The 106,506-nt window shown below is 42.4% G+C and overlaps 2 protein-coding genes across 2 annotated transcripts; both read right to left on the bottom strand.

Annotated features, from left to right (window-relative positions):
- Positions 1–20,993: 20,993 nt before the first annotated feature.
- On the bottom strand, positions 20,994–24,069 carry LOC139576369 (interleukin-1 beta). The gene is made up of 6 exons (XM_071402414.1): positions 23,960–24,069; positions 23,630–23,678; positions 23,293–23,494; positions 22,489–22,668; positions 22,116–22,252; positions 20,994–21,664 (listed from the first exon to the last, which is right to left on the bottom strand). Exons 2-6 carry the CDS (start codon positions 23,660–23,662, stop codon positions 21,437–21,439), a joined length of 780 nt encoding a protein of 259 aa, XP_071258515.1. The 5' UTR covers positions 23,663–23,678; positions 23,960–24,069; the 3' UTR covers positions 20,994–21,436.
- Positions 24,070–36,082: 12,013 nt separating this feature from the next.
- On the bottom strand, positions 36,083–96,830 carry LOC139576368 (metal transporter CNNM4-like). Its single transcript, XM_071402413.1, has 7 exons — positions 95,429–96,830; positions 77,702–77,845; positions 77,214–77,354; positions 76,242–76,411; positions 44,244–44,340; positions 41,056–41,240; positions 36,083–40,815 (listed from the first exon to the last, which is right to left on the bottom strand). The coding sequence occupies exons 1-7, from the start codon at positions 96,828–96,830 to the stop codon at positions 40,561–40,563; spliced, it is 2,394 nt and encodes a 797-aa protein (XP_071258514.1). The 3' UTR covers positions 36,083–40,560.
- Positions 96,831–106,506: the final 9,676 nt, after the last annotated feature.

Genomic DNA, 106,506 nt, shown 5'->3' with positions numbered 1-106,506 from the left:
ACAAAATAACAAAGTGAATAAACGAAACCGAAACAGTCCTGTCAGGTGCAGAACACTAAACAGAAAACAACTACCCACAAAACACAGGTGGGAAAATTCTACCTAAGTATGGTTCCCAATCAGAGACAACGATAGTCAGCTGTCCCTGATTGAGAACCATACCCGGCCAAAACAAAGAAATACAAAACATAGAAAAAAGAACATAGAATGCCCACCCCAAATCACACCCTGACCAAACCAAAATAGAGACATAAAAAGCTCTCTAAGGTCAGGGCGTGACAAGAACAGACAGGTCAAATTTCTCAAGTAGACAATACTTCATTTAACCATTGCAGAATAAATTCCTCACCTGTTCTGGCCATGATGAGTTCATATTCCTGAAGTAGCCATCCAACAAATTACCATGAGCATCTCAATTAATTGGGCCAATTATAATTTCAAGTTTTTGCTCTATATATCTGAAAGAGAGTGTGGTTTATAACATACAGTCGAATTTAACAGGTGAACAGAAAGTTGTTTTTTGCACTTAAGTGTGATAGCTACCACTGTAAGTAGGCCTACTGCAGTTTTAATTTTTTTCAGAGTAGACAATGTTTCAGATTTCCCAGGCAGTGCAGCATATTTAGGTTCAGAAAAAAGTTAATTAAAAACATTATTGAATTCAAACGATCTGTTTACAGGTCCACAACAATTAGCAATTGTTTTTGTCTTTTAGAAACAGTCAGATACAGCAACAGTTATAAATTAGGCCCTAGGACTCTGTGTTCCTCCAAATATCTTGCTCTCGCAGTGAAGCAGAGGCTGAATCACAAATGGCACCCTATATCAGTGGTTCTCAAACCTCAGGAATCCCAAGTTGTTCCATGCATTTGATCTATTCCAGAGCTAGCACACCTTCAACTTGTCAACTAATCATCAAGCCCTTGACTAGGTGAATCAGCTGAGCTATTTTAGGACTACAACAAAATTGTGAAACAGCTGGGTGTCCCCGAGGAGTGGTTGGAGAACCATTGCCCTACACAGTGCACTACTTTTAACCAAAGCCCTGACCGTTTCAGCATAATTCCACAAGTATTATGTGTTATGACTTTACTTTCATTAATCTGATGACTGTTATTTATCGAATCAACTATGTTTAATTGTTACCTGATTAAATTAATAATGTAACCATTAACTCATTAGGAATTTGGGGCACCACAAGAGCGGTTCTTTAAAGAGTTACAATCTCCCGAATTAAACTCCAAAAAGGTCTTTACCTATCACATCCATAAAACAGTCAACGTATTAATAACCTCTTATCATATCTTCATTCTGAACAGTCGTAACCTCCTGCATCTGCAAAATCCCCAGCCTTATGAGTCAGTACTACACAAATTGGTTTAATTATGTATTTACTAGCTAAATAAATGATAACACAGGATAAACATACACACTTAATACATTAGGAAAAATGAAGTCTGTTTTTATATCCGTTGAGAATGACCATAGTTCCTCAATATATTTGAAAAATCTTTCCAGCTCTTTACCTTTCGATAACCAACCAGAATGAAAGGGAAAAATGTCATGGTCTGATCCAGTGGAAACTACATAAAATATGCCTACCTGTTTACTTCTTATCAGTGCTTGACTTGGACTGAAATAGTTTCCGATACTCTTCTTGGGTGCTGGTACTGTTTATATTTAGGTGCATGAGCTCCACAATACTTTTGAGTAAATATTCTATAAGAGGAACAGGAACTCCAGCAGCAGAACATTTGAGGTGCCGGTACTCTGGTGAGCACCTGCCCAAGACAAGCACTGCTTCTTATCCCTTGCACAAATAGTCTGGGCCGGACCCAAGTTAATACGATGTTTCAAGTTTGGCTACGCATAGCCTCACTGCAACAATGTGATTTATACCAGAGACAGATCTCTCTCTCATATATACACACACACAACCGTTCAAAAGTTTGGGGTCACTTAGAAATTTCCTTGTTTTTGAAAGACAAAAAAATGGGCTTTTGTCCATTTAAAATAACATTAAATTGATCAGAAATACAGTGTAAACATTGTTAATGTTGCAAATGACTATTGTAGCTGGAAACGGCTGATTTTATATGGAATATCTACATAGGCGTACAGAGGCCCATTATCAGCAACCATCACTACTGTGTTCCAAAGGTACATCCGGGATGCTGGCCTTCTAGGCAGAGTTGCAAAGAAAAAGCCATATCTCAGACTGGCCAATAAAAATTAAAGATTAAAATGGGCAAAAGAACACAGCCACTGGACAGAGGAACTCTGCCTAGAAGGCCAGCATCACGAAGTCGCCTCTTCACTGTTGATGTTGAGACTGGTGTTTTGCCGGTACTATTTAATGACGCTGCCAGTTGAGGACTTGTGAGGTGTCTGTTTCTCAAACTAGACACTCTAATGTACTTGTCCTCTTGCTCAGTTGTGCACCGGGGCCTCCCACTCCTCTTTCTATTCTGGTTAAAGCCAGTTTGCGCTGTTCTGTGAAGGGAGTAATACACAGCGTTGTACCAGATCTTCAGTTTCTTGGCAATTTCTCGCATGGAATAGCCTTCATTTCTCAGAACAAGAATAGACTGACGAGTTTCAGAAGAAAGTGCTTTGTTTCTGGCCATTTTGAGCCTGTAATCGAACCCACAAATGCTGATGCTCCAGATACTCAACTAGTCTAAAGAAGGCTAGTTTTATTGCTTCTTTAATCAGAACAACAGTTTTCAGCTGTGCTAACATACAGTTGAAGTCAGAAGTTTACATACACTTAGGTTGGAGTCATTAAAACTTGTTTTTCAATCACTACACAAATTTCTTGTTAATTAACAAACTATAGTTTTGGCAAGTTGGTTAGGACATCTACTTTGTGCATGACACAAGTAATTATTCCAACAATTGTTTACAGACAGATTATTTCACTGCATCATAATTCCAGTGGGTCAGATGTTTACATACACTAAATTGACTGTGCCTTTAAACAGCTTGGAAAATTCCAGAAAATTATGTCATGGCTTTAGAAGCTTCTGATAGGCTAATTGACAGAATTTGAGAAAATAAACATCATTTGAGTCAATTGGAGGTGTACCTGTGGATGTATTTCAAGGCCTACCTTCAAACTCAGTGCCTTTTTGCCTGACATCATGGGAAAATCAAAAGAAATCAGCCAAGACTTGTAGACCTCCAATACTCTTATACAGCCAAGACTTGTAGACCTCCACAAGTCTGCTACATCCTTAGGAACAATTTCCAAACGCCTGAAAGTACCACGTTCATCTGTACAAACAATAGTACGCAAGTATAAACACCACGGGACCACGCAGCCATCATACCGCTCAGGAAGGAGACGTGTTCTGTCTCCTAGAGATTAATGTACTTTGGTGCGAAAAGTGCAAATCAATCCCAGAACAACAGCAAAGTACCCTGTGAAGATGCTGGAGGAAACAGGTACAAAAGTATCTATATCCACAGTAAAACGAGTCCTATATCGACATAACCTGAAAGGCCGCTCAGCAAGGAAGAAGCCATTGCTACAAAACCGCCATAAAAAAGCCAGACTACGGTTTGCAACTGCACATGGGGACAAAGACCGTACTTTTTGGAGAAATGTCCTCTGGTCTGATGAAACAAAAATAGAACTGTTTGGCCATAATGACCATCGTTATGTTTGGAGGAAAAAGGGGGAGGCTTGAAAGCCGAAGATCACCATCCCAACCGTGAAGATCGGGGTGGCAGCATCATGTTGTGGGGGTGGTTTGATGCAGAAGGGACTGGTGCACTTCACAAAATAGATGGCATCATGAGGTAAGAAATATGTGTATATATTGAATCAACATCAAGACATCAGTCAAGAAGTTAAAGTTTGATCGCAATGGGTCTTCCAAATGGACAATGACCCCAAGCATATCTCCAAAGTTGTGGCAAAATGGCTTAAGGACAACCAAGTCAAGGTATTGGAGTGGCCATCACAAAGCCCTGACCTCAATCCTATAGAAAATGTGTGGGCAGAACTGAAAAAGTGTGTGCGAGCAAGGAGGCCTACAAACCTGACTCAGTTACACCAGCTCTGTCAGGAGGAATGGGCCAAAATTCACCCAACTTATTGTGGGAAAGCTTGTGGAAGGCTACCCAAAACGTGTTTAAACAATTTAAAGGCAATGCTGTCAAATACACTCAATTAGTATGTAAACTTCTGACCCACTGGGAATGTGATGAAAGAAAGAAAAGCTGAAATAAATAATTCTCTCTACTATTATTCTGACATTTCACATTCTTAAAATAAAGTGGTGATCCTAACTGGCCTATGACGGGGACTTTTTTACAAGGATTAAATGTCAGGAATTGTGAAAAACTGAGTTTAAATGTATTTGGCTAAGGTGTATGTAAACTTCCGACTTCAACTGTATTTAAGCCAGTCAAATAAAAAAAGACATTCTATTTTATTTCAAACATGAATGAGGTGGCATTGTGTGACAATAAATTGTGATATTTTAGTTTTTGTGGTCAGAAATGGCATAGGCCTAAACCTATACCATGAGTGTGGATCTGGAAGTGAAATTCAAAGATTTTAAAAGCAGAAGTGGGGGGTGTCAAATATCATCTTGAGAAATCTTTGACAGCTTTCTAAACATGTTGAATCACTGGGAAATCCGTTGGTAAACCGGTTTTGTGAGATCCATAACCACAAAGACACAGTCTGTGTCTGGAAAGTAACCCAATTCTCTATATAGTTCACTACTTTAGACCAGGGTCCATATTTTACTTATCTGGTCAAAAGTAGTCTACTATATCGGGAATAGGGAGCAATTTCAGACACATGCCAGATAGTTATACCTTGGTAGGTTTCTGTGATTTAGTCAACATTCCAATCCCATAGGTTTCATACAGCCTACAGGGGTGATAACGATCGATATACTGTTACACAACTTTCTTCGTTATGTTCAACGGTTATTCTATACAGGTGAAACGTTCGTGAGCCAAACACAATACATTAGAAGAATACTCGTTTTGTGGCATATTATTGAACCTATTGACCAGATTGAGCATGTTTCCATAGGGAGTTCAGATATTATACAAAGAATCCTGATATTTTAGTGAATTTGGGAGATTCACCCAATGGGTTCTAACAATGACTGGCAAGATAGGCTAATATGGTAGTAGGTAGCTGGACACAGTCCAAGATTCTGTCTGTCTGTTGTCCTGGCAGATTGTGGTCTATGTTCTAACCTCTCGTGACAACTACAGTACTTCAGGAAGTGGGGAAATAGTAGAGGAAGTCCCTTGTTACTTCACAATATGATGAGCCGGGATTGAGGAATTTACTCACATCTGAAAATTCATTAAATTTAAGCATGCCTGACATAATCAGAAATGACAAGATTAGGAAATTATAGAATAGAACAAAAACTTATATTATTTCACGAGGGAACAACAGGATTAGGCCTACTCTCCATTTATTTTTATGACCTCAGACAACTTTGGAAATGCTTGAAGTTTAGTTTCCTAGGCCTTTAGGAAGATGGATTTAAACATACAGTAAATATTGTATTTGTATTTACATATACATGTCATTTTTTGTATTTAGCAGAGGCTTGTATCCAGAGCTACATGCACTGACTGACTGTAAATACATGTAACTAAATTGAGTAGGGAAAAACAACATATGATACCACAGTCATTTCAACTATAGACCATTCTTTGCACTTTAACCGTAATGTATGAAAAGTAATTTACAAGTAAAATTATAATGTAAGGTAGTATTATAATACGTTTTATTATAAAGTCAGGTGTAAAGTTGCTTAATCTTACTCATCTTACTTAGTGTTGACATGAACAATGTTTTATCTTCTATTCATTTAGTTATATTGAGATTTGAAGTCATGAAAACACACAAATGTATATTGGCACTATTACAATGCACTTACTCTATCAACCAGGTTAGTCCCGTTGAGTTAAAAAACGTATTTCTTTGAGAGACCTGGAGCAAGACAGCAGCCTCAACACATCAGTATCAGACAAACAGGCACATGACATCAACCAGAAGAAGATAAATCAATACAACAAGTGGCACGTCAGTAACGAGCATGTACACAAGCCAGAATTAAACATTTGAGTGCAATACTGTAAGTCAAACTGTTGCGAGTCTAGTATTTCATCACCAACATCATTAAAGGGGCAATCTGCAGACGTTGCATTCATTTTTGGAATAAATGAATGACATTTAAGCATACCCATTGATTCTTGAATTTATAAATGCCTCATGAGCATATTTCAGGATATCTATAGTACCCCATCAGAACCCAAAATATAGCTTGTTTTACTACAATGTTTGTAAACAGAACATTTAAACAAACACTATATAGCTTCAAAACATGGTTAAAACGGTATTTTTTTATATCGTGAATGGTCAGTCATTGCATTCATAGCTCTGCCTCTGAATTTGAGAGTGGTTACATTTCTCCAGCCCCATCCCTCAGCTTTTTACTGAAACAAGGGCGGAAAAACGCTTTGTTTATTGTTTGAACTGCAGATTGTCCTATCGAACATTAGTGGGCAGAACTGAAAAAAGCGTATGCGAGCAAGGAGGCCTACAAACCTGACTCAGTTACACCAGCTCTGTCAGGAGGAATGGGCCAAAATTCACCCAACTTATTGTGGGAAGCTTGTGGAAGGCTACCTGAAACGTTTGACCCAAGTTAAACAATTAAAAAGGCAATGCTACCAAATACTAATTGAGTGTATGTAAACTTCTGACCCACTGGGAATTTGATTAAAGAAATACAAGCTGAAATAAATCATTCTCTCTACTATAATTCTGACATTTCACATTCTTAAAATAAAGTGGTGATCCTAACTGACCTAAGACAGGGAATTTTTACTAGGATTAAACATCAGGAATTGTAAAAAACTGAGTTTAAATGTATTTGGCTAATGTGTATGTAAACTTCCGACTTCAACTGTAATTGCAAAATGTTTTTCTAATGATCAATTAGCTTTTTAAAATTATAAACTTGGATTAGCTAACACAACATGCCATTGGAACACAGGAGTGATGGTTGCTGATAATGGGCCTCTGTACGCTTATGTAGATTTCAAATAAAATGTATAAAGTCATTTACAACATTAACAATGTCTACACTGTATTTCTGATCAATTTTATATGGACAAAAAAACGTGATTTTCTTTAAAAAACGAGGACATTTCTAAGTGACCCCAAACTTTTGAACGGTAGTGTGTGTGTGATATATATACAGTATATATTACCTACACACACAACATTTTTTTAAATCAGGCTATTTTCTACCTGAAGGCTGCAATGTTTTTGTTTGTTGGCTTTATGTGGGTTATTTTTTACATTAGTTGGCAATAGATGTTACTTTTTAGGTTTGTATCATTTTCATTTAGATATAATTCTGATTAACCACATGACAATGATTGAGATATGAAGATGTTATTATAAATGAAAAACCTGTTTCACGAAAATGTGCATATAATAACTACAACTGGCACGCCGATCGTTAGAAATGGTAATATAAATTGGCATTGCACATGAGAAAGGTTGCGGACTCCTCGTGTAGCCTATTACCAGCAAATTCGGGAGAGTAATGACAGAATCTGCTAAAGCCAGCAGGAGCAGGAGGAGAATTGTTCAGTTTTTTTTCTTCTGGTTCTCTAGATCTCTGCCTCTGTCTTGAGTCACTTGTGTCTTATTTCATCAAACATCATTTTAAAGCATCAGACAAGCTCAATGCATATAGTTGATTATAAAACACATAGGGTGTGTGTCTATATTATGGAAAAATACACATCTAAAAATGTCAACCAATCGCTTGATCGAAAGAACAGACGACTTTCGTTCGACCAAGATTTTCTGTCGTCAGGGACAGTCCTAGTAATAATCATGCCGTTTAATCAGCTTCTTGATATACCACACTTGTTAGGTGGATGGATTATCTTGGCAAAGGAGAAATGCTCACTAACAGGGAAGTAAACACATTTGTGTATATAGAACATTTCTGGGATATTTTATTTCAGCTCATGAAACATGGGACTAACACTTTCCATGTTGTGTTTATATATATTTTTCAGTTTAGAAGAGATTCTCTCTACTTCTTATCTAATATACAATAAAAAACAAAAACTCACATCCTTTCCTCCTGAGCAGCGGACATCCTCCTGCCCTTTGTCTGGGGCATGATCCTGGCCTGGTCTCTTGGTGTCTTCAGGCCAACACCAGCCGCCCATCCCACCTCCACCTGGTCGTGGCTGGATTCTCTGACAGAGCGAGGAACCGTCTGGGGGATCCACACACCATTCACTGTGCTCCTGTTAGGCCAACACGCAGGTGTAGGAGCTTTATGGACGGTGAAGGAGAATTTGTGTCAGTCGCAGTCTGTCCCATCTTAGCCACAGCTGCATGCAATGCCCTACTCAGAGCCTTGGCCTACCTTTTGGTTCCCTGTTATCCAGGTGGAGGCTTAAGAGGAAGGCTTACATGTCTGAGTGGTGGCCCCTCCTACTCCTCTAACCTCGGTCCTGTGCTTGGTGGAGCCCTCTTCACAGGCTCAACCACTTGGATCGAAACTCTGGCTGCGTTTTTCCCTTTCTCCCCTGGCTTCATAGCTGCAGTCTTGGATCCAGGTAGACCAGTAGGGCTTTGGATGGTCGGTTTAGGCCCAGTGACAGGTTACAGAAGAAACAAGATGGCGACCGGCAAGTTCGGCATGGTGGCAGCACTTTTACTTTATGTGTTTGTTTTAAATGTTTCTGGAAATAATTGCATCTGCTATTTAGATGAAAGAATAGTAAATTCTCAGCAACTTCAGTCATGCAAACACTTTTGATGGCATCCAGCACTTCGGATTTGGAAGGAATGTTATATACCAAACTTTCATAGCACCTTGGCACAAACCAAAACGATCATCGAAATCCAGTCTGAAATCGCAACTTAATGGTGGAGATCTTATAACTCTATGCCTTCTCTTATCGGGTGATATCCATCAATGCCCTGGACCTCACTTTATCACGAACCCCATCAAACAGCCTATGCACCCATGCTCCTCTTGCGAATGGTGGATAAAGAGTAACAGCAAAGCTTTGGATTGTTTGGAATGCGCGCAGTGGATTCATTTAAAATGCAGCGACTCTAGCTTTGGACATGGGGTCAATGAAGCTTACCGTTGCTGTCGGTGTGCTGTACCCACGGGGTGTGTGAGCACTGAAGGTGGAGTGGGACCAGAGGACTTACCGAGGGTGGAGAGTGCACCGGAGGAGGGGGGTTCCACAGCGGAGCGGAGGCAACCAGAGGCGAGTGACGGGGGATATGGTGGTTTTGAAGGTGAGTCCATGTACTCACATAGGCAGGAGCTGCTTTCAGGAACTAAACTGGCTGCCTGTTGAGGCTAGCGTGTCCCAGATTAGACTAGGTTTGGTTTACAGAAGTATTTATGGTCCTGCGCCCAGATATTTAAGTGATTACTTTCCTCGTGTTAGGGATGCACACAATCACAGCACCAGATCAGGTGTTGCTGATGTGTGCTTATACAGGTTCAGGAGTAATGCTGGGAAAGGTACTTTCTTGTATACTGGAGCCTCAGAATGGAATGAGTTGCCTCTGCATATAAAAACAATGTGTCCTCTGGACAGTTTAAATATGTTTGATGTCCTCTGTGCCCATATGAATAACCCCTATGATGTAACTGGAATGATGAGATAGATGTTCTTCTTCTCTGTTTTTGTTTTATTATTTCACTGCCATACTGTGTTCGATCTTGTCTAACCATCTTGTCTCAAGAGTGTCAGGTTTTGGCCAGGACTGTTCTGGTTTTTTGTCACTAGATGTCCCCATTGCACCTTTTTTGTACCTTTTGTTTTTCCCTTGCTCTATTATTGTTTGCACCTGTATGTCGTTCCCTTGTTAGTATTTAATCCCTGTGTGTTCCTTAGTTCCTTGCTCAGTGTTTGTATGTTAGCACCCAGCCCCAGCCCAAGCCTTGTTGTGAACATATATTTTTCTCTTGTTGGATTTTCCAGAGGTTCTCTGGTTTTGTTCTTTTGTATTTTGGATTAGTCTTTTAGGTTTGTTTTTTCCCTTGCTGTTTTTACCACTTTGTGGATTTTCTTTGTATTTTGGAAGTTATCTATTTTTTATTAAACCACCATCTCTAGTACTGCTGTGTCTGCCTCATCTTCTGGGTTCTGCCGATTTAGTGACTGTTTCTCGCACCGGGTCCTGACAGAAACACTGAGCCATTAAAATGAACCCAGAGGCAGCCAGTACCCAGGACTTTTTTCCCATGCTGTCCCACCACGAGGGGACTGTCCAACGTCACGAAGCTGCTCTGGTTCAGCAAGAGGCCTTAATGGCTGGACATTCTCAACTTCTGTCGGAGATGATGACTTCCATAAAGCAGATTTCTGATCAACTTTCTCCTGCAACCGCTTCTGCTCCAGTTCATCAGATTCAAGTGCCCGTGGCAGTTAACCCCCTGGCTGAACCTCGTCTGCCGCCTCCCCAACGGTTCTCAGGTGATCCGAGTGGTTGTAAGGGGTTTTTCACCCAATGTTCTCTCTCCTTCGAGCTGCAACCCTCGTCATTTCCCACCGACCGGTCCAAGATAGCATATATCATCACCCTGCTGTCGGAAAAAGCCCTAGCCTGGGCTACTGCTGTGTGGGATGCCCAAAGTCCCTGCTGTGCCAGCTACTCTACCTTTGCTGATGAATTCAAGCGAGTGTTTCAAGGTCCTACCAGCGGTCCTGACTCAGCCAAACAGCTCCTGACTCTCCGCCAAGGTCGGCGCAGCGTGACGGACTATGCCATCCAGTTCCGCACGGTGGCAGCAGCGAGTGGCTGGAATGACGAGGCGCTCACAGTGTGCTTTTTGAAGGGTCTTTCTGACACCATCCAAGATGAACTGGCCACTCGGGAACCACCGGACAACCTCGAGTCCCTGATCAAGTTGGCTTCACGCATAGACCAGCGTCTGAGAGAGAGAGAGCTCAACCGTAGATCTCTCACCCTAGCTCCTATCGGTCCCAGCTCCGAGTCTCCACCTTTATCCCCGCTGACTCCACCGGAACCCATGCAGGTTGGACGCATCTCCCAGGCTGAGAGAGACCGCCGGATGAGGGAGCGATGCTGTCTATATTGCGGCAAACCGGGCCATTTCCTCTCCACGTGTCCCGGGCTCCAGGGAAAACGCACTCTCCCGTGCAGGCCTGGGAGGACTGTAACGGGAAACATAACCTCCTCCCATCCATCCAACTCCCGCCTGCTCATTCCAGTTACCCTTTCCTGGGACAACCACGAGCTTCCCCTTCAAGCCTTGGTAGACTCTGGAGCCGCAGGTAACTTCATGGATGGTGTCTGGGCGAAGGAGAATGGCGTTCCCTCTGAACCTCTAAGTGACCCCATAAGGGTTACTACGTTGGATGGAAGCCCTTTGGGATCTGGACTTGTCACTCGTGTCACTACCCCCTTGCGTCTTTCAGTTTCCCAACACCAGGAAGTGATGAACTTTCATCTGACCTCGTGTTCCGAGTTCCCTCTCGTCCTTGGATACCCCTGGCTTCACAGCCATAACCCTCACATCGACTGGTCTGTGGGCACTATCAAGCAGTGGGGTCCTACGTGCCAAGCCACTTGTATCTTCCCAAGTTCCCCGAGTTCCCCTCCCGAGTCTCTAGAATCCATCGACCTGTCCCGAGTTCCCGAGTGTTACCATGACCTCAAACCGGTATTTAGCAAACAGAGGGCCACCAAACTACCACCCCATAGACCTTACGATTGCCCCATCGACCTGTTTCCGGGCACCTGCCCCCCCAGGGGTCGGATCTTTTCCCTATCTCCTCCCGAACGAGCTGCTATGGATACCTACATCAAGGACGCTCTGGCAGCAGGCCTCATGCGTCCATCCACCTCGCCGGCGGGAGCAGGGTTTTTCTTTGTGGCCAAAAAAGACGGGGGATTACGTCCTTGCATCGACTACCGGGGACTTAATGCCATAACCGTCCGTAACCGCTACCCGCTACCCCTTATGGCCACAGCCTTTGAGCTGCTCCAGGAAGCAGTGGTCTTCACTAAGCTTGACCTGCGGAACGCATACCATCTTGTGCGGATCAAACCCGGTGACGAGTGGAAGACTGCTTTCAACACGCCTACTGGTCACTACGAATACTTGGTGATGCCCTTCGGCCTGACCAACGCCCCGGCTGTGTTCCAAGCGCTCATAAACGATGTGCTTAGGGATATGCTTAACATTTTCGTGTTTGTTTACTTGGATGACATCCTCATCTTTTCGAGCTCCCTTCAAGAACACACTAAGCATGTCAGACAAGTGCTCAAACGCCTCCTAGACAGCCATTTGTACGTTAAGCCGGAAAAGTGTGAATTCCATTCCTCTCGAGTACAGTTCCTGGGATTTGTAGTGGAACCCGGTCGAGTCCAGATGGACCCCAAGAAGGTAGGGGCGGTAGCAGATTGGCCCACCCCCAAGTCCGTTAAGGAAGTTCAGCGTTTCCTGGGCTTCACTAACTTCTACCGCAAGTTCATCAAGAACTTCAGCTCGGTGGCAGCCCCTCTCTCAGCTTTAACCAAGGGTGGCAACACAAGGTTTCTGTGGGGAAGAGAAGCTGAGACGGCCTTCCAAGGACTCAAGCAGCGCATCCTCTCTGCTCCCATCCTGACACTACCGACGGCGGATGAACCTTTTGTGGTGGAGGTAGACGCATCAGAGGTTGGTGTTGGAGCTGTCCTGTCTCAGAGGGGTGAAGACAAGAGGCTTCATCCTTGCGCCTTCTTCTCTCACCGGCTTACCCCGGCCGAGAGGAATTACGATGTGGGGGATCGTGAACTCCTAGCGGTTAAGATGGCATTGAAGGAATGGAGACACTGGCTCGAGGGGGCTTCTCAACCGTTTCAAGTGCTTACGGACCACAAAAATCTGGAGTATATCCAGCAGGCGAAGCGGTTGAACTCCAGACAAGCTCGATGGTCTCTTTTCTTCAGCCGATTCCAGTTTATTCTCACCTATAGACCCGGGTCGAAGAATCTCAAACCGGATGCCTTGTCACGAGTCTACTCTCCTGCCATTCGAGAAGATACTGACATGACTGTTCTTCCTGCCGCTAAGATCGTGGCTCCGATCTCGTGGCAAGTGGAGGATACCGTGAAACAAGCTCAAGCCATCTAACCGGGCCCTGGAGGAGGTCCTGCTAATCGGTTGTTTGTTCCCAAGGCAGCAAGGTCCCAAGTCCTTCTGTGGGGGCACTCCTCTCGCCTCACCTGTCACCCGGGCGTAGGTCGCACCTTGGAGTTCATCCAGCGTAAGTTCTGGTGGCCCACCATAAAAGAAGACGTTGCCACTTTCGTCAAGGCCTGTTCCGTGTGCTGCCAGGGCAAATCTTCTCACCTCCGCCCTCAAGGACTCCTTCACCCTTTATCTATTCCCCACCGACCCTGGTCCCATATCTCGCTGGACTTTATTACTGGCCTTCCTCCGTCCCATGGTAATACTACGATCCTAGTCATCATCGACAGGTTTTCTAAGGCGGCCAGGTTTGTTCCCTTGACCAAATTACCTTCTGCCAAGGAAACAGCTGAGTTGGTGATTAACCATGTGTTCCGAGTCTTTGGCATCCCGCAAGATATGGTTTCCGACAGAGGTCCCCAGTTCGCCTCAAGGTTTTGGAAGGCCTTCTGCCAACTCATAGGGGCCACGGCCAGTTTATCTTCAGGGTACCATCCGGAGTCCAACGGCCAAACTGAGAGGATGAATCAGGAGCTGGAAACCAGAGTGCCTTCAGCCTCGAGGTTCATCAGACGCTGTCGGCTTACGTGGAAGAAGGCCCGTCTTAATCTTCTGCGTTCCTCTCAGCAGTACCAACGACAAGCCAACAGACGTCGCCGTCCCGGTCCTACCCTGTACCCCGGCCAGAGAGTATGGCTCTCAACAAAAAACTTACCGCTACGGGTGGAGTCTCGCAAGCTGTCCCAGAGATTCATCGGACCCTTTAAGATTGCCAGGAGAGTCAATCCCGTTACTTTTTGCCTGCACTTACCCAGATCCCTTAAAATCAATCCCACATTTCACATTTCTTTATTAAAACCTGTTGTTTTTTCTCCCCTTATTCCGGCAGGCAGACCTCCCCCTCCGCCCCGTGTCATCGGAGGCCAGTCGGCTTATACCGTCCACCGGATACTGGACTCCCGCCGGGTGCAGCGGTCCTGGCAGTATCTGGTGGACTGGGAAGGCTACGGTCCCGAGGAGCGCTCCTGGGTTCCTGCCAAGGACATACTGGACCCTGACCTCATTCGTCAGTTCAGGGCCCTCCACCCTGAGAAGGCTGGTAGGAACGTCAGGAGCCGTTCCTAGGAGGGGGATTCTGTCAGGTTTTGGCCAGGACTGTTCTGGTTTTTTGTCACTAGATGTCCACATTGCACCTTTTTTGTACCTTTTTGTTTTTCCCTTGCTCTATTATTGTTTGCACCTGTATGTCGTTCCCTTGTTAGTATTTAATCCCTGTGTGTTCCTTAGTTCCTTGCTCAGTGTTTGTATGTTAGCACCCAGCCCCAGCCCAAGCCTTGTTGTGAACATATATTTTTCTCTTGTTGGATTTTCCAGAGGTTCTCTGGTTTTGTTCTTTTGTATTTTGGATTAGTCTTTTAGGTTTGTTTTTTCCCTTGCTGTTTATACCACTTTGTGGATTTTCTTTGTATTTTGGAAGTTATCTATTTTTTATTAAACCACCATCTCTAGTACTGCTGTGTCTGCCTCATCTTCTGGGTTCTGCCGATTTAGTGACTGTTTCTCGCACCGGGTCCTGACAAAGAGGACCACAATGGAAATAAGTCCCAGACTTTATTGTGTGTTATCCTCGATGATTTTATTCATGTGCATGTATGGCTTTTAAGTTTTATGTGTGTTTGTTTTTTTAAATTGCCAAATTAATAAACTAAACAAAAAAAATCCTGTCCTCCACCTGTCCTCTGGTTAGTTTTACTCACGGTAGTGACTCGACTCGTTCTCCTCTGAGTAGTAACTGGCCTCTGAGCCACTGGGATTGTGCTTGGGCAAACTCTGTTCAAGACAATGGTGGTGGTGGGGGTTGCATCAGGGGCAGGGATGGTGGCTCTGGGGTGTGTGTTTCTAGGCTGCACCTGAGCAGACATGAGGCCTGTCTTGGTTTTAGCCACTGTACTAAGACTCATTCTCACACTGCTAGATCTGCTGGGGTGGGTGTTGGCTGTATTGGAGTGTGTGCTCGCTGTATTGGGGCGTGTGTTGGTGTGTTTCCCAGTAGTGTTTGGCAGTGGTCTGGTTGTGTTGGCAGAATATGTCCTACCAGTGTTGGCCAGCAGTTTGGCAACGTTAGGGCATGTATTGCTAGCTTGGGCTCAGTTCTGGGGTGGTTGGTGGTGCCTGGGCATGTTTTTGTAGGGAGAATGGAGTGTGGTCTGGTTGGCACTATTTTCAGGTGGGCAGGGTGACTTAGGGCAACTGCAGAAGGCTTTATTGCACCTTTGTTCGCGTTGAGACTTGTAGTAATCGATGCTGCAGACAGGGGAAGCAGAGTGCTGCTGCTGCTGGTGAAACTCTGTTTGTTGGTGGTACTGTGCAATGTACCGGTGGTTTGGGAAAATGCTTTGGCCGTCAGATATTGAACCTTTACGGCTTCCGTTTTCATCTTGAGGGAGTTTGGACCCTGGTTCTGTTTCCCATTGGCCAGCTGTAATAACAAGTGAAAAGCATGAGCTGGGGCATACACAAAAAAGTTGGTAGAGGTGCTGAATAACGGCGAGTAAACTGTAGGCTATAAAAATAAAGAGTTGCACACTGAGTGTACAAAACATTAGGAACACCTGTTCTTTCCATGACATAGACTGACTAGGTGGATCCAGATGAAAGCTATGATCCCTTATTGATGTAACCTGTTAAATCCACTTCAATCAGTGTAGATGAAGGGGAGAAGACAGGTTAAAGAAGGATTTGTAAGCCTTGAGACATTGTGCATGTGTACCATTCAGAGGGTGAATGGGCAAGACAAAATATTGAAGTGCCTTTGAACAGGGTATGGTAGTAGGTGCCAGGCACACCGGTTTGAGTGTCAAGAACTGCAATGCTGCTGTGTTTTTCACAATTAACAGTTTCCCATGTGTATCAAGAATGGTCCACCACCCAAAGGACATCCAGCCAACTTGACACAACTGTGGGAAGCATTGTAGTTAACATGGGCCAGCATCCCTGTGGAACGCTTTCAACACCTTGTAGAGTCCATGCCCCAACGAACTGAGGCTGTTCTGAGGGCAAAAGGGGGTGCAACTCAATATTATAAAGGTTTTGTACACTCAGTGTATAAGCTGCCAGTAATTTATTGGGTAAACCACCAACGTTTCGGCATTACTGTGCCTTTTTCAGTGTAATATCATGAATGCTTGAACCAGGTTACTATGACAGACCCCTCACTATTGTCATTGGTTGGACTAATTGTCTACATAACCTGGTTCACGCATTCATGATATTACCTTGAAGGTAGCACAATGATGCCGAAACATTGGTGGTTTACCCAATAAATCACTGGGAGCTTATATATAGTTTGCAACTATTTCTATATATGTGTAATAACAAAACAACATCAGTTAATATAGCTAGCTTAGCAACGTTTCTGCTTTGGATCAACAGTGATTGCTGGATCGAATCCCCGAGCTGACAAGATAAAAATCTGTTGTTCTGCGACTGTTTCCCGGTAGGGCGTCATTGTAAATTAGAATTAGTTCTTAACTGACTTTCCTAGTTTCCTAGTAAATTATAATTGATAGTGCGCAAACTGCCAAGCTTGCTTTGAGAGAGTGTCAAGGAGGAGAGAAAAGGGAGAATTACTTACGTCATCCTTCACTGTAGACATGCTGGTACTCTCTGCTTTAATGTCATCTCGAAGATAAGGTCTGAAATACGTAATGTGTGATAAGACATTATTTACACAAGTCTATGGATAAGACATGTCAGACTGAAATATTGCGATTAATGGCAGTTATTTACTTCATACTGGCCATAGATACTGTAGCTGTCTAGCCAGGCAGTGTCACGGCTGTTGAAGGAAGAACTGGACCAAGGTGCTGCGTCGTGAGCGTACATTTTCTATTTTTTAGAAGAAAAAAAACACCAAACAAAACAATAAACACTACAAAACAAATCGTGAAGCTAAAGGCTATGTGCCATTATCAAAGTCAACTTCCCACAAAGACAGGTGGAAAAAAGGGATACCTAAGTATGGTTCTCAATCAGAGACAACGATAGACAGCTGTCCCTGATTGAGAACCCTACCCGGCCAAAACATAGAAATACAAATAATAGAATATAGAATACCCACCCCAACTCACACCCTGACCAAACCAAAATAGAGACATAAACAGGATCTCTAAGGTCAGGGCGTGACAGGCAGATGTATTACTTTGGGTTGGGGGGCTTCAGTCTTCCCTTGACTGCTAAGTACTCCATCAACTTCTGCTTGCGCAATTTTGTAAAAGAAAGAAGCAACGTCAATTGATAAAAATACATGTTTGTTTATTTTATTTTTTAAAGCATTCAATCTTCAATAGCTCTTACACAAAGTGTGCCAAGACTATGAACATGATATATTGTGAATCGGGGGAAGATGGACACAAATCCACAGCTTTTGAAGATTTAAGGCAAAATAAATAAAAACATTTCAACAACAAATTAAGCCGTGAATTTTTGTCCATCCTCCCCCGATTCAGAATATATAACTTCCATAGTGATGGCACACTGTGTAAGAACTATTGAAGACTGAAAGCAAGAACAAAAATGAAAAAAAGCTGTGGATTTTTCTCCATCCACCTCTGATTCAGAATATACCATCTTCATAGTCATGGCATGATTGGATGATTGGATTTTTATACTGAAAATCCAGTATAAAACTAATTTTTACCTCGGTAACGTCAATGTGCCCCTCAACATTGTTGTTGCAGGATGATGGCTATTCTCAAACTCTACTAACTAGCTAACGTTAACTAACTACCAAAAACCACATTCACGTACACTACTCTCCGTTGAGCTACGTTTGCATTTAGCTAACAGTACACCTTACCTTTTCTGTTGATTTTAGTCACCATTTCTTCCGCCTCCATTGCTGTTTGTACGAAATCTAGTCACTTGAGAAAAGTTTTATTCGTGTAAATTACTTGCTATTTTAATGGAATAAAAGTTACTGTTCGCTATTAGCTGGCTTCCGAGTTGGATGACCGTTCAAAACAATTTTTCCCAGTAGGAGTACGTTTTTCCGAGTTCCCAGTTGTCTTGAACGCACTGTATTCAGAGATTTCCTAGTTTTCAATTGATTTGAACGTGGCATTAGATGCTGCTGACGCCTGACAGATCTACAACGCCTGAATAGCTAGGGAATTTGAAGTATCATCATTGAAGTATCGCAATATCATCTTGTGCTTAACTATGCGCCATTACAGGGACATCATCTGGAAAATGGCCAAGGGGAACAAGTATCTGGACGAGAAGAAGCTCCGCATCAAAGAAGCTCTGATACCGCAGGATCAGGCTGCCAGAGAGAAACTGTGGCCGCTTATACAGAAGACACGACAAGAGGGAAAGAAGGCTGAGTTCAAGGGCCCACACGCGTTTATCGAAGGAAGAATGATTACTGGGTAACTCGGTTGACATTAACCAAATTGGAACTGTGAGTACTACCAAGAGTACAGTTAAGGTACTACCACGAATAAATGTACCGTTCGAACTACAACTAATGAACACTTGGCAAAAAAAAAAAAAAGGAAGTAAATAGATTTGTTATTCTGTTAACCACCGCTACCTCAGCCGAGCGTAGTTTTCCGTCGGAGTAATCCTCTCAAGGTTCACTGTTTGTTTTATTGTTCACATTACTACTTGTGTTATCTAATATGTGTTCTTTCTTTTTTTAATGCAGGAGTTCATTTTCAATTCACTCAATATCGTTAGTCTGAATGCTAGGGGTTTGAGAAATCTTACAAAAAGGAAAGCTTTATTTTTATATTGGAAACGCAGTAACGCAGATTTTGTCCTTCAGGAAACGCATTCGGGTGAAGTGATTTGAAATTTTGGAAAGCACAATGGGGAGATATGGCCTATTTCAGTTATGGATCAAATCATTCTGCTGGTGTTTTCATACTTATTCACAAGTTTAAAGGTGACGTTCTAGAATCCACATCTTCACAAGACGGGAGATGGGTCATAGTAACTGTTAAACTTGACAATGCTATTTTCATCATTTGTAATGTATATGGGCATAACTCACATGCTCCTAATAAGACCCCTTTTACCCAATTTACCAGAAAAGTACAGGATTTAAGCAACAAATACGCAGAGGCTTTTCTAATTATTTCAGGGGATTTGAATGAAACACCTGATGCATCTGCTGATCGTTTCCCTCCTAGAACGAGTCAAAGCCCTCAAAATAGCAATATTATCACGACATTATGCAAGGATCTCTGTGTTGAGGATGCCTGGCGGTATTTCAATCCGGATGCTAAGGGTTATACCTGGACCAACAAAACTATGTCACGTAAATCTAGAATAGATTTATTCCTTACGTTCCCCTTTTTTGTTACAATTTGTTATAGATGTAGATCATCAGTTGGCTCCCTTTTCTGATCATCACTTGATTTCCCTGAATTTACAAGCTACTAAAAAATCAAAAGGTACTCGAGGATACTGGAAATTAAACAACACACTTCTTAAAGATACTACTCTCATTGAAAACATTAAATCATTAGCTAAAGATATTTTTGCAAGAAAAGACTTGGGTCATGGAAGTAGATGGGAATTTTTCAAATATAAAGTCAGAGTGGTAGCCATTAAACGCGCCAAAGAGCTGATGAAATTAAAGAACCTTAAAGAAAAAGAGATGATGAGCAAGCTTGACAGTTCTCTAAACAAAGATAATCTGTCTGAAGAAGAGGAGTCTGTATTCAAGTCTTTACAACTAGAACAGATTTACATGGATCTGGCAAAGGGTGCCTTTGTAAGGTCAAGAGTAAAATGGATTGAAGAGGGGGAAAGAAACACTAGTTACTTTTTTGCACTTGAAAAGAGAAACTACAAAAGAAAATCTATAACTGCACTCAACATTAACAATGTTTTATGCAAAGATCCCATAACAATATCATTTGTAAATTCATTTTGTGAAACCTTTACAGCTCTCAATTTCAGGAAGATGGTTGTGAAATCTACATTTTCCACATTCAGAATTATGTCTCTGTAATTGAGGATGATTTCCACTCAGTTTGTGATTCACCTGTGTCAATTGAAGATATTAGAGAGGCTCTGAATTCCATGACTTTCCGTCCTGAAGATCACTGATGTCATGATTTGACCTTGTATTTTTCAGAGTTCCCAGGTGTCTAGAAAGCACCATAATTCTAAATATATGGCTCTGACCACATATGTTATGGTGCTTTCAAGACAACTGGGAAATCTGGAGAAAAACAAGGTCATGACATCCATGCTCTTCAGGTCGGAATATTGGCGCTCTAGAAAGATGACAGTTTCCAACTTGGAATTCCGAGTTTATCCCAGTTGGAGCTCATTTTTTTCAGAGTTCCCAATTGTCTGGAATTCACTGAAGTCAGAAGTCGTAGATTTCCCAGTTGCAACTTGTTTTGATTGGATATTATAGCAATCTGTCAGTCGATGATGTAGCACTCAACCATTCATTGGTTATTGTGTCACATCGCCTTTGCTGTGGAATGCAGCCATAAGTATGGTTCTATATCTATGGGTATGCCCAGAGCCATATATAACATTTTCTTAATATATGGCCCCTGGTACTCCTACTAAAGTTATGAATTTATAGAAAATTCATTAACATAGTTTATCACTACTATGATTTATGTACATTTGTCATCTTTTTTTATTGGTGTGTTGTGGTTCTGTTATTTGGTCTCCCAATGACCATGTTATTACAGTACCATGAGAGTGAATATATATATTTCTATTTGTTTATTAAAAAGAGCACATAAGAATTTTTTATGTTTGCATGTATCAATGAATATGTGCAACATCAACAGAGCCAAATAAATACATTGATAAATAAGTATAAATTACTGAATTAGAGATATATTAATAAATAGTAGAACAATAATGACTTAGTTTTCATTTTAAGCATATTTTGATTATATCAGGGGCACTTACCACAATGTTGACCACGTCAATACACCCCAATGGTAACATGCTGTACTCAGTACATACTCTAAACCTCATGAAGTTCTTGTCTTACAAGCAATACACTTAAATCTGTTCATGTGCGTGCACCCACAGTGGCAACCCAGTCCTGATCACAGAGGCCCAATAGAATCACATGAATTGTAGAGGATCTCTATTGGAGGCCTTGGCCTGATTGGTGTTGTGTCACAGTGTTTGCGGCCATCTTAGTTGTGGCGCTGGATGGTGAAGGTGGTGAGGCGGTTGGGGGCTGCCTTCTGACACATGTCCACCGGTTTGGTGTCCTGCTGCATGTCCGTGCTGATGAACCAGTTCCTGAACCCGGCAGACTCCAAGGTACTGATGTCAACCCCGGTGTTCCGTCTGTAGAAAAGGAAACGCACCATGTCGCTCTCCTGGCTGATGGACTTCAGCTGCTCCTTGTCCGCAACCTCCTGAGGAGAGAGAGAGAGGATCAGGAGTTAAACTCAATATTAAAGGTCACCACCAGGAGTGAATATAAATGTTTCTCTGTCTATTGGTTTGAGGATGTGGCTGTTGGAACAAAAACCTGTCCACACTGTGGCTCCCCAGTACCAGGGTTGGCCACACCTCGCCTAGCTATCGAGTCTTATTTAACTACAATGCAACTGTTTCCTACATTCCACATGTAGTAGTATGGGGTGCCATTTGTAAGGCTGAACGGTCTATTTTTGCAGGCACTTTTCCCCAAAATGTAGTTCTGTTTATTCAGAAGTAGTAGTATTAACTCAGTAGTATTTATCCAGTCATAGCATTATTCAGTAGTAGTATTATGCATTATTATTATTATTCAGTTCTAGTATTATTAATTCAGTAGTAGTTTTCATTCAATAATAGTATTCATTTAGTAGTCGTGGTATTTACCTCTAGGTGCAGGGTGGGCCTGCCTCCCGATTTGGAGCAGGACAGGTAGAGATTGGATCCCTTTATGCCTAGGGCTACAGGTCTGGCTTCAGTCTCAATGGGGACGGGCTTGACGTATGTTGACAGGTTCAAATGCACTGGGACAGAGGAGAAGAGAGTCAGTCAGCATCATTCATCAGAACTCAACTGTGAATTAAAATCATCTTATTTAATTAGTTCATATATTTTGCATGTGATAAGGCCACACAGAGGGCCAAAAATGATTACAGACAGCTGTGATAAATCTGAAGTACCCAAATGGGCCACTAGATGTCTTGTGATATATTACATCAAATTCTTGAAATTTGGGACTGCGCCTCAGTTGTTAACATACCTTTGTGGTAGCTGCTGCCTCCCTGGAGCATCATGGCGTGCAGCTCCATAGCCTCATTCATCAGGACCCAGCACTTGTTCTCAGAGTCAGTGACGCTACACTCATACTGTGATTTACTGCTGAACCCTGCTCCCCTCCTGCTCGCTGGGGGCGCCGACTCCAACTCCAACACTATATGTTCTGGTGAGAAGAGAGAAAAGGATGTAGGAGATGAGTGAATGGTTGTATGAATACACTTGATTGAGCTCCCGAGTTGCGCAGCGGTCTAGGGCACTGCATCTCAGTGCTAGAGGCGTCACTATAGACACCCTGGTTCGATTCCAGGCTGCATCTCAACCGGCCGTGATTGGGAGTCCCATAGAGCGGCGCACAATTCGTCCAGGTTTGGCCAGTGTAGGCCGTCATTGTAAATAACAAATGTTCTAAACTGACTTGCCTAGTTGAATAAAGGTTAAATGTAAAAAATGCTAATTTAATTCCATCCCTACTGGTCTATGGGCTCTGTTAAGATATCCACACTACAGTAGCATACCACTTTTAATGAAGCAATGAGTTGGGCATGCATTTTAAATGGTATTCTATAGTGTGAACTTTGGAACATAGCCCAGTGGTGATAGCTAATGGTATTGTAGTGGTACACATTGGAAATCCCTTTAGGGGTAGCCTGGTCCCAGATCTGTTTGTGCTGTCTTGCCAACTCCTATGGTCATTGTCATACCAAACAGTACAAACAGATCAGGGATCAGGCTAGCCCCTTAGGGTGCTCCTCCAATCCAGTCCATTGTCTTTGACTTTGCTCCCTACCTTCCACAGCACTATCCAGCAAGAAGTTGAGCAGGTCCTTGTCTTTGAACTCGGTTCCCATGGTAACCCCCTCACCACCCTTTAACCTCTCCATGGCGATGATGAGGTTGGCAATGTGGCGCATGGTGATGGGGTGATGGGATACCTCCAGATCCAGACCCTGAGGCAGCTTGGAGCTCCATGCTGCACTTTCAGAGGTGTTCTGCACAGGACACAGACAGGGGAGGAGGAAATATTACATTATATGTTGTTTAACAGTTCCTGTATAATTACATTTGAATGTTTTATGTCCAACTGTTGTGGGTATGTATTGTCCTTGTAGGAGCTGGGGACTCACCTTTATTAAACTGTAGTTTGACTCAAATTCCATGTCTGTGTTGTTAGATCTGGAAAATAAAAGCATCAGTTTGTAAAGCTCTGTACTGTCTAATAGATTGGCATCATGCTTAGTCAGAAGATGCTGAAGAGTTGAAAGCTCATTCAGATCTGATGTAAACAGTAAATACATATACAGTTCAGTCTAAATAAACCTTTTAAATATGTGTTATTACTAACACTATATAGCAATAAATAATGCTACCACAATTAGCAGTATAATACATGGACATCAATACAGTATAAGTATTATTGCAAACATGAGTAAAGACAGAATATAAAGTTAATTTACCTTGATGAGTTGTTTGTAGTTTGTAGGTAGGTAGCAGTGTCTTCTATTCAGTCCTTAGTTCTTGTGAATCCTAAGTTGTTCTCTGAACCAATGTTTTCTGACTACATGTTGTGAGCTGTATGTCTTATATAATACACCCTGGGCACACACTAGGAATTTCCCTCTACACACAGGAGGAAGTGGGATGGTTTTACCAGACCAGCTAGCACATTGTATTGTTTAAAGGGACAATCCGCAGTTCAAACAATAAATAAAGCGTTTTCCCGCCCCTATTTCAGTAAAAAGCTGAGGAATGGGGCTGGAGAAATGTAACCACTCTCAAATTCAGAGGCAGAGCTATGAATGCAATGACTGACCATCCACAATATAAAAAAATACAGTTTTAACCATGTTTTGAAGCTATATAGTGTTTGTTTAAATGTTCTGTTTACAAACATTGTAGTTAAACAAGCTATATTTTGTGTTCTGATGGGGTACTATAGATATCCTGAAATATGCTCATGAGGCATTTATAAATTCAAGAATCAATGGGTATGCTTAAATGTCATTCATTTATTCCAAATGCAACATCTTCACTCCTGAACGCAACATCTGCAGATTGCCCCTTTAATGATGTTGGTGATGAAATACTGGACTCGCAACAGTTTGACGTACAGTATTGCACTCAAATGTTTAATTCTGGCTTGTGTACATGCTCGTTACTGACGTGCCACTTATTGTATTGATTTATCTTCTTCTGGTTGATGTCATGTGCCTGTTTGTCTGATACTGATGTGTTGAGGCTGCTGTCTTGCTCCAGGTCTCTCAAAGAAATATGTTTTTTAACTCAACGGGACTAACCTGGTTGATAGAGTAAGTGCATTGTAATAGTGCCAATATACTTTATTAAAGACATTTGTGTGTTTTCATGACTTCAAATCTCAATATAACTAAATGAATAGAAGATAAAGCATTTTTCATGTCAACACTAAGTAAAATTAAGCAAATTTACACCTGACTTTATAATAAAACGTATTATAATACTACCTTACATTATAATTTTTCTTGTAAATTACTTTTCATACATTACGGTTAAAGTGGAAAGAATGGTCTATAGTTGAAATTACTGTGGTATCATATGTTGTTGTTTTTCCCTACTCAATTTAGTTACGTCCACTGACTAACTGTAAATATATGTAGCTCTGGATAAAAGCCTCTTCTAAATACAAAAAATGTCATGTATATGTAAATACAAATACAATATTTACTGTATGTTTAAATCCATCTTCCTAAAGGCCTAGGAAACTAAACTTCAAGCATTTCCAAAGTTGTCTGAGGTCCTAAAAATAAATGGAGAGTAGGCTTAATCCTGTTGTTCCCTCAGGTGAAATAATATAAGTTTTTGTTCTATTCTATAATTTCCTAATCTTGTCATTTCTGATTATGTCAGACATGCTTAAATTTAATGAATTTTCAGATGTGAGTAAATTCCTCAATCCCGGCTCATCATATTGTGAAGTAACAAGGGACTTCCTCTACTATTTCCCCACTTCCTGAAGTACTGTAGTTGTCACGAGAGGTTAGAACATAGACCACAATCTGCCAGGACAACAGACAGACAGAATCTTGGACTGTGTCCAGCTACCTACTACCATATTAGCCTATCTTGCCAGTCATTGTTAGAACCCATTGGGTGAATCTCCCAAATTCACTAAAATATCAGGATTTTTTGTATAATATCTAAACTCCCTATGGAAACATGCTCAATCTGGTCAATAGGTTCAATAATATGCCACAAAACGAGTATTCTTCTAATGTATTGTGTTTGGCTCACTAACGTTTCACCTGTATAGAATAACCGTTGAACATAACGAAGAAAGTTGTGTAACAGTATATCGATCCTTATCACCCCTGTAGGCTGTATGAAACCTATGGGATTGGAATGTTGACTAATTCACAGAAACCTACCAAGGTATAACTATCTGGCATGTGTCTGAAATTGCTCCCTATTCCCTATATAGTAGACTACTTTTGACCAGATAAGTAAAATATGGACCCTGGTATAAAGTAGTGAACTATATAGAGAATTGGGTTACTTTCCAGACACAGACTGTGTCTTTGTGGTTATGGATATCACAAAACCGGTTTACCAACGGATTTCCCAGTGACTCAGCATGTTTAGAAAGCTGTCGAGGATTTCTCAAGATGATATATGACACCCCCCACTTCTGCTTTTAAATTCTTTGAATTTCACTTACAGATTCACACTCATGGTATAGGTTTAGGCCTACGCCATTTCTGACCACAAAAACTAAAATATCACCATTTATTGTCACACAATGCCACCTCATTCGTGTTTGAAATAAAATAGAATGTCTTTTTTATTTGACTGGCTTAAATACAGTTGAAGTCGGAAGTTTACATACACCTTAGCGATGTACATTTATACTCAGTTTTTCACAATTCCTGACATTTAATCCTTGTAAAAAATTCCCCGTCTTAGGCCAGTTAGGATCACCACTTTATTTTAAGAATGTGAAATGTCAGAATAATAGTAAAGAGAATTATTTATTTCAGCTTGTATTTCTTTCATCACATTCCCAGTGGGTCAGAAGTTTACACACACTCAATTAGTATTTGGTAGCATTGCCTTTAAATTGTTTAAACATGTTTTGGGTAGCCTTCCACAAGCTTCCCACAATAAGTTGGGTGAATTTTGGCACATTCCTCCTGACAGAACTGGTGTAACTGAGTCAGGTTTGTAGGCCTCCTTGCTCGCACACGCTTTTTCAGTTCTGCCCACACATTTTCTATAGGATGGAGGTCAGGGCTTTGTGATGGCCACTCCAATACCTTGACTTGGTTGTCCTTAAGCCATTTTGCCACAACTGTGGAAGTAGGCTTGGGGTCATTGTCCATTTGGAAGACCCATTTGCAACTAAGCTTTAACTTCCTGACTGATGTCTTGAGATGTTGCTTCAATATATCCACATAATTTTCCTCCCTCATGATGCCATCTATTTTGTGAAGTGCACCAGTCCCTCCTGGAGCAAAGCACCCCCACAACATGATGCTGCCACCCCCGTGCTTCACGGTTGGGATGGTGTTCTTCAGCTTGCAAGCCTCCCCCTTTTTCCTCCAAACATAACGATGGTCATTATGGCCAAACTGTTCTATTTTTGTTTCATCAGACCAGAGGACATTTCTCCAAAAAGTACGATCTTTGTCCCCATGTGCAGTTGCAAACCGTAGTCTGGCTTTTTTATGGCGGTTTTGGAGCAGTAGCTTCTTCCTTGCTGAGCGGCCTTTCAGGTTATGTTGATATATGACTCATTTTAATGTGGATATAGATACCTTTTTACCTGTTTCCTCCAGCATCTTCACAGGGTCCTTTGCTGTTGTTCTGGGATTGATTTACACTTATCGCACCAAAGTACATTCATCTCTAGGAGACAGAACGCGCCTCTTTCCTGAGTGGTATGATGGCTGCGTGGTCCCATGGTGTTTATACTTGCGTACTATTGTTTGTACAGATGAATGTGGTACCGTCAGGCATTTGGAAATTGCTCCCAAGGATGAACCAGACTTGTGGAGGTCTACAATTTTATTTCTGAGGTCTTGGCGGATTTCTTTTGATTTTCCCATGATGTCAAGCAAAGAGGCACTGAGTTTGAAGGTCGGCCTTGAAATACATCCACAGGTACACCTCCAGTTGACTCAAATGATGTCAATTAGGCTATCAGAAGCTTCTAAAGCCATGACATCATTTTCTGGAATCAGACAGACATTGCCATCGTAATCCAAGGGTGCTCTCTTGGGGTTCCACACCATCCTAGGTAAACTACAGCTCACTGCTCTCCGACCAGGACTCTCATCCACAAAAGGGAGGCTTTGTAAAGACCCACACAAACACAATGAGGCTTCAGGCACCCACGTTACTATAAAAAAAGTAAGTTGTCTATGTAGACAGTTGTCTATGTAGACAGAAACAGCATTCTACACAGAATCGCATCTTCTTCTTGGTCGCTGTGTCGAACACATGCTTCTGAAGGGCAAACGAGGTGCTGCAGGAGCTACATGTTGTCCCAAAGTGAAGAACCTTCCACTCATAGCCGTCAGAGAAATCATCACGGATTAGGTCTCGCCACAGAAACCGTAGAAGAGGCTGATCTTCGGGTAGCAGGCAGACTTGATGGAACATCCCCTTTATGTCACTGCTGATGGCCAAAGAGTTCCGGATACGGAGAAGGACTCCAAGCAGAGTAGCTCCCAAGGTAGATCCGGGAAAGAGTTGTTCGTTCAAGCTCTTGCCACCAATATCTGAAACACTCTGTTGCATCTACCGGCAGCACATTGTCGAGGGCCACGTTCAGTCTTGTAAACTCTCTTGGGTCTTCATTGATGAAGTTGGGGATGGTAGGAGTTGGTACCTGGTAGGCGCGCTCCCGGCTGGGTGGAGAAGGTGTGCGGTAGGGGACAGGTGAGTGCCAATGGCGATCAGGTGAGTAGGCCCAGCGGCAATGGTCAGGCGAATAGTTGCAGCGGCAACGGTCAGGTGAGGGCTGACGACAACAGTCACGTGAGTAATCGTAGCAGCAACAGTCAGGCGTGGGCTGACAATGGCAATCAGTTGAGGGTTTACAATGGTAATCAGGCGTAGGCTGACCGTACTCCTCAGGTGAGTAGTCCCAGCGGCATCGGTCAGGTCAGTAGTCGTGGCGGCTACAGTCAGGTGTGAGCTGATGGTGGCGATGAGGTGTAGGCTGACCGTAGCGGTCCAGTGAGTAGTCACGGCGGCGACGGTCAGGTGTGGGCTGACGATGACGATCAGGTGTAGGCTGACCACAATGGTTAGGTTTTGACTGACATTGTCAATCATGTGAATTCAGCCCTCTAGGTGGCGCTATTGGACTACCATTTCTGCAATGAGAAGACGACCGGTCTCGCTGGTGCGTTGGCTCACAACGGCGAGGGGTTGACTGAGTAGATGATGACGATGATGATGACTGGTCTGAGAAGGAGAGCCCTCTGATCCTAAGGTTTTCAATGAGCTACTCTAACTTATCGTGCTGCCTTTGTGACTGCAGTTTACCTTCTCTGGTTGTCACCAGCTGTGCCCGCTCAGGCTGACTTTGATGATGACAATCTCTAGTTGAGGTCCGCCTGCTATGGGGGGCTGGTGAGTTGGCAACCGATGAAGGTGATGCTCCATCTTCACTGTTGCAGGTCAGCCTGGGTAATGACTTGAACGGTTGGGGACCCATTGAAGCGGACGAATTTAGCTCTTCCGATAGCTCCAGTATCTCCAGTGTCAACTTCTCAGTTTCCTCTTCTATCAGCTTCAGGCACGTTAAGACTGTTCTGGAAGAAGAACTGGTTTCTCTCTCATCTTGTACAGGAGGGTAGCTGCTGATGTTCTTGTTGTCCCTCGTTGTAGTGGTGTGTTGTTGTGTGTGGTGTCTGCCTTGTCTCGTAGCTTACCTCATAGTCGACCAGACGATGTGTGGGGCGACGGTTGACCACAATTCCAAAATTCTAACGGTTGACCACAACTGCATCTGGCTCGAATGTGTTGTTTAGGAATTCGAAGGACCAATAAGAAGGGATAAAAACGTAGGTGCTGGTCCGTTCACAACATGAGGAAGCAGTAGTTTCAGTTCAAGGGTTTAATGAAGATTCACACATACACATACACCACCACTCTCTCTTATAATAATTGTGGTTCTGTAAAGAATATAGGAGAACTTAGGGTATGGGAAAAATATAACTATTTGCATGTCAACAAACTAAACAGGCTATGTGGACCCAAACACATGTTAGATGCACAAAGAAACAATAGAGCAATGTAGAAATATATACACATTATAAATTATCATGAGCATGAGCGATCTACAACCGAAAATTGCCTGGCACCACCGACAAATGCAAACAAATGCTAATAAGCATACTAAAAAGTAATGCATTCCGGATGACAATGCTAATGTTAATGCTAATGCTAGCGGGAGAACGAGCGCTAGCTAGCTAGCAAGTTTAACACAAATGGTACATACAGTGCATTCGAAAAGTATTCAGACCCCTTCCCCTTTTCCACATTTTGTTACATTACAGCCTTATTCTAAAATTGATCAAATTATTTTTTCCCCTCATCAATCTACACCATACCCCATAATGACAAAGCAAAAACTGTTTTTTTTGTGTTTTTACAAATGTATAAAAAAAAACGAACTATTACATTTACATAAGTATTCAGACCCTTTACTCAGTACTTTGTTGAAGCACCTTTGGCAGCGATTACAGCCTCGAGTCTTCTTGTGTATGACGCTACAAGCTTGACACACCTGTATTCGGGGAGTTTCTCCCATTCCTCTCTGAAGATCCTCTCAAGCTCTGTCAGGTTGGATGGGGAGGCGTTGCTGCACAGCTAATGGGTTCAAGTCCGGCCTCATTCAGAGATTTGTCCCTTAGCCACTCCTGCGTTGTCTTGGCTATGTGCTTAGGGTTGTTGTCCTGTTGGAAGGTTAACCTTCGCCCACGTCTGAGCGCTTTGTAGCAGGTTTTCATCAAGGGTCTCTCTGTACTTTGCTCCGTTCATCTTTGCCTCGATCCTGACTAGCCTCCCAGTCCTTGACAATAAAAAACATCCCCACAGCATGATGCTGCCACCACCTTGCTTCACCGTAGGGATGGTGCCAGGTTTCCTCCAGATGTGACGCTTGGCATTCAGGCCAAAGAGTTCAATCTTGATTTCATCAGACCAGAGAATCTTCTTTCTCATGGTCTGAGAGTCTTTAGGTGCCTTTTGGCAAACTACAAGCGGGCTGTCAAATCAAATCCAATTTTATTGGTCACATACACATGGTTAGCAGATGTTAATGCGAAGGTTTTAATTGTCACCGTGGGTACAACATCACCGATGCACTTGCTAATAAACTCGCTCACCGAATCAGCGTATGTTGTTGTCTGAGGTAATCCGGAACATATCCCAGTCCACGTGATCAAATCAATCTTGAAAAGTGGAATCAGATTGGTCGGACCAGCGTTGAACAGACCTGAGCACGGGCGTTTCCTGTTTATAGGCAGGAAGCAACATAATGGAGTTGTTGTCAGATTTGCCGAAAGGAGGGCGAGGGAGGGCTTTGTATGCGTCGTGCAAGTTAGAGTAGCAATGATCCAGAATTTTGCAAGCCCGGGTCGCGCATTCGATATGCTGATAAAATTTAGGGAGCCTTGTTTTCAGATTAGCCTTGTTAAAATCCCCAGCTACAATAAATGCAGTCTCAGGATATGTGGTTTGCAGTTTACATAGAGTCCAATGAAGTTATTTCAGGGCCGTCGAGGTGTCTGCTTGGGGGGGATAAACATGGCTGTGATTATAAACAAAGAAAATTATCTTGGTAGATAATGCGGTCGGCATTTGATTGTTAGGAATTCTAGGTCAGGTGAACAAATTTACTTGAGTTTCTGTATGTTGTTATGATCACACCACGACTCATTAATCATAAGGCATACACCCCCACCCTTCTTCTTACCAGAGAGATGTTTGTTTCTGTCGGCGCGATGCATGAAGAAACCGGGTGGCTGTACCAACTCTGATAACGTATCCCGTCCTGTGCCTGATTACTAATGACTGGCTTCCGTCTGGCCCCTCTAACATAAAGGCCTGATTGGTGAAGTGCAGCAGAGATGGTTGTCCTTCTAGAAGGTTCTCCCATATCCACAGAGGAACTCTAGAGCTCTGTCAGAGTGGCCATGCGGTTCTTGGTCCAGCTCTAGGCCAGCTCTAGGAAGAGTCTTGGTGGTTCCAAACTTCTTCCATTTAAGAATGATGGAGGCCACTGTGTTCATGGGGACCTTCAATTCTGCAGGAATGTTTTGGTACCCTTCCCCAGATCTGTGCCTTGACACAATCCTGTCTCGGACCTCTACGGACAATTCCTTTGACCTCATGGCTTGGTTTTTGCTCTGACAACTGTGGGACCTTATATAGACAGGTGTGTGCCTTTCCAAATCTTGTTCAATCAATTAAATTTACCACAGGTGGACTTCAACCAAGTTGTATAAACATCTCAAGGATGATACATGGAAACAGGATACACCTGAACTAAATTTTGAGTCTCATAGCGAAGGGTCTGAATACTTATGTAAAAAGGTATTTCTGTTTTTGATATTTAATAAATTAGCAAACATTTCTAAAAACCTATTTTCAAAACCTGTCATTATGGGGTATTGTGTTTAGATTGCTGAGGATTTGTTATTTATTTAATACATTTTAGAATGAGGCTAAAACATAACAAAATGTGTAAACAGTCAAGGGGTCTGAATACTTTCCGAAGGCACTGTATTTACAACAGACACTATTTAGCTCCAAACAACAAGACATCAGGATTTTGGCACTTACATTTAGCTGCGCGTACAATAAACATCAGAAAGAAAAGGAATTTCTCCTAGAATAAATAAAACAGGTTGGTCATCAGAATGGAAACTACAGACTGCCTGAGGCCCTGCCTGGTCGGAGAAATCATGCTAAGTCTCGGGGGGGAAAAGGCTGCTAAGTAATAAAATTATGATGATTGGCGTGACCTTATTCCAACAGGAAAACCAAAAGAAAGTTGGGGTCTTGGAAAGGAGATGAGTTTGCTGTTTTTACAGGTGTAATCATCTACTTCTCTGTGGACGTGGATGGACGTAAGCATCTGCCTCTGATTCTAAAGGTTGCACGTTCAAATTCAGTGATAGAAAGTTGTTTTTCATATTTTTGTTTTAAGCCTACACCAACCCACCTGAACCATTCTGAGTTAATGACTAACGTTAAAAATGTGCAATTAATGCCTAAAATGAACCTTAAACACTTTGAAATGACATTGATACCAACTGAAAAATATGACGTGTAAGCAACATGGATGAACATCTAATTATGACGTGAGACTGTGAGAGCTGTGAGAGCCGGTAGCCCATACCACCTAGACCTGCTCTCCTTCTCCCTGGGCACGCCCTCCGTGAGTGTTGCAGCACATTATCCATTGTCTGTTTGAGTATGTGAATGAAACGTATAAACCTATTGATATTTGTTTGTGAGATCTGATATTGTCTAATTCCCATGCTCCACTCCTTGATGCAAAATAACCTGTTATGTTTAGCTTAGTCTTGAGGACCTCCCATCGTGTATAAAAAAGGGGGCGTAGTACAACGTTTTGGGAAAGGGTAGCCCTTTTGTGATAGTTAATTCATCAGGGAACCCCTTATAATTAGAAAACACCTTGATTGAGATTAAAAATTGCATACAAGGACATTTACTAGGACTTCGGCAGTGCATCGCCGGACGAACCATGTCTCGGCCCCTGAGAAGGAACATTTTAAAGGCCCGCTTTAAAGGCCTCTTGGCATTGGAGAGAATTTTTCAATATGAGTTCAATTCCTGCAATTCTACACATTTTGTCATGTGGCAGAGAACTTTGTTACAGTGCATTTGTTCCCAGAAATATTTTTGGGGATTATGAAAAGGAGTACTTTGGATACCATTATCCCTGTGAGGCTCCAAGGCCCATGTTGCCCAGGGTTAAGAACATATATTGTAGATTAATAATATTACATTGTATTGTATTACACCCTCGAAAATTATTCCATGGACCCCTTGGCCAAAATTAGATTAATCTGTTAGTAATATTCATATTTTGGGGGGAAATTGCCATGCTGGAGAAGACGGTTAGGGGTTGGGGGCTAGCTGACGATGTCCCTCACTACCAGCCACAGGTGTAGAAGCACGGTGGCTAAGAAAAACTCCCTAGAAAGGCCAAAACCTAGGAAGAAACCTAGAGAGGAACTAGGCTATGAGGGGTGGCCAGTCCTCTTCTGGCTGTGCCGGGTGGAGATTATAACATAACATGGCCAAGATGTTCAAATGTTCATAAATGACCAGCATGGTCAAATAATAATAATAATCACAGTAGTTGTCGAGGGTGCAGCAAGTCAGCACCTCAGGAGTAAATGTCAGTTGGCTTTTCATAGCCGATCATTAAGAGTATCTCTACCGCTCCTGCTGTCTCTAGAGAGTTGAAAACAGCAGGTCTGGGACAGGTAGCACGTCCGGTGAACAGGTCAGGGTTCCATAGCCGCAGGCAGAACAGTTGAAACTGGAGCAGCAGCACGGCCATGTGGACTGGGGACAGCATGGAGTCATCATGCCAGGTAGTCCTGAGGCATGGTCCTAGGGCTCAGGTCCTCCGAGAGAGAGAAAGAAAGAGAGAAACAGAGAATTAGAGAGAGCATACTTAAATTCACACAGGACACCGGATAAGACAGCAGAAGTACTCCAGATATAACAAACTGACCCTATTCCCCCGACACATAAACTACTGCAGCATAAATACTGGAGGCTGAGACAGGAGGGGTCAGGAGACACTGTGGCCCCATCCGATGATACCCCCAGACAGGGCCAAATAGGAAGGATATAACCCCACCCACTTTGCCAAAGCACAGCCCCCACACCACTAGAGGGATATCTTCAACCACCAACTTACCATCCTGAGACAAGGCCGAGTATAGCCCACAAAGATCTCTGCCACGGCACAACCCAAGGGGGGGCGCCAACCCAGACAGGAAGATCACGTCAGTGACTCAACCCACTCAAGTGACGCACCCCTCCTAGGGACGGCATGAAAGAGCACCAGTAAGCCAGTGACTCAGCCCCTGTAATAGGGTTAGAGGCAGAGAATCCCAGTGGAGAGAGGGGAACCGGCCAGGCAGAGACAGCAAAGGCGGTTCGTTGCTCCAGAGCCTTTCCGTTCACCTTCACACTCCTGGGCCAGACTACACTCAATCATATGACCCACTGAAGAGATGAGTCTTCAGTAAAGACTTAAAAGTTGAGACATGGGTAGGCAGACCATTCCATAAAAATGGAGCTCTGCGTCTTGTGACCGTAGTGTACTTGTAGGTATGTACGGCAGGACCAAATCGGAAAGATAGGTAGGAGCAAGCCCATGTAATGCTTTGTAGGTTAGCAGTAAAACCTTGAAATCAGCCCTTGCCTTAACAGGAAGCCAGTGTAGGGACTTGACATGGATTGTGTATGCATGCCATTCAGAGGGTGAATGGGTAAGACAAAAGATTGAAGTACCTTTCAACATGGGCTAGCATCTTTGTGGAACAGTTTCAAAAAAATTGTATGGTTGAGAGGGATGAGGCTAAAGGTATGGCAAATAAGTCTTGCAGCCCAACTGATTGGCAAATGTACTACAAATTAAGAAATCACTTGATTAACTAAATAAAAATAAACTACTACTATGAAAAATATAAATTATATAAATAATGATAGTAAAAAGCTTTGGAGCACCTTAAATTACATTTTGGGGGGAAAAGCCAACTCAGCTCAATCATTCATTGAATCAGATAGCTCATTTATCACAAAACCCACTGATATTGCCAACTACTTTGACTTTTTCATTGGCAAGACAAACAAACTTAGGGATGATATGCCAGCAACAAACGCTGACACTACACATCCAAGTATATCTGACCAAATTATGAAAGACAAGAATTGTACTTTTGAATTCTGTAAAGTCAGTGTGGAAGAGGAGAAAAAAATATTGTTGTCTATCAACAATGACAAGCCACTGGCGTCTGACAATCTGGATGGGAAATTACTGAGGATAATATCGGACGATATGTGACTCACCACCTGGATTTGGCTTTATGTTGCGAAATTCTGTTTTTTACATTGGATAAAAGTACAGACTCAGGGCTACAAAATGGTATATCATACACTGCATTTGAGGAACAATGGGAAAGTAATTCTGCTTTTGAGAAAATCGCCTTTGAATGTTTTGGTATCTAGTGAAGAGCTCTTATTTGTCAACACCCGTTCAGAATCGTTCACACTTAAGCTTTAGCCCCACCCATCTCGTTTCGCTCTCAGAGCGCAGACTTCACGATCTGGCCGATGATTTGTTTACCTCTGGATAACATTAAAAACAGCCTAACCAGCTCTGCTGGCAACAACTTCATTACACTTTTTTGCAGACGTTTACTGACACCGGCCATATTCAACGGGGGATGTACACACGTCACGTAATGTTAGCTAACGAGCCAGCCAGCTAATGTTAGCTTGTTAAACAACAATGAACAAAGTGCCAACACTGCCTAACATTAGGCTCTAACTAGAAAAGCAAACAGCTCTGGGAAATTAATAATAACGTCCGCTAGGGAGCCAGCCAGCTAACAGTATACTTTAGCTTAAGACATATAGCTAGCTATCTAGGTAAACAATGAACCTAGCTTGGTAAACAACGTTTAAGATCACACATGTCACATAGCGTTAGCTAATGAGCCAGCCAGCTAACGTTATGTAGCGACCCTCACAGACAGCGGTGTGTTATGTGGTAGGCTATTAGTGGGTTGTGTTTAACTTACCAGTGTTCGCGGGGTCCGACATGTCAATCAACCTGCTATCTGCCAATCACGGGGATGCCTGGAATGTTCTGATGCCGGGCATCCTGGTGTTTGGCGGAGTGGCGTGGAGGGGGGTTGGGCAGGGGGATGGAGCATTGGAAGTTAAGACCAGGTTTAGCCATTGTTCTCTCTCTTACGTCTGGGCTTCACAAGAGAAGGTCACGGTTGGCTTGTTTATTTTGTTTATTTGGCGTGGGCTACGGCCAAACAGTAGCCTGTGTAAAGTTGGGTTAATAAACCGTCAATTCGTAAACTCAACCCTCTGTCTGGACAATTGTTCCTTTATGATCTTGTCAGGTCATTACAGTTAGCTAGCTAAACAACAATAAGCAAAGTGGCAACATTGCCTCAGTAGGCTGGACACATGACATTCTGTTGTCATCAAAGGCCACTAAATACCTTCTGCCCTTGGAATGCTGAGCTCCCCCCATTGTTTGCCTATAGAGAAGCACACTGGTATATTTTGCCAAATATCTCGCAATGTGTATATTTAGATTTGTTCAAGTCGGACACGTATTCCGTTGCCATCAAACACTAGAACAGAAATAGTCAGAAGTTGCCATTTTTTTCCTACTTTCTCATTATGCAGACATAAGCACACTTGGCACCATCGAGGCTCGGATGTTTACTTTCTACACAATTTATTTTTCAGTTTCGTCCTAAGAACAGATTGTAGTGGTCAAATAAAAAGGGATACATTTTTTTGGTGCCATTTAGGCGGAATGTAATTCTAAGCGTCACTCCAGTCAAAACAGGCTCTGTGAATGTTCGATTCCATTAATTTTCTATGGGCTTGCACTAGTGTTCCAGCTTAACCAACGTTCTTTTGACATTTTTCAGCCTTGGGTGAATTTTGACTCGTTCTATTGTTCAGCCTAGACACAGTGCTGGGAACTAACCAACCAGGTCCAATGTTAGCTAGCTAACATTAGACTAACTAGAAAAGCAAACGCTCTGGGAAACAAATAATGACGTCAGCTAGGGAGCCAGCCAGCTAACGTCAGCTAGCTAGCTAACAGTACACTTTAGCTTGAATTAAAACCACTTTCTGTCAAAATTAGAAATTTATAATATATGAAAATATGACGCTAAACTATCTTATTTTTACATTCAAACGGCTTTCCAATGAAGTCGTGACTTGCGACATATGCCTAGTTTCCTGAATCGGGTCAAGTATTGCCACTCCTATTTTCCACATCTTCAATTTAAGCCTACAAGAAAGTGTGTGCCCTCAGGCCTGGAGGGAAGCTAAAGTCATTCTGCTACCCAAGAATAGCAAAGCCCCCTTTACTGGCTTAAGTAGCCGACCAATCAGTCTCTTACCAACCCTTAGTAAACTTCTGGAAAAAATAGTGTTTGATCAGATACAATGCTATTTTACAGTAAACAAATTGACAACAGACTTTTAGCATGCAAATAGGGAAGGACACTCAACAAGCACGGCACTTACACAAATGACTGATGATTGGCTGAAAGAAATTGATGATTGTGGGGGCTGTCTTGTTAGACTTCAGTGCAGCTTTTGACATTATCGATGATAGTCTGATGCTGGGCAAACTTGTGTTAGGGCTTTACACACCCTGCTAAAATGTGGATAAAGAGTTACTTGTCTAATAGAACACAGAGGGTGTTCTTTAATGGAAGCCTCTCAAACAGAATCCAGGTAAAAGCAGCAATTCCCCAGTGTAGCTGTTTAGGCCCCTTGCTTTTTTCAATCTTTACTAACGACATGCCACTGGGTTTGAGTAAGGCCAGTGTGTCTATGTATGCGGATGACTCAACACTATATACGTCAGCTACTACAGCAACTGAAAAGACTGAAACACTTAACAAAAAGCTGCAGTTATTTTCGGCATGGTTAGCAGGGAATAAGTCAGTCCTAAATATTTCTTAAACTAAAAGCATTCTATTTGGGACAAATCATTCACTAAACCCTTAACCTCAACTACATCTCGTAATGAATAATGTGGAAATTGAGCAAGTTCAGGCGACTAAACTGCTTGGAGTTACCCTGGATTGTAAACTGTCATGGTCAAAACATATTGATACAACAGTAGCTAAATTGGGGAGAAGTCTGTCCATGATAAAGCACTGCTCTGCCTTCTCAACAACACTATCAACAAGGCAGGTCCTACAGGCCCTGGTTTTGTCTCACCTGGACTACTGTTCAGTCGTGTGGTCAGGTGCCACAAAGAGGGATTTCAGTTGGCTCAGAACAGGGCAGCACGGCTGGCCCTTAAAAGTGTACGGAGAGCTAACATTAATGACATGCATGTCAATCTCTCACAGTTTAAAGTGGAAGAGAAATTGACTTCCTCCTTACTTGTTTTTGTAGGAGGTGTTGACAAGCTGAAGGTACCGAGCTATCTGTTTAAAATACTAGCACACAGCTCGGACACACATGCATACCCCACAAGACATGCCACCAGAGGTCTCTTCACAGTCCCCAAGTCCAGAACAGACTATGGGAGGCGCACAGTACTACATGGAACTCTATTCCACATAAGGTAACTGATGCAAGCAGTAGAATCAGATTTAAAAAGCAGGTAAAAATACACATTATGGAACAGCGGGGACTGTGAAGTAACACGAACATAGGCACAGATACATGCATACAAACACATGATAACATACGCACTATACAAACATGTACACATGGATTTTGCATTGTAGATATATGACAGTGGAGTATGGGCCTGAGGGCACACACTGAGTGTGTTGTGAATTCTATAATGAATGTATTTTTATCCAAAATTGTATAACTGCCTTAATTTTGCCTTGGCAGCAGCTAATGGGGATCCATAATAAATACAAATACAAACACCTTGTAGAGTCCATGCCCTGACAAATTGAGGCTTTTCTGAGGTCAAAAGGGGGTGCAACTCAATATTAGGAAGGTGTTCCTAATGTTTGTACACTCAGTGTACATTATTACTTTGTGCATGGTCATTTATACAGTGATTATGCAACATATCCTCACCTTTTGGTTCACGGCATGCCGATCGTTCTGCTATGCCACCATGTCTGTATCAATTATCAGTTAATCCAACTATACTTTTAACAGATCTGATATTTACATTGAAGTGCAAAGTGTAGCAATACAGCTGAAATCAGTCATTGACACAGACATGGTGGTGCAGCAGGAAGCTCAGTATGAAGCCAAGAGGTTGTGAGGACATGTTGAATAATAATTACTGTATAAATGATCATGTACTATATGTTAAACATGTACGTTGAAATTATTGAATGTCAAAAGCACTGTCTGTGTGTAACTAGTTCCACAACATTTTAAGTTGACTGAAAGTTCTCAAGTTGAAGCCAAGTTTGGTTCAACTAAAAACTAAGTTTGTTTGGTTCAACTAAAACTAACCAAGTTTGGTTCAACTAAGTTCAGGTAACACTTTGATCGAATAGTTGAGTAAACAAAAAAAGTGTGGAACCAGTTTCTTAATTATAATTAGTTGAAACAACTCAATTTTTTTCCAGTTAGGGTGTGTATATGTCTGTGTGTTTTTGCATATGTACATAAACGTAACTGCCAAAGTAAAGGAAACCCCAACAAAGTGGCTTAATAGGGCGTTTGGCCACCATGAGCCAGAACCACTTAGAGTCTACATGTGTCTGGAACTCTGTTGGTGGGATGCGAGACCATTCTTCTACAAGAAATCCCATCATTTAGCATTGATGGTAGTGGAAAACGCAGTCTCAGGCATCGCTTCAGAATTTCCCAAAAGTGTTCAATTGGGTTAAGATCTGGTGACTGAGACGGCCATGGCATATGGTTTACATCGTTTTCATGCTAAGCAAATAATTCAGTGACAACTCGTGCCCTGTGGATGGGGGATTGTCATCCTATGGGGGCATAGCCATGGTAGACAAAATAATGGCCTGCCCAGCATTTTTATACATGACCCTAAGCTTGATGGGATTTTAATTGCTTATTTAACTCAGGATCTACACCTATATCTCTCATTTACTCAAGTGTTTCCATTACTGTTTCAGTTACCTGTACAGAATGTGTGTGGCCTGCTCTGTCTCTCTGGACCCTGCTGTTCAACATCAGGGTGTGTGTGTACGTATGGATCTTCTCGCCCACACTCAGTCTCCTCAGTCCTTGGTTGTGTGTATACGCACATATATAGGTATGTGTACTGTTGTGTGTGTGTGTGTGTGTGTCATATGCTGCTCTCTGACAGGTTGTGGGGCAGACAGTCCTCCTCGTTGAGGAGTGAGGTGGTCTTGTCGGCCAAAAGGGAGGTGGTCTCCGGGGTGGGAGTTGGGTTGGGGGTGCCGGAGGATAGTTTGCCGGGAGTGGTGGTCAAAACGGGGGACGTGGTACCCTCCAGTCGAGGCTGGCCGAAGTCAGGTGACTGGGGGATGGAGTCCAGACGAGACGACATCACACCGTTCTGGTACTGGGCCTGCGAGATCTGAGAGGAAGGGAGGGAGAGATGGAGGGAGAAGGAAGGAGAGAGAGAGAAAGAGAGAAAAGAGTAAGAGGAACAATGATCATTGTAGGTTATGGCTGGGAATGCTTTCAAATGTATTGTATTTCTAAAGCTTGGCGTTTGCTTTGATATAATTATGCAGAGAGATCAGTCTCTTAACTTTCTGCACCTTAGCTACCTTGTTGTGTTAGATTTCTCCAATGGACGGATGGTCCTCCTTACCTTGACAAATTGCAGGTCTGTGAGAGCTCGTACGTAAAAGTCGGGGGTGTATGTTGGTAAGGGGATAGTGAACTGAGTATTGAGCTGGCTATTGCTGCCGCTGACAGACAGAGACTCTGTACTATCTTCAGCGCTCAGAGATGCTGTCCTGTTCAAACCACTGATGTGTGACGGACAGCGGAACTCTGAAACACACACACATAAAATGTAGTGTTAGAGTCAGCAAAAAAACACACACACTCACATGTGCAGACGCATGCACACAAGGATATGGCGATGGCACACAAAAAATGCATACTCGCTCTAACACAGGTAAAATTGCAATGAACTGGTAGGCTAAATGTGAATAATGTGAATGCCACTGTCAAACCAGGCGAATGTGCATTCTAGAGACATAAAATGCAGTTAATGCACGAGACATTACTTCTCAAAGCAAACACACACACATACAAACAAACACACACCCACTTTATGTTAAAAGTCAGAAGTGTTACACACACTCGCACACACACACACACACACACGTCACAAACTAGACATCTGTTAATTTCACACTGATACCACCAGATGTCGCAATTCGCAATGTTAGGCTACCATCGAATAACATACGATGCCAGTGCCTCAGTGAAGCGGAGCCACATGGATTTATAAAACATCTTAGCTGTCTGAACAGCCAAAAAGCACATGGAATCTGATATTTCAAGACACTCTAACTTGCTGTTTGGACAGTCAGAATTACGAAACTGATGTGTGAACAGCGTGTGCGTGTGAACAGTTTATGTCATGAACAGTGCTTGTGCCTATAGATATAGACGTGGTGTGTGCGCGCAGGGATGTTTCCCAATGCTGGAAGGGGGGCCTGAGTGAAAAAGTTTGGGAACCCCTGGAGTACAGTAGAGTATTTTAATTCAATGGAGTAGAGTATGGTACAGTAGAGTTTAATTCCGTAGAGTACAGTAGAGTTTGAGTCAGTAGAGAACAGTAGAGTGCATTAGAGTTGAATTCAGTAGAGTAGAGTACAGTTGAATTCAGTAGAGTAGAGTACATTAGAGTACAGTACAAAACAGTACACTATACTTTACTTTTCTTTGCTTTACCTGTACTCTAATGTGCTCTACTGTATTGTACATTACTATAATTTTCTTTACTGTACTGTATTGTACTGTAATGTACTGTACTCTGCTGTGCTTTACTGTGCTTTACTGTACTATACTGTACTATACTGTACTGTTCTTTCCAAACTTGTGAAAGATAGATTTGCATTTGCCAAGGCAGCAGCTTCTCTGCCTGGGGTCCAAACACATCAAGGCACTTACATTGCATATAAAACATGGATGTTGTTTGATGTCCAGACTGCACCAAAAAAGACTGCCGGTCCGGATAGGACCAAAAAAAGACATCCTTAAGACGTTGCCTGACTATAAATGCTTAGTGGGATGCCTCTGTTGACTGGAAATGTTATTTTGCTGAAACCGAATTGTTTAGATTTGGTTTATCAAGGGCGCCAGGCTACGGAAGCTTCGGCAATGAGCCATCTGTCCGTAAACAACGGCTCGTGCGGGACGAAGTAAAATATAATTTGCTGAAGGAGCAATCACAAAGCACTCCTAACCAATAAATTGGAAAACTGTATGTGAGCCCTCCATGACAGTGCCATAATAATAACAAGTCCTAAACCAGGGGTTCACAAACTTTTGGCCTGTGACCCCATTTTGAGAAATTATTTTCACGATCCGGCCAATATTTACTTTTGTAGTTGACACTATGACAAAAATGTGTCAAAAATACTGTCAGACTGATTTGTAAGTATGGTTTGAAGTGAATGAAATGCATCAGAAAGGTATTGGGAAGTTTAGGAAAACATCAAGGAAGCTCATTCAGCAATAATTGTGTAAACGTGCTTATTTATATAATGAATATGAGTTTGGGGGGATAAAATAATTTAATATTACAGAATTAAACCTCTCACTAAAAGCATCAGTCATACGAAAGTTATACTTAAACCTCAACTGGAGAACCATTTCAGGTTTAAGTATAACTTTCGTATGACTGATGCTTTTAGTGAGAGGTTTAATTCTGTAATATTGAATTATTTTATCCCCCCAACCTCATCACTTGTTCAAAAATTGAATTTTTCCCTTTATCCAGATTACAACCTCTCACTTTCAGTTAATTGAAAATTGAACCTTTTTCAAAATATCTCCCTTTCAAAACACAAGCCATACACAAAGCTGGTTGCAATTCCAGTTCCATCCTCCAGAATAGACAGAATAAATAGTACGACAAAATATACAAATTGATTAAAAAAATATATTATGAAAAAAGAGGAATTCTCTTTGTTAATGATATTATGAATAGGAAAGGTGGAGTTATGGAACTATATATGGAAATGTTTGCTCTATCCTTTATGACATCCAACTGATTGCAGCATTACCACAAAAAATGGAGGAGGCAAGTGGAAGGGGTAGATGGTAGGAAAAGTGTTTGTTGGCCCTTTATTAAAGACCAAAATTGGCAACAATAAAAAATGTCATAAATAAAAACATATCAGTTTTACTATAGGACCAATTTGAGCTTGTCCCATGTTTTCCTCAGATTACACAGACCCACATAGAATTTGAAAACAAATCCAATTTTGATAAACTCTCATATCTATTGGTTGAAATACCAGTGTGCTATCACAGCAGCAAGATTTGTGACCTGTTGCCACAAGAAAAGGGCAACAAGTGAAGAACAAACACCATTGTAAATACAACCCACATTTATGTTGATTTATTTCCCTTTTGTACTTATCTATTTGCACATTGTTACAACACTGTATATAGCCATAATATGAAATGTCTCTATTCCTTTTGAACCTTTGTGAGTGTAATGTTTACTGTTTATTTCTGATTGTTTATTTCACTTTTGTTTATTATCTAGTTCACTTGCTTTGGCAATGTAAACATATGTTTCCCATGACAATAAAGCCCCTTGAATTTAATTGAATTGAGAGGAGAGAGAGAAAGATCGAGAGAGAGAGAGGAAGCAGAGAGAAAAAGGTGTGCTTTGAGAGAGAGAGAGAGAGAGAGAGAGAGAGAGAGAGAGAGAGAGAGAGAGAGAGAGAGAGAGAGAGAGAGAGAGAGAGAGAGAGAGAGAGGGGACAGAGAAACAGACAGAGCATATAATGGAAGAGAGAGAGGACTCGCCTAACGTGGGAGCACTGAGGGCCATGACACCGTAGAAGGAGAATGGTCCTGTCTCAAACTTCATGTTTTCGTTCCCGGCCTCCACTTCCACTCGCCCCTGAGAGACACAGAGAAACACAGACAATGGCTCAGGGAAAAGCAAAACAAAGACATGATACAGTCCCTATAGAGCACATATGTCAGAGTCAAGGCCCGCGGGCCACATCCGGCCCGCGAGAAGGTTTTTTACGGCCCCTGGGATGATCTTGATTTATTATTAGAACCGGCCCGCAGACCGCAGCAAGCCGGCAGCCCGCAGATCTTTTACACGCACCAATACTACATTTCCCACAATGCAACGGTGACGCACCGAGCAGTAGGCTGCTTCATTTCAATATTTATTGGCACAGCAGTCGTCAGCATCACAGTAAAATTAACTTTCAGATACCCATCAAAAATGGCAAAACGGAAGGTGGACACTGAGAACCGGGGGTTTCAAACAAGGTGGGAGTCGGAGTATATGTTCACGGAGGTAGCTGGAAAACCTGTGTGTCTTCTGTGTGGAGAAAGTGTGGCGGTACTGAAAGAGTATAATCTGAGACGACATTATGAAACGAAACACGCGGACAAAAACAAGAATATGGACATGGAACAAAGGCTACAAAAGGCAGAGGAATTAAAACGAGGCCTCAAATCTCGACAGGCTCTGTTCAAAAAAGCCAAATCACAAGGCCAGGCTGCTGTCAAGGCCAGTTTTATTTTGGCAGAAGAGATCGCTAAATCAGCCCGGCCATTTACGGAGGGGGATTTCATCAAAAACTGCATGATTAAAGTTTGTGACGAAGTTTGCCCAGAAAAAAGGCAACTCTTTTTAAATGTGAGTCTGAGCAGAAACACCATTGCCGAGAGAGTAGACCAGTTGTCCATCAATCTAAAAGAGCAGCTTGTGAAAAAGGGAAAAGATTTCATTGCATATTCCTTGGCTGTGGATGAGAGCACCGACATTTCTGACATTTTTCAATGAACATTCGAACAGTCCGGCCCTCGGCTTGTAGCTAAATTTTTTATTTGGCCCTCCGTCCATTTGACTTTGACACCCCTGCTATAGAGGAAATCCCCAATAAACTGGAATGCCAGTTTGAGAGGCCACTTGAGATACAGTCTCCACAGGCCCACCCAGAAGAGAGCAGAAAGAGGGAGGCCGGCCGCGGCCCATCAAATAAAATTTTATTGGTCACATACACATATTTAGCAGATGTTATTGCGGGTGTAGCAAAATGCTTGTGTTCGTAGCTCCAACAGTGCAGTAGTATCTAACAATTCACAACAATACATACATCTAAAAGTAAAATAATGGAATTAAGAAATTTATAAATATTAGGACGAGCAATGTCGTAGTGGCATTGACTAAAATACAGTAGAATAGCATACAGTATATACATATGAGATAAGAAAAGCAGTATGTTGTCACGTTCCTGACCTGTTTTCTGTTGTTTTTGTATGTGTTTAGTTGGTCAGGGCGTGAGTTGGGGTGGGCATTCTATGTTATGTGTTTCTATGTTGGTTAATGGGTTGCCTGATATGGTTCTCAATTAGAGGCAGGTGTTTTACATTTCCTCTGATTGAGAACCATATTAAGGTAGGTTGTTTCACATTGTTTGTTGTGGGTGGTTGTCTCCTGTGTCTGTGTTTGTAGCACCACACGGGACTGTTTCGGTTTGTTTGTAGTCTGTACCTGTTCGTGCGTTCTTCGTGTTATGTTAAGTTCTTATGTTCAGGTCGGTCTGCGTCGTTTGTTGTTTTGTAGTTTGTTAAAGTGTTTTCGTGTGTTTTCGTCTTTACTTTAATAAATTCATTATGTCATATAACAACGCTGCGCTTTGGTCCAATCCCTACTCCTCCTCTTCAAGCGAAGAGGAGGAGAACACCCGTTACAGAACCACCCACCTCACCAAGGACCAAGCGGCGTAACAGAAAGCAACAGCGATCGCAGGATTTCTGGACATGGGAGGAAATATTGGACGGTAAAGGTCCATGGGCACAGCCAGGAGAATATCGCCGCCCCAAAGCTGAGCTGGAGGCAGCGAAAGCAGAGAGGCGGCATTTTGAGGAGCTAGCCCGGAAGCAGGAGAAGGATCTGGGCTACACTACGTGGGAGGAGATCGACAGGTGGGCGATCGACCCAAGGAGAGTGCCGGAGCCCGCCTGGGATTCTCTGGCGCAGTGTGAGGAGGGATACCGGCGAATGGAGGCAGCACGACGACGCGGTAGGAAGCCTGTTAGTAAAGCCCAAAAATTTATTGGGGGGGGGAGGGCTAAAGGGTAGTGTGGCGAAGTCAGGTAGGAGACCTGCGCCAACTTCCCGATCTTAACGTGGAGAGCGAGAGTACGGGCAGACACCGTGTTATGCGGTAGAGCGCACGGTGTCTCCTGTACGTGTGCATAGCCCGGTGCGGGTTATTCCACCTCCCCGCACTGGCAGGGCTAGATTGAGTATTGAGCCGGATGTCATGAAGCCGGCCCAACGCATCTGGCCACCAGTGCGTCTCCTCGGGCCGGCATACATGGCACCAGCCTTACGCATGGTGTCCCCGGTTCGCCTACATTGCCCGGTGCGGGTTATTCCACCTCCCCGCACTGGTCGGGCGACGGGGAGCATACAACCAGGTAAGGTTGGGCAGGCTCAGTGCTCAAGGGAGCCAGTACGCCTGCACGGTCCGGTATTTCCGGCGCCACCTCCCCGCCCCAGCCCAGTATCACCAGTGCTTACACCACGCAGCAGGCTTCCTGTGCGTCTCCAGAGCTCTGTTCCTCCTCCACGCACTAGCCCTGTGGTGCGTGTCTCCAGCCCATTACCACCTGTGCCTACGCCACGCACCAAGCCTCCTGTGTGTCCTGTTGCTGCTCCCCGCACTAGCCCTGAGATGCGTGTCTTCAGCCCGGTACCACCAGTGCCGGCACCACGCACTAGGTCTAATGTGCGTATCCAGGGTCCAGTATGCCCTGTTCCTTCTCCCCGCACTAGCCTGAAGGTGCGTGTCCTTAGCCCGGTACCTCCAGTTCCGGTACCACGCACCAGGCCTATAGTGCGCTTTGAGAAGTCAGTGTGCCCTGTTCCTGCTCCCCGCACTAGCCTTGAGGTGCGTGTCCTTAGCCCGGTACCTCCAGTTCCGGCACCACGCACCAGGCATAATGTGCGCCTCAGCCGGCCAGAGTCTGCCGTTTGCCAAGCACCGTCTGAGCTGCCCGTCTGCCAAGCACCGTCAGAGCTGCCCGTCTGCCAAACACCTTCAGAGCTGCCCGTCTGCCAAGCACCGTCAGAGCTGCCCGTCTGCCAAGCACCGTCAGAGCTGCCCGTCTGCCAAGCACCGTCAGAGCTGCCCGTCTGCCAAGCACCGTCAGAGCTGCCCGTCTGCCAAGCACCGTCAGAGCTGCCCGTCTGCCAAGCACCGTCAGAGCTGCCCGTCTGTCCCGAGCCGTCAGAGCTGCCCGTCTGTCCCGAGCCGCTAGAGCCGTCCGCCAGACAGGATCAGCCAGAGCCGTCCGCCAGACAGGATCAGCCAGAGCCGTCTGCCCCTCAGTCCGGAGCTGCCGTCCTTCAGTCCGGAGCTGCCGTCCTTCAGTCCGGAGCTGCCGTCCTTCAGTCGGAGCTGCCGTCCTTCAGTCCGGAGTTGCCGTCCTTCAGTCCGGAGCTGCCGTTCTTCAGTCCGGAGTTGCCGTCCTTCAGTCCGGAGCTGCCGTCCTTCAGTCCGGAGCTGCCGTCCTTCAGTCCGGAGCTGCCGTCCCTCAGTCCGGAGCTGCCCCTTATCCCGGTGTTGCCCCTTAAATTAGGTGGGTTTATTTGGAGGGTGGTCATTGGGAGGGGGATACGGAAGCGGGGATTGACTATGGTGGGGTGGGGACCACGCCCAGAGCCTGAGCCACCACCGTGGTCAGATGCCCACCCAGACCCTCCCCTAGACTTTTGGTGGTGCGTCCGGAGTGCGCACCTTGAGGGGGGGGGGGTTATGTCACGTTCCTGACCTGTTTTCTGTTGTTTTTGTATGTGTTTAGTTGGTCAGGGCGTGAGTTGGGGTGGGCATTCTATGTTATGTGTTTCTATGTTGGTTAATGGGTTGCCTGATATGGTTCTCAATTAGAGGCAGGTGTTTTACGTTTCCTCTGATTGAGAACCATATTAAGGTAGGTTGTTTCACATTGTTTGTTGTGGGTGGTTGTCTCCTGTGTCTGTGTTTGTAGCGCCACACGGGACTGTTTCGGTTTGTTTTGTAGTCTGTACCTGTTCGTGCGTTCTTCGTGTTATGTTAAGTTCTTATGTTCAGGTCGGTCTGCGTCGTTTGTTGTTTTGTAGTTTGTTAAAGTGTTTTCGTGTGTTTTCGTCTTTACTTTAATAAATTCATTATGTCATATAACAACGCTGCGCTTTGGTCCAATCCCTACTCCTCCTCTTCAAGCGAAGTGAACAGGCTGTGGCTTGGGTGGTTGATGTCCTTTGTGATCTTTTTGGCCTTCCTATGAAATCGGGTGCTGCAGGTGTCCTGGAGGGCAGGCAGAGTGCCCCCCGGTGATGCGTTGGGCAGACCGTACCACCCTCTGGAGAGCCCTGCGGTTGTGGGCAGTGCAGTTGCCGTACCAGGCGGTGATACAGACCGACAGGATGCTCTCAATTGTGCATCTGTAAAAGTTTCTGAGGGTCTTAGGGGCCAAGCCAAATTTCTTTGTTATTTCTACATTATCAGGTGAAGGAGGATATTCTCAGAGCAGCGAGAGAGAAGAGACAGGTGACATGGCAGGGATCTACAATTATGTTCTTCCCAGACTATTCTAAATGAGTTAACGACCGGAGGATGGCATTCAAACAGGTAAAAACTGAGATCAAACTCAATGAAGCAAAGCACAAGTTTGACTCACCAGACGAAGCCTCAGCCTCATCCAGAGAAGATCTGCCAGAGAGGACCATTGAACCCAGAATTCTATTGGATGCAGGACTATCAAGGTCTGTCTGATAAATGCCTTAGAAATTGCATTAGTATAATTAGAATCAGCCCTAGGGCTGGATTTGCCTGGACTGTTTCTTACCAGTAGGCTATTTTTATTTAATGTTTTTCTCAACAACAAAGAAATAGATCTATTTTTAAGGGCTTTCAGATTAGCTCTATTTAAAGATTAAGTGTGAATTCAATGCAAAGCTATGATTTTCCAGTAGGTGGTGACAAAGAACTATAGCCACAGATATAACAATGAGACAGACATTTCACAGGATGTATAAATGTGAAGCAATCGCTTCGCGTTTCCAGTCACTACCAAATACAGTGCATTCGGAAAGTATTCAGACCCCATGACCTTGATGAAAACCTGCTCCAGAGCACTCAGGAACTCAGACTGGGGCGAATGTTCACCTTCCAACAGGACAATGACCCTAAGTACACCGCCAAGAGAACGCAGGAGTGGCTTCGGGACAAGTCTCTGAATGACCTTGAGTGGCCCAGCCAGAGCCCGGACTTGAACCCGATCTAATCTGAAAATAGCTGTGCTGCGACGCTCCCCATCCAACCTGACAGAGCTTGAGAGGATCTGCAGAGAAGAATGGGAGAAATTTGCCAAATACAGGTGTGCCTAGCTTGTAGCGTCATACCGAAGAAGACTCAAGGCTGTAATCGTTGCCAAAGGTGCTTTAGCCTTTCTGAAATCCCCATCCCGGATCCGGGATTTCTGTCATTAAAAACCTAGCATAGCGTAGCCTAGCATAGCGTAGCCTAGACTAGCATAGCGTAGCCTAGCGCCAGAGGGTAATCATAAAATATAATTTCATGAAATCACAAGTGCAATATTGCAAAACACAGCTTAGCCTTTTGTTAATCCATCTTACGTCTCAGATTTTGAAATGATGCTTTCCAGCAAAAGTAATACATGCATTCGTGTAAATGTATCGATCGCTCGACAAAACAATAAGAACAGCTAGCGCCAGGTAACTCGGTAACAAAAACCAGCAAAGCAATCAAATTAATCGTTTACCTTTGTTGATCTTCGGTTGGTTTCACTCACGAGACTCCCAGTTAGACAGCAAATGTTCCTTTTGTTCCATAAAGATATGTTTTATATCCAAATACCTCCGTTTGTTTGATGCGTCATCACAAGTAATCCACCGGAAAAAGCGTTCGCGACAACGGCGGAAAAAATTCCAAATTATATCCATAATGTCCACATAAACATGTCAAACGTTGTTTTTGATCCAACTTCAGGGTGTTTTTCACATATCTATTCGATAATAAATCAACCGGGACAGTTGGCTTTTCACTAGGAGCAAGAGAGACAATGGCTACCTTTCAGATTTGCGCAAAAATCACCCGGAGAGCCCCCACCTGTCCACTTACCCAATGTGCTCTTGCAGGCTCATCCTTCAAAATAAAGGCCTGAAACTACGTCTAAAGGCTGTTGACACCTTAGGGAAGACATAGAAAAGGAGGTCTTATTGATGTGACTTCACATATGCGATAGGAAGGCATTGGAACACAGAGCTCTCAAAATGCGTGCCACTTCCTGCTTGAAATTTTCTCAGGTTTTCACCTGCAATATCAGTTCTGTTTAACTCACAGACAAAATTCTTACAGTTTTGGAAACTTCATAGTGTTTTCTATCCTAATCTGACTATTATATGCATATTCTAGTTTCGGGGGCTGAGAAATAGGCAGTTTAAAATGGGTATGCATATTTTGCCAAGTGTTAAAATTGCGCCCCCTAGTTAGAAGTACTGAGTAAAGGGTCTGAATACTTATGTAAATGTATATATTTCAGCTTTTCTTTTTATATATTTGAAAAAATTCTAAAAAACTATTTTTGCTTTGTCATTATTAGGTATTGTGTGTAGATTTATGAGGAAAATAATAAGGCTGTAACATAACTAAATGTGGAAGAACTGTACATACGCTTATTATAACTTCTTTATAACTCAATGACCAATATAGCTTAATTAAAATTTGCCAGCTGGAACCTTAAATGGATTAACCATATAATCAAGAAAAAGAAAACGTTAGCATATCTCACGTCTTCTAAGGTGGATGTAGCTTTTGTCCAGGAGACACATTTGAATAAAAAGGAATCAGAAAAACGAAAATGCTCTTGGGTGGGAAAGGCTTTCTCTGGCCCGGGTACAGGCAAATGCAGGGGAGTATCTATTCTCATACATAAGGAAGGCCGTGAACTTAACTGAAACTAAAGTGCTAATTTATTCAGATGGTCGTTATATAATAGTTTGCAGGCTCTGGATGGGAACTTCAGGTGTTCTTTGCAATATACTGAATATGCACCTAATGCAGACAGACACAATTTTTTTCATGTCTTATCTCAAACTCTCTTAGAACTGGGTGACATCCAAATATTGTTGGCGGGTGATTTTAACCAGATTCTCTACAAGGATCTTGACAGGTCTCAGCATAGAAACAGGGTGGAGAGTAAATCAGCAGCAGCAATAAGACTTCTAGCTAGGGATTTAGGCTTAAAAGATACCTAGAGGTTAATGTACCCGATGGGAGGGACTATTCTTTCTTCCCCCCACCCACAATGTTTACTTTAGGATTGATTACTTCCTAATCTCACAGTTGCTATTTGATATATCTATCAGTGCTACTATAGGTAATACAGTAATTTCAGACCATGCTCCTGTGTTCATATGCCTTTCCAAGTTTTCACAGACTCCTAGGAGCCGCAAATTGTACTTGAACACGTCTCTGTTAAAATATAGTATATTCATCAAAATGATTAGTGATGAGATATCAATTTTTTTTAGCAAACTAGCAAGAGACAGAAAAGTACTCTGACGGTTATGTGAGATACTCTTAAAGCATATTTGAGGAGGAGGATTATATCTTATGCTTCATTCAAGAAAATGACAGCCAATCTACTCTCCACCGAACTAGAATGTTAGCTTAAGGCACTTGACACCTTATACTCCCAAAACAGAGACAGAACTATGTTAAACAAGATAATCTCTACTATTGCTAATTATGAGTTTAATAAATAGATATCATAAAAAAGCTGAGTATGCACTGTTCCACCTTAACCAATCTTACTGGGAGATGGGTGAAAAACCTGGCCGCTTGCTGACATACAGACTAAAGCTGCAAAACAGTAGGAACCATATAGCTGGCATACGGTTGCAAGATTGTGCAATTTCTACCTCTTCAAAGCAGATAAATGAGGAGTTTAGAGGCTTCTACAACACCCTTTATACATCACAGGGTGTACTGGACAAACAAAAGTTGGATAGCTTTGTTGCACACCTGAATTTACCACAGCTCTCAGATAAGAATAGAGATTACTTAGATGCACCACTTAGGGTTGAAGAGATCTCTTAGGTTATCAAGAATATGCCTTCTAACAAGCCTCCCTTCTGACTTCTATAAAAAGTTTGAGACAATTATTACTCCAGTTTTGCTAGAGGTAAATAATGATGCATATAAAGTTGGATCTTTTCCCTCTTCCATGCATACAGCAATTATCTCTCTTATCCACAAAAAAGGGAAAGATCCACTTGATCCGATAGGATATCGGCCTATTTCTCTTATTAATAATGATGAAAAGATCTTAGCAAAAGTGCTTTCAAACAGATCGTCCTTCATTGGTAGCGTCATCAACCTGGATCAGACTGGCTTTATCCCCCACTTACACGATTTGGCATTTAAAACGTTGTATGACACTCCTTATGCCTGTGTTTTAACGAATGGTCTCATATCCAACCCTTTCCAGTTAAATAGAAATAGAAGACAAGGATGGCCTTTAAGCTCCGGTCTATTTGTGCTAGCTTTGGAACACCTGGCCCAGAAACTGAGAGGTCACCCGCTTATTCATGGTGTTATGGCGGGCAATATTCAGCATAAGCTTATGCTTTATGCAGAGGGCATGTTACTCTTCTTGTCTCAACATGAGATATCTGTCCCTGCTTACTACAAACTGTTGACGGATTTACATTATTATCTGTTTATCATATTAACTGGCATAAATATGAGGCTCTTCCTTTATCTTTATCCACTCTCTTTAACATCGTTAGCATACTGGTTATTGTTCGGAATTTCGTATGACTCACGTGCCAAAAGTAAACTGCATGTGTAAACTGCATGTTACTCAGGCCCAGAAGCTAGGATATGCATATAATTGGTAACATTGGATAGAAAACACTCTGCAGTTTTTAAAACTGTTAAAATTATGTCTGTGAGTATAACATAGCTGATATGACAGGCATAAACCCGAGAAAAATCCACCTGGAATTATTTAATTTTTTAGGTCACAGGCATTTCAATGCTAGCCTATGGGATATAAAAATAGATAGGACCCAGATTGCAGTTCCTATGGCTTCCACTAGATGTCAACAGTCTTTAGAAAGGGTTTCAGGCTTGTTTTTGAAAAATTAGCAAGTAGTTGTAGTTTTTCCAAGGTGTCTCTCATTAGAAAAGTTGTCTTGTTGGCATGTGAATGAGATGCGCGCTCTTTGTTATTTATCTTCCCTATTGAACATACTATTCTCCATCTTAAATATGATTGTTTATTTAGATATTAGAGTACCTGAGGATTAATTAGAAACATTGTTTGACTTGTTTGGATGAACTTTACTGGTAACCTTTTGGATTTGTTTGTATGCATGTTGAACAAGTGGATCACTGAGATCATTGGCGCCAACTAAACAGACTTTTTTGGATATAAAGAAGGACTTTATCGAACAAAACGACTATTCATTGTGTAGCTGGGACCCTTGGGATTGCAAACAGAGGAAGATATTCAAAGGTAAGTGATTTATTTAATCGCTATTTGTGATTTTGTGACGCCTGTGCTGGTTGAAAAAGTATTTTGATTTGGGGCGCTGTCCTCAGATAATCGCATGGTATGCTTTCGCCATAAAGCCTTTTTGAAATCTGACAACGCGGTTGGTTAAACAAGATAAGTTAAGCTTTTAAATGATGTATGACACTTGTATTTTCATGAATGTTTAATATTACGTTTTTGTATTTTGAATTTCGCGCTCTGCAGTTTCACCGGATGTTGTCTTAGGTGTCCCGCTAGCGGTTCATGCGCCCAAACATTAACCGATGGACATGTAGATGGTCCCATAAGGGTATCAAATACCTTGGCATTCTAATACCACCCAGCCACAGGGATATTGTTGGAGAGAATATGAAACCCTTACTTCTAAAAAAGAACAAATAATTTTGCTAGAAGGTCAAAAATATATCTTTCATTATGGGGTATAATGATGCTGGCACCTGTAATATATGATCTTTATATCCAGGAATCTTACTTTAAAGATATTGACAGGCATGTCCTAGATTTTCTTTGGGGTAACTCTCAGCACCTTTTAGGTATAAAAAAAAATTCCATCCCCCCCAAAAAGGTGGATTTGGTTTCCCTAGCTTCAGGTGTTACAACTGGGCTATCAATGTCAAACATATCAGTATTTGGTTGCCATGTTGGAAGGGAGGGTCTAAACCAGGCTAGTTCCAGATGGAGTCTGAGGCCTATGGGGGAGTTTCGCCCTGGCTTGGAATGTTTGGCACAGTGAGACCCAACTGAAGGATCACCCCACTGTTACAAACACCAGAACCTTGTGGAGTAAGATACATAGAGCTGGACGCTCTGACCTTTATAAATCACTTCACGCCCCTCTGTGGCACAATAAGCGTATCCTAATTGGAGGTAAAACAATGTTTTGGGTACAGTGGCAACAAGTAGGAATCAATTATCTGTTGGATCTATTTGATGAGAAATCATTTTGCCCAAATTACCGATAAGTATAAGCTGCAACAGAATCGATATTGGAGACACCTCGAGCTGCGAAGTTCTTTGTCAAAATGATTGGGAAGCCCCTGTACCTGTCCCATAGCCAGCCCGATTAAATAAATACTATCCAAGCCATTAACCCATACAGGAGTGGCTCCAATAATTTATAATCTGCTATAGGAGCAATTGTCTGATTCTTTAAATAAGGTTAAAGAATAATGGGCAAAATAATTTCCTCGAGATATATCCCACGAGGAGTGGAAATCTTGCCTAATTTGAATACCATGTACAGTATAAAGAAATGGGAAATTAATTTATTCAGTTGAAAATAAAATATAGATGGCACTGGACTCCACAAAGGTTATATAAGCTTAAGTTCATACCAGACGACAGATGTTTGAGATGTAAAGGTGTTGATGCTTCTATTACACATATACTCTGTTCATGTCCAGTGCTAAGAGATTGGTGGAATATCCAACAAGTTGTATTTGAGGTTATTGTAAAACTGTAAATGTTGGGCTCAACAACTGAACATGAGGACTAGGTTTACACTTCCTTTGAAAAGAGATGGCTTACATGCTTACCACACCGCTCTCGTCGTGTGCGTGAGCGCGAGCGTTGCAAAATAAATGTACATATGAATGTTATTCAATCACTGCACCCACACTGCCTCTCCCATCTCCTCATTTATTTTTAAGAGCATATACCCACGTGGGTGATTGAAAGATGAACTGAGGTCCACAATCCAGTCCAGTTGGTAGTGGTAATTTACATTAAAGTTGGTTGTCAACTGCTAGTGGTGTAAAGTACATAAGTAAAAATACTTTTAAGTACAATTTTTTTTTATTTAACCTTTATTTAACTAGGCAAGTCAATAAGGAACAAATTGTTATTTACAATGACAGCCTAGGAACAGTGGGTTAACTGCTGTGTTCAGGGGCAGAATGACAGATTTTTATCTTGTCAGCGTAGGGATTCGATCTAGCAACCTTTTGGTTACTGGCCCAACACTCTAACCATTAGGCTACCTGCCGCTACTTAAGTCTTTTTTGGGGGTATCTGTACTTTACTCTACTATTGATATTTTTGACAACTTTTACTCCACTATATTCCTAAAGAAAATAATGTACTTTCTACTCCTTACATTTTCCCTGACACCCAAATGTACTCATTACATTTTGTATGCTTAGCAGGACAGGAAAATGGTCTAATTCACACACTTATCAAGAGAACATCCCTGGTCATCCCTGCTGCCTCTGATCTGGCAGACTCACTAAACACAAATGCTTCGTTTGTGAATTTTATCTGAGTGTTGAACTGTGGCTCTGGCTATGCGTAAATTAAACAAAAACAAGAAAATCTTGTTGTCTGGTTTGCTTAATATAAGACATTTTAAATGATTTATACTTTTGATACTTAAGTACATCTAAAACCAAATACTTAAGATTTTTACTCAAGTAGTATTTTACTGGGTGAATAATAATTGAAATTGAATAATTTTCTTTAAAGGTATCTTTACTATTATTCAAGTATAAAGATTGGGTACTTTTTCCACCACTGCCAACAGCCATATAAAGTCCAAAGAAGAAGAAGAAGCATACTAGAAACAAACTCGGTTTACCCCTTTATATGTGGATTCATTGTTGAAGTAGAGGACCTTGTGCATTTCAGGTAAAATAACAACCCAATGTTTGTATCCCAGGACGAATTTGATAGCAACAGCAAGCTAGCTAGCCAAATTGCCATAAATGTTTAATGCTTTTCGACCTGTCTCCAAATTAATATAGTTGGTTCAGTGCTCGTTTTGATATTTCAACATGCGTGTGTCCTGATCGCTTCTGGTGTAGGTAGACAAAATCGACATGCGCGCGAAGGCACACACAGATGTACGTGTGCGAGCGGTATGGTGTTTTCCTTGATGGCCAAAAAGCTATTTTTTTGTCTCATCTGACCAGAGTACCTTCTTCCATATGTTTGGGGAGTCTCCCACATGCCTTTTGGCGAACACCAAACGTGTTTGCTTATTTTTTACTTTAAGCAATGGCTTTTTTTCTGGCTACTCTTCCGTAAAGCCCAGCTCTGTGGAGTGTACAGCTTAAAGTGGTCCTATGGACAGATACTCCAATCTCCGCTGTGGAGCTTTGCAGCTCCTTCAGGGTTAGCTTTGGTCTCTTTGTTGCCTCTCTGATTAACTCCCTCCTCGCCTGGCCCATGAGTTTTGGAGGGCGGCCCTCTCTTGGCAGGTTTGTTGTGGTGCCATATTCTTTCCATTTGTTAATAATGGATTTAATGGTGCTCTGTGGGGTGTTCAAAGTTTCTGATATTTTTTTATAACCCAACCCTGATCTGTACTTCTCCACAACTTTGTCCCTGACCTGTTTGGAGAGCTCCTTGGTCTTCATGGTGATGCTTGCTTGGTGGTGCCGCTTGCTTAGTAGTATTGCAGACTCTGGGGCCTTTCATAACAGGTGTATATATACTGAGATCATGTGACACTTAAATTGCACACAGGTGGACTTTTATTTTCAAGTCATTTTTTTTCATTTCACTTCACCAGTTTGTACTATTTTGTGTATGTCCATTACATGAAATCCAAATATAAAATCTATTACCGGTTGTTTTTTAGGATAAAAATAAATGGAATATAGCTAAGCACAGGCAAAATAAAAAATAAAAAACCTGCTTCCAACTGACACTGGGAGACAAATTCACCTCTCAGCAGGACAATAACCTAAAACACAAGGCCAACTATACACTGGGCTTGCTTACCAAGATGACATTGAATGTTCCTTAGTGGCCTAGTTATAGTTTAGACTTAAATAGGCTTGGAAATCTATGGCAAGACTTGAAATTGGCTGTCTAGCAATGATCAACAACCAACTTGACAGAGTTTGGATTGTACAATGTGCAAATATTGTACAATCCAGGTGTGAAAAGATCTTAGAGACTTATATATAAATGCCTGGATTATTTATATGTTGGTCAAGAGGAGTAAATCAAGGTTGCCCACTATCAGCATATCTATTTATTATGGCCATCGAAATGTTAGCTATTTTAAAATCAGATCCAACAATAATATCAAATGGCTAGAAACTCAGGGCTTAACTTCATTAGGGCAGCATTCGGAATTTTGGATGAAATGCATGTCCAATTTAAACTGCCTGCTTCTCGGGCACAGAAGATATGATATGCATATAACTGGTAGATCTGGATAGAAAACACTCTAAAGTTTCCAAAACTGTTAAAATAGTGTCTGTGAGTATAACAGAACTGATTTGGCAGGCGAATACCTGAGAAAAATCCATTCAGGAAGTAGTTATTTTTTTGGTTTTGTAGTTTTCTATTCAATGCCATAACAGTATCCATTGACTTAGGACTCAAACTGCAGTTTCTATGCCTTCCACTAGATGTCAACAGTCTTTAGAAATAGTTTCAGGCTTGTATTCTGAAAATTTAGGGAATAAGAGCATTCGGACGCTAAAGTGTCGCAGAGCTTTTTCATGCGCTCGACTGAGAGAGAGCAATTCTTGTTTACCTTTTAAATTGACTACGTTATTGTCCGGTTGAAATATGATCGATTATTTAGGCTAAAAACAACCTGAGGATTGAATATAAACATCGTTTGACATATTTCTATGAACTTTACAGATACAATTTAGATTTTTTTGTCTTCCTGTTTTGACTGCGTTTGAGCCTGATGATTACTGAAAAAAACGCGCGAACAAAATGGAGGTTTTTGTATATAAAGAGACTTTATCGAACAAAATAAACATTTATTGAGTAAATGAATGTCTGCTGAGTCAACCATATGAAGATCATCAAAGGTAAGGGATTCATTTTATCTCTATTTCTGACTCTGACTGTTCTACTTGGCTGGTTACTGTTTGTAATGAATTGTCTAGTGGGCTATGTTCTCAAATAATCGTAAGGTATGCTTTCGCCGTAAAGCATTTTTTAAATCTGACACAGTGGTTGGATTCACAAGACGTTCATCTTTAAACCTATGTAAAATATGTTTTGTTTTCTGAATTTTTATAATGAGTATTTCTGTATTTGAATTTGGCGCCCAGCAGTTTCACTGGCTGTTGAAGAGGTGGGACGCTAACGTCCCTGTCACGCCCTGGCCTTAGTTATCTTTGTTTTCTGTAATATTTTGGTTAGGTCAGGGTGTGACAGGGGGGATGTTTGTGTATAGTTGTCTCGTCTGGGGTGGTTGTATGGTATAGGGGGTTTTGGTAGAGTGTATGGGTTTGTGTTGAGTGTAGGTGTCTAGGTAAGTCTATGGTTGCCTGAATGGTTCTCAATCAGAGACAGCTGTCATTCATTGTCTCTGATTGGGAGCCATATTTAAGGCAGCCATAGGTAGTAGGCTGTTGTGGGTAATTGTCTATGTGTAGTGTTTAGTGTCAGCACTATTTGTTTGAATAGCTTCACGGTCGTCTGTTTGTTGTTTTTGTTCGTTTGTTTCGTCTTCATAATAAAGAAGATGTCTTTCTATCACGCTGCGCCTTGGTCCACTCTGCCTCATTACGACGATCGTGACAGTCCCACATACCCAAGAGAGGTTAACAACCAAGGTGTCATTGTAAGCTGATGATACATGTTGTTTTCTTTTAAATCCACAATCTGGATACCTCCACAGCCTCATAGAGGATCTAGATAATTGTTCTAATTACTCTGGATTACAACCAAATTAGGATAAGTGTACTATATTACATTTTGGATCACAAAAAAATAAAACTTTTGTTACCGTGTAGTTTACCAATAAAATGTTCTGGCGGTGAAGTGGACATACTCAGTATTCATATCCCTCCCCCCAAAAAATTATCTCACTGCAATGCATTTTAATAGAAAGTTTGCAGAAGTAGTTAAGAACTTGCTACCATGGAAAGGAAAATGTAAAAATCACCCTGATTAACTCTTTAGTCATATCCCAGTTTACCTGTTTTCTTTTGGCCTTTGCGTACACCGTGCGACTTGTTTTTTAAGTTATATGAATAAAATATTACATTTTATTTGGAACAGCAAGGCAGACAAAATTGAATGGGCCTATTTATATAATGAATATGAATTCGGAGAGCAGAAATGATTAAAGCATTAGATCTCTCAGTAAAGGCTTCAGTAATACAAAAGTTATACTTAAATCCGAACTGGTTGTTTAGCAGATTAGTAAGAATGTCTCAATCTGTGAAAATCGAACCCTAAATGTTGTTTCAAGCAGTCAACTCACGTCTGTGTGTATTCCTCAGAGATCCTAGAACGTAGCCAGACTCCACTATATCCTTAGGGGTGTAGTATATCCTATAGGACACCAAATTTGGTCAGAGAGCGACGCCTTCACTGCACGCCATTGACGCGGCCGATCTTCACTTGATCGACTCTAAAAAATAAAAAATAAAAAATTATTTGTATTTTCTTCTACCAGGGATTGTTTTTGGGATTGTTTTAATCTTACGGTATAATCTTTGTAAATTATATCATAAATAGGACTGGTGGAGTTATGTCACACATGCAGCGAACAAAAATATATGGAAATGTCTGCTCTACTCAAAATTGCAACTCTCTAATTGCAGCATTACTGCAAAAATGGAAGAGGCAAGTTGAAGGGGAAGAAAGTAAGGAACTCGTCTGTTGGCCCTGCATTAAAGACCAAAATCGATTAAAGAAAATAGTGATAAATTACAAATGATACCAGTTTAATTTAAGGACCAGAAAATTGACATTTACATGGAGCTAACTCCATAAATAGCAGTGCTGGGTGATTTAAACAGTCATAGTCAATCGATCAATAATATAATAATACTCTTAGCAAAAAATGTTATCTTTAATTTACAATCGTTAGAAACTATGAGAATAGAAAGGTTCAGAACTTTTGTGAAACATCACAGTACAGTTGAAAAATACATAGCAGATTCAAATCAAAACTGGATGGTCTTCAGAGATAGATGGGAGGGGTTGAGGGTAGCTGAAGGATGGGACTAAAAATAAACAGAAGTAACAAACAAAAGTAACACAGTAAATCATACTGTGTCCGTAACATTTGTATAAACTCTGCAAAAAAAGAAACGTCCTCTCCCTGTCAACTGCGTTTACTTTCAGCAAACTTAACATGTATAAATATTTGCATGAACATAACAAAATTCAACAACTGAGACATAAACTGAACAAATTCCACAGACATGTGACTAACATAAATGGAATAATGTGTCCCTGAACAAAGGGGGGGGTCAAAACTAACAGTCAGTACCTGGTGTGGCCACCAGCTGCATTAAGTACTGCAGTGCAGTCTCCTCATGGACTGCACCAGATTTGCCAGTTCTTGCTGTGAGATGTTACCCCCCTTTTCCACCAACGTTCCCAGACATTTCTGGGGTGAATGGCCCTAGCCCTCACCCTCCAATCAAACAGGTTCCAGACATGCTCAATGGGATTGAGATCCGGGCTCTTCGCTGGCCATGGCAGAACACTGACATTCCTGTCTTGCAGGAAATCACGCACAGAATGAGCAGTATAGCTGGTGGCATTGTCATGCTGGAGGGTCATGTCAGGATGAGCCTGCAGGAAGGGTACCACATGAGGGAGGAGGATGTCTTCCCTGTAACGCTCAGCGTTGAGATTGCCTGCAATGACAACAAGCTCAGTCCGATGACGCTGTGACACACCATCCCAGACCATGACGGACCTTCCACCTCCAAATCGATCCCGCTCCAGAGTACAGGCCTCGGTGTAACGCTCATTCCTTCGACGATAAACGCGAATCCGACCATCACCCCTGGTGAGACAAAACCACGACTCGTCAGTGAAGAGCATTTTTTGCCAGTCCTGTCTGGTCCAGCGATGGTGGGTTTGTGCCCATAGGCGAAGTTGTTGCCGGTGATGTCTGGTGAGGACCTGCCTTACAATAGGCCTACAAGCCCTCAGTCCAGCCTCTCTCAGCCTATTGCGAACAGTCTGAGCGCTGATGGAGGGATTTTGCGTTCCTGGTGTAACTCGGGCAGTTGTTGTTGCCATCCTGTACAAGTTCCGCTGGTGTGATGTTCGGATGTACTGAACCTGTGCAGGTGTTGTTACACGTGGTCTGCCACTGCGAGGACGATCAGCTGTCCGTCCTGTCTCCCTGTAGCGCTGTCTTAGGCGTCTCACAGTACGGACATTGCATTTCATTGCCCTGGCCACATCTGTTGTCCTCATGCCTTCTTGCAGCATGCCTAAGGCACTTTCACGCAGATAAGCAGGGACCCTGGGCATCTTTCCTTTGGTGTTTTTCAGAGTCAGTCAAAAGGCCTCTTTAGTGTCCTAAGTTTTCATAACTGTGACCTTAATTTTTTTTCTTTTTTTCACCTTTATTTAACCAGGTAGGCAAGTTGAGAACAAGTTCTCATTTACAATTGCGACCTGGCCAAGATAAAGCAAAGCTGTTCGACACATACAACAACACAGAGTTACACATGGAGTAAAACAAACATACAGTTAATAATACAGTAGAAAAATAAGTCTATATATAATGTGAGCAAGTGAGGTGAGATAAGGGAGGTGAAGGCAAAAAAATACAATATAGCAAGTAAAACACTGGAATGGTAGATTTTCAGTGGAGGAATGTGCAAAGTAGAGATATAAATAATGGGGTGCAAAGGAGCAAAATAAATAAATAAATAAATACAGTAGGGAAAGAGGTAGTTGTTTGGGCTAAATTATAGATGGGCTATGTACAGGTGCAGTAATCTGTGAGCTGCTCTGACAGCTGGTGCTTAAAGCTAGTGAGGGAGATAAGTGTTTCCAGTTTCAGAGATTTTTGTAGTTCGTTCCAGTCATTGGCAGCAGAAAACTGGAAGGAGAGGCGGCCAAAGGAAAAATTGGTTTTGGGGGTGACCAGAGAGATATACCTGGTGGAGCGCGTGCTACAGGTGGGTGCTGCTATGGTCACCAGCGAGCTGAGATAAGGGGGGACTTTACCTAGCAGGGTTTTGTAGATGACCTGGAGCCAGTAGGTTTGGCGACGAGTATGAAGCGAGGGCCAGCCAACGAGAGCATACAGGTCGCAGTGGTGGGTAGTATATGGGGCTTTGGTGACAAAACGGATGGCACTGTGATAGAGTGAGTCCAATTTATTGAGTAGGGTATTGGAGGCTATTTTGTAAATGACATCACCGAAGTCGAGGATTGGTAGGAAGGTCAGTTTTACAAGGGTATGTTTGGCAGCATGAGTGAAGGATGCTTTGTTGCAGAATAGGAAGCCAATTCTAGATTTAACTTTGGATTGGAGATGTTTGATGTGAGTCTGGAAGGAGAGTTTACAGTCTAACCAGACACCTAGGTATTTGTAGTTGTCCACATATTCTAAGTCAGTGCCGTCCAGAGTAGTGATGTTGGACAGGCGGGCAGGTGCAGGCAGCGATCAGTTGAAGAGCATGCATTTAGTTTTACTTGTATTTAAGAGCAAATGGAGGCCACGGAAGGAGAGTTGTAATGGCATTGAAGCTCGCCTGGAGGGTTGTTAACACAGTGTCCAAAGAAGGGCCAGAAGTATACAGAATGGCGTCGTCTGCGTAGAGGTGGATCAGAGACTCACCAGCAGCAAGAACGACATCATTGATGTATACAGAGAAGAGAGTCGGTCCAAGAATTGAACCCTGTGGCACCCCCATAGAGACTGCCAGAGGCCCGGACAACAGACCCTCCGATTTGACACACTGAACTCTATCAGAGAAGTAGTTGGTGAACCAGGCAAGGCAATCATTTGAGAAACCAAGGCTGTCGAGTCTGCCGATGAGGATGTGGTGATTGACAGAGTCGAAAGCCTTGGCCAGGTCAATGAATACGGCTGCACAGTATTGTTTCTTATCGATGGCGGTTAAGATATCATTTAGGACCTTGAGCGTGGCTGAGGTGCACCCATGACCAGCTCTGAAACCAGATTGCATAGCGGAGAAGGTATGGTGGGATTCGAAATGGTCGGTAATCTGTTTGTTGACTTGGCTTTCAAAGACCTTAGAAAGGCAGGGTAGAATAGATATAGGTCTGTAGCAGTTTGGGTCAAGAGTGTCCCCCCCTTTGAAGAGGGGGATGACCGCAGCTGCTTTCCAATCTTTGGGAATCTCAGACGACATGAAAGAGAGGTTGAACAGGCTAGTAATAGGGATGGCAACAATTTCAGCAGATAATTTTAGAAAGAAAGGGTCCAGATTATCTAGCCCGGATGATTTGTAGGGGTCTAGATTTTGCAGCTCTTTCAGAACATCAGCTGACTGGATTTGGGAGAAGGAGAAATGGGGAAGGCTTGGGCGAGTAGCTGTGGGGGGTGCAGTGCTGTTGACCGGGGTAGGGGTAGCCAGGTGGAAAGCATGGCCAGCCGTAGAAAAATGCTTATTGAAATTCTCAATTATAGTGGATTTATCGGTGGTGACAGTGTTTCCTATCTTCAATGCAGTGGGCAGCTGGGAGGAGGTGTTCTTATTCTCCATGGACTTTACAGTGTCCCAGAACTTTTTTGAATTTGTGTTGCAGGAAGCAAATTTCTGCTTGAAAAAGCTAGCCTTGGCTTTTCTAACTGCCTGTGTATATTGGTTTCTAGCTTCCCTGAAAAGTTGCATATCACGGGGGCTGTTCGATGCTAATGCAGAATGCCATAGGATGTTTTTGTGTTGGTTAAGGGCAGTCAGGTCTGGAGAGAACCAAGGGCTATATCTGTTCCTGGTTCTACATTTCTTGAATGGGGCATGCTTATTTAAGATGGTGTGGAAGGCATTCTTAAAAAATTACCAGGCATCCTCTACTGACGGGATGAGATCAATATCCTTCCAGGATACCCCGGCCAGGTCGATTAGAAAGGCCTGCTCGCTGAAGTGTTTCAGGGAGCGTTTGACAGTTATGAGTGGAGGTCGTTTGACCGCTGACCCATTACGGATGCAGGCAATGAGGCAGTGATCGCTGAGATCTTGGTTGAAAACAGCAGAGGTGTATGTAGAGGGCAAGTTGGTTAGGATGATATCTATGAAGGTGCCCGTGTTTACGGCTTTGGAGTGGTACCTGGTAGGTTCATTGATAATTTGTGTGAGATTGAGGGCATCAAGCTTAGATTGTAGGATGGCTGGGGTGTTAAGCATGTTCCAGTTAATGTCGCCTAGCAGCACGAGCTCTGAAGATAGATGGGGGGCAGTTCACATATGGTGTCCAGAGCACAGCTGGGGGCAGAGGGTGGTCTATAGCAGGCGGCAACGGTGAGAGACTTGTTTTTAGAGAGGTGGATTTTTAAAAGTAGAAGTTCAAATTGTTTGGGTACAGACATGGATAGTAGGACAGAACTCTGCAGGCTATCTTTGCAGTAGATTGCAACACCGCCCCCTTTGGCCGTTCTATCTTGTCTGAAAATGTTGTAGTTAGGGATGAAAATTTCTGAATTTTTGGTGGTCTTCCTAAGCCAGGATTCAGACACGGCTAGAACATCCGGGTTGGCAGAGTGTGCTAAAGCAGTGAATTAAACAAACTTAGGGAGGAGGCTTCTAATGTTAACATGCATGAAACCAAGGCTATTACGGTTACAGAAGTCATCAAAAGAGAGCGCCTGGGGAATAGGAGTGGAGCTAGGCACTGCAGGGCCTGGATTCACCTCTACATTACCAGAGGAAAATAGTTTCAAGGTATAATATACAGACAAAGGTATGGTAGGATGTGAATACAGTGGAGGTAAACCAAGGTATTGAGTGATGATGAGAGAGATATTGTCTCTAGAAACATCATTGAAACCAGGTGATGTCATCGCATGTGTGGGTGGTGGAACTGAAAGGTTGGATAAGGTATAGTGAGCAGGGCTAGAGGATCTACAGTGAAATAAGCCAATAAACACAAACCAGAACAGCAATGGACAAGGCATATTGACATTAAGGAGAGGCATGCTTATTCGAGAGATCATAAGGGTCCAGTGAGTAGAGGTTGGTTGGGGACACGGCGATTCAGACAGCTAGCCGGGCCATCGGTAGCAAGCTAGCATAGGATGGAGGTCTGTTTTTAGCCACCTCATGCGTGATGGGCGTCCAGGTAACGTCGCGACAGAGGTGCCATTTGGATAACTCCCTCGGGCAGATAACGCGGGTAGTCCAGTCGTGAAGGCCCGGTGGGGCTCCGCATTGGCAGTAAAACGGGACCGGATAGATGATTGTAGCCCAGGAGTGGCTGATGGAACTCTTCAGCTGGCTAGTCCGGAATAATTGATGATTGCTCCGGGATCGACGTAAGCCAATAGACACACGGGTAGCAGCTAGCTAGCTGCGAAATACAGGTGTAAATGTCCAGAGCTTGCGGTTGAAATCCAGGGATATGGAGAAATGGAGAATGGAGAAAAATAGGTCCGGTATGTTCTGGTCTGAGTCGCGTTGTACAAAAGTGGTGATAGATTTTCGAGCTAAAGGAATAGCTGATGACCACAAACCGTGGTTAGCTGAAATACTAACGTTAGCCAGTAAACTGGCTAGCTTCTGGTTAGCTTCTGGCTAGCTTCTGGTTAGCTTCTGGCTAGCTTCTATTGTGGATTTCAGATTTGAGGTAAATAATACTTTTTTTTTTTTAATTGGTGAGGCAGGTTGCAAGAAAGTCTTTTGAAGTTGAGTTTTTGGAAAATAAAATATATAAAAGATATGCGAAGAAAGGTGTAAATATATATATACGGGACACGACAAGACGAGGACAAAAAGACGTCTGACTGCTATGCCATCTTGGACAATTGCCTACCGTCTGTAAGCTGTTAGTGTCTTAACGACCGTACCACAGGTGCGTGTTCATTAATTGTTTATGGTTCATTGAACAAGCATGGGAAACAGTGTTTAAACGCTTTACAATGAAGATCTGTGAAGTTATTTGAATTTTTACGAATTATCTTTGAAAGACAGGGTCCTGAAAAAGGGACATTTCTTTTTTTGCTGAGTTTAGTGTGTATAAACTGGAATTGGAACCCTAAGTGTTGTTGTTCATTAGTTTACTCCAATTAGGGGAACAGTGGTAGGGTTATGGGAAAATAATGAAGTAAAATATATTGAAAAATATATATATATTATATATAAAGTACCAGTCAACATTTTGTACACACCTACTCATTCAAGGGTATTTCTTTATTTTCATTATTTTTTACATTGTAGAATAATAGTGAAGACATCAAAACTATGAAATAACACATATGGAATCATGTAGTAACCAAAGAAGTGTTAAACAAATCAAAATATATTTTAGATTTTAGATTCTTCAAAGTAGCCACCCTTTGCCTTGATAACAGCTTTGCACACTCTTGGTATTCTCTCAACCAGCTTCACCTGGAATGCTTTTCCAACAGTCTGGAAGGAGTTCCCACATATGCTGAGCACTTGTTGGCTGCTTTGCCTTCACTCTGCGGTCCAACTCATCCCAAACCATCTCAATTGGGTTGAGGTCGGGTGATTGTGGAGGTCAGGTCATCTAATGCAGCACTCCATCACTCTCCTTCTTGGTCAAATGGCTCTTACACAGCCTGGAGGTGTGTTTTGGGTCATTGTCCTGTTGAAAAACAAATTATAGTCCCACTAAGCGCAAACCAGATGGGATGGCGTATCGCTGCAGAATGCTGTGGTAGCCATGTGTAACGGCAGCCTTCCCTCTCTTCACTAGAAGAGAGAGTGTAGCAGGGATCGGACCAACACGCAGCATAGCCAGTGCTCAACATGTTTAATTAAACGAAACAGTGAACACTTACAACGATACAAAATAACAAAAAGTGGCAAACCGATACAGTCCTAGCTGGTGCAGACAAAACACAAAGACAGGAAACAACCACCCACAATCCCCAACACAAAACAAGCCACCTATATATGATTCTCAATCAGGGACAACGATTGACAGCTGCCTCTGATTGAGAACCATATTAGGCTGGACACAGAAACAGACGAACTAGACACACAACATAGAATTCCCACCCAGCTCACGTCCTGACCATCACTAAACAAGCAAAACACATAAGAACTCTGGTCAGGACGTTACACCATGCTGGTTAAGTGTGCCTTTAATTCTAAATAAATCACAGACAGTGTCACCAGCAAAGCACCCCACACACCAGCACACCTCCTCCCCCATGCTTCATTGTGGGAACCACACATTCGGAGATCAGGATGCTCTCGATTGTGCATCTGTAGAAGTTTGTGAGTGCTTTTGGTGACAAGCCGAATTTCTTCAGCCTCCTGAGGTTGAAGAGGCGCTAACTGACCCCTGTCTCTTGCATTTGATGCTTCCTGTTTTCAAGCAATGTGAACAGAAACCAGGAGATTGAGATCTTGAGACCATGATTCCTTTATTATTTGTGAGATAGTGCTCAGCTTTTTCATATTGTCAGCTCAGGGATTCAAATTAGCAACCTTTTTGTTACTGGCCAAACGCTGTAACCTGCTAGGCTGACTGCCACCCCTGATTGGAGAGAGTTTCCGAGGTGTGTGTGTGCTAAGCCCTTGTAGGGGTCAGAGCTCTCCGTCAGCCAGTTATGACCCCTTCACTGGGGGGTCAGGAGCATGCATGTGCGTGTGTGTTTTGCTCTCCCCTCTCCAATCAGTTTTCAATTGCCACACAGGCACCTCAGACCTAGCAAAAATACATTTCCTGCGAAACATTAAGTAGCCATTTTGAGTCAACATCAATGTCAGATTCACCTCTGGGGGGTCCTGAGTGTGTGTGTCACTGCTGAGAAACCATGCAGAGAGATCATCAATAACAACACACACACACACTCGCAGGCAGGCAGGGAGGCACAGACGAAAGCACACACATGCTTTATTACTTCATTTGGATCCAAAATGTACCATTGTGAGTAAGCTTGAGTAAGCTTCAGTAAGCTTGTGTGAGACTAGTTAACATAGGCTACACACACACACACACACAAACAGAAAAACAAACAACCAGAAATGTTTATAGACATACGTAATGGTTAGTACCAGGATAGATGCACACGCGCCCGCCCGCCCACACACACACACACACACACACACACACACACACACACACACACACACACACACACACACACACACACACACACACACACACACACACACACACACACACACACACACACACACACACACACACACACACACACACACACACACACACACACACACACACACACACACACACACACACACACACACACACAGCACTGACTCACTGACCATGCCTGCAGGACTGTCGTTCCTCTTTGCTATGGTTTGAGAACAGAAATACTGGTGGTTGTTGTTACTGCATATCATTGGATATCCTGCAATAATTGGCTGTTGAGACTAGCGGTCGAATGAAGATTGGGGCTCCCATGCATATTCTCTTTCATAAACAAATGCAGCCCACACACACACAAACACACACACACACACACACACACACACACACACACACACACACACACACACACACACACACACACACACACACACACACACACACACACACACACACACACACACACTGTACATTTCCGAGAACAACCAATTCATTAATTCGTGACCACACAGGTCATAATTCTACAAACACAGTTACTATAGGCACCTCATGATGTGTACAAACATATGATTACACAAAATTAACCAAATATCTCCTCTTTCCATCTCCTCTCTGTTCCCCTCTTTCTTTTACAGGCAGTCCAATCCCCCTGTAGGAGTATAACATTATTTGCAAGAGCAACAATAAACAATGAGTGGAAATTCCCATTCCATCTCCTAACATTCTATTGTTGGCAACATGGCTTTGCATGTTGACAGTGTTGCTCTCCCACCCTTAAACATAGCTCTATGGATTATTCCACCTGTGGGGTCTACTATGTCCCCCACTGGGTGTATACCATCATCATAAGTGAGGGGTGGGGAGGCGAACAAGTTGCTTAACAATAACTGGATTACTGGCCCTGGATAATGACTATTTGGGGACCCTAATGCCATAAATGACTTATGTGAAAAACTATGGGGTGGGGGGTTGGGTGTGTGTTTCTAGTGTGTGTACACAAAGTGGGGCAGAGGCTGGCTGGGGGGTTAGAGGGGGGTTGGTATTTTTCGCCTTAGCACAGCTCTACAAGACCCGGCCCATCACAGCACAGCTCAACTAGACCCCGGTCCATCACAGCACAGCTAAACCAGACCCGGCCCATCACAGCACAGCTCAACCAGACCTGACCCATCACAGCACAGTTCTACCAGATCAGGCCCACCTCAACTCAGCCTAGCTCTACACAGCACCGACCACTACCCTAGGGTCTATCAAAACACTGTCGAGGGTAGTGCACCACATGATGCAGCCCACACCATGTATCATTCACATCATCAGCCCTCATATGCTGAGAGTTTGGAGCGTCTGCAGCCACACTGCCCTCCACACCACCCTCCTCCTCATTCCCCCCACAACCGCCCTCCCAGGCTAGTTTTGGTTAACTTCCTTACTCCCATCCCCAGGACAGGCCCAAGTGGTGGGGATAGGCAACAACACATTCCACACGCTGACCCTCAACACAGGGGTCCCTCATGGGTGCGTGCTTAGTCCCCTCCTGTACTCCCTGTTCACCCACGACTATGTGGCCAAGCATGACTCCAACACCACCATTAAGTTTGCCAATGACAGACGGTGGTAGGCCCGATCACCGAGGATGATGGGACAGCATGTAGGGAGGTGGTCAGAAACCTGGCAGTGTGGTGCCAAGACAACAACCTTTCCCTCAACGTGAGCAAGACAAAGGAGCAGATCGTGGACTACAGAAAAAAGAGGGGCTGTAATGAAGCTGGTTAAGAGCTTCAAATTGGTGTCCACATCACTAAGGACCTATCATTGTCCAAACACACCAAAGCAGTCATGAAGAGGGCACGACAACGCCTTTTCAGGAGGCTGAAAAGATTTGGCATGGGACCTCAGAGCCTCAAAAAGTTCTAAAGCTGCATTATCAAGAGCATCCTGACTAGTTGCATCACAGTTTGGTATGGCAACTGCTCGGCATCTATCCTCAATGTGCTACAGAGGGTAGTGTGTATGGCCCAGTACATCACTGGGGCCAAGCTTTCTGCCATCCAGGACAGAGGAAGGCCCTAAAAATTGTCAAAGACTCCGGCCACCCAAGTCCAAGATGGTTCTTTCTGCTACCGCATGGCAAACGGTACTGGAGCGCCAAGTCTGGGAAAAAAACCTCAACAGCTTAACAGCTTCTTCAAATTCCTTGGTGTCCACATCACTAAGGACCTATCATGGGCCATAATACTGCTGAACCGTTAAAACTTCTTCGGGATCGGTGGAAACGGGACGGTTGAGCTAATGTAGGTTATGCGATTAACATAAGGTTGTAAGTAACAAGAAAATTTCCCAGGACATAGACATATCTGATATTGGCAGAAAGCTTATATTCTTGTTAATCTAACTGCACTGTCCAATTTACAGTAGCTATTACAGTGAAAGAATACCATGCTATTGTTTGAGGAGAGTGCACAATTTTGAACATGAATAGTTATTAATAAACAAATGAGGCACATTTGGGCAGTCTTGATACAAAAATTTGAACAGAAATGCAATGGTTCATTGGATCAGTCTAAAACATTGCACATACACTGTTGCCATCTAGTGGCCAAAATCTAATTTGCACCTGGGCTGGAATACTACATTAGGGCATTTCAAAAATGGTATAAATGTTTTTTTCTTTGTATTATCTTTTACCAGATCTATTGTGTTATATTATCCTACTTACTTACACTGTATTCGGAAAGAATTCATACACCTTCCCTTTTCCACATTTTGTTACGTTACAGCCTTATTATAAAATGGATTTGAAAAATATTCTCAATAAACACACAATACCCCATAATGACAAAGCGATAACAGGTTTGATATTTTTTGCTAATTTGTAAAAAATGCAAAACAGAAATACCTTATTTACATTTACAAGTATTCAGACTCTTTGCTATGAGACTCGAATTTGAGGTGCATCCTGTTTCCATTGATCATCCTTGAGATGTTTCTACAACTTGATTGGAGTCCACCTGTGGTAAATTCATTTGAATGGGCATGATTTGGAAAGGCACCCACCTGCCAATTTAAGGTCCCTCAGTTGACGGTGCATGTCAGAGCAAAACCAAGCCATGAGGTCGAAGGAATTGTCCACAGAGCTCTGAGACAGGATTGTGTCGAGGTACAGATCTGGGGAAAGGTCACAAAAAAAATTGTAGCATTGAAGGTCCCCAAGAACACATTCTTAAATGGACAAAGTTTGAACCTTCAATGCTGGACCTGAAAATAGCTGTGCAGCGACAGTCCCCATCCAACCTGACAGAGCTTGAGAGGATCTGCAGAGAAGAAAGGGAGAAACTTCCCAAATACAGGTGTGTCAAGCTTGTAAAGTCATACCCAAGAAGACTCAAGTCTAAAATCGCTGCCAAAGGTGCTTCAACAAAGAACTGGGTAAAGGGTCTGAATACTTACTGTATGTAAATATGATATTTCAGTTTTTTCTTTTTAATACATTTACAACAATTTCTAAAAACCTGTTTTGGCTTGGTCATTATGGGGTATTGTGTGTAGATTGGTGAGGGAAAAAAATATTTCATACATTTTACAATAAGGCTGTAATGTAACAAAATGTGGAAAAAGTCAAGGGGGCTAAATACTTTCCAAATGCACTGTACATATAGTATATATACAGTATCAGTCAAAAGTTTGGACACACCTACTCATTCAAGGGTTTTCCTTTATTTTTACTATTTTCTACATTGTAGAATAATAGTGAAGACATCAAAACTATGAAATAACACATATGGAATCATGTAGTAACCAAAGAAGTGTTAAACAAATCAAAATATATTTTAGATTTTAGATTCTTCAAAGTAGCCACCCTTTGCCTTGATGACAGCTTTACACACTCTTGGTATTCTCTCAACCAGCTTTACCTGGAATGCTTTTCCAACAGTCTGGAAGGAGTTCCCACATATGCTGAGCACTTGTTGGCTGCTTTGTCTTCACTCTGCAGTCCAACTCATCCCAAACCATCTCAATTGGGTTGAGGTCGTATGATTGTGGAGGCCAGGTCATCTGATGCAGCACTCTATCACTCTCCTTCTTGGTCAAATAGCCCACACACAGCCTGGAGGTGTGTTGGGTTATTGTCCTGCTGAAAAACAAATGATTGTCCCACTAAGCTCAAACCAAATGGGATGGCGTATCGCTGCAGAATGCTGTGGTAGCCATGCTGGTTAAGTGTGCCTTGAATTCTAAATAAATCACTGACAGTGTCACCAGCAAAGCACCCCCACACCATCACACCTCCTCCTCCATGCTTCATGGTGGGAACTACACATGCAGAGATAATCCATTCACCTACTCTGTGTCTCACAAAGACACAGTGGTTGGAACCAAAAATCTCACATTTGGACTCATCAAAACAAAGGACAGATTTCCGCTGTTCTAATGTCCATTGCTCGTGTTTTTTGGCCTAAGCAAGTTTCTTCTTATTATTGGTGTCCTTTAGTAGTGGTTTCTTTGCAGCAATTCAATCATGAAGGCCTCATTCACGCAGTCTGCTTTGAACAGTTGATTTTGAGATGTGTCTGTTACCTGAACTCTGTGAAGCTTTTATTTGGCCTCTTCAGCAGAGGAAACTCAGGATCGTCCTTTCCTGTGGCGGTCCTTATGAGAGCCAGTTTCATCATAGCGCTTGATGGTTTTTGCGACTGCACTTGAAGAAACTTTAAAAGTTTTGAAATGTTCTGGATTGACTGTGTGGTGGAATTATTGTAATCAAAAGGAGAGACTTTTAGATTTCTTGAAAACAATCAAACTTTATTATTTAACTACTGCAGTAATGGAGCTTGTCGGTAATCACCCCTGGAGGTGATCAATGAGAACTCAACGAGCTGGTTTGAGCCACAGCATTTTATAGCAAAGTCCATCCTCCTTCAATCTACATGACAAACAACAGATGTATGGAATTGGTCACAAGGTTAAAATGTCTATGAAATATACTTATAATTCACATCAGATAGTATCTGCTGTAAAAACTGTCCTTATTGTGTAGAGACCAGCGTCTGGCCTCACAACTCCATACTGGAGCCATCTCCCCGTGGTACCCTGTACAGAAACATTAACTCATGCTCTGGAATGCGGTATCACCCAAAGACATCGTAAATCTCCGGTCAGTGTTAAATCTCCCCCTTTCAGTTCACACAGACACAATAGAGTTATAAGAACCTTTAACCCATAATATTGCAATTATTCTCTCACAACTGACCTTCATGTCTTAAAGTAATGATGGACTGTTGTTTCTTTTTGCTTATTTGAGCTGTTCTTTCTATAGTATGGACTTGGTATTTTACAAAATAGGGCTATCTTCTGTATACCACCCCTACTGTGACGTTGGTATGAAGAGATTCGGGAGACAGGCGCAGGAATGCGTAATAGTTGTTTTTATTAAGCCCAAATTATGGCGTGCCGTGTAAAGGTACGGGGACGAAGACCAAACAAGAACGCAACAAAACACAGGGTAGAAACCCAAAACAAAAGAGCGAGGAGTACCTCGAATAAATAACACACGCACACAATGTGGTAAACGGAACGAGACCGTAATCATCTGCGCAATCCACAATGGCACGAAAGCCAAAACACACAGCACAGGTACTCACACGCACCAACGGACATTGCAACAATAATCGACAGCACCATGGTGAACAAAGGGCACGTACATACAAATACAATCAGTGGGAATAGGGGCCAGGTGTGCGCAATGAAAGATCCAGAGGGATCCATGACACATACCTTGTCACAACACAACTGATTGGCTCTAGTGCATTATGAAGGAAAGAAATTCCACAAATTAACTTTTAACAAGGCACACCTGTTAATTGAAATGCATTCCAGGTGACTACCTCATGAAGCTGGTTGAGAGAATGCCAAGAGTGTGCAAGGCTGTCACCAGGACAAAGGGTGGCTAAAACTTTTTTGGTTACTGCATGATTCCATATGTGTTATTTCATAGTGTTGATGTCTTCGCTATTATTCTACAATGTAGAAAATAGTCAAATTATAGAAAAACCCTTGAATGAGTAGGTGTGTCCAACCTATATATATTTTTATATATATTACGTGTGTATTTTCTGTAATTTATGTAATTCAGGGCTCATCCGTAAAAGAGACCTTGGTCTCAGTATGACTCCCTGATTAAATCAAGTTAAAATATAAATAAAATAAAAAATAAAAAATGGTGTTTTGATACACAGATAACTGACAGCATGGTGTCTTCTCCTCCCCCCCATTTCCATCTCTCTTTCTCCCTTACACAAGAGGGATCAATTACTGAAGGCCAGGCCCCTCTGGACCCAAATATGTCTTTCTCTTTCTCCCCCCCCATCCCTTCCTTCCTCTGCACTTACACTCTCTCGCTCCACCCTCCCCTCTCTCGCCCACTGTTCACCACACACCATGCCCTCTCCAGGAGCCCCCAGTACCTTCCGCTCCATCCCTTGCAGCCTCTAACCTCCTGCTGCAGTACCAGCTGCACTAACGCTACCCCCTGACTATACCCCCTGCCCTGCCCAGCATCTCAATAGTCTAAAGTGGCCTCCTCGTCTCTTCTCCTCTGCTTTATCTGCACGGAGATGAATATACAGGCTTGGGAGCGCAATATGTCGAAGAGAATGTAGGTGTGAGTCCAAAGCCGGCATTTTAACCTTTTATTTAACTAGGCAAATTCTTATTTACAATGACGGCCTAGGAACAATAGGTTAACTGCAATGTTCAGGTGGCAGAATGACAGATTTTTACCTTGTCAGCTCAGGGATCTGATCGAGCAACCGTTCGGTTACTGGCCCAACGCTCTAACCACTAGGCTACCTGCCGCCCCAAAATGTATAGGCTCCCTCTGGGTTAGTGTTGTTACACAAAAAGCTTCCCTCCATCAACCCAGTTCATTGTTGAATAAGGGTTGGACCCTTTTGTGACCCCCGTCGAGACAGGACGGGGAGCTGCCATTTGTGACATGTAGCAGGGATGTTAGAGCGTGTTGCTCAGACCTATATAGTCCAGTATGAATAGAGTAAGCAATGACTAGTGAACTAACAAAGGAGGAACCTTTCAGGTGGGAATTTGATGTAGCATGTGATTCGGTTGGTGCACAGAAACCATGTTGGAACAGAATTAACCTGTTAGTTGTTTGTTATACTCGTTTGTAGAGGTTATAAAAGAGTTGAGGGAGAAAAAGAGAGACAGAAAGAACAATCGACCATTGAGAGGCCTTACCTGCAATAAGAGTATGAAGTAGTCAACTGCCTTCCCTCTCTGGTAGACATAGTGTTGAGGACAGCGTTTGTCACTGTCATTAAACTTGATCTCCTGGATCACGTCTGGGTGTCTTAGAATCCTCAACAGAACCTTGTCTGAGATCTGGGACGGGCTGAACAACGTCACCTCTGGATGAGGTAGGGAGATAAATATATTGTACATACAACATGTAAGGTACGTATATGCATGTATGAGATCTGGTATGGGCTAATTAACCTCTGGATGGGAGAGAGACTTGCAGTATATTAGACATATATTATAGACACAGACATATATAAGGCTGTGGTTTATCACAGCTATATATTGAATTGAAATGATCCAATGATAAAGTAGTCCAACAATATACTGCTTGTCTTTATGACATGATGACATGATGTCAGCAACATCACAGAGACATAAAGACAGAGAGAGAGAAGCGACAGAAAGAGAGGAGACAGGAGGATGACAGCATCAGAGAGTGGTGAGATAGACTGATATAGACACTGAAACAATCCCAGTAGTGACAAAAAGAAAAGACAACAAGACTTGTAGAGGCAGACACAGACAGGCATGCTGTAACACTGCTCTGTCTATTATTTTAGAGAAAGAGGTAAACGCAACGGCATTCTCGCTCTAGCTGACAGCATGCTACAACAGACCCCATGACTAGTGGTGCATCATTTATGTAATTGAATCAGTGAGTAGTGAATCATTTATGTAATTACATTCAAACAGGTTTGAGAATGTTTCATTTTTACAATGAATGTTTAATACCTGCAGGAATTGAAACTATGACCTTGAGTTGTAACCGTATCTTACCAACTGAGAATCACATACTATATGGTGATTCTATAGTGCATGTGAGTGTTTTGCTTTGTATGGTGTGGTTGGGAGGTTGATTGCCCCAACATGTCATTATTTTGGTTGGTGGGCAGGGTCACATGTTCTAACCTGTAGTCAGGAAGCGGTGAGCGGCCAATAGCAGTTGAGGGGAGATCTTGACTTTGGATTCGCTCTCGCTCTGTTTGAAGGCAGAGAAGTTCCTCTTGTTCTTATTGGGTGCCACCTTTTTCCTGTTTCTGCTGTTGTCAGCTGGGAGGGAGAGAGACAACATAAAGGACAGGTCAGAATCAGAGATACATCCTTATGTCTTATTTTTAAAACCAATAACAGCCTTTTCTAATACCCTTTTCACACTATCCATCCTGAACCTTACTGAACCATACTGTGGTGACAATTCACATTGTCCATTCCAGCATGGTGGATGCATAAGCAGGTGAGCAAAGTACAGCTCAGCTTTGTTTGGCTCAGTAGTGTGAAAAGGGTATAGCTTGTATCTATTATTTCAGTGCAAGTAATACATGTGTTACAGGCTCACATGACATAAAAGCGAAGATGTAACAAACGTGTTATGAGTGTGTTACATTTTATAGACTCACTGTAGAGGTCAGACTCATCCAAGATCTCTGATTTGATGATCTCCTCGATGACGTCTTCCAGGGTGACCAATCCCAGCACCTCGTAGAACGGATCCCCCTCCCCCTCGTCATTCACCTTCTGAACAATGGCCAGGTGGGACTTACCTAGAGAGAGAGAGAGAGAGAGAGAGAGAGAGAGAGAGAGAGAGAGAGAGAGAGAGAGAGAGAGAGAGAGAGAGAGAGAGAGAGAGAGAGAGAGAGAGAGAGAGAGAGAGAGAGAGAGAGAGAGAGAGAGAGAGAGAGAGAGAGAGAGAGAGAGAGAGAGAGAGAGAGAGAGAGAGAGAGAGAGAGAGAGAGAGAGAGAGAGAGAGAGAGAGAGAGAGAGAGAGAGAGAGAGAGAGGAGTTGATCAATATTACAGGCCAAAGTTAATGTCCATGGTATGTTAGAGCCATACATGATGTTGTCACTGCCTCCAGGACAGACTTCTAGTCACCAATATCCTTATTAAAATATCATTGTTAACCTACGTTAATGCTAAGTTAATGCTAAAGGGCCAGTATGACTGCATTAAAACAACTACCCGCCCAAGCCCAATTTTACCATTCACTCCTCTGCTTGCCCTGCTTTGATCGCTGACAAGATGTTGATGTGTATCCGTATCTGTCATTAAGACTGTCTGTAGCTGGACTTTGGCCACGGTCACTCTGTTACAGTACAGCAAACACATCCTAACACAGTGGTATTCAATGTCGGGGTCCCGACAGCTAGTGGGGTCGCAGGGGAACTGCAGTAGGGTCACCAAAATGTTTTAGGAACAAAAAATGTACAGTACAGATTATTGTATGGGTAAAAAAAAACTGACATTTTGGAGAAAGATCATTTGAAAGATACAGTTTCATTGAGTAAATGTATTTATTAGTATCTTTTCATTTTGATACATACATTTCCATTAAAATGGGCAAAAATTGTTTTTTTAGCAAAAAAAACTACTTCTCAAGCAATCATTTTGTTAGGACTGTCTGGGAATGGTCTTCGGAGGGGAGAACTGAAACTGAGCTGTTATTGGCAGAGAGGTTCGTCACTCTCTTTGTTATTGGTCTATTAGCAAATTTACCACATGGTGATGTCACCATGGAAAACAGAAAAACTCTGGCCCATGCAAACCTGCTAATTAGAAGGTCCTGTGTAGATTGTATTTTCAACCAGCAACTACACTACATGACCAAAAGTATGTGGACACTTGCTCGTCGAACATCTCATTCCAAAATCAATGGCATTAATATGGAGTTGGTCCCCTTTTGTTGCTATAATAGCCTTTACTCTTCTGGGAAGGCTTTCCATGAGATGTTGGAACATTGCAGAGACTTCCTTCCATTCAGCCACAAGAGCATTAGTGAGGTCGGGCACTGATGTTGGGCGATTAGGCCTGGCTCGCAGTCGGAGTTTCAATTCATCCCAAAGGTGTTCGATGGGGTTGAGGTCAAGGCTCTGTGCAGGCCAGTCAAGTTCTTCCACACTGATCTCGAGAAGAAAAAAAATCTGTATGGACCTCACTTTGTGCACAGGGACATTGTCATGCTACAACAGGAAAGCCCTTCCCCAAACTATTGCCACAAAGTTGGAAGCACAGAGTCATCTAGAATGTCATTGTATGCTGTAGCGTTAAGATTTCCCTTCACTGGAACTAAGGGGCCTAGCCTGAACCATGAAAAACAGCCCCAGACCATTATTCCTCCTCCATCAAACGTTACAGTTGGCACTATGCAATGGGGCAGGTAGCGTTCTCCTGGCTTCCGCCAAACCCAGATTTGTCCGTCGGACTGCCAGATGGTGAAGCGTGGTTCAGCATGCCAGGGAACGCGTTTCCACTGCTCCAGAGTCCAATGGCGACGAGCTTTACACCACTCCAGCTAACGCTTGGCATTGTGCATGGTGATCTTAGGCTTGTTTGCGGGTGCTAGGCTATGGAAACCCATTTAATGAAGCTCCCAACAAACAGTTATTGTACTGACGTTGCTTCCAGAGGCAGTTTGGAACATGGAAGTGAGTGTTGCAACCGAGGACAGACGATTTTTACGCGCTACGGGCTTCAGCACTCGGCGGTCCCGTTCTGTGAGCATGTGTGGCCTACCACTTTGCGGCTGAGCCGTTGTTGCTCCTAGACATTTCCACTTCACAATAACAGCACTTACAGTTTACCGGGGCAGCTCTAGCAGAGCAGACATTTGACAAACTGACTTGTTGGAAAGGTGGCATCCTATGACAGTGCCAGGTCCACATACTTTTGTCACTGAGCTCTTCAGTAAGGACATTCTACTGCCAATGTTTGTCTATGCATGGTTGTGTGCTCGATTTTATACATCTGCCAGCAACATGTGTGGCTGAAATTGCCAAATCCACTCATTTGAAGGGGTGTCCACATACTTTTGTATATATAGTGTTTCAGGAAATAACACTGACCATATTTTGTCACACTTTTACAGTGTTAATTTAATCAGCTGGTGTACAATATGATTAAAAACACACAGGAAAAACATAATTCTGACTGCACTTGGCAGCTTGTCGTCTATCCAAAGGCCCAGATATTTGTAAGCAGGGACATGATTAATTTGGCCACACACAAGACAGAATACAAAAGACAGACATAAGTCTAAACCTCTCTCTCTCTCTCTATCTCTCTCTCTCTCTCTCTCTCTCTCTCTCTCTCTCTCTCTCTCTCTCAATTCAATTCAATTCAATTCAAGGGGCTTTATTGGCATGGGAAACATGTGTTAACATTGCCAAAGCAAGTGAGGTAGATAATATACAAAAGTCAAATAAACAATAAAAATGAACAGTAAACATTACACATACAGAAGTTTCAAAACAATAAAGACATTACAAATGTCATATTATATATATGCAGTGTTGTAACAATGTACAAATGGTTAAAGCACACAAGTTAAAATAAATAAACATAAATATGGGTTGTATTTACAATGGTGTTTGTTCTTCACTGGTTGCCCTTTTCTTGTGGCAACAGGTCACAAATCTTGCTGCTGTGATGGCACACTGTGGAATTTCACCCAGTAGATATGGGAGTTTATCAAAATTGGATTTGTTTTCGAATTCTTTGTGGATCTGTGTAATCTGAGGGAAATATGTCTCTCTAATATGGTCATACATTGGGCAGGAGGTTAGGAAGTGCAGCTCAGTTTCCACCTCATTTTGTGGGCAGTGAGCACATAGCCTGTCTTCTCTTGAGAGCCATGTCTGCCTACGGCGGCCTTTCTCAATAGCAAGGCTATGCTCACTGAGTCTGTACATAGTCAAAGCTTTCCTTAAGTTTGGGTCAGTCACAGTGGTTAGGTATTCTGCCACTGTATACTCTCTGTTTAGGGCCAAATAGCATTCTAGTTTGCTCTGTTTTTTTGTTAATTCTTTCCAATGTGTCAAGTAATTATCTTTTTGTTTTCTCATGATTTGGTTGGGTCTAATTGTGCTGTTGTCCTGGGGCTCTGTGGGGTGTGTTTGTGTTTGTGAACAGAGCCCTAGGACCAGCTTGCTTAGGGGACTCTTCTCCAGGTTCATCTCTCTGTAGGTGATGGCTTTGTTATGGAAGGTTTGGGAATCGCTTCCTTTTAGGTGGTTGTAGAATTTAACGGCTCTTTTCTGGATTTTGATAATTAGTGGGTATCGGCCTAATTCTGCTCTGCATGCATTATTTGGTGTTCTACGTTGTACTCTCTCTCTCTCTCTCTCTCTCTCTCTCTCTCTCTCTCTCTCTCTCTCTCTCTCTCTCTCTCTCTCTCTCTCTCTCTCTCTCTCTCTCTCTCTCTCTCTCTCTCTCTCTCTCTCTCACTCTCTCTCTCTCTCTCTCTCTCTCTCTCTCTCTCTCTCTCTCTCTCTCTCTCTCTCTCTCTCTCTCTCTCTCTCTCTCTCTCTCTCTCTCTCTCTCCTTCAGATATACTACATATTCTATCCACATACAGTCCATAATGTCTACATCCCATCCCATCCCATCTCCACACACACACACACACACACACACACACACACACACACACACACACACACACACACACACACACACACACACACACACACACACACACACACACACACACACACACACACACACACACACACACACACACACACACACACACACACACACACAAACACATATATATATATATTGTCACACCCTGATCTGTTTCACCCCTCCAGGTGTCGCCCATCTTCCCCGTTATCCCAGTCTATTTATACCTGTGTTCTCTGTTTGTCTGTTGCCAGTTCGTTTAGTTTGTCAAGTCTACCAACGTTTTTCCCCTTGATCCTGTCTTTTTCTAGTTCCTGTTTTCTAGTTTTCCCGGTTGTGACCATTCTGCCTGCCCTGACCACGAGACTGCCTGCCGTCCTGTACCTGCCTGACTCTGACCTGATCATGAACCTCTGCCTGCCCTCGACCTGCCCTTTGCCTGTCCCGTGTTTCGAATAAATTATCTAAGAACTGTACCATCCGCCTCCCGTGTCTGCATCTGGGTTAAATCTTGAGTTATTGAGTCATAGAGTAGGTGTGTCCAAACTTTTAGACTGGTACAGACTTATTCTAAAATGGATTAAATTTAATCCTCAGCAATCTACACACAATACTCCATAATGACAAAGTGAAGACAGGGTATTAGACATTTTTACAAATGTATAAAAGAAAAACTGAAATACCTTATTTACACAAGTATTCAAACGCTTTGCTATTATACTCGAAATTGAGCTCAGGTACATCCTGTTTCCATGGATCATCCTTGAAATGATTCTACAACTTGATTAGAGTCCACCTGTGATAAATTCAATTGATTGGACATGATTTGGAAAGGCACACACCTGTCTATATGGTCCGACAGTTGATAGTGCATGTCAGAGCAAAAACAGGCCACGAGGTCAAAGGAATTGTCCGTAGAGTTCCGAGACAGGATTGTGTCGCGGCCCAGATCTAGGGAACGGTACCAAAACATTTTTGCAGCATTGAAGGTCCCCATGAACATATTGGCCTCCATCATTGTTAAATGGAAGAAGTTTGGATCAACCAAGACTCTTCCTAGACCTGGCCGCCCGGCCAAACTGAACAATCGAGGGAGAAGGGCTTTGGTCAAGGAGGTGACCAAGAACAACATAGTCACTCTGATAGAGCTCTAGAGTTCCTCTGTGGAGATGGGAGAACCTTCCAGAAGGACAACCATCTCTGCAGCACTTCACCAATCAGGCCTTTATGGTAGAGTGGCCAGACGGAAGCCACTCCTCAGTAAAAGGCACATGACAGCCCACTAGGAGTTTTCCAAAAGGCACCTAAAGACTCTCAGACCATGAGAAACAAGATTCTCTGGTCTGATGAAACCAAGATTTAACTCTTTGGCCTGAATGCCAAGCGTCATGTCTGGACTGAACCTAGCACTATCCCTACAGTGAATCATGGGGGTGGCAGCATCATGCTGTGGGGATGTTTTCAGCAGCAGGGACTGAAAGACTAGTCAGGATGGAGGCGAAGATGAACGGAGCAAAGTACAGAGAGATCCTTGATGAAAACCTGCTCCAGAGCACTCAGAACCTCAGACTGGGGCGAAGGTTCACCTTCCAACAGGACAACGACCCTAAGCACACAGCCAAGACAACGCAGGAGTGGCTTTGGGACAAGTCTCTGAATGTCCTTGATTGGCCCAGCCAGAGCCCAGACTTGAACCCGATCGACCATGTCTGGAGAGACCTTAATATAGCTATACAGCAACGTTCCCCTCTAACCTGACACAGCTTGAGAGGATCTGCAGAGAAGAATGGGAGAAACTCTCCAAATACAGGTGTGCCAAGCTTGTGGCATCATACCCAAGAAGAATTGAGGATGAAATCGCTGTCAAAGGTGCTTCATTATGTAAAAGTGATGTGGTGCTGTAAATGCTGCCAAATTTGCATACATTTCTAGAAACCTGTTTTCGTTTTGTCATTATGGGGTATTGTGTGTAGATTGCTGAGGATTTTATTTTATTTTATCCACTTTAAAAAAAGGCTGTGACAAATTGTGGAAACAGTCAAGGGGTCTGAATATTTTCCAAAGGCACTGTATATATAGAAACACACACACACATACATACTCTGGACTCTGACGTTGCTCGTCCTAATATTTCTATATTTCTTAATTCTATTCTCGTACTTTTAGATTTGTGTGTATTGCTGTGTATTGTTAGATATTACTGCACTGTTGGAGCTAGGAACATAAGCATTTCGCTACACCCGCAATAACATCTACGAAATATGTGTATGCGACCACTAAAAATGTATTTGATTTGAAAACAGTAGAGGAGAGACCCTGTGTTAATTCTCCTAAAGTGGCTGTTGATATGTGCAGTTACAAGAGACAGAGGAGCATTTAAGGACAAGCTCTTTTTTTCTTAATTTCTCCATTGAATTCTAAGTAGGCTATATACAACTTTTCTACTTGTCTAGCCACTTTAACCTGTTAGTGTCTTTTTTATGACTCTTTCTGCAATGAAAAGCAGAATAAAATATATACAGTGTACTATTAGTATGATCAAGAATTGGGACAGAATGACAGGCTTCTCTATTTCTCTATCAGCCTATTTAATTCCCAGAAATAAAAGTGTATACAATATGTACAGGGCATTCAGAAAGTATTCACACCCCTTGACTTTTTACACATGTGTTATGTTACAAGGTGGGATTAAAATTGATTTAAATTATACAATTTATATATTTTTTATGAAAAATAGAACACTAAAATATCTTTACTTCATCCACTTGAGTCGACATATATTAGAATCACCTTTGGCATCAATTACAGCTGTGAGTGATTTTGGGGTAAGTCTTTAAGAGCTTTGCATACCTGGATTGTACAATATTTGCCCATTATTCTTTAATACATTATTATTTTCAAGACGTTTTAAGTCAAAACTATAACTAGGCCACTCAGGAACATTCAATGTCGTATACAAGGCCTTGGCCTTGTGTTTCAGGTTATTGTCCTGCTGAAAGGTAAATTCATCTCCCAGTGTCTGTTGGAAAGTAGACTGAACCAGGTTTTCCTCTAGTATTTTACCTGTGCTTAGCTCTATTTAGTTTATTTTTATCCTAAAAAACCTCCCTAGTCCTTGCCGATGACAAGCATATCCATAACATGATGCTGCCACCACCATGCTTGAAAATATGAAGAGTGGTACTCAGTGATGTCTTGTTGGATTCAGCACAACACGTTAATTTCTTTGCCACATGTTTTGGAATATTACTTTAGTGCAAACAGAATGCATGTTTTGGAAAATGTGTATTCTACAGGCTTCTTTCTTATCACTCTGTTCTTTAGGTCAGTATAGTGGCGTTACTGCAATGTTGTTAATCCATCCTCAGTTTTCTCCTATCACAGCCGTTAAATTCTGTTACGGTTTTAGATCACCATTTGCCTCATGGTGAAATCCCTGAGCAGTTTCCTTCCTCTCCGGCAACTGAGTTAGGAAGGAAACCTGCATCTTTGTAGTGTATGGGTGTGTTGATATACCATCCAAAGCGTAATTGATAACTTTACCATGCTCAAAGGGATATTCCGTGTCTGCTGTTTTTATTTTCACCCATCTACCAAAAGGTGTCTTTCTTTATGAATCATTGGAAAATCTTCCTGGTCTTTGTGGTTGAATCTGTGCTTGAAATCAACTTCTCGACTGAGGGACCATACAGATAATTGCATGTGTGGAGTACAGAGATGCAGTAGTCATTCAAAAATCATGGGGTATTATTACTACTATTATTGCGCACAGGGTGAGTCCATGCAACTTATTATGTGACTTGATAAGCACATTTGACTAGAGACAATTCAGCTTTTCCTTTTTAATACATTTCTAAAACATTCAACAACAAAAAATCCACTTTGACATTATGGGGTATTGTGTCTAGATCAGTGACACAAAATGTCAATTTAATCTATTTTAAATTCAGGATGTAACACAACAAAATGTGGAAAAAGTCAAGGGGTGTGAATATTTTCTGAATAGCTTTTTAGTGAATTTCCATGAATAAAAAAACCCTGCAGAAGTCTCAACAGCCAATTATTGCAGGATATCCAATGATATGCAGTAACAACAACCACCAGTATTTCTGTTCTCAAACCATAGCAAAGAGGAACGACAGTCCTGCAGGCATGGTCAGTGAGTCAGTGCTGTGTGTGTGTGTGTGTGTGTGTGTGTGTGTGTGTGTGTGTGTGTGTGTGTGTGTGTGTGTGTGTGTGTGTGTGTGTGTGTGTGTGTGTGTGTGTGTGTGTGTGTGTGTGTGTGTGTGTGTGTGTGTGTGTGTGTGTGTGTGTGTGTGTGTGTGTGTGTGTGTGTGTGTGGTTGGTTGTGGTTGTGGTTGTAACAGACAACCTTACACAATTCACCCCTTCTCACCCAATATGAGCAAACGGTGTGGTTGAGGAAGTGGTCTAGGTTTAGGGTCAAGACTTCTGGGGTGTAGTCATTAGTCAAATTCCTTTGCAGAATGTTCGGTCTGTTGCAAAACGTTTTGCAACGGTTACCGTTTACCTTTTATGATAGAAACCAAACTGAAACAAAAGGGGAGGGACCTACCTGAATTTGTCCAATAGAAACTCTTGTTTTTGTTGCAAAACTTTTTCCGCTTGGAGTAAATGGATGCCTAATGCCTATGCTGGTGAAATCCCTGTGTGGTATTTCAAGACAAAGACTTTGCCGTTGTACCCAAAACAATAGATGTTCTGAGGCTGAGAGAGAGAATGAGGGATATTAAGATGGCCACTAAATCCTAATTTGTCACTTTCATGATGCCATAAGGAGTATTGGACACTTTGTTCCCCTGTCTATGCTTTTAGCAAAATCAGATCTTGAGGTAAAATTGATTTAACTGACAGTTCAATAGGCCTGGATAGATTTTGTGTGAAAGCTGCAATGAATTTGTACTTCAGGAAGGCTACGTTCATATCACATTTCTCAGGTTGTGTTTCTCCATCTCTGACCTAATTAAATCCTATGACCACAGTGCCTCAATGTATTGGTAAAGTGTTGGTAAATTCTTAGGCTTGACCTGTTCTGTGTGTGTATGTGTGTGTGTGCACGAGATATTCAAAGACTCCCTCAGTGACTCGGCAGCAGAACACTTGGGGGTCAGTCTTGTTAAAATAGAACACATCACACTGGCCTCACACATGCTTCACACCGACCAATGAAAACCTCAGCAGCAGCCAGTAGCTACAGTGAGGAGCGAGGAGAGGAAGCAACACCTAGGCCTAAGTCCTCTTTCCAGCTGTTTGATCGAGGGAAAGAGAGTGAGAGCGATAGAGAGAGAAACAGAAAGGGAAACACCCTGGCCTGGCGTTGTCTAACACACAAAGGAGGAGTAGACAGAGAATCACTCATGTCTGACTGTCTCGTGACGGGTCTTGTCAGCACGAGGATTAGGCAACATCTGACAGTAGTCATAAAGGTGTGTGTGTGTGTGTGTTTATGTGTGTGTACGTATGTGTGGTGTGTGTGTATCACTTGTTCACCTGAAGTAGTATGAAGTTGCTTAGATACTGATCTAAGGTCATACTCCTGTTCCTAGATATATGTGCCAAAGGTCAATTTACAGTCTTCCACCCTAGAGCGGTGTGTCCCAAGCTCAGCCCTATGTGTCGGAGGGAGTGCCTTGTACAGGTGGAGAATGTTGCTGGGTACAAGGTTCAGATGGCGATGATTGACTATGAAGAAATATGAAACAATGAGCCAACTGTTTAAGATAAGAGATGAGGAAGAGAGAGGGAAGGGAAGAGAATGAGAGAGAGAGAGGAGAAAGACAGAAGGAGAGAGATAGAGTGAGGGGTAAGATAAAAGAGAGAATGGAAGGAAGAGAAAGAGTGAAAAGGAAGGAAATAAAGAGAGAGGCTCTGAGAAAGCAGATGAGAGTCACACCCACGGAACAACTTCCTTAAACCATAGGCTTAACAGTCAACAGATTTCTTCACAACAACCTCCACAGCTTTCCAACGATGTGACATCACCAGGCGATCAATTAGTTAATAGACCAATAAGAAAGAGCATAAATGATAAACATGCTGTTTTCCATGCCATTACAACAGAGCAGGACAGGAAGTTAGCCTATAACCTGGATATTGACCACTGACCAGACTTTTTCAGTGATTCATGTAGGCCTACACTCTTTAGAAAAAAGGGTTCTGGATAGCACCTTTTTTTCTACCAAATAGTTTTCAGTTTTCCACTCCCCACTCAGACCACTCCTAGACAGTCCTAACAAAATGATTGCTTAAAACTTCTTAAGGCTAGGGGGCAGTATTTTCGTTTTTGGCTAAAACACGTACCCATTTGAAACTGCCTATTTCTCAGCCCCCAAAACTAGAATATGCATATAATTGTCAGATTAGGATAGAAAACACTCTGAAGTTTCCAGAACTGTCAACATTTTGTCTGTGAGTTAAACAGAACTGATATTGCAGGCTAAAACCTGAGGAAAATCCAATCAGGAAGTGCCCCTGTTTTTGAAACCTTTCTGTTCCTATGCATCCCTATTGCCCATTTAAAGGGATATCAACCAGACTCCTTTTTCTATGGCTTCCCTAAGGTGTCAACAGCCTTTAGACATAGTTTCAGGCTTTTATTTTGAAGAATGAGCGTGAACGACCACATTGCGTAAGTGGATAGGTGGGGGCTCTCAGAGTGAGTTGTGCGCAAAAGGGAAAGGCAGCCATTGTTACTCCCGGTCCTAGTGAAAAGCCAACTGTCCCGGTTGATATATTATCGAATAGATATTTGAAAAACACCCTGAGGATGGATTATAAAAAACATTTGACATGTTTCTGTGGACATTATGGGTATAATTTGGAATTTTTGTCTGCGTTGTCGTGACCGCTCTTTCCGGTGGATTCCTGTGCATAACGCACCAAACTAACGGAGGTATTTGGATATAAAAAATATCTTTATGGAACAAAAGGAACATTTGTTGTCTAACTGGGAGTCTCGTGAGTAAAAACATCCGAAGATCATCAAAGGTAAACGATTAATTTGATTGCTTTTCTGATTTTCGTGACCAAGTTACCTGATGCTAAGTGTACTTATTGTTTTGTCGAGCGATCGATAAACTTACACAAACGCTTGTATTGCTTTCACTGTAAAGCATAATTTCAAAATCTGAGACGACAGGTGGATTAACAAAAGGCTAAGCTGTGTTTTGCAATATTGCACTTGTGATTTCATGAATATGAATATTTTCTAGTAATATTATTTACCTGTGGCGCTATGCTACGCTATGCTATTCAGCGTTGCTGATGACAATTATCCCGGATCCGGGATGGGTGGTTCAGAAAGGTTAAGAAAAGCTATTTGCTAAGAAGTTATTTTTGTTTCTTTTTGACTATTTTAATTGGAAACAATCACAGTAAGGTACTTGTTACCCTGAAATGATTTGATATTGAGATAAAAAAAACAGCTGCATTGGACCTTTAAACAGAAGGATTTTAACAGGCATTTTGTATTATGCTAATTAGATGTTTGCACAGGCATGGGCATCGACTCAAGGACCAGACATAATGTCTAAAGGGTAAGGCTAAATTTCATAGACAATGAAAAACATTGGGCTGAGTTATCATGAAGCAATTTCATTGAACTGTCATGCATGCACGCATATACACAGTCCTTAACAACTGCCCAAGCACAGGGTAGGGTGGGCATATATCTGCCAGCACAGATAGACAAGGTCCAGGAACACAATGACAATCTATAGACAGTTGACAACTGGCGTGGAGACACAGCAGCTGTGGGAAGAGACTAGGGATATATTTAATGATGTAATGAAGCTACAGGTAGCCTAGTGGTTAAGAATGTTTGGCCAGTAACTGAAAGATCACTGGTTCTAATCCCTGAACTGACTAGGTGAAAGATCTGTTGATGTGCCATTGAGCAAGGCACTTAACCTTATTTACTCTTGTAAAATGTTCTGGATAAGAGTGTCTGCTAAATGACTAAAATGTAAATGTATATTAATCAGTGACTGATACATTGAGGAATAATAGAGACTTTAGCCATATATGTATTATTATTTTTTACTTTATTTAACTAGGCAAGTCAGTTAAGAACAAATTCTTATTTACAATGACAGTCTACGCTGGCTAAACCCGGACGACACTGCGCGCCGCGCTATAGGACTCCCAATCACAATCATGTGATGCAGCCTGGATAAATAAAAGGTTTGTGTTATTATCCCTCTATGACGAGGAAATGATGATGCATACACACCATGGAGTATCCTTTAGGATGAGGAATACACACACTTCATGAGAAATCGGTGAGTAATGTTGTACTGCATTACAGAGCACAAATTATAAACATGTTGTTTTTTCATGCCATTACAACAGGAAGCTAGTCTATAACCTGGACATTGACCACTGACCAGACTTTTTCAGTGATTCATGTAGGCCTACACTCTTAGAAAAAATAGTTCTAGATAGCATCTTTTTTTTCTAAGTAAGTATTTTACCCAGGACTATCTACTGTACATCATGGGTTCCCAAACTTTTTTGGTCCGCGACCCCATTTTGAAATCCATCCATTTTTTTGCGACGCTGTAACGGCAGTCTATTTCTTCCTCCTCCTCGGACGAGGAGAGGCGAGAAGGATCGGAGGACCAATGTGCAGAGTGGTAAGTTTCCATGATTTTAATAACACGAAAACAAGACACGATACAAAATAACAAACGAACTAACCGTAACAGTCCCGTGTGGCACAAACACTGACACAGGAAACAAACACCCACCAACCAAACGTGAAACCCAGGCTGCCTAAGTATGATTCTCAATCAGGGACAACGATTGACAGCTGCCTCTGATTGAGAATCATACCAGGCCGAACACAAAACCCCAACATAGAAAAACACACATAGACAACCCACCCCAACTCACGCCCTGACCATACTAAATAAATACAAAACAAGGGAAATAAGGTCAGGAACGTGACAGACGCCACCATGTAAAAACCGGATGTAATCAACGGCCAATGTAGACTTTTTTAATTGGGGTTATGACAAGTGACTGAAATGCATCAGGAAGGTATTGGGAAGTTCAGAAGATCATCAGGCAATAATTTTGTAAGAACTTCATCACTAAACAGGTTTCCATCCAACCCTTTAATGCGAGTAAAGTGGAGGTCGGATAAAAAATGTCATGACAGTTCTGATGGAAACAGAAAATGTTTCCGGTAAACTTTCCAAATGTCTACAAAACAAAATACACTAGACCAGGTGGGATTATTTTGTGTCAGTAAAATGAAATATGCCAGAAATGTCCGTGGAAACGCTTATATACGCACAATAACCATCATATCGAAGTAAACTTGGAGTCACGCGATGACATGCTGTGTGGTCTTCCCACTAAAACTCCTTGGTGCAGTTTTTTAGGCTACAGATGATATAAGTTATGATGAACTTCACAGGATGGTGAAATTGCAAGGTGATGAGATGAGGCTCCTTTCCTCTCCTCTCCTTTCGAGTCTTATTTTTGTGATATGATCATCGACGCTTGGCTGCTGTTTGACAAATAAAAATTATTTTGTATTTTTGTCCATAATAATCTCTTCATGTATGCTATACTTGAGCTCTAGCCAACAACGTATATGTTGTTGGCGCACATGCCAATACCAGAGTGGGCACATGCAACATAACGCAACATTTTTGGTGAGAAACCCATCAGTAAAATGCAATGGAAACCCATTTACCTTAAAATGTTTATTCGGTACATGGGAATTTAACTGCAAAAGGTATTTTATATACAGTATGTCATCATGCACAGCCTTTTATCTCCATCAATTTGATGGAAACATCTCTGGTGGGAAAATGCTCATATTGTTTTTATGCAGATTTTAGAATATTCGCATGAAAATTGGATGGAAATATTCGCATGGCAATTGGATGGAAACCTAGCTATTGATGATGAGTGCCTGGTCCACTCTGTTCTAATGAGACTTGTGGGCATTGTAACTGGAAAGAGTCGTGTCTTTCAGTGATGGGGTCATAATATTTTATAGCTTAAACCTTTCAAAAAATAGAGCAACATTTGTAGGAAGAAAACAGAAACAGCTGTGTTTATTACAACTGCGTCTAGTGGCTACCGGAAGTTACTGACATAACCTGTCACACCCTGATCTGTTTCACCTGTCTTTGTGCTTGTCTCCACCCCCCTCCAGGTGTCTCGGTGTCGGCCAATTGTCGAACCACATCGCATTTTGCAGCGTACAGTAGGTTATACCTCTAGTTTACAAGTCCATTCGCACATTGTTCATGCCTATGACGTGGTAATGATCAATAATGGTGCAATAGCCTACAGTTTTCTTTCTATTTTGTTTGAATTATTACACCGCCTTACTTTCATCCCTGATTATGTTGTGTATTGTTGATTAAATCAATATTTTTAAACTAAAGAGTAGTGTCTGCGAGGGTGAGTGTGTCTAAAGTCGAGGGATCATGCAGTGAAAGAATGGCTCCGAAGGAGATGGCTGTCATTTTACGATCCCGTAACCAATTGTGCTACTGTGTATGTTTTTTTGCATTATTTGTAACTTATTTTGAGTATAATGTTTCTGCCACTGTGTCTTATGCCCGTCACTGGCTTCATCAATAAGTGCATTGATGATGTCGTCCCCACAGTGACCGCACGTACATACCCCAACCAGACGCAAAGGATTAGAGGCAACATCCGTACTGAGCTAAAGGGTAGAGCTGCCGCTTTCAAGGAGTGGGACTCTAACCCGGAAGCTTATAAGAAATCCTGCTATGCCCTCCGACAAACCATCCAACAGGCAAAGCGTCAATACAGGACTAAGATTGAATCGTACTACACCGGCTCCGATTCTTGTCGAATGTGGCAGGGCTTGCAAACTATTACAGACTACAAAGGGAAGCAAAGCTGAAAGCTGCCCAGTGACACGAGCCTACCAGATGAGCTAAATTACTTCTATGCTTGCTTCGAGGGCAAGTAACACTGAAGCATACATGAGAGCATCAGCTATGTGATCACTCTCTCCATAGCCGATGTGAGTAAGACCTTTAAACAGGTCGACATTCACAAGGCCGCAGGGCCAGACGGATTACCAGGACGTGCACTCCGAGCATGCGCTGACCAACTGGCAAGAGTCTTCACTGACATTTTCAACCTGTCCCTGACTGAGTCTGTAATACCAACATGTTTCAAGCAGACCACCATTGTCCCTGTGCCTTAGAACACGAAGGTAACCTGCCTAAATGACTACCGACCCGTAGCACTGTAGCCATGAGGTGATTTGAAAGGCTGATCATGGCTCACATCAACACCATTATCCCAGAAACCCTAGACCCACTCCAATCTGCATACCGCCCTAAAAGATCCACTGATGATGCAATATCTATTGCACTCAACACTGCCCTTTCCCACCTGGACAAAAGGAACACCTATGTGAGAATGATATTCATTGACTACAGCTCAGCGTTCAACACCTGTCACGCCCTGACCATAGAGAGCCTTGTTATTCTCTATTTTGGTTAGGTATGGTTCCCAATCAAAGGCAGCTGTTTGTTGTTGTCTCTGATTGGGGATCATATTTAGGCAGCCATTTCCCCACTGGTTTTTGTGGGATCTTGTTTCTGTGTAGTTGCCTGTGAGCACTGCTTGAGCTTCACATATCGTTTGTTCTTCTTTGTTGTTTTTGTGAGTTTCATTTGATTAAACATGTGGAACTCTACGTACGCTGTGCCTTGGTCCGTTATTTCATTAGACGATCGTGACAACACCATAGTGTCCTCAAAGTTCATTATTAAGCTAAGGACCCTGGGACGAAACACCTCCCTCTGCAACTGGATCCTGGACTTCCTGACCGGCCGCCCCCAGGTGGTAAGGGTAGGTAACAACACATCCGCCACGCTGATCCTCAACACGGGGGCCCCTCAGGGGTACGTGTACTCCATGTTCACTCATGACTGCATGGCCATGCATGACTCCAACACCATCATTAAGTTTGCCGATGACACAACAGTCGTAGGTCTGATCACCATCAATGATGAGACAGCCTTTAGGGAGGAGGTCAGAGACCTGGCCGTGTGGTGCCAGGACAACAACCTCTCCCTCAACGTGATCAAGACAAAGGAGATGATTGTGAACTACAGGAAAAAGAGGACCGAGCACGCCCCCATTCTCATTGACGGGGCTGCAGTGGAGCAGGTTGAGAGCTTCAAGTTCCTTGGTGTCCACATCATCAACAAACTATCATTGTCCAAACACACTAAGACAGTCATGAAGAGTGCACGGCAAAGCCTATTCCCCCTCAGGAGACTGAAAAGATTTGGCATGGGTCCTCAGATCCTCAAAAGGTTATACAGCTGCACCATCGAGAGCATCCTGACTGGTTGCATCACTGCCTGGTATGGCAACTGCTCGGCCTCCAACCGCAAGGCACAACAGAGGGTAGTGCATATAGCCCAGTACATCACTGGGGCCAAGCTTCCTGCCATCCAGGACCTCCTTACCAGGCGGTGTCAGAGGAAGGCCCTAAAAATTGTCAAAGTCTCCAGCAACCCTCGACTGTTCTCTCTGCTACTGCATGGCAAGCGCTACCGGAGCGCCAAGTCTATGTCCAAAAGGCTTCTTAACAGCTTCTACCCCCAGCCATAAGACCCCTGAACAGCTTATCAAAAGGCTACCCAGACCCCTCTTTTAAGCTGCTGCTACTCTCTGTTTATTATCTATGCATAGTCACTTTAACTCTACCTACATGTACATATTACCTCAGTTACCTTTACTAACCAGTGCCCCCGCACATTGACTCTGTACCGGTACCCCCTGTATATAGCCTAGCTGTTGTTATTTTACTGCTGCTGTTTAATTATTTGTTACTTTTATTTTCAATTTTTTACTTAAACGTTTTTTTCTTAAAAACTTTTAAAGCATTGTTGGTTAAGGGCTTGTAAGTAAGCATTTCACTGTAAGATTACCTGTTGTATTCGACGCATGTGACAAATAACATTTGATTTGATTTGAATCTGCCAGCCCTTGTTGTTCAAGGTTGAACTATGTTGTTCAAGGTTGAGTGATATGATGAGAGTAGAATGAGCATTACAAGGCTGCTGGGGTTCTAATTCTAAATGAATGGAAACATTAACATAGATAAGGTATATGATACGTTTAGACAGTGTGAGAGATCGGATGGGGTAAACCAGGAACATAGCAGGAAGCATACTCCAGACAAGAGATACTGAAAACATAAAACAAGCCCACAGAAAGAATCAATAACTACAGCTGCTCTCCAACAACCACTTAAACGTGGCTGAAACTGAGTGAGAGAAAACATGTTTGTATTTGTGCACAAGTGTCTCTGTCTTTTGTCAAGTGATCATTTGTCAGATGATCATTTGTCAGGTGAGGGCGAGGTGTGCCACAGTGACATGTCTCTCTCTCTCTTGCTCTCTCTCTCTCTCACACACACACACAGAGGAGTTGAATCCTATCACCTCACCTCACACACACACTTCCATGGTAAGAGCCCCCATCAGCATGTTGTAAATAACTTGTTTACTGACAAGGTAAACAAACAAATCAATGTGAACAAAACCACCTTCATCACATCACCCTCACTACTTTCCCTCCCTGTGACCCTGACTGTGTCCCAAATGAGCCCTATGGGCCCTGGTCAAAAGTAGTGCATAGGGAATAGGGTGCCATTTGGGATTCAGACCCCGTATCCAAACAAACCTTTCTTGAACTCCTCCAACATGGAATCCAGCTTGGTGTCATGGAACACGAAGTGGACCGTGTGGTTGTAGAACTTGGTGATAGTCTTCAGCGTCGTACAGTCATCCGGGTCAACGAAAGCCAGGTCCTTGACAAACATGATATCCACAATGTTTGACCGCTCGTGCTCGAACACCGGTATGCGCGTGTACCCGCTCTCCATGATCTCTGACATGGTGTTGAAGTCTAGCACAGCGTCGCTGTGAATCATGAAGGAGTTAATGATCGGTGTCATGACATCTTGAACGGTTTTGGTCCTGAGCTCGAGCGCACCTTGGATCATGTTTAGCTCCTCTTTGACCAGGTCATTGTATGGTTCCGTCACTCTCAACATCTCCACTAGCTTCTCCCGGTTGTACACAGTACCAATCTCCTGGCCCAGGACACAGTCCAGGAGTTTACTGATGGGCCATGACAGGGGGAAGGTGACCAACATGAAGAACTTGGTCACCATGATAGTGTTGGCTCCTACAGCCAAACCGTGGCGAGAGCACAGAGCCTGGGGCACAATCTCCCCGAATATGACAATACTTATAGTGGAGGCGACCACAGCACCCAGGCCTGACCCTATCAAGTCATCCAGAAGGATAGTGAGCGTTGTGTTGACAAGCACATTACCCAGAAGCAACGAGCATAGCAGATAGTTCCCTTTCCTCCGAATGGGATCGATCTTGCTGGCGTACCTCTTCTCCTTCTCGGTACCGCAGCTCTGCACTATCCGGAGCTCCATAGGATCCAGGGCCATGAGTCCCAGGTTAAGCCCGCTGAACATACCTGACAGTACCAGCAGGCAGCAGATGAGGATGCACTGGAACCACATAGGAAGCATGGACTTCTTCTCCTCCACCACCCGCAGCCTCCCGTCATCCTCACCCAACAGGTACCACTTGCCATCCTGGCTTTCCTGGACGCACAGCCCATACTCCTTCTGGGGCTCGCTCTTCCGGAGAGGCTTGATTTTCAAACTCAGAACCCCCCAGGTTCGGAGGTGGCTCACGTTCATGCCACCCCTGATAACGATATCTTTGCTATAGTCTGCACAAGTCCTGTTAAAAGGAGCATTGTTGCTGGTAACATCACCTTCCTCATGTTCATGGTCGGTGAATCTGATCTGTGATGAGGTGTCAGGAAGAATCTGTAGCCCGTAGAACCTCAGGAAGATGTTGCTCTCTTCTGTTACCTGAATCACCCCGTCATTGGTGGTCGTGGCCGGCTTGTCACTCCTCTCGAGCCGCATGCCGAAGATCCGGGTGGGACTACCAGTCTCCGGGACCCTCGTCTCGGCTCCTGTGCCTGCCGTCCACCATAGGCAAACTATTAAAGTTAGTGTATATCCCTGCCAGACACTCCAGTCTGTCGCCATGTTTATTTCCCTTTGTGCTAACTGGGAGCTGACATCACCTACTCATTCTGCACAGCCCGCCCATCATTAACATAATGCTACTGTGCATCCACATCAGAGACATCACATAATGAATATGAGCGAGCCCCTCTGCTCTTGTTTTTTTTAGCGACAATCAGCAGTTGAAACAATAACAAAGAGTTTTCCCCGCCCCTGTTTCAGTAAAAAGCTGAGGGATGGGGCTGTAGAAGCATACCCACTTTCAAATTCATAGACAGAGATATGGATGCAAGGACTGACCATCCATGATATCAAAATTATAGCTTAAACCATGTTTTGAGGCTATATAGTTTGTTAGTTTACATTTACTTTGTTTGCAAACATTTGAGTAAAACAAGCTTATATTTGGGGTTCTGATGGGGTACAACAGTTGAACTAAGCTCATAAGGCATTAATAAGTTATATTCTTCAAGAGTCATTGGGTACATATCATTAATTTATAAGTCTAAAAATTAATGCAGCACTGGACACGCACTGGTTGAATCAATGTTGTTTCCACATCATTTCAATGAAATTACCAATGTGGAAATTTAACCAACGTGGAATAGACGTCTGTGCCCAGAGGGGCAGACAGCCCCTTCATGGTGGGATGCAATAATTTTTTTATATTTTTAAATGGACTACAGCGTATCAAAAACATTTTTGGCATGGTTTGTTTGTTGTTTTATTATCACACACTGTATACTTTTAGTCTGCACATGCTCCTATACAGCCCACGGCACCCCCACCTGGTTGGTAAACAGTACACCATTACAAAAGACCCCCCTCTGATTGGACAGCGATGAGAGAATTTCAGTATTGTGGTATAAAATGTATTTCAAACTGAGTGCGCCCTAACCTGCAATATATTTTCAAACATTTGAAAATAGGCTTGTTTTTACTGACATGTGGGGGCTCATATTGATAGGACAGCTAGTACCTGTACTACATTGTCAATGCAGATACCCATCTTGTTATGAGGGACTGGCAGCAGGGCATTGTATGTCCTAGTATATGCCTGGTGCTTCTGGTATCTGCCACTGTTACCTAGATCATGACCTGCTTTGGTGGCCAACACAACACAAATGGGATTTCTTGAAAATTAGCTTTCATGGAGTCTTCAGCCAGCTGCCATAATGCAAGAGTCAGGACAAAATAGATGCTAGAAGAGATCCTGGTCCCTGTATGCGTTAGAGGAAAATAATTAGAGTGGGTTCTACTCAATTTTAACCTTTTACAACTCCCCTATTTCCATCCTGTGTGTGAAGTATTGTGGCTCATGTCTCAGTGTTAGTTCGCCCCCTTGTGTACAAACCACAGAAAGACACCACAGGTTCTCTTGGTTAGAGTTGTGGTCTATTCCTATATTGTCAGTTAAATGTAATTTCTCCATAGGAGTGTTATTTTATTCTGAAGGGACTAGTTTCTTTTATTTTGAACATTCACACCATTACCAAATGAAAAAATACAGACAGTGTAAGCCTAGAGTTGTTACAGCAGATAAATATGTGGAGGTGATGACCATACTATATGTATGTATGTTCACTGTAATGGAAAACAAACAGTTTTTTTTAAACTTTCCGTGACCAAACATTTGCTCAATTAATTTATAGTCTGTAAATATTAGGATATCTTACCACCTGTAAGGGATGAATTCTGTCTTGACAAACCACCCACCGGTCATAGACTTTCAGTTCAACGCCTAGTTTTGATTTACATTTGGTTGAGTTGTGAACTCAATGTGAAATCAACAACAAAAGCCACCATGTCATTGGATTTAGAATAAGAATTACGAAATGCCCTTATGTTGATGACTTTGAAAATGTTGATGTTGTTACAACGTAATCACATAGATTTTTCTGGTTGAAATCAAATCAATTTTTATTTATTTTTTAACGAACGTGACAGTCACGTGGTGTGTGGTCCTCCCAGTATGACTTGGGAAACCATGCAGTTTAGGCTATTAGGATAAATATTAAATAAATTATGATGGACGTCACAGGGTGGTGAAAGTGCACGGTATGAGCTTGATGATCCTTTCCAATAAATGTTGAGGGTCTTATTCTGGTGACATGATGATCGATGCTTGACTGACATTTGACAAATACAAATATTCTTGCTGTTATCCATAATAATCTCATCACGTAGACTAACCTGCCCGCAGAGCCCACACTGTATCTGCGAGCTGTTGACTAAAGCGCATGTGCCAAGACTAGACTAGGCACATTTACTATTGCACGCACTAACTTCAAAATTCAATGGAAACGCATTAAAACGTACATTTTGTGTGCATGTCACCACACAAGTCAGTTTGGTGGAAACACCACTGGTGGGAAAATGCATATTTTCTTCATGCAGATTTTAGAATATTTGAATGAAAATTTGTCGCCAATTGGATGGAAATCTAGTTATGGACTGACCAGGTGAAAGCTATGATTCCTTATTGATGCCACTTGTTAAATCCACTTCAATTATTGTAGATGAAGGGGAGGCGACAGGTTAAAGAAGGATTTTTAAGACAATTAAAACATGGATTGTGTATGTGTGCCTTTCAGAGGGTGAATGGGAAAGACAAAAGATTTCTGTGCCTTTGAATGGGGTAAGGTATTAGGTGCCAGGCACACCGGTTTGAGTGAGTCAAGAACTGCAATGCCGCTGGTTTTTTCACGCTCAACAGTTTCCCGTGTGTATCAAGAATGGTCAACCACCCAAAGGACATCCAGCCAACTTGACACAACTGTGGGAAGCATTAGAGTCAACATGGGCCAGCATGTTGACTCGACACCTTGTAGAGTCCATGCCCCTACGAATTGAGGCTGTTCTGAGGCCAAAAGGGGGTGCAACTGAATTTTAGGAAGGTGTTCCTAAGTTTTGTACACTCAGTGTATAGTACTGTACAAATATGGTGTAGATGTGCCAGACTGTTTTTAGTTTATAGATCCCTTTTATCTCTTTCTGGTCAGGTTTCTCCATGCCTGTCTGAGAGTCTACTCAAGTGCATAGGGTGCTTCTTAACTGGTATGTTTTCTTCTAAACTGTCTGATTTCAATTGTTTCTGTGTTGACAGTGCGGACCATCTATGCCCTAGCTGCTCTCCTGACTGACAGTCATAGCCATGGTGGCTAAACTACTACTGCATATTACAGTGAAGTAAGTATTACATGTTACGTTGTTTGATGTGAATTGTGGACATTGTATTGTACTAATGCCTCAAAAGTGTAACAAAGTGTAGTTTATTGCATGTAATGTATTTTTAACACTGTGAGAGCCCCACTGCCCTACCAAGCAAAAAGACAGTAACTGCTCATGATGTGGAACTGAGAAAAATGGCTTTTATTTACCTTGGTTTCACAGTAACTTTATGCAGTTACTGCTAACATGACCCCCGTTTTCTCCAAAACACAATACAATAGAGGCAAGATATTCGTACACATGATTAAGCATGTATTTCATTTAGCAAAAATGACATTCGTTCATTTTCGACAAAATTAGCAGTTACTGCTTGGTAGTGCAGCCAGTGGAATATATAACCTAATGTTACTATTCTCTCTTGCCATAGCTAGCACAGGTCTCACCTCTTTTATTCCTTCTGTTTTCCGTAAAGAAGTGATGTAACATGGAGATATGGCCGTGTGGGAACACAAACCCTAACCAGCCAGGAGTCAGTATTTAACATCCATCCATTTCTGACGTCAGGACATGATGTGGAAAACGTCCACTAGGGGTAAATGAGCGCTGTTACCTTCAAGTAGGTTTCGGTTTTGCTCAAGCGTCGTGAACAGGGATGGCGGATGGCGTAAGCGACTGCCTCTGATTCCGAAGGTTGTAAATTCAAATCCAGCGATAGAAAGTTGTTTTTGAGAAGAAAAAAATGAAGCCTATCCCAAACCGTAAGCATCTGCCTCTGATTCCAAAAATAATTTAGAATCCAGTGATGGAAAGTCGTCTTTTATATATTTTTTTAAGCCTATCCCTAAACTTAACTCTTACCTTAACCATTCGGGGGTAATGCCTAAACTTAACCTTAAACACTTGAAGTTTGCAACAACATCGAAATTTGACGTTTGAGAAACATGAATGAATGTCTAAGTCTGATGTGAGACTGTGAGCTAGTTGCCCTATCAAGGTGTGTATCAATTTAACCTTTTTTTAAATTATTATTATTTCTAACTGATATGAAAGATACGGTCTTGATTCTTCCAAAACCATACCGCAAACGATGCATGTTAATGTTCAGACCGAGCGTCGGGGATCTAACAAAACTCCACCATACAGAAGACGTCTTCATCCAATGACTCTTATGTGTAATGTAATGGAACTGAGAGTCATTATCAAGGGCTAGATGCTGTCATGATGGAATAAGTCCCCTAGCTCCAGTGCCTTCAGAAAGTCTTCACACCCCTTTTTCCACAGCCTGTTACAGCCGATTACACTTACATTTTTGGACACTTGCCTACCCCCATAATGTCAAAGTGGAATTATGTTTTTCAAAATGTTTACAAATTAATAAAAAATGAAATGCTGAAATGTTTTGAGTCAATAAGTATTCAACCCCTTTGTTACGACAAGCCTAAATAAGTTCACGAGTAAAAATGTGCTAAACAAGTTGCATGGACTAATAATAGTGTTTTTTTAATGGCTACTTAATCTCTGTACTCCACACATACAATTATCTGTACGGTCACTCAGTCGAGCAGTGAACTTCAAACACAGATTCCACCACAAAGACCAGGGTGGTTTTCAAAAGTCAAGGGGGTGTGAATCTTTTCTGAAGGAACTAAGCTAGACAAAAAAAATATTTTTAGCCACAATAGTGGAATTTGCTATTCGCCTTAGCAATTGTTAGTGAGATGAGATGTGGGGCCATAATATAAATTTTATTATTTTATCATTTTTAGCTAGCTATAAATGTATATGGATACCATGTAATTTGTCGTAGCCCTACTTTTAATCAGCTCTATTGTTGTCATTTACAGACATGAATGTGATGTAGACAAACTGATACATGAATCCTAAATACAGGTACCATTTGTCTTTAATCTTTACATTGCATGATACTAGGCAGTAGGCCTGGACCAGTGGGAGGTCAGGGGTAAGGGCTCGCTCTCTTTCACACTCACTACCTCTATCCGTCTCTCACCAGGTGCTACAGAGACAGAATTGTCCAAGGACCTCCAGAGCCTTCCGACTAAAGACCTGCGATGTCTCCAGAGCACAGAGAAGTAAGCTACACTCATAATAGTATACTTGAAGCATCATTTAAACCTCCTTCACTATGGCAGTCTGCCTGTGTGACAACATAGCATATTATCCAGGGTCACTAGTGGGATTGGATTTATGTAAAAGTCTCCTGTAAAAGTCTCCCAGACTTTCATCAAAACTAACATGTGTCCATCCCTCCATCACCTGGTGAGTCTGCTGGGCTGTGGAACTCTAGAGTAGCACATACAAAAATCTGCCACCCTGTTGTCAGCTATCTGCAGACAGTTCCCTGCATAAGGATTTAAAAATCAAGGCTTTCAAAGGCCACATTTTGGGAATTACCAAATGCAATAAAGTTTTCTATAAACAACACATTTTTTTATTGTTAAGATTACAAAACAATAACTTTTTCATAGCATGTTGGTCTTCACACTAACTTTTACTAACTTCTGCGGTAACTTAAACATCAAGACGACACTTAAATGTAAATGCAAGTTTCATGTCCAGGGTGAATACATTTTTAATCATGTACATCACGCATCATACTGGTGTGTCATCTAAAATATACACTGAGTATACCAAACATTAGGAGCACCTTCCTAATATTGACGCCCCCTTTTGCCCTCAGAAGAGACACAATTCATTTGGTCATGGACTCTACAAGGGGTCGAAAGCGTTCCACAGGGATGCTGGCCCATGTGTACTTCAATGCTGAGTGTGAAAAACCCAGCAGCGTTGCAGTTCTTCCAACCGGTGCGCCTGGCACATACTACCATACCCCATTCAAAGGCACTTTTGTCTTGCCCATTCATCCTCTGAATGGCACCAATACACAATCCATGTCTCAATTTTCTCAAGGCTTAAAAATCCTTCTTTAACCAGTCTCCACCCCTTCATCTACACTGATTGAAGTGGATTTAACAAGCAACATCAATACGGGATCATAGCTTTTACCTGGATTCACCTGGTCAGTCTATGTCATGAAATTAACAGTTTTATTATTTATAACTTCTTATGGCTGCAATCCCGTTAACGGGATGATATGACAACAGCCAGTGAAAGTGCAGGGCGCCAAATTCAAACAACAGAAATTTCATAATTAAAATTCCTCAAACCATACATGTATCTTATACCATTTTAAAGGTAATCTTGTTGTTAATCCCACCAAAGTGTCCGATTTCAAATAGGCTTTACAGCGAAAGCACCACAAACGATTATGTTAGGTCACTGCAAAATCACAGAAACAGTCATTTTTCCAGCCAAAGACAGGAGTCACAAAAAGCAGAAATAGAGATAAAATGAATCACTAACATTTGATGATCTTCATCAGATGACACTCATAGGACTTCCTGTTACACAATACATATATGTTTTGTTCGATAAAGCTCATATTTATATGCAAAAACCTCAGTTTACATTGGCGCCATGTTCAGAAATGCCTCCAAAATATCCGGAGAAATTGCAGAGCCACGTCAAATAACATAAATACTCATCATAAACTTTGATGAAAGATACATGTTTTACATAGAATTAAAGATACACTTGTTCTTAATGCAACCGCTGTGTCAGATTTCAAAAAGCTTTACGGCAAAAGCACAATATTCAATCATCTGAGAACAGTGTTCAGCCACAAAAGGAAGCCATACAGTTACCCGCCAAATTGTGCAGTCAACAAAACTCATAAAAAGCATTATAAATCTTCACTTACCTTTGCTGATCTTCGTCGGGATGCACTCCCACGACTCCCACTTCCACAAGAAATGTTTGTTTTGTTCGGTAATGTCCATCATTTATGTCCAAATAGCTATTTTTGTTAGCGTGTTTGGTAAACAAATCCAAAGTCAGAAAGCGCATTCACTAAAAGCTGACGAAATGTCAAAAAGTTCCGTAACAGTCAGTAGAAACATGTCAAACGATGTATTAAATCAATCTGTAGAATGTTTTTAACATAAATCTTCAGTAACGTTCCAACCGGAGAATTACATTGACTTCAGATGTGCGATGGAACAGAGCTCCCTCTCATGTGAACGCGCATGGTCAGAGCATGGCCAGGTCATGGTAGACCTGACTATTTCCTGTCTCCTTCGGCCCCACTACACAGTAGAGGCATCAGACAAGGTTCTACAGACTGTTGACATCTAGTGGAAGCCGTAGGAAGTGCAAACTTATCCATATCCCACTGTGTGTTCTATAGGGACTGTGTTGAAAATCAACCAACCTCAGAATTCCCACTTCCTCTTTGGATTTTTTCTCAGGTTTTTGCCTGCCATGTGAGTTCTGTTATACTCAGAGACATCATTCAAACAGTTTTAGAAACTCCAGAGTGTTTTCTATCCAATACGAATAATAATATGCATATATTAGCAACTGGTACTGAGGAGCAGGCAGTTTACTATGGGCACCTCTGTGCACCTTTCATCCAAGCTACTCAATACTGCCCCTGCAGCCATAAGAAGTTTAACTAGGCAAGTCAGTTAAGAACAAATTCTTATTTACAATGACGGCCTAACCCGGCCAAACCCTAAGCCGGTTAAATTTACATCCTGGAACTGTAGGGGATGAAATAAAATCGGCAAAATAAAACAGGTAGTAAGTAGATTAAAACAACTTCAGGCGAAGATCATATTTTTGCAAGAATCAAATCTATTATCTGGCGACATTCCTAAGATACGCAAGAGATGGCCTGGGCAGGTCATTGCAGCCTCATTTAGTTCCCATGCAAGGAAAGTTATTATTCTAATCCATAAATCCATTCCATATCAGATATTGCTAACAATTTGTGATCCCGCCAGCAGATATATTATTATACGGGATACCTTGCTGCCCGAGCACATTTAATTAATGTGTATGGTCCCAACGAAGATGACTCTATCTTCTTTAACGATTTGTTTTTAAACCTTTCCACACTTCCAGGTAATTATATTGTTGCAGGAGACTTTAATTGAACTTTAGATCCTGGTAAAGATCGCACCTCGGGTTTGAACTACTCCCACACCCAATCTAGGAAAACCATACAGCATTTTATGAAGGATTTAAACTTAATAGAGATTTGGAGAGAAATGAAACCAGATGATGTGGAATACTCCTGTTACTCTAGCACTCACCAGACCTATTCCCGAATCAACATTTTTTTTTATCTCAGCAGCATTACGCTCTAAAATGTAAGATTGCTTTTATGACAGTATTGTCATCTCTGACCATGCTCCATCATTTCTTATATATTCCGATACTAATTTAGTTGGTGACCCACCTAAATGGCGCTTCCAACCTAAATGGCTGCAAGATACAAGTTTTACAGAATACATTGGACAGCAAATTGACCTATACTTTTCATTTAATACAACACAGACTTCAGCTTGTACTAGATGGGAAGCCTTTAAAGCTTTCATAAGGGGTCAAATTATAAATTTCACCAGCTCCAAGTAAAAAAATACTCATAAAAAAAATGAAATTACTTGAAACCAAAATTAAAACTCTGGAGAGAGAAATTTTCCTCATTAATTCCACAGGTGCACACAAGGAGTTGCTCTTGCTCAGGGCTCAATATAACATAATTTCTGCGGGTAGAGCTGCAGCAAGCTTATTGAAACTAAACCAATCATATTATGACCAGGGTGAAAAACCTGGAAAGCTGTTGGCCTGGCGAATCAAACTGCAGCGAGAGCAATCATTTCAATTCCGGATGCAGGGGGAGCTGTGACGGTAGACCCCCGGGAGATAAACAATACCTTTACATTTTTTAATGAAAAATATGTATCAGAGTATCCTCCTGATCGGCACTTTGAGATATCAGCTGATGTAAGAAGGGCTATATAAATACATTTGATGTCACGTTCTAGTTTGGTCAGGGCGTGAGTTGGGGTGGGCATTCTATGTTGTTTTTCTATGTTTTGTTCTGTGGGTATTTTCTATGTGTTTGGCCTAGTATGGTTCTCAATCAGAGGCAGGTGTCAGTCGTTGTCTCTGATTGGGAGCCATATTTAGGTAGCCTGTTTTCTATTGTGTTTTGTGGGTGATTGTTTCCTGTTGTAGTGTTTGTTTCACATTTCAGGACTGTTTTGGTTTTCGGCATTATTTCACTTTGTTATTTTGTATTTTTTTAGTGTTCAGTTTTATAAATGATAATGGACACTTACCACGCTGCACATTGGTCCGATCCTTCCTACTCCTCAGAAGAAGAAGAGGAGGAAAATTGTTACATTTGATTTGATTAGAAATACATTCTAATAAAAAATATATCACATAAGACTATTATGCAGATATGACATCTTAATTACTTATGTTACCCAACTAATTCTGATTCATCCACCACACAAGTCAATCAGAAAAACAAATCATTACTCTTGAATCAGTAAATAGAGGCTTTCCAGGCTTTGTCGTAGCCGGCCACGACCGGGAGACCCATGAGGCGGTGCACAATTGGCCCAGCATCGTCCGGGCTAGGGGAGGGTTTGGC

This window comes from Salvelinus alpinus, chromosome 5 (assembly GCF_045679555.1).
Source record: "Salvelinus alpinus chromosome 5, SLU_Salpinus.1, whole genome shotgun sequence".
In the NCBI taxonomy this organism is placed as follows: Eukaryota; Metazoa; Chordata; class Actinopteri; order Salmoniformes; family Salmonidae; genus Salvelinus; species Salvelinus alpinus.
The sequence above is the reverse complement of the archived record's forward strand: the minus strand, read 5'-3'. Positions and strand labels throughout refer to the sequence as shown.

What these genes read in the sequence shown, in the direction of transcription:
- LOC139576369 (XM_071402414.1), bottom strand. Translation starts at nt 23,662, where the DNA reads ATGGAATTTGAGTCAAACTACAGTTTAATAAAG. An exon ending in GCTGGATAGTGCTGTGGAAG is followed by an intron (nt 22,669 to 23,292) that starts GTAGGGAGCAAA and finishes TCTTCTCACCAG; the next exon opens with AACATATAGTGTTGGAGTTG. An exon ending in AGGCAGCAGCTACCACAAAG is followed by an intron (nt 22,253 to 22,488) that starts GTATGTTAACAA and finishes CCTCTGTCCCAG; the next exon opens with TGCATTTGAACCTGTCAACA.
- LOC139576368 (XM_071402413.1), bottom strand. Translation starts at nt 96,830, where the DNA reads ATGGCGACAGACTGGAGTGTCTGGCAGGGATATACACTAACTTTAATA. An exon ending in GTTGGAGGAGTTCAAGAAAG is followed by an intron (nt 77,846 to 95,428) that starts GTTTGTTTGGAT and finishes CTCTCTCTCTAG; the next exon opens with GTAAGTCCCACCTGGCCATT. An exon ending in TCACCGCTTCCTGACTACAG is followed by an intron (nt 76,412 to 77,213) that starts GTTAGAACATGT and finishes TACCTCATCCAG; the next exon opens with AGGTGACGTTGTTCAGCCCG.